Here is a 110,854-nt window from a genome sequence, read left to right as displayed (position 1 = left end):
ACCACCTATCCTGAATGCAGGAAATACCAAGAAAATTGATCTTTCCTGTGTTTCAGAAATGTCACTAAATTTCATATATCCTGCATTAGGAAATATCAAGAAATACCATCAATCCTGTTATTAGGAAATGTCATGGAAATTGTACCCTATACTACTTCAAGAAATGTCAAGGAAATGTACAAATTTCATGTACACCAAAAATGTACAGAAATATGGAATATCCGTACATTTACTGGGGATTTCCAAACACCTGAAATGCAGCTTTTCTGATAGTTTAGAGCTGAACTATCTATATGGTGACTTTTTTATTGATGAGCTCTTCACCCTGTGACTTGTTTGTTGCTAAACTCTTATAGGGTGGCTTGTTGCATAGCTGAACTCTCTACAAAGTGACTTATTACAGTACGTAGTTGGAATGTTGAATGCTCTAATAGAGTAAATAATTGATAATCATAATTAATTTTGACAATTACATGTACAATATAATTACAAGGGTCAGGAGGCTAGTCTTAGGGTTACCAAGTTACTTAAAAAGCAATAATTACTGGAGCTGGCAAGAAAAAATTAAATTGTGGCTGCTTATATCATCATGTACAGTTCAACAGATCAACTACTGTAATTTGCTTTTTTTGTTGTAAAATAATTTTCGTATGCAAAATTTGTATGAAAGTTTCTTGCACAAAAATTTTTGTATGAGATCTAACTACTCTAATAGAGCAGTCATTTACGTAAATCATACGAAAATATTTTTACATGAAAATTTTTTGCACGAAAATAAAGCAAATTACGGTACATCCAATGATGCTAAAGCTCGAGAGTTAAATATCCTGTATGAACAGGAGAAGGCACACAAGCTAATGCCTGCTGAAGTATGCACCATATTGTACTCTTCGGTAGACGGCATACTTTGTTAAGTTTTGTAATGGTCACTGGCATGAAATTGCCTAGACAGCTAACTTCAATTGTCACAAGATCAACTGATCATGATAATCCAGCATGCTGAAGGTCCAACAATAATAAACCATAGTGATCTTCTTTACGATTCCTTATAGCCAAAAGCTGATGTTGAGTATTATTTACCACAGAGAGTTCTAATAGCACGATGGATTCTGTAGAAGCTAGCAGGACATCAGATCTGCTAAGAGTATGTAGATATGATATGAGGTGGAATAGTACTTGGGGGACTAATACTAGCCTGGTAGGCAGCATAAAGCTTACAACAAGGTGGTAAAATTTTAAAGTTCTAGACAAAAACCTGCAAAATGGAGTCGTGTGTGATGCTAAGTGTATCTCCATGCAATGAACAACCAGTTAAAACATGGTTGGTTATAATGAGTAGAGTGACAAAGGGTACATACTGGACAAATGATTATATTCCAGCAAGCCAGATTCAATGGTGTTGGTAAGGTGTCACAATCAGCTCACAATAAAAAATAAAGTTGCTGTCAAACTAATAGTGTGCTCTAATAGGGTGACCATACTATTAGAGTATCTCTTTCTACACAAGTTGGATTTTGCATCATAACTCATTGGTTTTAAACCTAATTGTTTTGTACTACTGACAGGCCTTTCTATGATGACCATTATAATCCATCTACACACCAATTTTCAGCTCATTCTGGTAGGCATAAATATGTTTATTATTCATGAAACTTGATCATGCAATCATTACACACCTTTGGTTTTACAATATATCTCCATGGTCTTTTTCTAGATTACTTTCAAACCACCAAAAGGCTTTTCTACGATAGTTAATCCATCTTCAAACCAATTTTCAGCTAATTCCATGCATGAAGTGGTTTACCATGTAGGTGTGAACATATTGTTCTATATTTACACGAATAATCAGTCATAACTCCTAAACTTTTCACCAGGTTCACAACAAACAATATTATACTAGAATTCGTTTTTGTACCCCTTTTAAGCATGCCAAATTTCTTTGCAATTGGATAATGCGATTTTGTTTTATAATAGTTTTTGCAAAGTGTAGATAAAGAAATAAATGAAGAAAAACTGAAACATTGGTTGCTTGTATCTCTGAAGTAGCTGGGGAGATTTTCATCCAATTTAGTATGTGAGTTCTCCTACAATGCAGGCATCTCCACTGTAAATTTTGTTACAATCAGATAAGGAATCACGAAGCTACGTATGTGTAAAATTGTGGTTACTTTCTTTCTGTCAATACACTTGTCTTGATTAAACAATTATACAACTGACACCATACTGCACAACATTGCATTATTAAAAGTCTTTATGGATTAATCAAGATTCTTATATCTATATGTATGTGGGCCACAAGTACTGGCATGGGTGCAATAAACTGGTAAGTGACTCACTCATTTTTCTCCCCTTAAACAACTAAGCCCATGTTGTCCTTCTGATAATCTAGTTGGTATCAAATTTGAAGCTAATACATTTGCTGTTTTAAGAGTAATTAGTTGTGTCTTTTTGACACCGATTAAAACTGTGATCACTCATACTGATCATCACCAAATGCTATATATTACTAAACTGAAATTTGACACCACAATAGGCTAGAAATGGCAGTGAGTACATTATTATTGCAAAAGGATGATAGCACCAATACATCACAATCTAAATAATTATCAAGATACTACAACAGAGCAGTCACTAATAATAAATATCCTAATCGAACATGTAGCTAACTTGGAAGGCAAATGTGACTGGAACTGCAAAACAGTGGCAGATTTAGGGATGGGTCAAGGGGGAGCTCTGTGGAATATTCCATGCACCAGTGCAGTGCACGATGTGTCTTATGTGATTCCCCATGCCTCATGTTTTGAATAGCTGCCCAGTGGCTTGTCACAGAACAGATACACTTACCAGCATAATTTTGTGCTGCAGTGTTTGGCATCCCAATTTATCAACATAAAATTAACTACCGTATATTCGAGTTTTTGCTGACCTTCCACCAAACCACCTCCAGCAGCAATTCCACCAGCTGTGATGGTGACTTCTTATTGTCCAGACCTTGTTATTCATAATACTGCCACTAATTCAATCGCCTTACTTGAGTTGATCTGTCCATTGGATTCAGAACACCATCTTCAGTCAGCCAGGTGATGTAAACAGAACAAGGTAGAGTATCAGCAATTGTTAGCAGAATTGGATTGCTTGAAAATTTGCAAATATTACAAAACTTTCAAAGTCAGTGTTTTGAGCCACTATCACCATTTCTATGTAATTAAGAACTTATAGAACCTGTTATATTTTAAACACCAGGATACACTAGTGTCAAAAGCAGCTTTAAGAAAGTTCTGGATGATACTTTACAACAGTGTATTATGGCTTCACAAAGAATATTATTATGGCTTGGAATTGCTGCCCTCCCCAGACTGACTTTTTTTTGTAATTTAGTGTACATGCATACTTATTTTTTTGTTCTCTCTTAACACTCCCTTGCCATGCTGACACAGGTGTTTATTCACTAACCCTGTATGGTGGTCACATGTGATCGAGGACTCATTTATAATTATGTACATTTTGTGTCTCATTATTCAATAGTGATGGTTCATCTCTGCAGAGCTGCTGTACAGGCTATATTAATAGTTCAGCAGCAGGGTAGCTGCATGGAAACCCTGGCCAAACAACATTGTACACTATTATATAAACATTAAAATCAAGGTATGAAGATCAAGATACCCTAATAGAGCAGTCACCTTTAATACAACAATCAGATAAAAATTGTGATGACCCCATGCTGTCAGATTCCATCTCAATGGGTCTAATGTTCTGGGGGCATGTCTCCAGATCCCCCTAGGTTGGCTGGCATACTTTTGCATGCTGGAGCACTTTGCACACTAAGGTATGCCTTCCCTGCAGTGTCATTTCATATTGACCCTCCTTTCCAAAAGTCTGGATTGGCCCAGGGGTCTTGTAGCCTTTTCAATTGCATGTACCTGGCTACTGATAACTTGATTTTTGAATGAGATAACAGCTTGAAATTAGTACCCCTGCTATTGCTAGGAGTAATGCACCTATCAATGTATAGTCCCACCAACCCCTATTTGGGCGTAAGTGGGGCTTTACAGGGGGAATTGACACGAAACTGCCCCACTATGGGGCATTTGACAATCGGTCATTAAGCGGCCAAGTATTTTTTTGTTGTAACTTTCTATGCTATGTCAAATCCTGAGTAAATCCCCCATGTTGCAACTGGGGCCAAACAGTGGGGATTTGACATGATAGGTTTGCCTTACTATGGGGAATTTGACATTCGGCTGTGTCAAATCCCCACTATAGCGCCATATATGCCTGAGAGGACAGGGGGGAGGTAGTTGGGCAATACATTGATAGGTGCATAATTTTAAGGTGATACGGGGGGGGGGGGGGGGGGAGGTTAAAACATTAGGAGCTATATATATAATTAATTTTGTCAAATTTGGAAGCTTACAACCACTAGACTCTTTTGCAGATCTGGTCAAAATATATTTTACAAAGAGACAGATGCTCATTGCATTGTGGGGTAGACAGGGTGAACTACACATCAGCACTATCCCACAATGATCTTTAACCTTAGTTTCCCTAGTTTTGTAGACAAAAATTGCCTAACATTCACAAAAAAAATGCCTCCAGAGCCATTATCACAGTGGTTTCAATATATCACATTGATGTCCAAGCTCTATAAATCTAATTCTCAAGTTTTATGGCTGTACCATTTTCTAGTGCCAGTAAGGAACATAGTTAATTGTTTTTTGACTTCACAAAAATGTACCAAATTTTTTTATATACTTCTCTCTATCCTAAAGCTTCAAAAATTTGCTGTACATTTACATTAAGTGCTTAATCACAGGAAGAAATATTACATCATAGTAATTAAGTTATCAAAAACACAGGCAGAAATCAAATAGTACATCATCGTAAGTTATCAAAAATTTTGTTCCACAAAAGGAATTGTCATAACAATTAATCATCACAATGCACCAGCTGATCAGCTTACCCAAAAGCAATAAAAAGCAGACACCCTGTTACTATTTCTAGTTATTCTCGTTTATTCCAAGAAATAGCATGTCTTTTAGATAAATTACATAATATTATTAATTTCATGTATCAAAAATATAGGTCTATTTTTTCCTATAGCTTTGTGGTGCGGGTAACTAACGGTTAAATGGTACATTTCGTAGCACACTTTAGTACAGCAGTAACAATACTATTTGATTATTCTTTAGTACAGGCACCGATTTCCAAATTTGTTCAGATTAGTGAACCCATGTATTGATTTTATACAGAACCTACAGTAGTTCTATTATTCTTATAGAACACAAACTTGCTGATTAAACACTCTAATAGAACAGTAACTTCTGTTGTAGAGCATTTGGATTACTGGAGTTCAGATTTACAGAACAGGAAAATATGTATCTCAGCACTCACTATTGTTTCATTTGGTTGCACTTCTACAGTGGGACCAGCCAAGTGGCTACCTCTATAAAATGACCACTTATTGAGAGCTTTGTACACTAATCTACCTGTAAAGTAGCCACCAGCCTTCAATTTGACCCAGAGGTGACCATTATAGATAGATTGCACTGTAGCGTCAATTAGTGATGAGTCTATAGCTAAACATTTGATAAAGCTACAATCTTGCTTTTCTCATTTCATCAGTTCTTGCTGTGTTTTGGTAAGCAGCATCTCTGTGCAACTGGAAGATTTCTGCTGTACGTTGTCGTGTCTTTCTTCCTCGCTTATAGCATCACATCTAATCTTGTAATTTTCCCGGACTCATCAACCTTCATTTCATTATTAATTAGCAAAGCCCCTGAATGGGTAAAAAGCTAATACAAAAAAGTATTAAATTATTACATACATGTTCAAAATCTGTAAAGGATAGGTTATTAATGTTGTTCCACAGGAGGGTTATGTGGTAAATTTTATACAAGGATGATTTGATCTAGTTGATGTTAGTCTTGCAGGTGAGGGTAATAAGAGTTAAACTTTAAATGGGCAAACTAAGGTATTTCTGATGACTTTGGACTGTTGGCCATTTCACATCACAGTTATACTATCCATTATTATTTGTCCATGGTTTGTTGAGGTCACTGCTCTGCATTGCACCGACACTAGTTTGTTGATGTCTGTTTGATGAGAGACCCAATTATAGGAGCACAATATTCTAGTGGAAGCACTATAGTTGCTTGTATGCCCAGTAAGTAGGGTGAGTTCTTAATTTGTAGGAACCCAGTGTTTTGACTTCCTTTGTTACAAGTGTACAGTACAAGATACAAGTCTTCCATGACAGATTTTTTGGTCCAGACACCAAGATATTCACTAATTTCAGTTGAGGTTCATATATTGTCAAGGTATAGGTACTTGTATTACAGATGTGATATTCACAAAATTAATGTTACATTAAAATTCCATTTGTCTGGTTGTAGTAACTAGTATGTTAGAATTATTATTAATGTTGATGTAACGTTGTACAGTCTCTGGGTGAATTTATGGTTCTATAAGTGCACAACAAAATTGGAATTTTCAACTAGAGTAGGGACCATAGCACATTGACAAAAAAAATACTGGATATTAATTTTCTAGTTCTATAACTTTTGTAAAATGAAATTATTCTGACTGGTGAGCCCACGCATACTGCATCAAAAGAAAGAAATGGCACCCAGCTACCAATTATCATCTGAATCAATTACACTTCATTGTCAACTATGTTCAACCCACTACACAGCAGTACGAATCAAGAACTGTTCAAAAAGCACCTCTGCAATCGAAGTAGCCACTATGAAAAATATGGACAATTTACGTTACAAAGGGAAGCCATCACGTGCTACCGCCAAATCGACACCGTCACTGACAGCAAAGATAAATGGAACACAAAGGAGGACAAAGGTAAGTCCATGAAGAATGCTTTGTACATACTATGGTATGCCAAATGGCATGTGTCCACCTGAAGCAATGTTGAACAGTGAAAAAATCAAGCCCATAGTCTTAGCCATTATCAAGTTATGCTTGTCTGAAGGCGTCAGTCAGTTACTCAGGCAGTAGAAAATTTTGTTCAATAATTTTTTTAAAAATCCCATAGCAACTTTAAAGCATTTCGGATTGAACTTTAACTAATACTGTCTCATCATTATCAGGAAAAGGTGAGGCTGATTTTTGGATTTTTTTCATGTACCACACCCAGACCTTTGGGGTCCCTACTATACAGTACTACCATACTGTATGATATATTACAGTCATCTACAAATAGACAAAGTTGGCTTTGTACACCATCTGCTGTCATTAATGTACACAAGGAAAAGCGTTGGGCAAAGAACAGACTCTGAGGTACTTCAGAGTTCACCTTGTATGCAAAAAACAATACACCATTTCTAACTACTTGTTGAGAGCAATCTGATAAGAAAGCTGCAACCCATGCTAGAGTGTCACCAGTAATCACACCTAACAACCATTGCTTGGCAACCAAAGAACAAGTATGGTATTAGCATGGGTAGCAGTGAAAATTTGGAATAAATGTAACAGGAGTGGTATTTCTACCCATGCTATACATTACATAATAGTAATTTTATGAAAACATGTCTGCCCTCCTCTGGTAAAGGTATATAGTATGCTACATTTCACATGAATTGCACTGTTGTATTACTTCTCAGAAAACACGAGGAAACCACACAAATTGATTATTTTCAAACATGGACCTGTGGTAAAATATAAATATTGGTGAAAATATGTAAAATTGTGTAGGACCATGTAATTTTGTCAAATGCCTAGTGAGTCTCAACATGCATACAATACAAATGGGAAGTGTCCCCTGTGTATGTAGTATGAAGTAAACACTTCAGGGTGGCAAGTTCCAGCTGTAGAAATGTGGTCAAGCTAGATCCAAATATTGTACCAGTTATTAGGAGCTACAGCTGCTGAGCTGCATATCAGACCAACACAAAGTAAATCAATTCATATCTCCACCGGCACAACGCAGGGTTTTACTGTTTGATTTTGACGATTGAATGGTACTACTACATTACATCACAAAATTGTAAAAACAGTTATTAGCTACCAACTAGGCGTGAACACAGTAATTATTGTAGTGTTCTTAGCTAGTACAAGTCCCTAGTGTGAATGTGTCATCTCTTATCTACCATGTGGTGGCATCATACCAGGTGGACCTGTAATGACAAGAATTAGAGATCATTGTTGCACAAAAACAAACTCAGATCAAAGTCAATGTTGATCTGATATTGTACACACACAACACAACATGCAATGAGTAAGCATGCCAAGTTAGGTGGGTCGATTAGGGTTGAAATGGTAGGCTACTCCAAACTAGTACATGATCAACCGATCTTATAAGTGATGATTGGCTGGTAAATGCTTGATGGCCAACTTTTATAACCCTCTCTGTACACTATCCAGTACAAACACTAACCAAGATATCCCAATTTGACAGACAAAAAATAAATAAGTTTAAAAATAAAAGTCCACTGAAATGGTATAAACAACAACACACTATTTGGCTATTATCAATCCTTGCTACTAGTGGGATAGGTTGATGCATGTGGTTAGACAGGTTTAGTAGATATACTACATTTTAGTGTATTGTGGTTTGTCAATGATATTATGTCATAATGCATCAGACAAAGAAACTTTATGTATGAGATGCCATAAAGTGACAAAAAGTGTCCATGTACAGCTGGATTCGATTTAGTTTCACACAGGGGTGTTTCTAGAAAATTGCAGAAACGCTTCCAACTCAAAGGCAAAAATGACCATCAGAGGCTAGTCTCACGCCCAGCCGGGCTAATGTGCAAACATCGTCTGGTGACAATGCTCAAGTTTCTTGGGCCTGGAAATGCTATCCAGCCAAAATATTGGCTGGCCAATCAGAATCGACGAGTTACATAATCACTTAAAAACCATTCAAAAATGGCTAGGAATAAAGCAACTCACAAAAGGGCAATTTTCTAGATGTGATCTCTCATTAGTGGAGGATAGTATTTCATTACTGGTGAAACGTCGAGTCACTACTCTTCGGTTTTATAAGGTGAGATCGGAAGACACACCTCAACAACAAACCTCCTGAACAACCTAGGCAAATACTTCTAATAAAACAGCTTTAAATAGTCCGCTTTTTCATCTACTTCCAATACATTCATGCAATTATGCAACTTGTCAATTCTGATTGGCTGGATAGCACTTCAGGGCCCAAGAAACTTGAGTGTTGTCATCAGACGGTGTTTGCGCATTCATGCGAGCCCACCTTGGCACAAGACTAATCAGAGACACTGAGATATTTTAAATGGAGTACTAAAGTCCTTAGGGAGTACCCAAGTGTTTGCAGTATTTGTGTCAGCCCTACTGCTAACCCAATTTTGTAAAAAAACTTAAAGCATAATGAAGATAGCATGAAGCACTACAGATCGAGCTACAGGCAACAACAGAACAACTCCACTATTGTTTTCCAGCAGAACATTCAAGTAATCTTGGTATTGCCACCTGCACATTAAGACTTTCACTACCTTTCCCATTGTAAAGTGTGTAACAACAGTACTCCAGTCTTTGTCTTATGTCACATGACATAACTAGACTATGTGACTTAATATCTCGGCATAATTGAATTATTAAAATAGCGTTTTTGTGCATTGCATGATACAAACAATCCTATAAAATAAAATGGCAAGTAAATTTCCATTTCAGTGGACCTTTAAACATTGTACCCTATACCCACTTCAATTATTCTTACAAGACAATTATGTGACCGCCTTAGCAAAATCCCACACAGTTAGCACAAGTACACCTTTAAAATAAAATGAAATTGGTGAAATTGTACATGCAACACAAAACAATATGCAAGTATTTATTAAGCCATCACTACCACGCGTGTGTACAGAAAATACAGCACATGAGGGGGCGTGTCAAGAGACTATTATACAGCATGAGACTAAGCCGAGTGCTGTACTTGCTTTGAGACACACCACTCCTCCTGAGCATTGCATTTTCATACATTGTACTTCCCAATCATCTTGCTCGGAGTGTACTTATCTTGAGTACCCGATCCATTTTAATTTTCGCTGATCAAACTATCAGTATGTGTTCATATAGTATACTTAAATTAATAGTTATACCACAACTGCAAGGGATTTAACTGATATACACCCAAAGCCCGAGGGCCACAGGCCAAGGACCGCAGGTGTATATATCAGCAAAACCCCAAGCAGTCATGGTATAATAAGTGGTATATATACCACTTTAGCGTGGGCGTCCAAAGGCGCCGCTCGGTGTTTAACTCGCATATTGCCCGGGAAATATCATGGGAAAGTGGTTTGCCAATGACTTTGATACCCAGCCAGTTCAAAGAATCGATGCGTCTTGACTCGTTATATTGAGCAACATAGAGCTTTGTATTGTGGGACTCGGTTTTGTAGAGGTTGCTAAGCTTAGTACATAGGCTAAGATAGAGTAGTTGGTTGTTACTAAAGGATAATGAAGGCACAAAATAATTGTTTGGGCGATTGTGGATGCGTATTTCTACCCACCGCGTATCAGCCTTTGAACAGACCACGGAACAGCAAAGCTACTACTGCTACGTTAAAATAGGTTAGTAGCTTACAGTTCTGAGTACTTAACTGAATACAATAACTTACTTACTGTCCCAATAGCGAAGTTAGTTGGCTTAACTCAGTACAAAATGATAACAATATAAACTCCATCCCACAATTGCAAGTTTTCTAACATTGTGTGTTGAAGCATAGTAACGTATTAATGACATTTTAACGTATGGACAACGTTTTGATGGCTATTAGCCCACGCTATTAAAACCACAATCGATCTTCAGATGCTACTGTATAAAACAAATGGGATGAGTTCTCGTTAGTTCTTTCACCTATTAGGTGAATACGCCCCAAGTGATATATATCACTTGTACCATGGCCGCTTGGGATTTTGCTGACATATACACCCGCAGCCCTTGGGCCAGCGGCCCTCGGGCTTTGGGTGTATATATCAGCAAAATCCCTCGCAGCCATGGTATAACTATTACATATCACTAGGGCACACTCACCTGATAGGTGAAAGAATTACAGAGCACTCACCCTATTTGTTTTATACACTAGCATCTGATGATTGATTGTGGTTTCAATTGCGTAGGCAAATAATTCTCAGAACATTATTCCTATGTCATTATGATTCAACACACACCAGGAACTTTCAATTGTGGGATTGATTTTTGGGCGTAAAGTTTTTAATACTATTTCGCTATTGTAAGTTCATAAATTAAGTTAAGTACTTAGGACTATAAGCTACTCAACCAGTTGTCATATTCATCTTGTTTCGTGGTCTGCTCAATGGCTGACACACACCCTTCCCCCGTGTAGTGGGTAGAAATACGCATCCACGCATCGCCCAAGCTCTCATTTTACAGATCATTTGTCTTAGAATATACACGTAGTTTTGTTACTGTCAAACAATCTAAACTTAGCAACTACACTGACCAAACCCATAATTAAACACTCCATGGCGCTCAATATAACTAGTCACAGTGTATCGTATTTTTGAACTGGTTGGGCATCAAAAGCCACAAGCTAACTGCATTCCCATGATATTGTCCAGGTAATATCTAAATAGTGCCCGGGAAATTCAGGTGTATGTCAGTTAAACCCTGAGCAGCGTCTTTCTTAATTGGTATAAGTCTAGTCGTAGTTCTAATGAACTGGTAGGATCAGTTTACAATGTCACGCACGTGATCAATTTGTTTGAATGAGGTTGCTTGAAATCGTAACATTCCTTACCATATAATCCGTGCTGTATTTGCCCAAGTACCCATTTATCTGCATACATACAGTTAAACGGTACTGTATGAAAAATGGCAGCACTTTGATCCTCCCACACAAACTGCAACATAGTCTAGTCACTGTACAAATGTATTTATTTAATTGACTACTACGTTGGTAACCAATTTCTTGTACACTACTATAGATAATATAAAAGAAATTCGGAAATTTTTACAAACTACGTGGAGTTTTGCTGAGACGTTCACATATACTACAACACACTATACTAACAGTCACAATACCTCTCATGCCAGGTGGCATTCCAGGAGGAGGTGGTCTCATCCCAGGAGGTGGAGGCATTCCCCTTCCCATCATTCCAGGTGGGGGCATACCAGGTGGTGGCATTCCTGTAAAATGTGTATTAACAATGATACAATGATACAGCTACCAATACAGTTCTACTAGACAAGGCACATCTGTCGTGCATGGTAATCACACTTTACTCTGTTATAAATTACTAGACTATTAGCATTGAAATACACACTTCAACTGTGTCCATCAGTTGTCTGAGTGTTGCAGCTCACTTAGCATAGCTATAAAATACTCTAATTACATTACATTCAACAAAGACTACAGTATATTGGACTAAAACACCCTTCCACATGACACACTGATACAAAATATATCGAAGGAATATAACACTTATTGTAAAATATTGAAAATACACATACTACTGAACTAAGCCAATTATGATAACAAAGAAGAAACATCAAATCGATACACACAACACATACCTGGTGGACCTCTGGACACTACAGAAAATAAATAACACAAGTATTACACACCTTCAATTACCTTGTCAGTTATACTACCTACATATTCATAATTAAGGAGCCCCACCCACCCACACTGCATGTATACATACAAACTGTGCAGATAACTTGGTTACAAGAAATATATGAACTTTCTTCAAATCACATGCACATAATATAGGCCACTTCAACTTGATTACGGACAAAAATCCCAAGAGCGTAGGGTTGGTAGTAGTGATGCACAGATTAATCAGTAAATAATCGGAAATCGGTTTATCGGCCAAATTTCACCAATATTGTTATCGGTAATTATTAGCAGATTATTTACCCGATTAATTTTACTGACTCTGATGTTACTGTTTTCATAAAAATAAGACAAAAATAAAGTTTAAAGTGGCAACATAATTTTGGTAAACATAAACACTGGATTGGTTATCGGTATCGGCCATTACTGTGATTTTCAATATCGGCTAACCGGATAATCAGCAAAATCTCTTATCGGTGCATCACTAGTTGGTAGATCAGCATATAAATATAAATATTAACAGAAAACAGGACTTCTATCCCATTGAAGCCCTACATCAAAGTAAAAAACTGGAAGTATATGGTAGTTACACCTCAGGAATGGTAGTTAACTCCATTGCACATATGGAAGACAACATCATGAACCACGATAGTGGGTTCATAATAGGGATCGCCCATGTTTTTTGCAAAAATCCTAATAGAACGCACACCTAAAAACCACCTTGCTTCAACTCCAAACAACCCTCTGGTGGTTCTTTGCAATGAGCATAGGTCCAGTAGTAAGTATCAAGTGAAAAGGAAACAGTATGTGTATTTCAGACAAAACTGAAATATGCCCGTTTGTTCATATTATTATTATTATTCATAATATTATTCTTTCACAGGCATAGCGACGTTTACAAGGAGAATCCTGGGATAAAAAGTAGCAAGGCTTGCTGAATGGATCATTGTGCGTGTCCACGACCTATTTTTGATTTTGTTTCCGGATGGAAACAGCCCAAACCGGGCCGTTTCTTCTTGCCAAATCGCCATTACGCTCAAGAAGCTATATACAAGATCCCACTCAAAGTTAAGTTTTTTGATGTGCGCTACTTGTGGCTAATAGAAATCTGTCTTTATTAAACTCAGTATAGGCCAGGAAGCTTAATCTGGGCTGATGACTTTGTTGCAAGGTGGCTTCTTTCACTCCGTGATTATTGTACATGGGCGGGTTATCCAGATTAAATACTCTAATAGAGCAGTCATGTAAATACTCTAATAATGAAGTCAAGTGTATAACACCAATCCTTGCACTGAACTTGACAGCTATTAAAGGCACCAGTAATGTAAATTATAGCTCATATTAACTTCCTCCACCAAAGATTCATCATTAAGGATAGAACCAGGGCTAGAACAAGGACTCTTTGAGCTACCTCCACCGGAGGCCGCTGCTGTGTGGGGTTTCTGCATACTAACCCCTTGACAACGAATTTCATGGAGTCTTCCAAGATTGGACTACTGGTGCAGGGTTCTGCCCAGAAATTCCTGAGTCTTGGCCTAAAGTTAACATGAACTGATATGCTGTGCGTTATATTAGGGTATATTGCACATGTATCAGTGATACATGTAAGAATTGTACTGGTTGGATTTAAAACCCCGTTTCAGTCATCTCGTTGTCAACACGATAATTATTAAACATGTGTTAAGTATCAGTATAACTATTTCATATACGCTAAATATTAGCAAAGTAATACACACTTAAGTAACCTTTTATAGTATGTTCACGTTGAGCTGAATCCTCAAAAACATCTAATAACTCATGGATGCAATTACACACGATCTTGAAATTTGGCTCATTTGTAGTACTGCTTGATCCACTAAAAATAATTAAAAATCTTTTTATTCAAATGTTTGACATAATATTTACAGCCAATTAAAATTTTCACAATACATTTCCTATGGGGAAGCCATATAAGTACAGTGTCCATTACAGCCCTTTCCCGAACTTGTAATGGAGCCAAACCGTACGTGTCTGTTGTTGACACCTTTGCTGTTACCAATAATCATCTGGTTAGCTGAAATGTTAACTCTGTTGAGAAAAAAATCCACTTTTAATTTTTAGCTGTTTTTCAGGATTCAGCTCAACGTGAACATAGTATAGTACTGCTTCCGGCATGAAGTTTTTAGTTAGTGTGAATGAAGCCCAACCTGAGTTCAGTAGCCGCCATAACAAGTAAGATGAATATCCCGGGGTAGTTTGAACGGGGTGTTATCTCAGCCTCCAACCTACCATTCACATCACCATCAACGGTCTCATTCATCTACAGCAAATTGTCCTCCACCTTTGCCATTTGCCTTTTCACCTAAATTAAGGTCTGCAGAAGAGGTTATGAGAGAGCACACAGGAAAGGATGCAACAGTTTTAAGAGAAATGTATCTTATGTCCTTTGAGCTAGCAAATTAGACAGAAAATAAGTGTATTCTGGACAGTATTCCAGTATTGGTCACATGAGTAAGGTTATTAGTTCAAAAGTGTCAACACATGTTCATTTTCTAGGCAGACAGGTGTGGAACATGCGGCTATCGTAATGGAGAAACTCGACGAGCTGCTACACAGTTTTAACAAATTTAAAGATAGGCAAGCACAAACCCAGCAAGAGCTAACACAAAGCCTGATGGCAAGATTTGACCAGCTTCAGAAGGAAGCCAGAAAAAGACAGCCCAGCTAGTGGCAATGAAGTTGAAGAGGACACTGGACTACCGATTTTGTCGGAAAGGCAATGAACAGCAGTTTAAATTTAACGATGCAGTGAGTGACTCGATCCAATCAGCTTCGGGGTTCCTGGAGAAGGTGAAGCCAACATCCTCCAAATAGATCACCCTACTGAAGAATGCAAAGGAGCAACTTATCGAAGGTACGAAAGCTATTGAGGAACGGCAGAAGCTCATTCATATTGCCAATTGCTCTGGCCGGTGGCGGAGGCATACCAGAAGGTGGATGAGCTGGCGGCGGAAGATATCAGCACTAAGTGTTTGGAAGATGCAATAAAGTCTGTTGAGCAGAAATATCGACAAAAAAGAAAAAGGGAGGAAGATCATCCAAGGGAGCCAACCTGGAGGGAGCCCCAATCAGCATATGCTGGCCCCCCACAGCTGATGGATAACTTTGGAGGACCACCACCACCAATGTACCCAGTATCACAACCTCTGCCATATGTCAGACCACCCAGCCCCAGAACTCTCATACCAGGACCGTGTTTCAACTGCTCACAGATGAGCCATTTGAGGACAAGTTGCCCTAATAAGCTAACTAGGCTGTATCCTTTTTGAGCAACTGCTCACTGGTGGTAACATCTTGTACAGTGAGGGTGCTTGTTACAATAGTATTGTGTCCTGTGTTAGTAGGCTCATAGTCTAGTAAAGGTGTTGATAATATATGTTCAGTAAACTGCAAGTTCACCACCCCCAACAAGGGTGCAGGCACCAAAGATGGTCATAAACACATTGACCAATCAGTTGACAGGGTGTGCTACAATGTCAATACTCTTGTCAGTGTCATTAATGCTTTAAATCATCCTGGGACCAATTCCCAAGATCAATCTATTGGGTATCCACAATCTTCCGATCACCTCAATAGCCAAACCATGGGTAGTGACCAAGAGGACACACATGATACAGAAAATCTAAGAGTTTGGTAGATATTGGGAGCTGGAGCAAGATAATGGATGTTCAAGAAAAGCTTAGTCAAAATTTGGGCAAGAGGCGCTGAAGGCCCCGCTGCCAGTAAGGGAATGGGTGAACGAAGGATATAAACTCTCCTTTACATCTTATACTCCCATCATAATCACAGATCAGCCCGTGAAAATGCTGTTTTTGTGTCATCCGCAATTGTGAGTTATTAGCCAACCGTTGCATTAAGGAAATTACCCATTAGCCACATATATGTAGTCCATTGTCAGTTGTGGCCAACAGCACAGGCAAGCTTCGGTTAGTGATAAACCTGTGGTATCTTAAACAGTATCTCCTGAAAGACAAGTTCAAATATGAAGACCTTAGAATAGTTATGCAAATGTTTGCCAAATGACTACATGTTTACATTTGACCTAAAAGCTGGGTACCACCATCAGGATTATTTGGGGCTCCTGGGGTGAGGATAACACACAGCAGTATTGTTTTTTGTGTCCTTCCATTAGACCTAGTCACAGCTTGTTTTGTGTTTACCAAATTGTTACACCCCCTAGTAAAGCATTGCAGAAGCCAGGGCTTAAGAATAGTAGTCTACCTGGACAATGTCATCTGTGCAGCCCAAGGAAAAACAAATGCAGAGAGAGACAGACTGAGTATCCAAAAAGATTTGTGTGAGGCAGGTTTTGTTACCAACCTTGCCAAGTGCAAGTGGACCCCTTCTCAACAGTGTACCTGGTTGGGCTCCAACATTGATTTACAACTTGGAAAAGTGTCTGTACTCCATGAAAAAAATTTAACAAAGCAGCATACGGCCACTATTTTACGCCACAATAACAAACTCACCAGTGATATGTGCTTTCAGGGTTCGACAAATATGTGCCCTCTTTCTTTTCCTTTTATCAAGCTGGGCATTGTCTTCATGCAATGAAACCATAGCAAGGCATAAATTTTCTGTGTTAACGCTTTCCTTGAGCAGCATATTTAGACATAGATCCTCCAAAACTATATATACAACTTTAGCATGGGCGTTCAAAGATGCCGCTCGGTGTTTAACTCGCACATGGGAAAACGGTTTGCCAATGACTTTGATACCGAGCCAGTTCAAAGAACGATGCGCTTTAACTCGTTATATTGAGCAACACAGAGCCTTGTATTGTGGGACTCATTTTTGTAGTGGTTGCTAAGCTAAGTATATTAGCTAAGATAAACTAGTTGGTTGTTACTAAAGCAGTCTGTTCACATTAGCACGGTTCAGTTCGACTCGGTTCAGTACGGCCCGGTATTGCCTCTGTTCACACTATGCAATCTTGCTCGCCAAGTCATCCGGCTTCCATAAGCGCACAATTAAATATTAATTAATTTGCTTACTAAAATTGGATGCAGCTCTTGCCCTTCAAGTCTCTTGTGCTGGAATTCTTTCTTTTCAACAAGACAGTAATAGATAGGCGGCCGTGTAGAGCTGCAGAAATCGTGCCGCGAATCGAAGTGTGTGAAACAGTAACTGGCACGACGACAAGTAGTTCATAACTGTCCCTAGGCTTTCTTTTGTGCTGAACCTCGTGTCGAACAGTGTTTCAGAGCCCTTCTTCATTGCATGTTGAATTTATAAAATTATTTTGTGCTCCTGGTGAGTAATTATCGTACCATACCGTGCTGGCCTGGTTCAATCGGGTGGGCTGGCTCAGTTCGGTTGGGCCCGGTACAGATGGTGTTCACATTGCACTTTTTATCGAGCCGTACCATTCCGAACCGTGCTACTGGGCTAGTGTGAACAGGGTGTAAAGGATAATGAAGGCAAAAAAGTTGTTTGGGCGATCGTGGATGCGCACTTCTACCCACCACGTATCAGCCTTTGAACAGACCACAGAACAGCAAAGCTACTACTGCTACGTTGAAATAGGTTAGTGACATTTTACAGTCCTAAGTACTTAACTTAATATAATAACTTACTCACTGTCCCAATAGCGAAGTTAGTTGGCTTAACTTAGTACATAAATGATAACAATATAAACTCCATCCCACAATCGCAAGTTTTTTAACATTGCGTGTTGAAACATATATAGTAACATATTAATGGCGTTTTAACGTATGGCTAACGTTCTGATGGCTATTAGCCCACGCTATTAAAACCATGATCAATCTTCAGATGCTACTGTATAAAGCAAATGGGATGAGTTCTCATTAGTTCTTTCACCTAATAGGTGAGTGTGCCCCAAGTGATATATATCACTTATACCACAGCTGCTTGGTATTTGCTGATATTATACAAATGCAGCCCTCGGGCTTTGAGTATATATATCAGCAAATCCCTCACAGCCGTGGTATAACTATTAATTAAAGCGCTTACACTAAGAAGTTGTGGCAGTTACAGTCAAATCACTTGAGAAAAAAACAATATCAGAGTTCCTTATAAAACATTACACTAACTATATAACAGACAATTCCATTCAACACACTTCACTAATAAGAACAAACAACAAAGTAACTCACTATCAGGTGGTGGAAGGTTACCATATGATTGAGGTTGAGCACCTATGATATTAACAAAATCAACTCATGAGTATTCAAATGGTGGGCACGCACACGGGGACACACATGGACACACACACGTACAGTGTATGCAAGATATTTACACAGGATGTTATTTTTGCAAGTCTTGAAAGTGCCATGAGCTGGATATTTTCAGATGCATTTTTTTGCAATTGTCATTGCATTGTACGCATAGTTAGTTATGCAGTGCCACCCTAATCAGAGAAGTTCAAGAGCTACCTTGTCAAACGGCCAGGAGGCTGAAAATAATGCTGACCCATTTGATGTTGCAGGCCATGTAACAAGCCAAGTGTGTTCACTATTTTGTGTCGGGGTTTCTTGTAACTGGTAGTGAACGCTACTCACACAGAGACTGAAATAGTGGTCAGACATCCCAACCATTTCTGCCTAATGTCTGAACACATTTAGAAAGTTTTTGTACAGTACTATTGACTGTATTGACCACATAACAGGATTTGTCAGATCATTTTCAAATAATTTCAGGTCCTGTTTGTGGGATCTACCACAAGGCCAGGTAAAATACTAATACTAACAAATACTCTGAGCGCTGGCTTTTCTGAATTACTTAGTGGTATTATTACGTAGCTACAGCACACATAAAGCATTTTTTCTCAAGATGCCTTTACCTTACGAAATCCACAAAAATTATACCCCCATGTAAAAACTGGCTAGACAGTATATAGAATGAACAAGTTATGGTGTATACAGATTAGCACGCTCTACACATTTTGTACATATGCACATGCCATTGCACTACATACACAAACACTATAAAACACATGTAGTACAAACCACAAATACAACAACAACATACATTTTCAATTAGCAATAACAGCACAAGGCAGTACACATATACACATACCTATACTTCCACCAGTTGGTGCCATTGCTCCATGGGATGGTCCCCCAATACCTCTCACTGGACCAGTTAAACCTGTATGGAGAAAGTAAGCAATATATTATTACAACACAACATACAAACACAAACATGTATGTAGTAAGCTCGCTCATGCATGCACACAAAGCAAAGTCAAAGCCTTTGGCTACTGCACTAGCACAGTTGTGCCTATCCTAGTGAACCAGCACTAGGACACATGTAGATTCTCCCAAGCAGGACTATTAACTGGTAAGACACTGTACCATGTAAAGGTATGGGCACTAAAAGTCCCACATGGACTTTCATTTAAGCCATAGACAGTTGGAGTTTGCTTTTCCAGTTACCCACTGAAGTTACAACTCGAAACTGGGCTGGAACCTTCTGATCACTTGGCTATGCTGCATCGACACACTCACAAACACACTTACCAGCATGAGGCTGCATAGGTGCTGGAGGCATGCCCCTACCAGCAGGACGTCCCATTCCAGGACCACCACTAGAACCTGATGCTGAACTGCCAGCTGAGTGACGATCCTAGAACAACGGTTGGCAGTGCAGTAAAACAGCACATTATAGGGCAATGTCTACCAAGTTACTGACAGGAATTGCATCTTACACAATACATAACACACATTTTCTCAGCTAACTAACAAGATAAAACACTGTCTTATACCCACCAACAAGCCACTAAACACAACTGAACTATACAAAAAACGGGCACTGTGTAAACAAGAAGAGATAAGAATTTGCACTACTACTAGCACGGTTGCTTTGCATGCAGGTCAACAGATGTACACTCTTCTGAAGAAATCACTGGACCTAATTCAAAGGTGGTGGTTGCAGGCACATACACTTGGGAGGGTCTATTTTTCTCACTTTTGATGGAGGTGGTCCTTCCACAGTCATGGACACCAGATTCATTCCCCTCAACAACACCAATCCTAGAGTTCTCTTCTCTTCACGCTCCGGCATCTTGGAATTCTTGGGCTTAACCTTGCGAAACTCCTCGCCGTCAGCCAACACGAGGTTCATGTGGCGATCAAACGCCATGAACGTGCCGATGAAGATACGCCCGTCCATCAGGATGATACGCATCCGATAGTTGAGGTGGTCCTGTAGCTTTCTGTTCTTGCTGTAAGTCTGGGGAGGAAAAACGCGCGATAAACAAACCAGACAAAACATAGAAAAAGTCGCTAGAGCAATACCAATCACCAATTAAGGTAGTAATATACTTATCTACGAAGATAAGGACATTTTCAGAGTAGTAAAAGAAAACGTACCATCTTCGTCGATTCTGGTGCCAAACTCACGTGCTGACGGAAGAGATGGGCATTGAAAAGAAAACACTTTTGAGACTCAAAAAGAATATTTCGTACCAATTACAAATAAGATAAAACTACGACTAAAATGTAATGACACCAATTGTAACAGCGTGAATTAATGTATTCGGCTGAAATTTTATAAAGGTGGGCATTTTCAAGAATAAACACTGGGGCTTTAAACGGTTACCACGTGCTGACTTTCTTCTAATCGACGCGCGTTATAGTCGATACAATAGGACATGTGAGTTGGTGTTTAGTTGTGTTTCTTTCAATTTTTAGTTGACTTTCAGATCGCAGATTATCGTGGTGTGATTGTTGATATTGTTTTTCCGTGTGTGTAGCGTTTGCAAGTCGGTGAAGATGGGACATCAAAAAGTGTGGTACTCTCATCCGCGAACTTATGGACAAGGATCTCGCCAGTGTCGAGTGTGCTCTAACAAACACGGACTGATCAGGAAATACGGCCTGAATATCTGCCGTCAGTGCTTCAGAGAATATGCCGCCCTGATTGGCTTCCAGAAACTTCGATAACATTAGTAACTGATAATATTATCTGTCAACAATGTTTTATTTGATGATATAAGAACTGGCTTGTCAGTCACAGGCAATGTGGTGTGTCACTGCATGGGTAACCTCTAGTCTTTATGTGGTCCCTTGAATGAGGTCAAACCACTACTTCGTGTGGACTGAAGTTACGAAGTGGTCTGGTACTGTAAGAAGTGCATGATGTGTTAATCACACGGTATAGTTACTCTGAAAACAAAATTACGATAATGAAATATGTACCATGTATGATTGTGTTGCAGCCCTAATGAAGATATGTGGTCTGGTGGAGTACTAATATGTACCATACCATGCACATTAAAATAGCCTTTGTTCTGCCACAGCTGAAACTGACATGTATTTTACATGTACTGTGTCTACTGCCCAAGTCCTACTGCATGGTTGTAACCAGTGTTGGGAGTAACGCGTTACGTAATATTATTACTTTTGTGGTAACAAAGTAATATAATGAAATACACTATAAAAACAGGTAATATAACTCAAGTTACTTTACTTGCAAATGTAACGCACCTAAGTAATATAGTTACTGTAACAAATCTAATACGTAATATTATTACTAAAAGTAACGAAGTTACTAATCTCGTTAGTAACCCACTGAGTAATGCCTAGCCACAACGAAGTAATGAAGCCTACTAAGTGAGGCTTATTCACCAGCTACTTACTTATATCAAGACTTGCACATTGTCCAACAACGCAATCGTGTCACGTGATAAGGTGGTAGTTTCACACGTGACAGCTTAAGGCTATGGACACAAAGTAATATAATATGTAATATTACAGTTACTTTATTTTATGGGTAATATGTAACTGTAACTAAATAGTTCAGCTGCAAGTAATATGTAACTAGTTACTTTTAAAAAGTAACTTGCCCAACACTGGTTGTAACTACAGCACACACATTTTACTGATGTGTGTAAATACGTAACTGTAAATATCAGTACTTCGCATGCATGCAATAATACAGAATGTTAGGGAACTATAAATAGGCTTACATCAGTGGAGGTTGGTCACAGAGTCTCATGACTTCAGATATACAGCACTTGGAAGTTGAACCTCTATATGACAGAAACTTGAGAATCTTTTTTTTAATTGATACAGGTACAAGGAGGTTGTCCTTTTTCAGGGATAAAATTAGAGTAACCAGTAGAAGATTAGTATATACTTGTAGTACACTAAAATGTAATTGGTAAAGATCATTAGTAGAAGATATAAAATGAAAGTATTCTAATACATGACTTTCAGGCAACATCCAACGCTTTATGTAGCTTACTGCATTAAGTGTACACATTATACATTATGCACACTAAATTTTGCTGCATACTATGCATATGACCAACCTCCTTTAGGCTTACATGATCTACCAAGATACCCTCAGTGTATATACAATCAGAATGCTGTATATCTTCTAGGAGAGACCATATAGGGTATCTGCTGTTCATTTTCAAGGATTGTCACCAGCTGGCAATTGCAAGCTTATTATAAGTTAACAGGTGACTATAGTTTGCTAATCAGTCTTGCAAATAGAAAGTTATCACTATCTTGGTCTAGTCATTGGTCAAAGGACACTAGTTCCACTTGCAGTGGTTGCCAGAACATGATATATTTCCATGGCACAGTTACAGTACAATCTGAACTGGTGATGCACTGTATCCAACACATTTCTCTGGTACAGTATGCTCAGCCACCACATAGAAAAGGGCTACCAGACAGCCATGCCTGTAGAACATGCAACTGCTGCAACTAAATGGGAAATGTACATGTGCTAGGGAATGTGACATAAGCACAGTACATGGTACCACTCTACATTATCTGACCTACTATCATCAGATGATAACATCACAGTGATCAGGACACATACTGTTACTGGGGTGTTATTATCCTCAAAAATAACCTGCCTTTGGGGAATTTATTTTTGTCCTTTGTATACTGATTTGGGACCTTTACAGGCATCTTGACTGGTGTCCTTCAAGAGGGATTCCATGGTAACTGTGTGCATGCATGTGTGTGTCAGCACAGCACAATTTCTTAGACATTTTTCATCAGCTGAAGTTCCCATTGTACCTCTGTATACCAGAGGGTACCAAGGACCATATGCAATAAGAGATTGAGCTTGAGACCTGACTCTTAATCTGTCACATGACCCTCCAAGATTGGGTCATGGTAAATATGTTGAACATTTATGATAAGGCTCTGGCTGTTATATTTGGTCGTATGCCAACTTACCTCACACCAGATACCCTATATGGTCTCTCCTAGCTGATATGCTACAGCACAACCCATGTCACATAGTTTGATACTACGAGTTAGTGGAAAGAAAGAGATGGGGAGGGACCTTTGGGTGGGATAAAACTTTTCCCACTGCAAACAATTAGTGATACTGCTACTCCTTAGCTATAGCATAGAACAGGCTAGCTGCTACATGTGGTACCACCCCAGATACCTTCTAATGAATATCACAATGCACAGTGATTAAGCTAACATTATTAGTTGTTTACTGACACCTTGCCTCCACAGTGGGTCTCATAGACTAATGTTGCTATGGCCACCTTCAAACACTGATTAAACTGGTACTATGTATAGTGTATTATGGCAGATGGGAACTTGCAGAGTAGACACATTACTACTATATAACAACTGTGGCTCTGGAGAAACTCACTGTTACAAGCAAACAAAATAACTTTTTCCTTAGAATTGGTGCTTGCATGGGATTAATGTGAACAAAATTTACACAAGTCATGTGTTTTCCTTACAAATTTGTTAGCAGTTCTACACAAGGCTTTATAATACCACACATTACGTAACTGCAATTTGAACATGTACGTACATCCAACAGAGTTTCAAAAAAGTAATGTCAACAGCTATAACAGTATCAGATGGTCAAAATTATCAATGACTTTAGTACTGCAAAACTACATGTACTTTCTAACATTTGGTGTATGTAACATGGCTTCAGTGAATAGTCCATTTCAACAAGGCTGTTCAGTGTTTGATGTATTTCAGCCAGTAAAACAAATAAGTAAGATTAATCCTTACATCATCTTGGTCCTTATAATTGTCTCAATCCACCATTGTGTCTCATACACACAAAAAATTAATACACATACTCAACAAACAGAACAGTCACTGATTTTTTTTTCTTCTTTTGTTGAAGTCATGAATTCTTTAACATTCTTCTTATCATTGTAAACTTCCCAACAAACTATAGCTACTGTACAAATGTAATAATAAAGAACTAGTTGACATATATATTTACCTTAATCAGGGTCCATAAAAGGGGAACATTCTGAATGGTAGCACATCGGCCAACATTCCCACTGTCATGACGGAGTACACACATCACAAACTACTTGCCTATACAGTACAAACACAAAATTAACATTTCCCAATGCATATCTATATTCACATGTATTTAGCCTATTATTCCATTCTTGCAATAATTACCAGTGCAAGGTAAGGAGTTTTACAAACTAGCATAGTAGCTATTATAGTGCTATTACAGTGTTATAGTAAGACCAACATAACAACAAGAGTTCATAATAAAAGGTAGTAAGGGAGAGTAGGATACTTTCAGGTAAAATCACTATATAACTTAATCACCTTAATTAGCACCTATATCATAAGCAATCAACAGTTCTCTATCACGACCATTTCTATGTGAGATTCCTACTTTGGCATGTTACTACTACCAGTAGGGATTTTCCTATACAGCTACTGTATGTTGTATAGCTACTATTGTTCATATTATCTTGTTTCACAGTTTTTATTGCTGGAGAACCCTACCTTCATTGTTAACTTTATTTGTTATACCGTATAGTGGAAAATATTGGCGGGAGAAAATTTTGGCGAATTGATCATTGGCAGAAATTGGCGAATAATATTTTGGCGAATGCATGACATTACTTTGCCCACACAATTTTTTAATCTGACTACGTTGGCGACGAAGCTTTGCGATATCTACGGACGATGTACTACAGTTCAATGCCTCTCATTTGAATCAACACGCTCTTATGCAAATAGCTAGCTCTCGAACTAGCTGTAATTAAGACAACATGCACTAGCTCGCTAAGTCAGTAATCAAGACTGGAATGCACGTGGCAAGCAAGGCAAGGCATGTGCATGGGCACTGAGCTGAATCATTTGAGCTGAATTGCCCATCTGCCTGAGCTATTAGTCTAAAACCACACTGTATTCAATCAGGAGCTCATCGAGTCCGTAGGACGAGGGAGCATGTAACTCCGCATACTCACAACGTAAACAGCAAAATTCAAACATGGCGGACTTTTCTTAACATAGTATATTCCTTATATAGTAAAGGTTGTATCATAGGGTAAAGAATTACGTAATAATCATGCCACAAATATGCAGCGCCTGGATTAATTCGTGAAAGAAAGGAATGGCAAGGAAGGAAACGTCGAGGAAAAGGATTAACTAACGGAGTGAAATAGTGACAAGATGTTTTGGAGACTGCTAGGAAACATTCTTGCTTACCGCGTAATGTAAGTGGGCCGGCTATCAGTCCACGGCGGCAGCACAGAGTATCTGCAGTAAACACTGACGGAATCAAGTTTCATCGCTCACTGCTGGAGCAAGAAGACTACAGTATAACTATTGTGCCAGTAGTAATAGGTTTAGCGAGTATGCGCGGTATGTGTTTATCCTTATACGGTTATTGTTTAAATTACTATTAATAAATTGCGACGCCATGTTTGAATTTCGCCGTTTACGGAGTAACATGCTCCCTCGTTCTACGGACTCGATGAGCTCCTGATTCAATGGAATAGGAAAACTAACCATTCACTGCTGTAACAATATTCACTCACTGATGAACAGCGTCTACTACACTTTCAGTATTTGGAAAAATGGCGAGTAAAATTTTGGCGAATCCATGCATACTTCGCCAAAATTTTCCACTATACGGTGCATAACTATGTTACACAGGTGTGATTGTGACTACTTTACTAGAGTATCTTGATCTGCCTCAAGTGTACTACACAATACTATATTAAAGTGTTTGTTTACCACTTCTAGTTTTCTACAGCAAAACCACAACTGATTGCAACCTAGATCATGAAGGGATGTAGTCACTGCATGATCTGACCGTAACCGGTGTGACGACATGTTTTGATCACTTAGGGGCATGATCGGACCATTCAATCGTTTTGTCATAGACTATCGAGAGAGGGGATAGAAAACTATCACCTGACTCATTAAAGTACTCTCTGGTGATGCTCACTTGTTTATCTAGGCGTTGCATCCACTATCCACTGCCTGGTCAAGTTTTATTCCCGTGTGCACTCCTCACCTACACCAGCCCACGAGCTTGTGGTACACCTTACCAGCGACAGGAATGGAATTGGATAATTCTTGACAGATGTAGCAATTCACTGATGAATGTTATACACCCCGAAATGCATTAAAACTTTGCTGAAAGAGTTCTTTGGTTATTATGACTGAAAGCGGCAAAACGTGTTCAACTTCAAAATGATCCATGACCTTTGAAGTGCAAATTTGTGGTACGACTTACTCCTCAATAACAATCATTAGGGGACTCTGTTTCAAGTTACGAAGTCGCCTTGTACTACTGTACACCCCTACAAATGTTTATGAGAGTTATAAAAACGTGTAAATGGAAGTGTAGGTGAGGAGTGCACGTAAAAATTAGTTTTCTATCCCCTCTCTCTCAATAATCTATGATTATGTAGCCACACGAATCTAGTGCCATCTACTCCACTTACAACACTTCAAATAGCCTTATGGCATCTATACACGTTCCTCAAATAATATATATATTTACGATTGACCATTTGTTTCACTGCGCCAAGGACCTGGACCACATTCCATACACTAATCAGATTGCAGCATGTGCCTGACTTAAGTATTTTTGTATTTGATATTGTGTTTTCGACCTAGTCTGGTACATCGCAGACCCTATCCGCTGGGGCTTATCGATTAGAGCTTATAAGCGCCCGCTGGAAATAATCTCCAATCGATAAGCCCCAGCGGATAGGGTCTGCGATGTACCAGACTTTTTTCGACCTGTGTGGTCATTGCCTCATTTTATATGGTGAATACATAAGCAAGAATGCGTAAAAATAGAGCACAACTCACTATTTGTTCCATTCCGTCCTGTAATGCTCCGCTGGAAGCGAGGCTGGGGCGAGTTGCATGGATACTTCTTAATAAAGCCCATCCAATGCTGAGATCACGTGTTTTTAAGATTCCCACAATCGAGTCCACCGCAATACACAGGTTGTCGGGAAAGAACTTTCTCGTGGAAAAAGAGTCTTGGGAGGATGGCGGATTACTTGGCGTCTATCTTTGGAACGGAAAAAGACAAGTGCGTTGAATTTACTATATGTACTTTGATATCTGGCTGTGCACCTGACAACAATTTTTGTGTGAATGAGAACATTGCTCCGCTGTGATAGTAATCTTACTATGATGTATTGCTTTTTTTCAAACTGTGTATATTTGTATGCATGCATGAAGCCACATGTTTACTTTGTATGTAACATGCAAATACATACCAGCTTTTAGAGTCTTGTAGGTGTTTGTGACATTGTGATTTTGAATTACAGGGTTAATTGTTCATTCTACTTCAAGATAGGTGCCTGTCGTCATGGTGAAAGATGTTCCAGAATACACAATAAGCCGACCTTCAGTCAGGTATGTATTTGAGATGTGTTTATAAATTGTGCTGCTATGTTTCGTACAATGGAGTCATTTAGTAAGCATGTGTGGGCACACAACTACGAAACCATAGCACACATACTGTACAGTCAAACTTGAGAAACACTCCCATACAACACATACCAACATACGCACACACATAAACATCACACCATACACTGTGCATGCAGAACTGCTACAAATATATGGAGTATCCAGTGTGTTGACAATCGTTGCTGTAGTATGGATGTTATGCTGTCATTGGGTCATCATTATCACAGTAAGCACTGCACTACACTACTACCACTATACTGTACATGTGTTAACTGTCTCTATCGTACTGGTCCTATTGGATTGTACCTACCTGTACACCCAATAATTTAGATGTGGCTATGTGAATCGGACTGGAAAACAGACTTGCAAACGGACTGGTATACAAGATGGATTAATTGAGCCAATATTAAGCTCTATACTTAAAACTGGTCTCGAACTTCTTCCTTTTGGTGGTCAAGTAAAAGTGCATTCTTCATGTTATTTATGACTATAAGCAAGCCAAGATAGATCTGTTGAAGAGACGATGTTACTTGGGTTTGTATTTACGTAGGTTGATTGATGCAATTGGCTGTTTCTTAGTTTAGCTGGCGACTGGTGGTGATGGCAGGCTTGAGGTTATATTAGTAGTTCATCAGCAATAGAATTAATGTTAAAACTTTTCTGCCTTTTTCTCTGCTATGCATAGTAGAGTGCAATTCGTGAAACTTTCCCATGTGCAACTTTTCCCTAACCATAAACAGCGATGTTGACTGAATAAGAGTATGATATATGGTGCATCTAGCTACGTAGCTAGCTAACCAGAATAAAAGTTTTGAGAAATGCAAAATTTATGAAGCAGCTTTTCCCATGTGTAATTTTCTCTGTCTATGGCATACTGTAGGATGATGTTAACCTTGTTTAAGCTTTGAGACAATATTCAACTTTATACTGTACTATTGATTGCTGTAGAAATATAATATTTTTGTGCTTTAAAGTATCCTGTAATGTGTTCTGAGAAATGGAAGAGATTAGTCAATTATCATTTTCATAATGGTTGAACTATCTATCATACTCTATTGCCATTTCTATAGAGTAACTTGCACAACATCCTCAGAAGTTACCCATAAGAGCCTTGAAACATGCATGCAATAAATAGCTAGAGCTCCTTGCATATGAACATAATTATTGAAATAGCAGTTAATGGTTTGACTAGAAATACTGTTGTATAGAGTTGTAAACTGCCTTTGTATATGTGTACATATTACACCGTATGGCTAGAATTTTTTGAGAGGATTTTTACAGGTTAATAAAATTTTCTATTTGGAAAAGAGCGGACCAAGAAAAGTCCTACATTTTATGTACATGAATTCTTCTTGCATCCTAAAACTTTAACGAAAAGTTCAATATACAGGTATAACTTGAGCCACAAAATTTTTCTCCCTCAAAAATTTCTAGCCATGTGGTAAAGTTGAGTGTAAACATGTTCCTATTGCTCACAGACCATCTTGATGCAGAACTTGTACCTCAATCCTAACAACTCCACTGTTAACCCTTATGGAACCAGTAAGTGATTACAGTTGTTGTATAATAGTTGCAACATGGCAGGATATTTGACTAAATTGTTTAATTGCCAAAAACTTTAATTCAGTATATTTTAACAATAATACCTTGGTATATGAATGTAATCGTTGCTCTTGAATGGGTACGGTGGACGTAAAAACAATATTGATCACAAATAAATGGGAAGGGTACACTGCACTTGGCAAGACAAAAATACCTTTGACCTCAGCTACCCCCAGTCCCCCACTGTAAAATGTGACCGGGCCTGCGAAAATAGGGCATGTGGGCACAAACTACACCTCGCTACATAGTATCTCATATCTCAGTACTGGGATAGAATATTTTCATTCTGTAACTTGTATTTAAAGCCAACTACTGAAATGTTTAATAAGTGCTGAAAATTTCATTGCCAAACAATAATGAAATACAAAATTATGACACATCAAATTTTGAAAAAGTAGGAATTTTTATGTGCCCACATGCCCTATTTTTGCAGTCCCAGTCACAAATAATGCTGTTTATTGATCTGATTTTGATTCTTATTTATAATTCTAGTATTTTAACCACTGCTATATATACCCTGTACTGTATGTACGTATATGTGACTGGATCTGCGAAAGCCCAACACAATAGCGCAAGGCTAAATTTCCAGTATAAAGCATTGAAAACAATTGGTGACATATTTGCATATTATTGAAAAAATTCCGTAAATTTTTTGAACGCCTCTTTTGTAGTAAAGGAAGGAAATAACAATAAAAACCTGGATATCATCTTATTTGCCTACTCAAGAGGAGTTTGTTTCGTTGCAGTAGACCTAAGGATACACAAGTTATGAGCGTTTGTTTACATCACGTTGAAGGGATCGTACGCGATCGATTTTTCTTCACGGATTTCGCCTTTGTATGCAGTGAAGAAAGGTGATAACAGGACAAACTTACCCAGTAAATGTTTCCCCTATTCATGGCGAACACGATGGTGAAAATTTCAGCCCAGTACATCCATCCTTTTGTAAGTTACAACCGTTTTATTAAGCAACTGTAATTTATTTTCCCAATACTTGCTGTACAAATCGATTTTTCTGTTGTTGATACTTTGTAGGGCTGTAATTCCGAAAGTTATTGGCATATGAGGCTGAAACTTTGCTAGAGAATACACTTGGCTAAGTAGATTATAAATATTTAATAAACAGGAATTCAAAAAATGCGCTATTGTGTTGGGTTTTGCAGATCCAGTCACATATGTATATATATACCTCAAGAAGTAACATATTTCTTGTCACAAAAGCTAGATATGTCATGCTAGAAATTGTTCTACACTGTATTTCAGAGGCAGTCTCGATGGAGGTTGAACAGGCTCATTTTGATGAGTTCTTTGAGGTGTGTTATTAATGTACTGTAACTTTACTGTGTGTATGAAAACATTCTCACTTTACAACTGTACTGTATATGTACGTATACATGTATGATGGGTAATTATAGCTTTTGTGTAGCATATGTACGTATCATGTGTTTTGAGAATTTACATAAAATTATTTATTTTCCAGGATGTTTTTCTTGAAATAGAGGAAAAGGTATGAACATATACGTAAATATTTATCTGTATGCGTGTATGTGTTTATGATTGTGTGTACTATGTGTGTATATGCAAAGCATTAGTGTACATGGTACAGTGAAAGAATGGTACAGTGAAAGAATGGTACAGTGAAAGATTCAAAGTTTTCCAACGATTGTGAATGCCAGATTTTAGTAGAAATGCTCAACCTCAGAAGTCAATTTAATTGTTTATGGCTTAACTAGAAAGTTGGTTAGGGGGTGGTGACATGACTGGTGGTTGTTGTTTTTCATTCCCTATCATCTAATCACTAGCTTTTTTTGCCTTCCATGTGTTGTTTTAAAAATGGTTGTTCCTGCAAACTTTCCTACTGTAATAGAATGTACACACAGTCATATTCAGTGATACTTGATTGTATTTTACGTTCGGATAATCAGAGATGTGTAATTGAAATTAAACTAATTAGAGTAACTATGCATACTGTATCTTGCCACACATGTTACTGTATGCAACAGTTTTCACATGATCAACACATTCATTAGGTGTTTGTGTTAGTGTAAGGCCAAGGGAAGTGTTGTTGTTTTTGCATGCATTTTACTCTAATTAAAGCCCTTCTGGATACTAATAATACTGTACATTACCTGTTTATGCTTACACTGTAGTATGGTGCTATTGAGGAGATGAATGTGTGTGATAATATGGGAGACCATCTTCTGGGGAATGTGTACATTAAGGTGAGTATACTTTCATGTTGTATCAGTACGTAGGTTGTAAATATGCATGTTTGTGTGTTCAACTTTTTCTTGATGTCAAACATCATGCTTACTTGTGAAGTCATACTGCATGCCTGTGTAATGTCACTGAAAAGGATATGATATTTGGGTTGTGGTCAGGTTACTACAGTAACTACATACAGTACATGTATAATCTTTCAATTCCTGCCTCCAGACATCAAAAAATATTAATTTCTAAATGTAAGATATACTCGTGCAGTAAGTTCTAATCTTTGAAGAAATCAAACATTAACCATTGAGTTACCGTATGCTTGGCTAAAGGAATCAGTTAGTCATGCAGTAAGTCAGTTATTAGAAAACTCAGCTACAATATACTGTAAATGTGTTGGAAGGGTTTCAGGTCACTCTGAAAACATTTATGGACTTATATTATAGCCAATACCGCCAAGCTGTTATAAAAGAAACCTGAGGCTGGCTTTTTGGGTGATATCTTTGGGCAAGGACACCCAAGCCTCTAGTATACAGTACTACATACAAACAGTACAGATATTTACATGCATATACAATACATATATACAATAATGATGTTCATTTGTAGTTTTATGAGGAGGAAGTAGCAGAAAAGGCAGTGATGTCACTGAACAATCGATGGTTTAATGGTTAGTCTTGTGTTACCCTTCCTTGTAAATATGTACAGTGTGTGTCTGCATAAAATTTTACTAGAAACCTCACTTATATGTATCTGTATGGTCGTGTTTGTTGGTTTGTAGATAGATGTAGTCAGGGGCGTAGCCAGAAATTCTGGGAGGGGGTTTCCACTGGTAGCAGATCTCAGACGCGGGGGTCTGGGATATTACATACCAAAAAGGGATGATTTTCATCTAAATTGAAGTACAATGTACAAGTATTGACCTGCATGCAAAAAAATTGTATATCAAACAAAAGTGTGTGCAAGATGTTACAAGTTAGTTGATTCCATTAAACGACACTTTTTCTTTAGAAATTCCGTCCTTATTTCTACTGCAGTTGGTATGTATGGTGTGGAATTGTATATATTCAACAACGCCAATCCATTTAATCTATCCTGGGTCATTGTTGTGTGTAAAAAAGTTTTAATTCTACGCAAGGTACTAAATGATCGTTCAGCTTCACATGATGTAACTGGAAGCACCATGGTGCGAATCAACATTTTCCTTACGTCTTTCAATTATTCTATAGCATCTTCACTACAATTTCAATTTCATAAAGTTTAGTGTAGAGACAGTTGAGCACTCGTGCAACCTTCATACTTGCCAACAATTAATTGGCGACTGATTACGCTACTTTCATACGGTCGGGATACCACAGCCATTAAATTATCTTTTTTACTCATTATTATTAATAACCACCGGGCAGGTCTCACCCCCATTCTTTTCTAGAAGCTATGTTTTTAATAAACAGTCGGCGCCCACACTCTCTTTTTTCTCGAAATCTTTCTAAAGAATTTTGCCTAGTTCCTTTACACTAATTCTCTCACTACTCAATTTATAACCTTCCTTTAATCTTCAATTTAGTTTATAAATTGCTCGCCCACTCTTGTCAGATAATATCCTTTTGGTTGCCCTAATACACCCAGTACCAACCAACTAATTATTAATCCCTTGGGCTCCATATTACTCATATTTGCATTATTGCTGCTAATAACACTTTCGTTATATCTTTATAGCACATTCTACTACCCAATCAAAAGTTTCAATTTCCATTTAATCCACCTACATTTTTTAGACTCTGCTTAAATCCCACGTTATTACATTTTTTTTAAAAGATGGCTACTTCCAAGCCTACTTCACATTCATCTACAAAAATATCTATTACAAACTTAATGTAGAAATGCTTTTAACTTTTCTCCGGGTTGTTCCCCTTTTGAGTTAGGACCTTGCGCCCTAGCCCTATATAATTAACCCTTATATTTGTTAACATCAAATTCTGTTATATTTTACATACTAATTTATAAACTTAACAATAATATAATAACTAATCTTATCACTATAATGACTTTCGTAGAAAACCAGCTACTTTCAAGTTCGATTGGCCTTTCACCCCTAATTATAGGTCATCCGAGGTTTTTGTCACAACCACCGGTTCATTCCTCCCCTACATGGACACATAGATTCAAATTACCCATAACTAGATCACTTGATATCGGGATTTTTGACTTTAAATCTCACATTCAATCTCATTACAAATCTCTTTTTGCCAATAACTTCTTGCAAATCCCTAATATTAAAGGTACGATATCACTATCTGTCAAAACAACAAATTTCATAACTCCTTCGCAGTACTCTTCACTATCGATGACAAAATTAATTTAAAAATTCATTCTCCATTCCTTTCTTTTTCATTTTCCAAAACCCCCTTTATACTAAGATGGTTCCTTTTTTTAATATTCTAAAAGACTCCTTCATCCCAAATAACTTCCAACTTTACAATGTCTTGCTTCTATCCAAAATATTAACTGCAAAAACTTATATCGCATGTTAAATTTATATTTAATTTGCAAAATTTAATTTTGCTTAATTTTGGATTATTCTTTATCTCTAGTTTCCATCTGTTGTTCTTTATACTAATTCTAAATTAATAAATTAATGAAACCTGAATACAAAATTACATTCAATTCTTGAATGTAATTTTGTATTCATTGAATGGCAAATGTATATTATAAATATACATTTGCCCTTCAGAATACAAAATGGATAATCTTTGATTGTCCATTTTGTATTCTGAATCCTAAATGGCAAACTAATATTAGGAAAAAGCATTGGAGTGGCATGTTTAAGTGACAGCTCAGGTGTATCAGGGAGTGGCTCTCTGTCTTTGAAATGGGAACACCAAAGTTGAAGTTCCGCCCTGGTGGTAGATAGGTAATCTATGTCAGAGCTGAAGAATTTTAGCACTTCGTCATCATTTGTGACCCCACACGAAAAGCATGAAGGTATAATGCTTAGGCATTTCATTGCCAAGACAGCATGACTGGTAAATCTACCATCCATTTCAGATTTTAGATGGTCTAGGAAGGGGGTAGCTAAAGACCTGCGGTAGTACTCCTCAGTGGTATCCCCTGGATGGTTTTCACGTACAATTTGCCTGCTGCATCTTCTAGGAGCAATTACTGTAACACCAAACTTATCTGCACGTCTTTTAGCATTTAGATGTATTACATGAAATTGCTGATCAATATTGGAACGAGCATCTGAAAGAACCTGCTTTAAAGTAGAGATATGCTGCACGGCTTGAATAATATCAAGTGCCCTAGACTGTAATGATCTCATTAAGCTCTCAGTGTACGACATGTACCTTTCAACAACATGCAGAGCAATGATGAATTCAAAATCAAGAATGGATTTAGTCAGTGACACAGCATCAATTACAGAATCCCGAGACCACTCTGAGGGGTTGTTTGCAACATGTTCAAGTGATCGAACAATGCTGTCAAACATGTCCAAGAAAACATGAAAGGCATCATATACATTGAACCCACCTAGTTTTGCACAAGGATTTCATTTTCATTGTGGAATTTTGACTAAATCCATTAAGACAATACTGTCATTTAGGATGATTGTCAAAAAACTTGTAGATCTTGTTGATCACAGCAAAAAGATTTTGTACCACAACAGGATTACAAGAGTTAACTACAACTAAATTCAATGCATGAGAGCAACAATGTGAGTAGATTGCCTGAGGATACTTCCTCTGTATAATTGCTGCACAACCCTTATATTGACCTGACATATTGCTCGCTCCATCGTAAGCCTGCCCTCTTAGCAAAGAAGGATCCAAATTTCACGTGTGTAATGCCTTCTCGATATCATTTGCTATAGCCTCACCCGTCACACCCTCATTCAATGCAAAAAAAACAACAAATGACTTGCATACTTTATCATTCGCTACATAACAAACTGATAAAGACAACTGCTCCCGATTAGCACTATCAGTGCATCCATCACAAATGATGGAATAGAGCCCATTCTCCTTTACCTCAGCCCCTACTTTGCTTAAAATGAGGGATCTACAAAGCTTAATGATTTCGTTTTGCGTATCTGAACTAGTGTACTGTGCATTCTTTGGGCCCGATGTAAGATGCTCACGCAATAATGGATCATCTATGGCTCTATAATCCAAAATTCCTTTAAAGTTGCCTTTGTTCTGATTGGCGCCTTCATAAGTGTTGGCATCATTATGACCACGAAAAGGGATGTTCTGTGTGCCACACAGAACCACACATTCAATTATTGCATCCAATTTTTCACAATTCAATTTGAAAAGTTTTTGTCTGGTTGTGCTGTATGCTGAATCAATTGCAGGCTGCCTACCAGAATGGGCATCTTTAAAGCTTTCTAAAGCCTGAACACAATCAACATGATTAAGGGAAGTGGAATGTTCTTTGACCTTTTCATTAAATTTTGGTCCAATTAGAGTAAGGCTTACGAACGAAGTTGTCTATGCTATCAGAACCTGACCTAAATAAGCAACACGAAAGGCACAATCAGCCATCTAGCTGGACTGAATATCCCAACTGTATGAACTCAATAATGATTACACACGCACGTGATACAAAGTGTGCAACAATAGGAATATTATCCTACACCTCCCACCAAGCATTTGGGAGGTTGTACATACAAAAATCACAAATGTTTATTTAGGTTAGCTACAGTCAATAACTACAGTCAATAAGTATCACGTCAGTTCCATGTGGGGTCTTCAATGAGACGCTTGGTTGGATACTTGACCCGTGTAGAGTGGCGGGGTGGTGGAGGAAGTGGGTCTGTGTGAGGATCTAGCGTTGTGGTACCTGACGGTAGTGGTATAGAAAGGGGGACTCTTCGGCATAAGAATCGACAGTTTCTAACCAACACTCGGCCACTGGAGGTTTTGACGTAATATCTTCGGTTTGGTGAAATGGCTGTGATGATGCCATAGATATCCCACAGTTTGGTGCGGGTTTTTTGGATGGCGACATTAGTTCCAATCTCAATCTCAGTGAGGGGTTGAGCATGTGCATTGTAGTAGGTTGCAGCAGATCTCTGTATGGTTTCAGCTTGTTGCTCAGTCTCTTCAGCTTTCCGTTGCCACTCTTGGGAGAAAGAGCGACGATAAGCAGGAAGGGTGTCTTGGGTAGGATGTCCAAAAAGCTTTTGGGCTGGCGACACACCATCTTTTCGAGAGGGTGTGTTCCTGTATTGAAGTAGGGCACGGCAAAATTTGTCATCGTCTAAGAAGCGACCATTCCATGAGGTGTAAATAATTTTTTTCATCGATTTAACTGTGGATTCAATTTTGCCATTGCTCTGTGGGTGGTACGGGGATGATGTCTTATGAATAAAGCCCCATTGTTGTGCTAACTGATTGAATTTGGCAGAAGTAAATTGGGGTCCACCATCGGACCAGAGAATGTCTGGGATGGAAGTCCTACAAAATGCTTGCCTGAGAGCTGCAGTGATTTGGGGTGTGGTGGTGTTATGTGGCATGGAGATGATAGCGGGCCAGTCAGTGTAGCAGTCTACCATAATTAGATAATCATGGCCAGCATATGAGCAGAGGTCCACGGCGAGTTCCTGGAATGGTTGGGTAGGTCTTGGTTTTTGAATGATGGGTTCTTTAGAGTTTGATGGAAGGTGATCTTGGCACTGTTGACAGGCAAGTGTGATGTTTTCGATGTCATTGTCCAGCCTTGGCCAATATATGGTTAGTCTAGCACGTTGTTTGGTTCGTAGTGCTCCTTGGTGGGCTTCGTGAAGATTGGCAAGGACTTGGTTACGCATAGTGGAGGGTATGAGGAGTCTGCACCCATATACAATCAGGTCATCGTCTAGGGTTAAGTGTTGGTGAGCATTCCAAAATCTTTTGCAGGGCTCTGGTAACTGTTTACGGGTCTTTGGGAACCCGTTGACTATAAAGTTTCGTAATAGCTGGTATTCCTCATCTCGTTCGGCTTCTTCGCGTAGCTTTTGCAAGCGTAAGCTTTCAGGGTGTGTGTTGATGATTGCCCTGATTTCTGTAAAGGACATTTCAGGATTATCATGTATGTTTAATTCAGCCAGCATTTCGCTTGTCTGAGGGTCGTGCACCGGGTGCCGTGATAAAGCATCAGGGGCATCATTCTTAGAGCCCTTGAGCCACTGTGCAGTGAAGTTGTGCGCCATCAGCCGTGTTTTGAGTCGTTGAAGTCGGGGATTTTCGATTTCGTCTAGACAGTGGCTGTTCAAGATCGGAATCAGGGGGTTGTGATCTGTGATGATGGTGAAATGCTGTAGGCCTGTTAGAAATAGTTTGCATTTGGAGACGGCCCAACATACGGCCAGCATTTCTAGTTCCACAACGGCATACCTTGATTCAGTGTCAGTGAGGAATCTTGACCCTGCCTGGATGAGATTCCAAGTGCCTGCATTGTTTTGTTGTAGTATGAAGCCAAGGCCATGGCGGCTGGCATCAGTTGACAGACGAGTTGGCTTGTTAGCATCAAAATAGGATAGGACTGGTGCAGTTGTGAGGGCATCTTTGACTACTTCGATGGCTTGTTGATGATCAGGTGACCACAGGAAGTCGTTCTTGGTGCTGAGGAGTGGGTGGAGTGGTGTGAGTAGTGAGGCTACAGCTTGTGTGCTTGATGACAGCTGACTGACTAAGCCAAAGAATGACCGCAAATCTGTTCGGTTAGTAGGGGTAGGAAACTGAGAGATGGCATCTGTGATGGAACAGTCGACTTGGTAGCCTTGTGCTGACAGGGTGAATCCTGCAAAGGTTACTTCACGCTGATTGAATTTGCACTTCGTTGGGTTTAGGGCTATGTGCTTGTCTGCACAGCGTTGGAGAAATTGCCTAACGTGGGTAGCATGTTGATGTTCGTCACTATCGTAAATGATAATGTCGTCAACGACACGGCGAAAACCTGTGAGTCCCGAGAAAGCCTCGGCCATCCGACGATCATAGTGTTCTGATATAGAGGAGACGCCATATGGAGCTCGGAGGTACTTAAACCTGCCAAAGGGTGTGATGAAGGTGGTGAGGATTTGGCTATCTTAGTCTAATGGGCACTGATGGTAGCCTTTCATGGCGTCTAATACGGTGAAGAATTTCGCGTTGGCGGCTGCAATGTCAGCAATTGCCTGTGCAGGGGTATCTGATTGGTATCGTTCTCTGCGGACGTAATGATTGAGGTGTGAGAGGTCCACACACATTCGGATTCTGTCTGTGTCCTTCTTGGGGGTCACTACTATGGGGGCACACCATTCTGTGGCAGTGGTGACTGGTGCTATGATGTGCTGCGATTGTAGAAGGTCTAATTCCGCTTGAAGTTTGTCGCGGTAGGCAAATGGAATGGATCGTGGTGTGTTGATACAAAAAGGCTTTACATCGTCGGTTAAGGAAATGTGGAACTGCTCGCCTTCCATGCTCCTGATTTGTCCATCAAAGACAGTAGGGTATTCTAATGTGACGTGATCAGCTGTGAGGGGTGCTGTGGGGATTGAGGGGGTTGGTGGCAGAGTCATTTCATGTACTTTAGCATATGTTATGGGGTTAGGATAGCAAGGTGGTAATATTTGGAGGGCCTTGCATGCCGTCCAAGAGAGGAGGGTACCCTGGATGTCTGGGTAAATGTGTACATCTTCAAGGTGTTCCGATTGTCCAAGGAGAAATTTGACTGGAAGCTTTCCTAATGGGAACATCTTGGCTCCATTTACTGCTTTGGGGATCACATTAGAAGGTGCAAGGGTGTTGATGTGTTCATTGAGGTGAACGAGTATCTCTTTCCCAGCTGCTGAGATATCAGCACCAGAATCAGGGAGAGCTTTACAGTAATAAGAACCATTTGCAGAAGTGATGTTAACTGTGATTAATGGAGCTGGATCAGAGGAAGCCACGTGGCGAATGTTAGATAGTCTTCTGGGGTGAGCCGTGGTGGCTGGGGCGGTAAAGGGACCATGGTGCCTAGCCTTGCTTCAGCAAACCTTTGCAAAATGGCCAACTTTTTGGCAGTTAAAGCAGGTTTGATTGTAAGCTGGGCACTGGGTCCGGCCGGCTGGGTGGGTTGGAGCACCACAGCCTTGACATGTGGATGTTGGAGGACGAGGGTGCTGGTCTTGTGGCTTGCGGAGTGCGGCTACTTCAGGGTTGTAGTTGTGTAGGTGAGCACGCTGTTTTTTGGCAGCTTCCTGTGCTTGACATTTGCTGACTGCCTTAAGGTCAGCTTCTTGTAAAAGGTATCTGCATCTAGCAGCCCATCAATGATCTGGTCGCGAATGTTTTTGCTAGTGCAGGCATCTGAACAGAAGTTGCACGTCTTTACGAGTTCGCGAAGGGACACGAGAAAGTCATCAAACGACTCACCCACTTGTTGTGTGCGTTTACGGAAGTGTCTTCGTTCAACCGTTTCATTGACGTGGCCATCTACGTAGCGTTTAACGGCGCGAATTATGGATGCGACATTTCCATTTTCTTCCTCGGTTAACCCAAGGTTTTGTACGATCGACAGGGTGTCACGAGAGAAGCATAGCATAAGGGCTTGTACCTGTTTTTGTGCGTTTTCATCGGCCAGGCCGGACAGGCTGCAGTAAGACTCCCATTGTGTCATCCACGCCGCGAAGTCGGTCCCACGGTCCACTGACAGGTCCAGTTTGGGAAGGTCTCCTTGGCGGAAGGTGAATGGCATAGTGTCTGGTAGGGGATAAAATGGCGACAAAATAACACAACGTGAACAATAATTCCGTAACCTTTCTGGGTGCCTTTTGCCGGCACTAGGGAACCTTGAGGACGGTCGGTCAGACAAAAAACGATCGTTAAGGTTAGGATTCTGACCCTGCTCGGAGCGCCATGTATGAACTCAATAATGATTACACACGCACGTGATACAAAGTGTGCAACAATAGGAATATTATCCTACACCAACCAACTAAATGACTGCAGGTAATGGTACTGAAAAGAACGGTTTTTACCATATTCCATTTTTAATGGAAAGTGATGTGTAGCACTAGGATTGTAAGCTGAAAAATTCAATGCAATATTTAATTTGAGCTCATCTATTAAAGCAGCACTCCTACATTCTTAGGTGGCATAATTGCAGTGCTTTTTGTTGAAGTACCCTCATTGCTCGTTTGCCTCTCATCTACTGTTGATATATCATCCATTACTGAGGTTGACCTTTCTGGTTGTGCATCATCATGAGATTGTGAAAGATCGAGAGCTGGTCTCTCAGTTTCTTACTGGCTTTGTTCATGGCTCTGACATGGTTGAACCTGGCTGAAATGTAAGAGAACTAATAATCACCAAACTGGATAACATTAAGTGTCAGTGTTAAGTAAAGCATTTGGCTACCTAGCACTAACACCACTCATAATTATACAATTATTATTATTATTATTATCAATTTTGTCAAAATGACAGGGTCATACAATACATAATGATAGGGTCGTACAATAAATAATTAAACAACATAATAGCAGTCACTTTCACCTTTGCTTCCTCTGTAACATTGTATCTAATGTTAACAGGCCTGATGGTTTTCGCTTCATCACTCACGTGGATACTTGTACGCACTAAAATCACGTTTTGTTCACACCACACGCTAGTTGTGAGTGAGTTGAGAAAGACAGCCTTAAGCCAGAGATGGTGTGGAGGTAAGCTGCAGGTTGTTGTAGATTGTGTATATAATCAATACCATTAGGTTCTTAGCTGAGTTCAATGCTCTCTGCTGTCACTGACATTTTCAGGGGGTTTCCTGAAACCCTTGGAAACCCCCTCCCTACGCCCCTGTGTAGGTGTCCCTATTAAAATGAACTGTCTCCATGGCACATATACTGCAGTTGAGGAGTTCCCTGTAACTACACACAGTGCACACTGCACAGTACAGTTTTAAATGTTCTAGTCTGTATACATGCAGGCATAATATCAATACAGTATCTTGCATTCCTCAGGTACTCCTATTCATTGTGAACTGTCTCCAGTCTCTGACTTCAGAGAGGCTTGTTGTCGTCAATATGAGATGGGGTAAGTGTGCTGTGATGCACAAGTCTATGTTGCTCTAGTATGTACATATCATACACTACTCATGTTTTTGCACATATCAGTATGTTGTATGTGTCATGTACTCATTGACTTGTTGGTTGATATGTGAAATTTACTACATTTAAGCCACTGTACATGCCAAAGTGGATTTATGCCAAATATAGCGTTTGTCATCTGGGACTACAGTTTCATTTAGTATTGCTTTAATGGCAGTCATTTGCTGTCCACAATACAGTGAGTTGCAACAAAACTGCTGGACTTCTTTAATTAAAATGCATGGGGGTCATACTGGAAGTCAACACCAACTTGTGCATACCTGCAATAATTCAATGTGTAGTGTAACTGATCAACTGGTAAATTAAAACTTATGCCTTGTGTGTGGTCGTTGTGCTTACAGTAGGTCGTGGTTTAAACCTAGCTTGTACAAAGATTGTATGCATGCTGTTGACACCTTTACTACGTACAGTGTGTATCACCACTAATCATCTGGTTGGATGAAATGTATTTTCTAAAAAAAGTCCATTCTGTATTCTCAGGGCTCAGCTCAACTTGTACATACTGTACTATCAAGAGTTAATAATAGGGGAAGAGTGTCTAACACAATACAGAGCCTCTATAAATGATTTTCAGTGATTCAAAGGGATTCTCTCAGAGATATGTGTTAACAAGTGGACACTGGTAGAAAAAAAGTAATGTGATAATTAAAACAATCTTCACATACAGAATATACTACAAATCACAGAGTGTTACAGAGGAATCCCTTTGAATCCCTCCCAATCATTTGTAGAGACTCTGTATTGTGTTAGACACTCTCCTCTCCACTATTATTAACTCTTGGTACTATTGTAGTACAGTTTATCAGCAAATTTCTTTTTCGGTACACCTGTAATCTTGATGTCTCCAGCCAAATCACAAACTATTCTGCATAACTCTTATTACAAATCCTTGCCTTGTTTGGTAATGTGTTTGTACTGGCTGGCTGTATATGCTGTCCTTCTGGATAGATGCAAGTACAGTAGTCTACCAGGGTTGTATAAGATGTAGTGGATCATATACTGTAGATACTGTAGCAACACTTTTTTACCGACTACACATATCATGATACATGTCATTTGTGTAGTAACTGTGTATTTGTGGTCATAGAAGTGTATGCTCTCTAGGGAATGTACCAGGGGAGGATTCTGTAACTTTATGCATCTAAAACCAATATCTCGTGATCTGAAGTAAGTCTAACCTCTAGTTTCAATAGTTTATCAACTGTACATGTTACTAGATCTTAATGTATACAATATGTACTGTATGTGTAGGTATCATACGACTCTACAATAGAGGTTGGTTAGGGCCCAAGAATATCATCCATAACCAGCCTCACTTTTCCTCCATAACAGCTTGGCAGTATTGGCTAGGCATAACCAAGCCTAAATGACTTCAAAGTGACTCCCGAACCCTTCCGACAAGTTTCTGTGAAATTAAACTGAAGTTTCTGCTGATGGCTGCCTGATTGATGCCTCATACATAACTTGACAATGGATAAGGCTACTGGCTTGCAGGGCCAAGTAGCTTGATTTCTTCACTGTTCAACATTGCTTCAACCCGAGACTTTTTTTATCGCCAACCACAGCAGCTACAATGCACTCACCATAGACCTATGTTTGTCCTCTCTTGCGTCCCATTCTTTCTCCCTGTTACATAGGTGTTGACTTGAAAGACGTAGCTTTAGTGCTTTATTTTCCATAGTGTGACTGGAAATGTGCTTTTTGTATTGTTCTTGAAACGAAATAGCCACTTTGCAATGGTAGTCAGAGCACATGTTCACCCATAATTTCCATAGTAACTGGATTGATTGCAGAGACAATTCTCATATTGATCTTCGTTTGTAATGCTGTATAAGGAGCACAGCTGAAAGAGAAGCGAAATGGTGACTTCACATTTCAGTCATTGATAATTGGGGTGCACACTCAGTCATGCAATTAATGTGTCTGGACCTTAAATGTGATATGTGACTGCAAAAAAAAAGAAGTAAACAAACAAGTGTAAGAAAAATTAGGGATCACAGAAAAGGAGAGAGGGAAGTCATCCACACCTGCAGCTATGCTACTGACAGGCTGAATAAAAGTGGGAATCAAATATTACATTAGTCTGTTTATACCCTTCCCTTACTAGCTCCTGGATCTATCTATGCATGTTTGTCCTTAATTCTAGCATGTACATGTACTAATTTTGTTTTGTTTCAGGAGGTTCCTGTATAGTGGCAATGACAGGAGTCATCGTAGGAGAAGGTACTGTAATGAAGCATGTCTACGTACACTGTACCTCTGTGTGTGTGTGCATGTGTGTGTGTGTGGGCGTGCACGTGCGATGCGCCATGGTGCCAGTTGCTGTTGTCGTTGTCATTTCCTTGAGTAAGAACCTTTACTAGTATTGGTCTAGTCTGAGGATGCAAATGTCCAACTTCACTTTGCAGTGCTGGGATCATTGTAGGTTCTGTGACTTCTAGCTTTGACTTGGACTGTCCTCCTTAGGATTACTACAATAATCATGTCCCATTTACCAACTTATGTGCCTAAGTGGTGCACAGGCTTTCTAGTGTTTTATAGCTGTGTTTGGCATGGCTTCCAGAGATCTGTAACTCTCAGTCCTTCTGTGATAATTTTGCTCTGGTCCATTTGGTTGCCCAGTAGTCTTATTACATAGTTACGAGGTTGGATTCAAATATACATGCATGCATATGTGCATTCGTACATGTATTTGTGATAATAATTTAGATTTATTTTTGTATCAACAGGTCAAGATCTCGATCAAGGTCAAGGTCACCTCGTAGAAGAAGATATTGAAAAGGACTACAGCTACTCAACTACTGTTACTACTCTGCTGTATTGCATAGCTACAACTGTATACAACTGCTTAGTAAAGTTAACCTGTACTTGTGTTTTTTATTATTCTAATTCTTGTAGTCTGAATTAAATTCTGGTAGCTGATAGTTTCACACATTTCAAAGAAAAATGCAAAGAGAGTTGCTGCTTTGAATATTGCTGAAGTGTGCGTACTGTTTGCCTGAAATTATTAGTGTTTGGTGTCTACATGCAGTCATGTCTGTATACAGTGTATTGTATTACTGATCGATAGTAAGCGATAGGCAATACTGCATGATAGTGATTCCCCAGCCTTAGACCATCACACACGTGAATGATAAAGGTATAGAAATATCCATGCGCTAAGCCATGGATCATGTGTTGTAATACACTTGAATTCTGAAGTGATGGTCAATAAACAATTGTACCAGAAAGATTGGTGAGCTTCTGCTGACACTAAATTTTGCCAGGGCTTTTTTTTGTATGTCATATACAGTGGAAGCACAGCTACCTATTGGGACTGCCAGGTAGCTGAAAAATCTGTAGCTCTAGACCTGAGATGGCAAAAAAATACAGGATATAGCTCATTATAAAATGAACTACTCTAACAGAACAATCATTTTGAAATTCTGAGGTTCTGCAATATCACAGTTGTATGGATGGTGCTTTTGTTCTTTCACATGATAATACTGACACATAAATAAATCACTTTGGAATATTTCAATAAGATATTATATAGTAGTAGCCAAGACAATTGTTTTCATCTCTTGAATTATGAATTGGCCTGCATCATCTAATAGAGCAGTCAGGTAGTTGCTATTATTTGGTATAACTACATAAACTTTGTATCTTTTTTATTTATTAAGGTTTTACAGCACAAGTGCTGAAGGTCTGTAGGACACCTGGTCCTACAACCTTGTTACAGAAAGTATGTTTGAAAAGGTACTTTTAAACATTTACAAACCAAAGTTTGCCTTTAAAAAGTGATGGTCAATTGAAGGCTAAAACAAAATTGGGCATAACTAGCTAGCATTACAGGATTGAATAAATCAAAGGAATTATAACATTATATAGCCATTTTTTTTATAATGAGGAGCTTGCAGTATACATAAATGTTGTATTATACAGTGCATGTGTTTACTACAGCAAAAGCTAGCCTCACAATTTTATACCTTTACTGCACCTTGGCTGTACATGGGTGGGTATAAACATTGCAAAATGCTTCTAGAAGTTTTAAGTTTTAGCAGAATTTTCTGCTGACTGAGAAAAATTAACTAACACCGCTTAAGTGATGTCTTCGGACTAGGGATGCCACGATAGTCGTGACATAAAGCTCCATGATATGACATGACATAGGCTTCTTTATGTCGTGACATAAATATCTCCTAATAATGCACACTTTTCCATTCATTTTGATCAAATTTGATGCAATAAATATGAGAAAAATTGACAAATAATTATGAGCAATGTTGGTTGTTGATGTCTTAGTTAATATTGCTGATGTTATAAGTGATATCTTTGAATCAAAATAGCTATACAGTTTCATAAGCAACAGCTTCAAATGTAGCTAAAACTTTAAGAATTACTTATGTCATGACATACGACATGTCGTGACATAAACCTCTATGACATGTGAGATAAAAATTTCTATGTCGTGGCATCCCTACTTCAGACACGCATAAATCAACAACTGTTAATGCTACAGGTTTGGTTTCTTCACTATGTGTCATATTAGATGTCACTTTGGTCCAATTTATAACTTTGGACATATTAAAGGAGGTGCAATCCGTGACTTACTTTTGTTCTTCTATGTGTTCCAATATTTTTGACCACTCCTAATAACAGGATCAGTGAGTTTAGGTGCCAACTTAATAATGGCACAAAGCCAAGGAGTGAGGACTGTATAGTATGTTACATTGAGCTGTGAACCCTCAAAAACATAACTCAAGGATTGGATTACAAAAATTTTTGAAATTTGGCACATTTGTTGTACTGCTTAACCCGCTAAAAATATTTCAAAATTTTGTCATTCAAATGTCTGGCACAATATTTAAAACTTTCACCACACATTTTCTATGGAAAGTCATTAATAATAAGTGCACCATCTGTTGCCCATACCTTCCCAACTTGTAGTGAAGCCAAGCCACACATGTATGCTCTTAACATTGTTCTCTTAACAAATTTTCTTTTTAGCTGTTATCTCAGGGTACAGCTCAACTTGTACATACTATAGTTTGTGCCTGCCCTTGTTTTCCCTCCCAATACTCCATGTGTGTACAGTACATTACACACTAAAATGGGCTAGTGCAGCACCCCACAATTCTTTGAGGGCATGCAGGTAGGCCTATATAAATGCTTACAAATATATTTTTCATACCTAGGAGTATTGACTATAAAGGAGTAAAGAAAAACCATGGCCCAGTGTGATAAAGCCATTAATGCTGTACAGAACAAGTCCTGAAGGTCTGTAGGACACTACAGCCTGTTTAAATATGTTATAATGCGTATGTTTGAAACGTTGCAGAAAGATGATTGAGTAATGGCAGCCTCAATGCCCATACACCCAACTTCTTACAAGTACAAGATGTACAAGATCGCATGTACAAGATTGTGTTTAATAACTTTAATGGTCAACATGATTACTTTTGGAAGAATGGTATTCATTATATTGATGAAGCCATGGCACTCAATCCAGTACCTGCAAATTGACACTTTTGTATTGTATTATTATTATGCCTAGCTGTTTAACCTGCATTTAAGCCTTGATCATTGGCAATAGTGTATCCTGATTACTGGTCATCCATGCCAGTTGGTTAACAGTACTAATTTATCAGGCCAAATACTGTATTGTAGACATCGACAGTGTAATAGAAAGGAAAAAGCAACGTATTTATATATTTGTAAATGGTATAATCCATACATGGGGTTGATATAGCTATCCAATGTGGAACCATGTTATATACTACTGCAAAGTAGCACCCTACTTCAGTGAAATTCTTATAGTGGCCATATACCGACACTGTCAGTTATGCTGAGTGTAACTGGCAGTGTCGATATATGGCCACTATAAGGATCTCTCTGAAGTAGGGTGCTACTTTGCAGCATGGTTCCATATTGGATAGCTATATACATGTAGTGCCAGGACACTGGTAGGGAGGGGCACATAGGGGGAGAGGTTGATTATCAATTCATGTTCTATAGCACTTTTAAGCTTGGACAATTTTTTTATGTTCTATAATATTATTATAATAATGTTTGACTGCATTATTAGAGTATTTTGACTTTTTAATATGTTTCTAAACCTTGTTCCTGCAAAATATAGACCTCTCATTAATCGTTGCAAAAGCTTAGTCCTTCCTCTATATTGTCTATGCCTAAGAAGCAATATATTTAGCTACTACTAGCTACCCATAGCTATAGCTATAGTTCTTGCATGGTATATAGCATCCCCAAGTTACATATAGTGAAACCTGTGTATTAAGGAAACCTTAGGACTGCCAAAAGTGTTGAAAAGAAGGACGCAGGCTGCATAATCTGGACACTTGATAATGGTCCCAAAGTATCTCTTGACATGTAAAATCAGGACACCTTGATGACCAGGAGAGTCCTGATTAACAGGTAACTGTTTTAGTTAAAGAGTGTGTTGATCTTCTATTCTACTGTATACATACTTTTAAACCTAGCATTGCAATTGATGTTTCATACACCTACTATGCTCTATTTTTATCACAGTTGCATGCAGCTACCTATAGTATCTATAATAAATTGTGACCAGCTAACCAGCCAGTGCATGATATCTAAAGTTCCTCAATTGGCATTGCCTCTATTATATTCCTATATTGCATAAAGATTTTAACAATACTGCATGTCATACAGATACAAATATTATGCACATTTTATACGTCTCTGTTAACTAAGAAGAAGAATGCCATATACTCCAACATGTTCTACACACACTAGAAAACTCGAGATTGGAAGGCAGTTTGTGTGGACTGCACTTGGCTGTGTAAGAATTAGTACTATAAGTAGCTACACAGTAGCAGACTTGCACTAAAGACACTTTTGGAGTGACTATTGACTCTAAACTAACTTTCTATACCAAAGAAATTTAATCCCCACTAACAAAGCTTACAAAGTCAATGGTTTTCAACAGCAAGACTTCCAAAATTGTCAATTTTAATATTATATGGTTTATTGTCGAATGACTTAAAGTCAACAAATCATGCGAACCATACTGTTGAAGTATGGTTGTGTAGTTCAGGCACTAAGTACATAGATGTTTTTTGGTCACAGACGTACTGCAAGGTTTCACATCTCTATATAGTAAGCGACCGATTATCGACCGGTACCTATTATCGACCTAAGTATTTTCCGTGTTTCTTTCGGTTACTCCCCGTGTTATTCTACTACCTCGTGTTAATGGTCTTGCCAATTCTCACGTATTTTCAGTCGCCTGTAAGCTGTTAATTATGTATAGTGATATATGTTTAGCTTGTAACCATTGCTTATAATCATTTTTTACTAGGTTGTTCGATATGCCACGACACCAAGGACAGAGGAAAGTATTGAAGAAAAGGAAGCGTTCGAAGTCAGCACCGGCGGTATTACACACACCAACTAAGAAAAGAAGGAAGCAGTGGACAAATGAGCAAATGAAAAATGCCATGGAAGCTGTAGAAACCACCACGTGTGGAGTTAATGAAGCTGCTAGAGTCTATGGTGTTCCAGCTACAACGTTAAAAGATAGGGTTAGTGGCAGAGTAAAACATGGGACAAAATCTGGTCCACCAAAATACCTAAATGATGATGAAGAGAAAGAACTTGCAGATTTTTTAAAGGAATCTTCTGAGGTGGGCTTTGGGAAGACAAGAAGAGACGTTCTAAATATTGCAGAATCATATGCAAAGCAAAAGGGTGTGTTAAGAAAAGAGAGTGGGATAACTCAAGGTTGGTGGAGGTCATTCAGGGATAGGCAGGGTGATTTGTCATTAAGAAGAGGAGATAATACTGCACATGTTCGCATGGATGCAGTAAACGAAGAGACAATTAGTGATTACTTTACTTTGCTTCAGACTGTGATGCAGAAACATGGAATAACGAACTCCCCAGGGCAGATATATAATGTTGATGAAAGTGGAGTCCCTTTGGATCCTAAGGCACCTAACATTGTGACAAAAACTGGAGTTAAAAAGGTTCGATATCGTTCAACAGGCAGAAAAGGACAAATAACTATTGTTGCTTGTGGGAGTGCTACTGGGCAAGTCATCCCACCTACTGTAATTTTTGAAGCAAAAGGTGTTAACCACGCATGGACCAGTGGTGGTTTGCCTGGTATGACTTATGGTTACAGTGATTCTGGGTGGATCACCACTGACTTGTTTGAATCTTGGTTGAGTGGACACTTCTTGAAGCACGCAGTGTGTGAACGTCCACTTCTGTTGCTCCTAGATGGGCACAGTACCCATTATCAGCCTGAGGTTGTTCGGCATGCTAAAAGAAATGAAGTGTTGCTTCTATGTTTGCCTCCACACACCACTCATGAGGCTCAACCTCTAGACTGTACAGTTTTTTCCCCACTTAAAGCACAGTGGAGAACTGTGTGTCACAATTTTTTTCAGACCAATCCTGGAAAAGTAATTACAAAATTCAACTTTGTCAGTCTTTTTGTTCAAGCCTGGTCAAAAGCTGTTATTCCAACAAATATCATATCAGGCTTTCGAACCTGTGGTGTTTATCCACTTAATGTTTCTGCTATTCGTGTTGTACAAGTCAGACCTGAAAGAAACTCTGATAATGATTCTAATGCTGAACATCCTTGCCAAGGTGATATGAATTTTGGAGATAACAGTGGTGCTTCCACAGATGAAAGAAGGGATGGATTTACTTTGGAGCAAGAGATGTTATTCAAGAGACGATATGAAGAAGGACATGACTTGTACGTAGATGCCAACTACATCAGATGGATGAGACTCCATCATCCAGAGGTGAACATTTCCATCCCTACAGAACAGGAAAGTGGATCATTACTTGATTCTTTACAGAAAATTACTCCAATCAGTCCTATTCCAATCGAATATCCTGAAGATGAAGTAACTGATGAACTGGTCTCTATGGATATGCAGTTATCAGCAATACCTGAAGCAACATCTTCTGAGTTGCAATTGCCAGTCACTTCTGAGCAACTGCCTACAAATTCTGAGCAGCAGTTACTTTCACCTGGATCAGCTGCTACCTCACTACCACCTGTAAACAATCAGAGTACAATAACCATTATCACATCATCACCCAAGAATTCTACCCCGCCCTTAAGAGAGTTTCTCATTTATCCAGTAACAAATCCTAGTACCTCTACTACTCCTGCTGCACCTAAAAGATCAGTACCCAAAGCGCGACTACTTACAAGCGATGAAAGCTTGGCCATGCTTGAAGAAAAGGAGAAAGCTAAGAAAGATGCACTTATAGAGAAAGAAAGAAAAAAGGCTGAACGTATTGCAAAGAAACAGCAACGAGAAGAAGAAATGAAGAGAAAAAGAGAAGAGAAAGCTAGAAAAGCAGAGGAGAAAGCTAGAGAAAAGGCAATGAAGCAGCAAGAAAAGGCTAAGGTGTCATCAACAAGAGGAAATGCTAAGAGAAAGCCTAAGGATCAGACATGTACCAAAAATCTACCTGCTACTGCAGCTACTAGCACTGTTATTAGAACAGCCACATCTGGAGTCAGGAATAGTGATGTAAGTGTGACTAACACTTTGACTGTGATCAGTGGAACTAGTGAATCTGTTGATTGCACTGGACAGGACGAGGACGATGAAGCTATTGACCCAGATACATGTTGTATGTGCTTTGGAAGGTATGAAGATGATGTATTGGAAGGTGCTGGAGCAGAGTGGATCTACTGTGGATGTGGAAGATGGGTGCATGAAGATTGTGTGGAAGAGACTGTAATGGACAGTGACGGACAACAAAGACTTTGTACCTTTTGTGTGGATAAATATACTGTATAAACTTGTGATGCACATGACTTCTGTTATGTATACCCGATTACAATGATTTTTTTTGTCATAACACTATGTAACCAACTGTATTGCATGGGGTATGTGGGGTAGTGGCAGAGTTTTTGCAAGTATTATAGCTAAGACCTTGGTCGATAATTCGTATGCAGCATTTGTATTGACGATCGATAATAAGTACCGGTGGTCGATAAACGGTACTTTACATGCTATCACATTTCCGTTCATGGAGAAAAAAGTAAACTCGACATTCCAGTCAAAATTCATCACGTGATAGACCAAGGTCAGACGGTGTTATTAGTGAAAACTGGATGATGATAGGTCGTTCCAGCACGAAAATAGATTGCAAGGTACGTGCTATGGTCGTTAATCGGTCGCTTACGCTACTACCCTTTAAGTGTTACGGAAAAGTTACAAAGATTAAATTGTCATACTGCTGAAATTAAATAGCTATAAAATCAATCACTATAGCTTTATAAAATGATCCACAATCTCTGCAATGGAGCTGTACTTGCCAAACAAATGAAACAATCAGCACCATATATCCTCCAATGAATGTGATGGTCCATCTCAAATTAGATTTACATATATATGATCTGACCACCTCACTAGTTCAGCAAATTTCCATACATAAGATCAAATTCTTCATGGCTTCCCATCTTTGACTTGAATCATGCATCTGAATAATTTGGAATTCATTTGGTCAAGTAAAATTAATTTCAAGTATCAGCATTGTCAGTTTCCACAAGGTGATCAGGTAAATGATACTATAATCGGATTGCTCTTGAGGAAAATGAGTTCATGAAAGAATCAATTCTTGAGGGTAGGTGTAGGAATTTCCTGCTGCTACTACAGGCGAAACTGGGGACTTTATGAAGGATATGATCACAAGGGATATCTACATACTGATTGATAATTTTCATGATAAAACATAACTAGAGTTGAATCATCCATGGACCAATGATTGCATAGCTGTTACACTGGAATATCGGCAATAATCACTGACTAAACACAAATCTGGCAGCCTTCCTTTGAATCATCTCTACATATTTGGTGAATATTAGTATAGGTGAGTGGGGTGACCAGATGACTGGCATATTCACAGATGGGGCGGACTGACATGTTTGATAGCATTTAATTTTGATATCCTGTGAACACTGACCAAAATTTCTCTGAAAAAATGCCAAAGAATTCGCCTAACAATTCCTGAAATATGTGCAGGTTATGTGAGATTGTGGGTTAGACCAAGATACTGTACTCTCTGTAAAACTATTCATTCAACTTGTAGCTAGTGGTACACATAGAGGAGAGGGCTTGTTAGTAACTATGAGGTGTTCACACTTAGTTAAATTGAAACTGAAAGATATTTAATTTGCCAAATGATGGACCCGAACTTGTTGAGAGATCATTTTGCAGTGCATGATGATCACTAGCTAGAGCGAGAGCTAGAGTCATTGATACTCCTAGCTATATATCAGACCATGTATATTAATTTTATCCTTATTGTGAAGAGGTGTATTTTGTGCCCACATGCCCTGATTTCTCAGGTCGGTCACAATTAGTGTAGAAGGGGCGGGCGCTAGATCAGTCGGCTCGAACTCATACAAGTGTACTCAGTACTGAGACCGCACGCCTCACCGCAGATTATGGTATTACAAAGGAGACGTGTCAGAAGGAAAATCCAGAAAATTTTACTTTGAAGAAATTGAACTGAAATTTCGATCAACATGCCACTTGGGAAGAAGACTGACGCCATGTTAACCATACTGTTCAACATGGCTCTCAATTTTGTACTGGACTGTTCGGAGTCAAATGTCTTTATATGTAAGTTCATCAATCAGTAGCTCAATGAGAATGGTAGGCCGGTATTTAATTTTTTTTTTTATTAGTGGTCCTTGCTGAAAAGTATAGATGAGAGTGGGCATGTCAGCAGAGGCCTGCCATTATACCATGTGACACTGAGCTAGCTAAGCAACACAATGTTGCAATGATGAACAAGCTACTATCACAATGCACTGGTAGTTAACCATCAGTGTTGGGAGTAACGCGATACATAAGTAACGCGTTACGTAATTTATTACTTTTATGGTAACTAAGTAATATAACGAAATACGCTATAAAAACAGGTAATATAACTCAAGTTACTTTACTTACAAATGTAACAAATGTAACGCGTTACCTAAGTAATATAGTTACTGTAACTAATCTAATATTACGTAATATTATTACTACAAGTAACGAAGTTACTAATCTCGTTAGTAATCCACTGAGTAACGCCTAGCTAATGAAGACTACTGAATGAGGCTTATTCACCAGCTTCTTACTTATAATCAAGATTTGCACATTGTCCAACAACGCAATCGTGTCACGTGATAAGGTGGTAGTTTCAAACGTGACAGCTTAAGGCTGTGGGCACAAAGTAATATAAGGCCACACCAAGTCAAACCTTAGTTTCTGGTCACCCGCCCGCATGGTAAACCTGGAACCCTAGTTTATGAGGACTATTATTAATATTACAGGTGCTTAAGTGCATGTGACCCAGCAAGACACTTATTTTTTACTGTAAAAGATCGAGATACTCTAATAGAGCAGTCAGGGATTCCAATAGAGCAGTCACACTACTCTTAACTCTAATATTAGGTATATATGCCACACTAATAAAATGTTTCTAACTATAGCTAGTTTTGTCCTTGATTATATAGCTGTTCAGATTATAACTGTTACTAATGCTTCTGTAACCAAAGTAATTTCAGTAGCATTAACTACTAGCCCATGCAGATGGGCCATAGCTTTAACTTTATAGTAATTCAAATGTAGTCCTCTAATGATTAGTCTAGTAACTTCAAATTCCTTATCACTGAACACTCCAGGGGTATGGAAAGCCGGCAACATTCGGTGAGTTTAAACTTAAACTTTTCCATAACTAAAATTAGATTGGCAAGTAGAAACCCTTATAGTTTAAACATTCCCAGATGATCACTAAAAAACACTAGTCTGGAGCACTCAATGACTCAAAACTTTGACAGTTACTTTTCTCAAGGTTATTGAATAGAAGGCTGGAAACACATAGCTAGTGGGCTACGACTTCACATTTGAATGAAGAATTTCTGATGTGAAAATAGAAGTTAAATTTCATTTTGGATCATGATCATTTGAATAACTTAGCTATAAGTCATAGTAATATTTTCCTGACATAGCTAATGAGACATTTATTTCACTTGGAAAGCATAAGTAGCTACATGAGCTAAACATTTCCTATAGTATATTCTAAATAAATAAATAAATATACTTAAATGCTATACATCAGTGTATAGCTAGCCATGATCCATCAACAACTTTCCTAGTGCATTTTTTGCCGAAGCACAACTACTTATGTTGTTGGTTAAGTTTGACTAAAAACAAATCAACATGAATTTGCTAAATTGAGCAAATAATAATACCATACAGTATATAGTCACAGTAGAGTCTATAGTCCTAAAGTCCTGATCATCCGCCCGCCCGCATCCATTTGTAGGCTTGGGAGTGACCAGAAACTAAGGTATGACTTGGAGTGGCCTAATATGTAAGGCCACTCCAATTGGTAATTATGTTTCTGGTCCACCGCCCGCATCCTTTTTTGGAGAACGTGAAATTTCAGAAATACATGGGTAAAATGCCCGCATCAGCTTTTTGAAAAATCTGGATTTCGGAAACAAATATTGGGCTGCAACAACTATGCTAAATCTAACTATCTAAGTGTCATGAATTGTATTTTATCAGTGAAAACCTGCAAGAAATGGGCAAACGGATTGATATACTCTAACAGAACAGTCAGTAAATCAAAAAAAATACTCTAAATTTACAGTAGCAGTCACTTCATTGTTGCTTTGTTGCTGAATTCCGCCCGCCCGCACCTGAAACTGATTTTCAAAGGACCAGAAACATAATTACCAATTGGAGTGGCCTAATATTATTACAGTTACTTTATTTTATTGGTAATATGTAACTGTAACTAAATAGTTCAGCTGCAAGTAATATGTAATATGTAACTAGTTACTTTAAAAAGTAACTTGCCCATCACTGTTAACCATATTGATCATGACTTATACACGACCTACGCCAGTGTAGCTTAGGTCACTCCAAATAAACTCTGTTTTCCGTCCATCGCCCACATTTGGTTACTGTCAGCTCTGTATACTTCATTATTCCGTATTCTTCCATTATTTTCCTGTTATTCCTGCATTCTGTACAGCTCAGCAATAACCATCTTGTAACTGTCAGCTCACGTGTCAGCAGTGCTATCAAGTCGGCACAAATTCATGTTTGTGTTATTTTTGCAACTAAAAGGAAGGTTTTATGGAGCTTTTTATGGTTGTGCATACAAATTGAGCTGAATCCTGAAAAACGGCTAAAAAATAAATAGTGGATTTTTCTCAAGAGAAGTAACATTTCAGCCAACCAGTGGTGACATCAAAGGTGTCAACAACAGACACATGTGGTTTGGCTCCAATACAAGTTTGGGAAAGGGTCGAAGTAGATACTGCACTTTATGGCTTCCCATAGAAAATGTATGTTAATATTGCGTTGGACATTTGAACAAAATTATTTTGAAATATTTTTAGCAGGTCAAGCAGTTCTACATTTCAAGATCGTGTGTAATTCCATACATGAGTTATTAAATGTTTTTGAGGATTTAGCCCAACGCGTACATACTATAGGCAAATAATGGCTTGAAAAGCTACCAATCTTATAATGGAAATGGACTACCCGCCCTCATGCAATTACGCCTGAATCCAGGATGGGAAACAGAGAATTTATTTGGAGTGGCCTTAAGTGACTTGCTATAGATTTTTTTTGCTGTGTGAAACTGAAAAAACTATTTATTTCATTGCATAATAATGTTGCATTGTTAGAAAACTATCTGTAGAACTTACTTCATCATAGCGATTATATATAGTGGCTAGTTACATAGCTCGTGCAGTAGTTACAATATCCTATAATTTAATAGTTCACATTAGATTGCCATGCAAGAAGTAAGAATATACCAATATATCATCATTTCAAGGGTCAGTACAGAATGGAGGGGGCAATAATTATGCACAATGCATTGAGTTAGAACCACTATACAACAACAGACATTCTGGAGGGTCTGGGGAAACGTTACAAATTTTCAGATTTAAGATAGATTCAGTGAGTATAGTATAGGTAACTTAAGCACCCACTTACGGTACAATTTTTTAGTGATAATAAATGACTGTTCTATTAGAGTAGTTGATCTTTGATCATGTGTTACAAGCATTGCAAAGAAAGTGGGAGAGCCATGACACATGCACCCTGACCATTCCACTATACCTACCATACATTGACTTACTTGTAAACATGCATTCTGAACAGCTGTGAAATATTTGCATATGTATTATATTAATGGACAAAAATAATTAGCGCAACGTACAAAAATTGATGCGGTAGGCCTAAGGGACCAGAAACAGGATTACCTATAATAATAATCCAACGTGCAACTCCATGTTCACCCGTTTCATAGGAATATATGCAGTATACGAATTAGAATGTAAATTGTTTGTTAGCTATTAGATAATATAGGTTAAGCTGACCATACTGACTACAGATCAAACTAATCACAAAAGATCATGTCGTGCCTCTGATGTAGAGACCTTAATTAGGTCAATGTTAATGATTCCCTGTTTCCAGACTTACCACCTTACCCTACTGCATTGGTAGACAAGTCGTGTCTATTATAATAGATTCAAACTCGTGTTGTTTTTGTAACTTAATATTTTTGTGAAGTCTTTGATGTTGTCTGTGAACTATGAATAGCTTAGTATCTTCTAAAACATGCTGATGTACAATAAGTGTATTATCATTTTGGTGCTACCAACATAATGAAATTATAATAACAGCGGCTATCCATTTTTAAATTGGTGGGAAATGAGGGAAACAATAGAATTAAAGTTAGCTAACTTGACATAACACATATGAAATATTTCTGTGTTAAACTGAGATACTTTAATGGATTATTCTATTAAAGCAATCAGAAGTATATTTTTAAAATTAATTTGGAGAATATTCATGTTGTTTTGCAACTTAATATTTTGGAAAGTATTGGTGTTGTCTCTAACACTTATGAATAACTTATAATTATGATCTTTTAAAACATACAGCAGAGTTGGTGTACTGTGGTTTCGGTATTTGGAAGGACTATAGCTACCAGGATAGCAAAATTATAACAATAGCTTCCCTCTCGGCTTTTTAAAGTGAGGAAGCAAAAAATAGGTTGGTCATGGCCACTTGGATTGGCAATAACTAGATTCCTTTCACACTTGGGGCCATAGCTGCCTTCCATTTTTGGTATAAATTTTAATAATTCTCCATAAAAACTGGCAGGGACGTCTAGAACACTGTCCATTGCATAGTATCATGGGTAAGCGTATAAGACTGCTAACTAGGAAATTTTTAAAATTACATGGAAATGTTTTGGAAGGGCTTGGGGTTGGTCTGAAGACATTTTTGGGCTTGGCTGTGCCTAAGGGCTTGGCTGTGCCTAACCAACACTGCCATTGGTTTTAGGGTGATAATATTGGCTGGAAAGCCCAGTTCTGCATGATCCCTAGATTTAAGATTTAAGATTAGGTACTGGGCAGTCAGCTCAGCTGGTTTGCCCAGGGGGTGAAAACCCCAAATGGTACAATCAAATACATACATACATACATACAACCCTAATATACAGTACTACCATACTGTATGATACAGAAAGGTTTGATGCATTATCGAAGAATTGCACAAGTCAATCAGTCGTGCAAGTGAAATTTAAGTCTAAAATAAGGTGTGTTACTAATTCCTAGTAACCAAACTACGTAAACTGTTTCTCTCCAACACAAAATTGCTTCTCCCAAATCTTGAATGTGTTAAGCGCTTCTAGAAATCATTATTGTTTGACTTGTGCAATTCTTTGATAATGCATCAAATCTTTTCTGTATCATACAGTACGGTAGTACTGTATATTAGGGATCATGCAGAACTGGGCTTTCTGGCCAACATTATCACTCTAAAGCCAGCCTCAATTTTCCTTTGGCAGTATTGGTTAGGCACAGCCAAGCCCAAAATTGTCTTCAGACCAACCCCAAACCCTTCCAAAATGTTTCTATATCTGTAACTTTAAAATTTGTTTATTTAGCAGAATTTTATTCTGACTAACTGATGCCTTCAGCCAGGCATAGCTCGACAATGGATATAGCTACGGGCTTGATTTCCTATTCGACGCTGCTTTGTCCTGAGATGTGCCTTTTTTTTCAACCACAGTACATAGCATGCTTGGTTTGCTACAATAAGATTTAATTAATAGGTTGGTTCAGTCATCAGAAGGAAACCTTAATCATTTAGACTATTTCTTCATGATTGCATTTTCAATAGTTCACCTGTGAACATATCATTTTGGGAACCGGCATGTGAGTGTCAAAATATGGCAAGATGTCATGTTTTGACACTCACCTGCCTTTGCCTGATGTCAAAGGGATGTAAGCCTCTTAATTTAATGTGCATATCAGGAAAGTTAGTTGATGTGGGCAGGAAGCACATCTTATTCATTACAATCTCACATGCACTTGACTGTTTTATATTATTAGAGTTAGCTGACTGCTCTTTAAGAGTATTATTATAATGTCTTAGAAAGGTTAAAGCCTCCTCCCCTGACATTGAGGTACTGTAGGTCTAGCTTAGCCTGCCTTCCTCTATGCCTAGCTATGACAATGTTAACAAGCTAGTTTATTGCTTCCATACAATTGATATAATAGAATAATGGTGAGAACTTGCAAAATAATCACCAAATTTAGGCTGTGAGACACACCATTGCCGGTAGGGATCTGAAACAAAATTAATCAACAGCAAGTTGTTTCGATTGGAGGTATATATATTTTATTATTATGACAGTTGCGATGATAATTGATTATAATACCAAAGCCATGCAGGCAAAGTTGATTCATTGTCTCATCACCTACCCGCATCACCTTCCACCCTGCTGCCTCACTGCTATAATTGATCATGTGTGCTAGCATTTTGATGTTTATAGACAAACTAGCCATCATTTTCATCTAATTCTTCCTGCTTCAGCGGAAGGCTTTTGATAATCCTTGTATGGTATGTTCACGTTGAGCTGAATCCTCAAAAACATTTAATAACTCATGGATGCAATTACTCACGATCTTGAAATTTGGCTCATTTGTAGTACTGCTTGACCCGCTAAAATTATTTCAAAATTTTTTTGTTCAAATGTTTGACATACTATTTACAGCCAATCAAAATTTTCACAATACATTTCCTATGGTGAAGCCATACAAATACATTGTCCATTACAGTCCTTTTCCGAACTTGTAATGGAGCCAAACCGTACGTGTCTGTTGTTGACACCTTTGCTGTTACCAATAATCATCTGGTCGGCTGAAATGTTAACTCTGTTGAGAAAAAATTCACATTTAATTTTTAGCTGTTTTTCAGGATTCAGCTCAACGTGAACATACTATAGTGGCAGACAAACTGCTGTTGCTGTGATTTTGGAGGGCTTTCTTCATAAAAAAGGACTGCCCACCTGCATCGGAAGTGGCTGATGAGAAATTAGCAATCTACATTGCCTGGCCATATTGTAATATGTAACAGTGAAAACACTGAAGGCAAACATTGCCAAACTAAAGGTTGTCCACCAGAGAGCATTAAGAGTAGTTCATTAATTTTAGTTGTCACCAAAATAGTATTATACAATGAATAGGTAGTAATGTTTATGTAATATTTTTAGGGTGTACAAGTGGAATCAAGCGAATTTTCCAGGCTCCAAGAATATTATATTTAACAGTAGTAATACTATCATTTATGTATTATTGCTATAGCCTTAACAAGTTGCAGCAAGAAAACAGTGTATTATTAGATAAACAAGAGGTATTGACCTATAGCCTTAACAAGTTGCAGCAAGAAAACAGTGTATTATTAGATAAACAAGAGGTATTGACCTATAGCCTTAACAAGTTGCAGCAAGAAAACAGTGTATTATTAGATAAACAAGAGGTATTGACCGCTCAAATTCAACTTGTTAAATATTGGGAACAAGCAGTTAAAAAAGCCATAGATTTTGCAGATGAACATATCAGCAAAATGCAAGACTATTGTGAATTAAAAGGAAGAGATAGGAGCTGGACTGATTCATTGTCTGAAGATGAAAAGTACAAGATGTACATACTTAGAAAAGAAATAGGAGGAGATGTGAGTATCACAGCAAAAGATGTTATGATTTACAGAGCATATTATATAAAAGAATTAAGTCTATCTTTGAATGAAATTTTACAACCACTGAAAGACACCTTGTACAGTTGGCCAAGGAATATGGACAAAATGAAAAGCCAGCAAACCAAAATGTCTCCTGATAATGCAGAAAAACGTATAGTCGATTGCATTGAAAAATGGCAATATAAACTACGGCACATGCAATCTATGGAAAGAAGTAGCACATGGGGTATGGTTATCTATGGTGTTTATTATATTCTCAAAAAGATTCTTCAAAAAGCTGCTGAAGAATTGCCTCGAATGATTATTAAAGCACTAAAGACATACATGTTTAGTTGACTGTTGCATACACATAAGTGCTGTATATAATAAAAATACATTTTTGTTGTATTGTGGCTGCACACTCATGTATATAGGGTAGGTAGTTAGTTTCCACAAATCCCGATAACTATTATGATTGTAAGTGGAAGTATTCTTTATTGTTTCACTACCATGATCCTTAAAATTTGTATTTTTTTGTACATATAATTATTCATTAAGATCTTTCTTTCATTGATCAAACATAATACACTTTCTAAAGTAAAATTATGGTTTACATACTACATATGTACAAATTTTTGGGGCACATAATTTTAGCGGATGTAGGAATGTAGGATTTTCATTTACTCATTTTCCACATAGATTGCTTATTGTTATATTTATTTATAATTTATCCTTCATACAATGACGATTCTGCAATAAGCTAATGTACAATTACAACTATGTAATACCTACATATGATTACAATTATCTACTAAAGACTAAACTGACTACTACAAAGGTTACCACTAATGCCATGATTATGTTGACCATTGATTAAGAAGTCTACTGATTACCTGCAACTTTCCTCTTCATGATACGGCCGTGCCTTAATTTATCACGATGTCTTTTTCCCTACAGTTTTTAAGCTCATATACAATTTCTTCCTCTCTTTCTCAGTTAATATACATCATAGAGATAGCTACAAAATGTTAAAAAATTTCATGGACAGCAAGTAACTGCACTCATTATCTAAGAATCAATAACTGCCACAAGTCTAGCTCATCAAGGGAACTTACTGGGATTCTTATTCATGTACCTACTGGCCTTAACATTTTCTCTCTCAATTAAATACTGGTTAAATCACCGCCATGAGTGCAATATGGGAAAAATAGAATGAGGGTGTGGGCGAGAGACTATTACAGCATGAGGTGAAGCCGAGTGCTGTATTCAGCTCAACACCACGTCAGAGTGCTATTTTCCCATATTGCACGAGCATGGCAGTGCTTTGTTTAAAGTACTTTCTGGTCATCTTCGTTCAGAGTGTTCATTTTGTAGAGTCAAACTGTGTCGGTTTGCAGCCATCAGACAATTGGTAAGCGTCTATATAGTATACACGTTTGGTCATAAAACAGATAGCTTCGTTTTGGAATGTTACGCTGCTTACACACATGATCAACAATGCTGTATTTTTATGCCTTACAGTGCTGTATGGCACTCTTATTCATTTGATCTTCACCCACACAAGTGCTTTAAGTGTTTACATTTACAACTTTAGAGGAAGGTGACAAAAATAGGTACTGTAGGTTGTAGGGTAGTATAGGGAGAAAGTATAGTTGTTTCAGTGCTATACATAGACAGTTTAATGCTTAGCTTTACAGTATGTGACATAGAGAAAGTAATGTGATTTGGTGAAGTTGGTAGTGACGTGATATACTGTAACTTGTCCCCTGCAAGTTGATGGTGGCATGGTGTGATTTAGGATAGCCATGACACTGATGATGGTGTTGATTGTAGTACAATGTTGATGGATATTGACAGCTGTTGAATTGTATGGACAGCCTTCAACAAGATGTGAGAATGAGAACACTGGATGATGGTGAATGCAGGCAGGATGTATTTTGTTGACCTGCATCTTCAGTGCACGGAGAGGTTGTGACAGTGATGGATAGGCCATTGAACATGTTACAGAAATTCAGCTGGTGATAGTGTGCTGTTGTCTGCAGAGACACCTGGTAATAACACCATAAGTTGCAATCTTGCATTGAATCTTGCAGCATTCAACAAAACCATGATGTCCTCGGATGGCAACTTATAGTGGTAGTACCATTTGTAGTCCTTGAGGATTAGCCAAGTTGCTAAGTAACCTAAACAGGGTGATACTTAGGTAGATTCCCACAGCTGGTCTCGCTAGCCTATGTCCCTCCTGACGTCCAGAGTAGTTTACGTGCCCATAGATTATATATCTATGACGTGTCCAACTCCACCGATCATCGCTTTCGAATAGGCGCGCTTTATTTAGAACACTAGGAAAGTGCGTGAATTAGAATTTTCTTCCAGCATGGCAGATTATTTGGCCTCTATCTTCGGAACAGAGAAGGACAAGTAAGTTGTTGTGTTTATAAACAAAAAATTGGGATCGTCTGATTTAGGTCGAACAAAATACGGAACCTGGTTAATTTGTTGATGTTTTTTATTTTATTTTGTATCACTCCAACAAGGCGGAACGGTATTGTGCCGATTGTTGAGAGTATAAAATAACAATCAATCAAACTCTAGAGCGCTAGAGGGTCGCTACAACTGGGACCAGAATGATTCATTGATTTATTACTTTACACTTTGAATTACTGTGCCTCATTTTTACTAAACACTCACAAGTGTACTCTGCATACAAAACTCTGACATTGACAATGTGTAGAACCTTTGTATTAAGAAAAATGTTTAGGCCACTCCAAATAAATTCTCTGTTTCCCGTCCGCCGCCCACATCTGGTTACTGTCAGCTCTAAATATTCCATTATTTTCTGTATTCTTCCATTATTTTCCAGTTATTCTTGCATACTGACATGCTCAGTAAAAACAGTGTCAGCTCACTGCATGTCAGCAGTGCTATTGAGTCGGCACAAACTTCATGTTTGTGTTATTTTTGCTCAAAAAGGAAGAAACCAACTTAATCATGCTTTTATGCAGCTTTTTATGGTTGTGCCAGGCAAATACTGAATGGTTTGAAAAGCTGCTAATCTTATACTGAAATAATGGAAATGGACCGCCCACCCGCATGCAAATATGCCTGAGTCCGGACAGAATTTATTTGGAGTAGTCTTAGATTCGTGTCTAGATTCGTGTCTATATTTGTGGCATGGTATGCCCAACTAAAACTACATGAATGGTCTGATTATTTGTAGCTATGTTTGTGAACTAAAATTCTTTTGCAGGGTTAATTGCTCCTTCTACTTCAAGATAGGAGCTTGTCGTCATGGTGAAAGATGTTCCAGACTGCACAACAAACCAACCTTCAGTCAGGTCAGGTCTTATCGTTCAACATGCGTTGTTATATATGTAGCAAGAGAGTTGGCTAAGCTAGTATATTTTTACTGAACATGGTTTCGTTGAACTCCTTTCCAAAATCGACTGCCAAACTTATTATTTCTGCTATGTACATGCATACAGTATGTGTATGTTATGTTATAACACCATTTCTATCTTGAACACACGCACACACACTGCATTTTTGTTTATGTGTGTTGTCATTACACTCATTCTCTTTGGAAATTTGCATGTACATAATTTATTCATTAGACATTCTACAATATAATTACTGTACTTCTCCCATCACACCACAGACCATCATGATACAGAACCTCTACCGTAATCCTAACAACTCAACTGCTAACCCTTATGGACCAAGTGAGCTAGGGAATGTACAGTATTAATAGTGCTGTGCCATAGCCATACTGTTTGTGATAAAGAATAAATATGAAGTTGTGTGTGTGCGTGCGTGCATGCCTGGATGTCTATGTGTATGTACAGTACACATGTACTTATATATCTGTGTGCAGTGTTAGTGGTATGGTATGTGCATGCAATGTATTTTTTGATGCTTCAGTATAAAAATAATGCTTTTCACAGTGCTCTAAACATACTGTACATTATAATCAGTATATGTGACTGGATCTGCAAGAACCCAACATGTTAACGCTTTTTTCAAAATTCCATTTCATTACATTTTCTTGATCTAGATAGCCAAAGGGATGGTTAACCAAAGTTTCAGCTCTAGAAGCCAAGAACTTTCAAAGTTACAGCAGTACAAAGTGGCAATAGCAGAAAATCAATTTGTACAGTGACAATACAGAAAAAGGCATTTAATTAAGCAATCATACTGTAACTTTACAGTAAGATGTAACTACACCATCACATTTTCCATGAACAGGCGAATACATTTCTGGGAAAGTTTTGTCTTTCATGTGCCTTCCACAACCAGGGCGAAGGCAAAAACGTGAGAAAAAAAATAGACAGTGGACCGCTTGTCCAATGCAACGCTCATATCTTCAGTTTCCTTGACAACTTCATTGTGAAACAAGATTTTATGGAATTTTATTTTTCGATTTCGTGAATATTCCACCCATTGAATTCTACAGTAAAATTAGGCTTGCACAAATCTTGCAGATCTGGTCACATATACATGCATACAATACAGTTATTACAGCAGTTGTATGGTAAAGTATTTTATTCCCATTTTCTTGTGCTCAAAAGAGGGTTTGATGAGTTCTAAATTTGTGTACCCCGGAATTATAAACTATATTGTCACTCTTGGAATAAGCAATTGGTAAAAGTTCCCCATACTACGTCACAATGATCCAGTATGGGTACCACTAAACATGATATAGACAAGAAGGTCAGCACACTTCTACTGGACCCATTCCTGCCTCTATCTGTTGGAACACTGATTGTTCAGCATCCAGTTACAGCGATCCCTCACTGTTCTGGACTCCTTATCACCCTGTGAGTTCACTTGGCTTGGAAGGTGTTCTGATCAAGTCTACATTGTTATTGCTAACTGGCACAGAGCTCTGGACACTACCCTCTTTCTGGTTTTATATAAAAAACTGTTGAAATGTTGTCCATTTGTAGTAAAACTGTGATATTCTGTACCAGGTCTTCCTGAATGTTTTAATTGCTAGAAGGCAGCTAACAAGTCCAAATAGTTGATGTAGTGAGTTGCCTCCTTGGGAGACCATAATGGAACTGACTATTCAGCACTGCTCGTTTAGATGGATCTGAATGCACTGTTATTGATGAGCCTGGTAGGGACACCAGTGCTCATATTGGAACTGTTGTGAGAGCCACCCACCATTAGGTCTTCCTTGCTAGCAGGGTTCAGTGAGAGGAACTTGTACAGTACACGTACAGGGTACTTGTTGGAAATTTCCTCCTAGTTGTAGCTCTGGAGAAGGAATTCATTTGCATTTGGAGAGGTTGGTAATGCAATGGGGCTAGTGGGAAGCATTCATGGTAGCAGTGATCTTCCCAGTGGTCTTCCCCACAATCCATGCTGTTTCATTCGTCATGTATATCTTCATGAATTTTTCCATGGGGATTGATATGTGGAGCTAAGTGGAAGCCCAAAAATTTCATATCCTGGGTAGGAGTCAGTGTGGACTTTGTCTGATCCACAATTAGCTTCAGGATCTCGAACAGTTGGCAGGTCATTTGGGTCCATAATTTGTCTTAATTGAGCCCTGTCCTGATGCATCATCAGTATGTCATATACGTAAGCCAAATCCCAAATGATGTCACGAAATGCAAATGAGCACTCTATTTGGGGGACTCTAATACTTTCGCAGAATGGTTTGTATGGCGAGTCTAATGTGATTGTCCTTGATAGCTGAATAGAATCGATTCACTGCTAAGGTAAGCAAAAAACATGTTTTGGCACTTGTTTCCGAATATAGCGATGCCACTTTTTGCCGATTCTGATTAATTTTTGCTGTTTTCTACAAAGGCTTGACGTGCTGGGCCGACTCTAGCAATGGTATCGCTCGTGACTTCCGGAGATGGTGGAGCTAAGGGGGGTATTGGTAATGATTTTGATATATTGAGTGAAGATGATGTTCCGGGAGCTTCTTTGAATGGCAAAAAGCCCAGCCAACTAAACGTGATGCAGTTGAAGAGATGGCTTGCTTGCCGCGGAGCACTAACCAGTGGAAATAAACCTCAGCTACTAGAAAGGTGACAGCACTACTTTAATGTGTATTCTTGAAAGCTTTTATCTGTATATAGGGTAGAATGCTACATTGAATATGGGTGGGATCAATATGTTATCGATCCAGATGGAGGAATAAACTGCCTACAAAAGCTGACATCAAGTAATAGGCCTGGCTCACAATCACATAAGCTCCTTCAGTGTATGCCAAGGAGGATCCGGATTGGACCACCAAGCTGAATCATTTGCCAACTACGTATCACTTTTGGTACAATATATGACTTCCTTGTTAGTCGTAAAGTTTTCTTGAAGGGAGTCAGGGACATTGAAATCATTGTAGATGACCAAGAGGACAACTTATTGAGTAAAGAAAGCAGCTCTGATGAATCCTGGTATGAGTCAATTGAGTACACCCGTGCTTTAGATAAAGCGTATCGTTTTTTCAAGGATGGTCATGTCTAGGATATAAAGTATCATCCCTGGATAAGCCAAACAGATTTTATATGCATATCAACCAAGGTTTTACCATCTACGAGAAAAGATCGGATATACAATGTCACAGTCATTATTCGAGAGTCAAATGCCCGTGTTGTTATAGCTTACTGTACTTGCCCAGCTGGATTGGCAGGATGTTGTAATCATGTAACTGCTACGTTGTATTGTCCTGAAGATTATGTAGGGTTGGGTTTAAGAGAAGAGGAAGAACTTGGTTGTACTAGCAGATTGCAGACCTGGAATCAGCCCAGAAAACGTAATGTTGAGCCGCGCCCAACAGATGATGTTACACTACATAAGGATGTGTATGGGAAGAAGAAAAGGTGTAAGCTGCAACATGTTAATAAGTGGGACTGTCGTCCAAGCTCAAGGAGGATCATTGATCCAGATAAGGCACGTACTCTGAGGGAAAATTTATGTATCATAGCAGTGCCAGAAATAACAGTCAGCCATCGGCCATTTTCCGAGCAAAATCACATTTTGACCGACTATTTGGAGGCTTGTTCGGTCAAACGTCCGACAAGCAGCAAGACAGTTGGTAAAAGCTCACAAATTAAAAATCAAGCAAGCTATAACAGATGTCACATTAAGCTGATAGCGTACCTCACAGCTGTTCAATGTCCCAGCGATGATGGAGGCCCATAGGACATTACCACGTGATCACAGACGACAGTATTCTAATATTTTGGTGCACACATTGGTGGATTTAAACTTAAGTTGTTATGTGAAGGCTTCGGAAGATTGGACTGTGTAAGGATATTCGAGTCTACTGAGTGAAGGAATTTAAAGTGACTTGTGTCTAATTTTTGGTGGGATCCAGTTGAGCCACATTGGTGATTCCCCCTTCCACGTTACTGATGGAGATATACCTAACGATTAGTCTTGAAGTAAAATACTGGAAACCAGCAATATCAGATGATAAATCACATCATATCTCGATGGCCAAGGGTAAGCTGGCTCGACATGGATAACGTAAAGAATGGTAGCGGTTGTTGCTGTAGCCGAATCATTGTTATGTGGTGGTTAGTACGTTTAATCTATGTGCTGGAGCACGTTTCTTCTAATGGTGATGAGGTGTGGCTATTACCAAAGCTGTGGCGTTTAACCTGATAGATATTCGTAGCTCACGTACTTTATCTTAGTCATCATACTGTAAGGTAGCTAGTCATAGAATAAGTTAGTTAATGTACACATTTTTGATTAACAAATTTAATAGGAGCCCATATGAAAATGGACTCCTAAAATGTATGTGGTGGAATTAGAAGTGTTTCTAGGTGTTCCATATGCTGGTGACCTGTGAAGGATTGCTCGTGGTGTCCAATAGTATATCCTGTGATGCTGTCCTCAGAAACACATCAGCTACATACCACTTGCTGTTCCCAGGAGACAAGATGGCCAATCAAATCTGGAAACGACCTACCAAGTTTAATCTTGCTAGGACATTTGACCAGTCAATGATGAATTCTTATTTCTGGCACTGTCATAGAGCAAAACAAGATCATTGCTGCAAATTTTGCTATCAACACTGTCAGTACTGAGAGAGAGAGGGAACAAGCACTTGCAAAAGTATCTATGATGACTAACTATGGTACATCATGCTTTTTACAGATCTTGGATGATGACCCTGTCCCACTGGACAACAGGTAAGATGAAATGCGGAAGGAAAGAATTGCACAGGCAGAATTGAAGAAGCAGTTGTTTATGCAGCAACTTTCTGCTAACCAATCATCTGTTAAGCACGATCATACTTATATCAATGATAGTCATTCCCCTATACCGCCACAGGAAATTTTTGCTGGTGAGACAAAAGTAAATGTGCAGCAAAAGTTATTAGATGACCTCTACACCCATCATGTAAGTATCAATGCTACTGCAATACGGAAACTAGAGTCGTCCACATGAGGACAACGTCAATCAGACAGGTGGCACCATGAATGCAAACTTCGTGTAACTGCTTCTGGAATGAAGGAAATTTGTTGTCAGCGACCAACTACTACATGTACAGCCTTTGTCAGGAGGAAATCTCATTGCAGTCAATCAATACACTGGCAATTAATTATGGAAGAAAACATGAAACTGTTGCAATTTCTAGTTACGTAAAACATCAAAGAGCTAAAGGAAAAATAGTGAAGGTAGAATCATGTGGTCTTTTTGTTGACCATTCTATGCCTTGGCTTGCAGCAAGCCCAGATGGGATTGTAACTGACTTAAGTGAAATAAGCCACCCAAAGGGAATCTTAGAAATAAAGTGTCCTTATGTTTGTGAGAGACAAACCATAGATGATGCCTGTAAGACTGTGAATGGGTTTTGCTTAACAGAATCAAAAGGACAAGCGATGTTATCAAAATTGCATGCTTACTTTTTTCAAATACAAACTCAAATGCATGTTACAGGGCTTAAATGGTGCGATTTCTTTGTTTGGTCACCAATGGGAGAACCCTTCATTCAGAGAATTGAGTATGAACCAGCCTTTATGGACCAAGTACTGTTTAAAGCACGCAATTTCTATTTCAATAAGTTTTTACCAACTGCTGTGCCTCACATGATAATATCTCCATCAGATTGTACCATTAGTTTTCCTGGACCAATCATGAATGAACCGTGCTCTTTTATAGATTCTGTATCCAGAGTAATAGTGCGAGAGAATTTCATGGAAACTAAAGTAAAGAAGTGTGACCCTATTGATCAGCAAGAAGGCAGTGTAAGACAGCAAGGCACGCAGAACAAGAATCCACCTTGTTGAGACGGGCAAGACCGTAGTGTGAAAGTAAAAGCTTTGGAGAAGTTTGACCCTAATGGCAGCAACAATGAACAAGAAACTAGTGAAGGAGTCCAAGCCTAGGAGAGTCTTTGTTTAGAGTCTTTAGTCAGGAAAGACAGCAATATGCAAGCACTCAATTTGGACACATTACACCATGTCAGCAAGCAACAAGCTGGTGTAGAAAAGCCTGGTCACATCTCCACCAAGAAACAACAATGTTCTGATAAAAAAGCAATCGTCAAGACAGACCATACGCAGATTTCCCATGACCAAGAAACTTCTGATGTGCAGTTAGTGACAGCATATGCCAAGCCTCAAAGTATAGAACTATACAAAGTGTTTTAAAACATTTGCAGCTAAAGAGGCATACAGTTAAGGGTGACGGCAATTGTCTTTACCATGCAATTGCACACAAGGCAGGACTAATTGCAAGCTCCTCTACTGGTGATGAGGTGGTGAGTAACCATCTCAGGCAACTCATCCTTTTGGCAATGCTGAATTACCCTGATATTCAGCTAGAGTGCTCATTGTCTGACCAAGACTGGCAGGCAAAACAACTGCAAGTGTTGACCACCTGTGAGTGGGGTGGTGATATTGAACTTTGGTTAATGGCGGTTGGCCTTAAGAGAGACATTATAGTGTTCACTGACTCTAATCTTGGAAATGTGTTTGCACGTAAATTTCCACACCAACCACCACCAGTTCCTAAAATGAAGGGAGAAATTTTTATTCCAGTAACATCTGATGAACTCTGTAGCAGTAACCAATCAATACAGAATTGTCTTATTATTGTGTACAATGGCAGTAACCATTATGACTCAACTTCACGTATTTTATAAAAATATATTCATCTTTGTGCATGTATAGTATTTTAAAACATCTATACCACATTAATTTTATTATATTAATTTTATTATGTACATTATAGTTAACAAACAAGTGGTGGACTGAAGTTACAAAGCATGGCACACACATACACAAGTTCATTTACAGAGTCCCACATTGAGGCTGGAATGGTTGGTTGAAAAATCTGGAATTCTTTTATACGGCCTATGGCTCTCTCAACATGAATTCTCAACCGGGCAATCTTCTTTGTACGTAAAACATTATCGCTTGAAAATTGAGTTCCTGAATTTAAAAATGGAGGAATGTTTAACTTTACTCCTAATGGTGCAAGTAAGTCTCGTATATCAAAGTCTTTGTCGGCCATGACCTCATCACCAACTTCAAGTAAGTCTAATAACTTGCTGTGTTCAACTAACTTTTTATCTGATATTGATCCTTCATATGTAGGAGATACAAATACAATTGCCCCACTTGGAATGATTCCTATCAGGACCTTCACTGTATTCTTATTCTTATATGCCGAAAATGTGGCAGCTTGGGAAACTAGTGATGATGGGTACTCAATACCAAATTCTGTAGCGTCGATTATCAGCCTAGTATTTGGATACTGCTCCTTAAAAGCTTCTGGCATATACTTTTTAACTATATGCCAGGGTGGATAACGCTCCAAGCTTTTCAAACTGTGAAACAGCAGGTTAATCCACGTAGCAGTGATTCTAGAAACAGATGATTGAGATATTCCAAATCTATTTGCTATATCGAATTCAAATAGACCCAAAAGGAACCTAACCAGCGTTAGAAAGAGCTGCTCTAGCAAGGGAAGTTTGTGGCTTCTCCCAGTCTTTTCTTCAGCATAAGTATCCTTCGATTCGCCACTCCTCCATTAGCGCATAACCTTTGCATCAGACTCTAAAATATTTTTATAGAAATAGAAAAGAGTGTCGTAGTCTGGAAAGCTGGTATACAGGTTGATTTGATAATTATCATCCTTGATATTTTCCAAGCGAAACAAAGATTTTTCGTGCTTAGTTTGTAATTCTGCCAGCTGAAGTGACATTTCCGCTACTTTTCCCTGTAAAAATTCAATTAAATCACCCCCAGAAAACCCTTCATCTTCTATCCCAATGTCTTGAGTTTTTTCCACATCTTCAGTTGACACAAGTTCCATGCAATACTGTTGGCTAGTCTCCGTTAGTTGAGTAGAATCTGTTTTGTAAGAATTCTGTGTTGTACGTTTGAATACTTTGTCGCTGTTCCATGGAAACAAAGATGGGACAGCTGTTTTCTTCAATACACGCCTGGCAGCTTGGGGATCTTTACTACTATAGTCATCAGCAGTGAAATGTTCTGAACATACTTTTGTGTTCCTATTGATGACAAAATTGGTACCAGGGTCTCGTCGAATATTTGAAATCCAGTGCTGTGCCCTTGCCTTTTCTGTTACAATACTTGGGAAAGAATGAAATGAGATACGAGGTAATCCAAAACATGCTCTTTCTGTGTTTTCAGCAGATGAATGGTGGCACAAAGGCACACAGCAATACTGACCCCGCCACAATTCATCACTACACGACTTTCTTGAACTGCCTTTGTCAGTTTGCGATGAAATAGCTGAAGTACTCGCAAGTAATTTGTCGATATCTCCCTCAATTCTGCCGTCTCCGCCAGATGCCATTGCACGGTCTCTGTGAAGAACCAGCAAAAATTAAGCAGAATCGGCAAAAAGTAGCATCGCTATATTCGAAAACAAGTACCAAAACATATTTTTTGCTTACCTTAGCAGTGAATCGATTCTATTCTGCTATCAAGGACAATCACATTAGACTCGCCATACAAACCATTCTACGAAAATATTGGAGTCCCCCAAATAGAGCGTCCATTTGCATTTCGTGACGTCATTTGGGATTTGGCTTATTAAGGATAACAACTGATCTGCTATGTCAGGAAACCCACTACTGGCTTCAGAACAGCTGATAGGGTAGGCACTGGAATTTGTAAGTCTTCTCCCATTTGAAGGTGAAGAAGTGTTGATAGTCTGTATAAGAATCTGGAGGTAGATGTGCAGTGAAAACTAGGTGCCAGTTGAAAGTTTTTTTTTTATGTGTAATATAATGGTGCAGTGAACCCCACTGAACCCTAGTGGTTTGGTATTAGTGTACTTGGTGATTGGAGATGTCACCATGTGATTGTAGCTTACTCATGAAATGAAACAGGGCTAATGGCAACTTTGGAAGAGAATAGTGTTGGGTATATATATATATATCCATAATCTGATCTGGTAAGGAGATAAGTTTCTATTTGATAACCAGCCGGGTTTGGAGTACTCATTGCCTAGCCATCCTTGGGCACTCTATTGACACGTTCATTGTGTTGATAAGAGCCTGTATTTGATGTGTGTGTGTGTGTGTGTGTGTGTGTTTATTAAATGAGTAAATAAACAGCTTTTAATACAATAAATTTCAATACAATAGATTGTAGTCTTTGTGCTGCCATTCATTTCTTTGGCTGTCATTTCCTGACTTTGTTGCAAGAGACTTTCCCTCCTCAGCTCACCCTAGTCTTGCCACTGTTGGGGGGGGTAGCTTTTCTGAAAACCCCGCTGTCCATCCTTGCCCCTGAAAATACAGTCTTTTTTAGTTTAGTGCCTGTAGGTGTTCTTTAGCCAGTACTCTGAAGTTCTCGAAGGAGGAATGGTGCTGCATCCATAAAATCAGTTCCTGCCTGGGAACACCTGCTTCAATTTTGGGTTAAGCTGAGTCATCAGGGCCTGTCTGCGGGCAGCAGAATGGTGAAGGTTGGCATTTCCCGTCAATTCTAAGGCTGTCTGGATGTTGACAATCACTTCTTTTAGTAGGTCCAGCTCTTCTGGACTAACAGGTTGACAGAACTGTTGGAACATGCTCGTTGCTCGGTCTGCTTTTCAAGCAGCTGGTGAAACATTCACAGACACAACCAGGTTGATCTTAGCACATCATGGGAGTCAGGTGTACCTTGTGCCTTCACCTTTGCCTTCCTAGTATTGTCCTGTTTTCTTCCTAACACCACTTCCAGAAAAGTTGCTGTTTCTTCAGATGTAGTGTAACCAGTGCAGTGTCCTCAGGTTTATCAGCGTCCTCAGGTTTATCAGCTTCCTCATCAGTAGCACATTCTTCATCATCTGTTGCTATAGCTGGTGACTGTACCACTGTATTGCGAACTAGATGATATTGATCTGTGGAATTGTCCCATGTTGTGTGGGCACAACACATTTTTACATAATTAGTCATCTGACTCTTCAAAATGGCTGTCATATCCTTGCAATATGCCAATCAATGTATGTAAAGATATGTGCCTGAGTGAGGAGACAAGAGCTACTGCTTGCCACCAACACCACCAACAGTAACACTCCAGTCATGATTTCTTGGCTTTGATGAAAATAGCATTAGACTTCTTTATGTTTGCTGGATATTTACCACTGCTAAAATTTACTGTGTTGTGTTTTACACTCTTTAGAACTAGTGTCCCTGGAAATTGAACAAGCTCACTTTGATGAGTTCTTTGAGGTACAGTGTGTACTTGTTTATTTGTGGTATGCAATATACATAACCATGTTGTGTAAATGTAGAAACCCACATGTTGGTTGTATGCTTTATTGCAATTGGCTGTAACTATGTTGTGGTTATGTCACTAAGTACACCCTGTACATGGTTGTCAACATACAGTAGTAGTCAAGCTGTAAAATAAATACTCTCTGTTCTTAAAGATATTTTTAGTACTCACATGCATACCTTTTGCACAATTGGTACTATGTAGTATTGCATGTATAAAATTTTTAATCAGGATCAATCCAGTACTTCAACGAAATTAAATAATTTTTCTTTACTGTGATACCTTTGCACTAACAGAGTAGACAAGCTAGCTATGTAAGTATATACCATGTAGATGATACAGGTTGTGTTCACAAGGTCTGTACATTTTATACTGGCAGTCAGTGGTTTCCAACTGTACTATATTCCTTCAGTATTATGTGTATGGTTATACTTATATGTTATATTATTGACTGTGTACACTTTGTATAGGATATCTTTCTTGAAATTGAGGAGAAGGTATGGTGTGTGTAGTGTGCGTGTATGTGTGTGTGTGTGCATGTAGTGTGTGTGTGTGTGTGCATGTAGTGTGTGTGTGCATGTAGTGTGTGTGTGTAGTGTGTGTGTGTGTGTGTAGTGTATGTGTGTGTAGTGTGTGTATGTGTGTGTGTGTGTGCATGTAGTGTGCGTGTGTAGTGTGCGTGTGCAGTGTGTGTGTGTGTGTGTGTGTGTGTGTGTGTGTGTGTGTGTGTGTGTGTGTGTGTGTGTGTGTGTGTGTAGAGTGTATGTGTGGTGTGTGTGTGTGTGTGCAGTGTGTGTGTGGTGTGGTGTGTGTGTGTGTAGTGTGTGTGTGTCTTTGATTGTGTATGTAGTGTGTGTTTTGTGTACGTACACTCTAATGTACAGTGATACACACCTATCGTTCCAAGGTTCAAAGGTGTGTATGTGTATTTGTGCATGAGAATGTACAACTGTACATAGTATTATGTATTAGCATGGTGTGATCTCGAGCATTAATGTGGCATAGTACGTATGGTATTTCTATCACTTTAATGCAGCGAACATTGTATTATACACATGCTGAATGTACATATTTTTCATCTAGTATGGTCCCATTGAGGAGATGAATGTGTGTGATAATATGGGAGACCATCTTGTGGGGAATGTGTACATTAAGGTGAGTATACTTTCATGTGTGTGTTTATCTTTGTAATGAACATATCCTTTCTGCCTCATCATGCACTTAGTGGCCACTTCATAAAATGTTCATCTCATTATGATGGCATTCGATCTACAGTGATTTAGTTGTAGCTTGTGACCTGTATTTAATTAATCCTTCGAAGACCGAATTAATTTTCAAGTATGGAGGAACACGTAACTTTGTGTTATAAGCAAAGCAGTGGTCTTCTGTAAAACGAAGACGGATAATTATTTGGCATTGACTTAATGGTAATTTCATACACAACAATAATATCTTAATAGTTCTGTTCTACACAAAACAGTACTTGTGATATGAAGCGATGAACGGGCGATATCATCTCCACTGAATGTCCGCTTCGTTATTTCTTTATTGCGAATTCATGAGGTAGTTACGTGATCTTTTGTATACAAATTGAATCGTCATCACGTGCTGAGTATAATGGCGTTTAGTTTGATACGCTACGTAGGACTAAGTACCATCGAGATATGGCCAATCAAAGTAGCAGGTGTAGAGTAATGGCGGCTGAAAATGGAAGAGCTACTTTTTCTTGACGGCCTAGCAGCGGAGATTCTTTTCAAACAAAGCGATACTTGGTGTGATTTTGTCAGGAATTTCACTGTGAGTATCGTGGTATTAGCGGATTCTTTCTATTGTATACTGATAAGTAGTTATATCAGCTTATACCAGCCCATGTATTTGCGTCCAATATATTTGACTTTGTTCCTCGAAGGGTTAAATTATGTACTGTATAGCATGTACAGGCACATATGTGTTAGGTTGTGTGTTGGTCTTGTTACAGTTCTTTGAGGAGGAGATAGCAGAGAAGTCAGTGATGGCTCTTAACAATCGCTGGTATAACGGTCAGTGACTTGTAGTGGTTGTGTTAAGCTAGTGTGTTAGGAGAATATTGTACATAAGAGATAGACCCGAAATTGTGTGTGTGCGTGTGGTGAGTGTGTGCGTGAGTGAGTGCATGTATATTCTGTGTGTTGCATGTGTGTGTGTGCGTGTGCGTGCATGTGTGTGTAAGGGCCTAATACTGTGGTGACCCCTGCACAACGGCTATTAGCCAGCTAACGATGATCACAATGCTGCCTGATGGTATCACTTGGTGCATCCCCACCTGGTGCCTCTATGGAGGTTTTGTAAGCCTCCCAGGGGATAACATCTTACTGTATGTTTCCATTCACGGAGAGCTTGTCACTTAGTTGGCTTGTTACACATATGATGCTGGTGCAATTCTAAAAGCTCCTCTGCTTTCTACGGCTACATCATGATCAGTAAACCAGGTGTACGATGGTATGTAGTGTGATGATCCACCCTTTCTGCCTTCCTTTTTGGAAAGTCATATGACCCATAACCAGACAGCGAAGAAAAGGAGGATAGGACAGTGTGTGTTTGGTGTGTGCATGTGTATTAGTGTGCATTTTTGAGTCTTGTTCAATAATTAAATTTGCATGTATGTATGGTGATATCAATTGTTCATACATTCCTCAGGTACTCCTATTCATTGTGAACTGTCTCCAGTCACTGACTTCAGAGAGGCTTGTTGTCGTCAATATGAGATGGGGTAAGCTATCACGATATTGATGTAGTTGTTTCCATGTTGAATGTTATATTGTATTACGTTTATGCTTTTTACGTCCATACACTCCAGACTTTTTCAAACACTGGGTAGTTTCCAGGTGTGGTATAATTCTACAGTATTGGTAATTAACCTGTGCACTTGTATTTGCTTTAATAACTTCCACTACACAACCACTTGCCTAGTAACATCGAGCTTGATAATAATATTAAGGGAGGTTGTCCTATACATAGCCATTAGGGAGGTAACACTTGTTTTGCATCTTAATTGGCTTTTATGTGCTTAACTCAAGTGACCGAGTCTTGTGTGTAGACCACTTGTCTCCTAATTTTGTCAGCGGTATAGTCTGGTGAAGTTAATTGTTAAATAATTAACCAACAACTTCTTGATGTTCTTACTAAAAAAAAAGGCTATGTAGCAATAAAGTTTACTGTGTGTACAGTAACTGATGAATTTCATTTGGATGCACATCATGTATACATGTCTATTGCTCATTTTGGATAAACACATGTTTCTATTTAGTGCTCAGTATAATGTCTCTTACAAGACCTGTCAAAATGACAGACCAACATGCAACATGGTCAGTCATTGGTAGTGTTACACTTATACTTACCTTGGTTGTCAATTGCTTATTTTGATAAATCATAATGTCAGACAATTTCTAATTTGGTCAGTCGTTGTGGCTTTTGGATCAGAAATTACAGGCTGTTATTTTGAACTCTACTATTACTGTACTGTACGTGTGCATTAATAATATTAATGTAATGGTGTACTAAGTGTGAACGTTTTGTGTGGTTTTGATCAGATCTATTATCTCCGACATTACCCAGCTACTAAGAAGCCACCGTGTTTAGCATAATTATTTTGTTTGTCAATCCACTTTTCATGTACATGTACCCTGTATAACAGGTTGATTGAAAGTTATAGCAAGTATTGTGTAATGCCAATCTAGTTAATTATTCAGTGCGAATTGGTGTGTGGCATTTTTGCCTTCGAATTTCAGAAGATTGATATTTTACGTTATTCTCAAATGACCGTAACTTTTATTTACTCAAAACAAGCATGTACATGTTACATTGTTTACATGCTCATACATATGTACTGTATATACAGAGGCATCTCATGCTGTGCGGTATACATATTTGATGAAATTTTGCTCTTGTTTTTTAAGGGAATGTACCAGGGGAGGATTCTGTAACTTCATGCATCTAAAGCCAATATCTCGTGATCTGAAGTAAGTTGTTACCATTAAGTGTTTACTGTATGTGACCGGATTTGTGTAAAGATATTTTCCACATATTTTTACATACCAGCAAACAAAATTATGTAACACTTGACTTCATGTACTGATTGACTTGCTCTTAGTGTCAAAGTGCAGCCAAATACTTTAGCTACTTGCATGGAAAACTTCTTGCAATTATATGACACAATCAAAAAGTTGTGAAGCTTCAAAGCTCAAAAAATGGGTCTAATTTTGTGTGTGGAAAAGGTACCTTTTCACAAATCCGGTCACATATTATTGTCATGGATGTGTTTACTAAGCTGGTAGTTAATCTGTTGTGACAATTAATTGAGTATCACATCAGAATTTTTAAACCAGGCACACGCCCACAGCCGGCCTTCGGCCAGCTGTGGGTGTGCGCCTGGTTTGCTGAAATTGTTTTCTTAACAGTGTGTGTGTGTACCTATCTATCTACCTATCTACCTATGTTTGTCCGTACACACCCACGTGAGCAAAATCGTTTAATAACGGTAAAAGCGGCTTTTACGTAAGAAGTAAAAGTGAAATGAAGTCTGTATTAAACTTCTGCACAGGTGAACTTTGCTCTGAGGTGGTTTCTTTTCGGCGGACTGAAATACGGGTGTGGTGACTTTCCTCAGACTACCTTCCCCTTGAGGTTTTCAGGCATTTAGCAACTGTAAAACAACGGTGCAGGCCTCGTACACTGCCAGGAATAGCCTATCGCTTCGAGTTGAAAGGGAGCATATCCCTTATGTACGCGAACGAAAATGAAGAGCAGCTTTGAGGCTTTGTCGAGAGAATTTGTGGGAAAAAACACGTTAGTCACACTATCAAACAGTTTAGAAGATAGTTTTGTGCGTAATATGTTGGTAAAAGCGGTTTATTTAACAAACGCTTCCTTAGCAGTGCATAGCAACGTAATTGAACGAATTACGAATATTTCATGAATTACGAAATACGAGAAATAGCTAATTATATTATTGCACAACCCAAACTACCCTATTGTAAAGTAGTAATACATAGTTGGTTAATTCATAGTAGTATATACTGTCTATAGTTATTCCAGATGAGTTAGCTAGCTGCATGGCACCTGGTTTTTAGAAGTAGCACAACATCAACTTGTTAATTTTGTTGTTGTTCATGATGTATGTTTATCGTAAATCTGGATGGAAGACAGTGTGAAATTCATGACTTTAGTAGCTCTCTATGTTACCAAGTATTGCACATGCATAATCTGATTAAGATGCATATGTTACGTATGTACATGCAGACTTGTGCTTAATGATAATTTTGTATGCTACACAACAGACATTTCCTATATGCTGGAGCACCAAAGGGTCGCAGGAAAAGGTATGTGGAATATGTGTGTAGTGTATGTAGCACATTTGTGCATTGTGGAATGGAGAAATTATTGTGTTTTGTTTAACATATGCACATGTGTACACACTCATGATGAACTTTCTAAACAGTGCATGCATTGGTGGTATTGGTTGGTTTACAATAAACTGCAGGTTGCTTTTCTACTACTCTATAGTTCAGGTGCATAACGTATATACCACTAACTTGCAACACATACTATTGACTGAACCAAAAATCATACGCAATACTATGCATGCATGTATGCAGAATAGCTGCTTGTTTATATCAGTACCTATCTGTGGTCTGTGGTGCTACATGTATATAAGTGTACTGTATACTGTATGTGTGTTCATATGTATATACTTGATGTGTACAGTAAACCACGATCTTACAGTGGTTGTATATATATATACATATACCATAATCACGTGAAACTTCAAAGGCACCGCTGGTTGCATATAGGGCATATACACCCCAACCCTCATCAAGACTCACAGTAGTGAGTCTATATACCTACCTGAGGTGAGTATATATATATTCACCCAGATAAGTATATATATTCTCACCTGGGATGTCACGCGACATTACTGTGTCACAATTATGGGCTGATAGCCCGACGTGGGCGGGCGAACGTCGCCCACGCTAACATGACCAATCACTCAGATGACTCAGGCTAATAGCCTTCATCACGCTAGGCGATCAATCACCCCAGCCAGTAAGAGTGCAACCACTGGACTCATTTTATACCCATACCTAGTGGCTTCGATGATGGGTGGCAGCAAGTAACGTTGCTCCTACGTTTGTTGATATGAACGGACAAGTCCTGGAGATATACGGAGATATGTTTACTAGGTCCCACAATTAATTTGATTCTTCGTTGTAAGAGCTAAATTGTGAGAGAAACGTTTCCAGTGTGTCTACCATGCCAAACTATGGCGAATTAAGTGTAAGTATATACTTTAAATTAGTTTGTGTGCATATGGGTTGTTAGTAAGTAATGTAGTGCGGATTAATTTAGAAACATGGTATATATCATATGAACCATGGCTCACTTCGGTGTATTGCACTTATATACACCCCTCCTCCTCAGTCATCGGAAGTTTACTGTTGATAAACGCCTTGGCGTTTATCAACAGTAAACTTCTTCTGACTTCGGAGTCGGGGTGTATATAAGTGCAATACGCCTCGTAGCCATGGTTTATATATTATATATATACAATCGCACCTGTTCTAGCAGCCACTTGTATAGAAAGGCCATCACTTTAAAATGGTCACCCAAGTGAGAAATTTATGTACCAACCCACCTGTAGTACTGAAACGACTGCTCTGTTAGATCTATAGTAGGTGATTGCTCTATTAGAGTAGTAGTATTGGAGTACGGTATTCCACACAATACTGGTCTTTCAGTTGTCTACACACCTGATGGCCTCCAGTGGTTACTATATGTAGTAATTTATGTTGTTCTAGAATTCTTTTATTCTATATTAATTCACGTGCTAACTTATGTTCACTCAATACTACAATTACATTCAGGTTTTACAATATAAGTGCACACAAATGATACTACAACATAGTCTAAGTCACTCATTCAGCAGCCAGCTATTTGTCGCAAGCACAGTTCTGGTACATCAGTACATGGCTGCAGAAAGGACATATCAATTCTAAACCCTTGTATTGACATCTTCATCTCCTTCCAGTCTGGGTTGTTGGGGTGTACAACACAAGACCACGGTTGATTAGTAGAATTAGTAGGGACACTGGGAGTGAACTTCAAAGCAGGAAGCTTCTCTCCAAGCTCTGAGAACTGCCTGACGCCTTTATAGCTGCTTACACTGCGAAGTAGATTGTACTGCTGTACATTTAACAAGTTGGCAGATTCAAAAGTTGTTGCTGTGGTCTCCATGTAGAGTATGTTATTGATGACTTTCACACTTCTCGCGATGGTCATATGATTGGCTCTGAAGATGGCTAAGATGGTAATACTTTCTGACCTGTTAACAACTCCAAAGTCTCCTTCAGTAGTTATGTCCATCTTCGTATCAAGTGAAGCTGGTAGTGCACCTGAAATAGTATAATAGTAACAATAGTGAACTTGGTATACATGTAGTACACTTGTACCATTTGTAGAAGTCACAACTGAGAGAAGCACAATGGCTAGAGCACAACAACTGATAATCCCACCACACTTCATATTGAGTCTTATCAATCTTCTTGAAACTTGATGTACAACAATACGGTGGATATACTGTCAACTTGCTTGTTATTTATAGCTCATCCAAACTTGTCTATCTGTTGACAACATCATTTTCTACAAGTATTAATGGAAATATCAGTGATGGACAAAGTACATTCATATATGCTTGTTGTATAAAGTGGTTGCTTCACTTTGGTCATAAAGTTTCAAACAGAAACTCATACACTCTTTTGTACATAAGGTGATTCAGAGAATTAATCTTTGTAGTAAACAAAGCAGTTTGTTCGATGTCATGTTCCTTAGGACAGTGTAAGTGTACTTTCACCATAATATTAGCACTCTTGTAGAGGGCTAATATTGAATCTTTCAGTGATGCACTATTTTCTCCAAGGGTGCTCAGTTACAGCTAAACTCTAATGCCATATGAATGTATACAATGGAATCTGTCTTATCCAGATGACCTTACTGGGCAGGTGGCTGCTTTAGACAGGTGGATTAGTGTATAAACTCACTTTGAGAGGTCTTTTGAGAGGTGACCTTTTTATACAGGTAGCTGCTAAGACAGGTTCCGCTATAATAAGGTCAGTTTCTGTGTCTTGAGTACCATCTTGTCACAATGTACACCAGAGCTTCTACTGGTGCAGTGATATTCACCAAGTAATCCACTGGGGATCTGCAGCAGATCTTACAAGAAATCTGCAGGACTGGTCGTATGGTGAATGTTGTACTAACATGTGGCAAAAAGAATTGCCATGTCCAGCAGCAGATGATGAAGTATTACTAGAATGAAGACAGATGCAGATGTGATAGAATTTTCCAGCCATTTATATTCATATGAGCATGTGCAGTGTATGAATTGTAAATGCTGTGACATTTGTCGTTGTTAAACTAGTGTTCATGATAGTACATTCAGTATGTAACCTACAGTATACTAACAATAGGAAATTTCGTCAAATTTTACTCTCGTCCAAAATTTGCTGTCATACAATACCATTGACAAAATCAATGGGATATTTCATATCAAAATTTTGTAAGATTTTATTCTGTAGATGTTGCTTAGGGCAATGCTGTAAAACAGTATTAAAGCTCTTAAATGAAGGATACTTTCTCCTTGCTTTATTGTGAATACGTCCCCATCCACAAGAACTTGACAACTATTTGAACATCCTTCTTAAAAGAAGGAGTGTTGTGATTTCCTGATTCCTTTTCTTTTTCACTTTAATTTTAAAACAACCTACACAATCATGTAGAACTCCAATCGACGGAGCAGCACAGTTGATGGCATTACAAAGATATGTTATGGTTGGTTAGCTTTTTATAAACATTTTGAATGTAAGGGAGCAATGATACCTTTAAGATATCTGTTTAAATGCTCTATATGAAGATCGCAGAGTACATTGCAAACTTTCATCCCTGTAAACAAATCGTGACTGCTTCAGCTTTTCACTCAGACAGTAAACAGTGTAATGAGATAATAACATTACTGTTTCTTTGCAGTAATTGAGATGTCCGTTTGCTCTACATATCACAAGTAGAAACTTCCAGCATGTTAACACTCTATCTATCCCACGTATCAAGTCATTAAAACAGTGCCAAATCAGAGCTAATGTTACAGTAAAACTCGGGTTCCATAGAGGTGTACTTTATCAGTTCTAGCAACTTTTTTTGTCTTGGTAAAATGACGAAGTATGGCCCTGGGTAGACACTTCACATCACTGTAGTTCTTTTCGGACAAGCTTAGTTGCAGAATGCATTTAAGAAAATAGTCTTCACGTTGGTTTCAGGGTCTATAGAAGCTGCACAGTTCAAGAGAGTTTTTATTTTACCCTTCTCAGCTCCTGAGGTCTTCTCGAACAGGTGTTTCCAAATAGCCTACATGATGACATAAATACAATGAGAACAACAACAGTTTTAACAGGTACTAAACAGTTACTAAATCTTCACTTGGAAAAGTGTCTATGCTGGTGTGTGCTTGCATTCATACTTTGAGCAGACATGCCAATCTTCAATGACTGGAAGTAGACCTTCCAAATGCTCTCTTCGATTTAGGTGATCCAGGTGTGCTGCAATGCTGTCCCTCGCTCTTGCAATGGTGAGCTGTTCTCCACCAAGGAGAATTTGATGAAACAATTCATCGTCAACTACAGTACCTCCCTGTCAAATAATGGAAAGGTCTCTGTCACTTATTTTGCTGGAACATATTCATGTATCTTATCCATTATGTCACACATCTCTTCTTGTTTCTTTGCAATATCCTCAGCAGTGCCTAATAAACATCTGGAATACTAAAACAGTATTTGTTCTCATCAATGATTTACTTACAACTAAGTGACAGCGTTTTGGTGGTGTATTTACTTGCTGAATACCTCTTTAGCTTGGGTAGAATAGGCTGCACTAGTACTCTTTTAAAGAGATGATGATTTTACAATAGTTAATCAAAATATACAAGATAGATTGCTCTACACACACAACGTAGACTCAGAAAACTACACAGTTAAATTTAAAACACAATGTATTGTAATATGCTTTTAGTATATTTCTGCTGTTTCGTGCAGAGAATTAGGATTACCAAGAACAATTGGTTTGATATAATGTGTACCTTGACAGTAACACGACAATGTCAGATTCAAATAGCTTGATATCTTCTCTGTTACGGCACTTGCAGTAGTTTTTCTGAACATTAGAGAAGTCCACACGATCTTGCACAGCAAACAAATGAAATGCGTGCATTGAGTTGGTTGTTGTTAAGCCGTTGAAATGAAGGTCTGGAGTTCTTATCTATATTATTGCCAACTATTTGTGAACCCTGACCATCTTGATAAATCTTGTTGGCCCACAATGTTGGTTGATCGTCAATTAGAAAATGTGTTTTATTTTAAAGCTTTAATAATAATAATCTTGCGTGGTCATTTTTAGGTGCATAAATGTCTGCAGCCGCTTGAAGGAACTATTTTGCAAGAAAACATTTCTGATACAGAAGTTGCTGTTGTTGGTGAACAAGCTAACCAGGAAATTGCTAATACTGCTGATGTATGTGCTTAGGAGCACAACTTGCAGCTGATACAACTTTCTGAAGCCAGGTTGTGTCTCCTCTTCAAAAGCATGGATGTGATGAACAGCACTAAGTAATGATAAAAATGTAGGCATGTGACTATACAATTCCTGGCACACTGAGTCTCATAAGAATGTCTTTAGTTTGTCTCCACCACTCATGATGATTGATACTTTCATGTGTTGGCCAGAGCACATTGATGTAAACTCATTTTTGATATGTCAGTTAAATGCATCAGTGATTTCCTCCGTCTGTGAATGTACAAGTTTTACTGAATATTTGTAGTGTAGTGAATCAGTTATGGTCAACTGAAATAGTGCTCATCAAAGCTTACTGTAACTGCACCTCCACTATTAGTTGTTACACTATCAAGTCATCTCTGCTTCTTAGGTTCCGGTCTTACTTTTCATGATGGAGTTGCTAGACTGCTTCATTTATGCTAGCCCTGGCTCTGTATTCCAAGCATGGACATTATTCAGAAGAAAAAAAAAGAAAAACTCGATTTCAGAGGAGGTGAAAATCTGTGGAGTGGACAGATGCCACTTCGTGAAAATGATTAGTTAATTTCTGTTTGATCTGCTCAACTTTCCTCTCTCTTCAAACATGATAACATATAATTGAACCCTTCAGCAGGGGTATAGGATGATATTTAACTTATGGGTGCCCAGTGGTAAAGCTGAAGACCAAAAAAGGTCTCGAATGTGACTGCTTTATTAGAGTCATTGACTGCTCTATTAGAATATCTTGATCTATTCAGTGATAAATAGCACAGTGTACTGACGCCCATTAGTTACGCCACTGGAAATATTTATGGGTGCCCAAGCACTCATGGCACCCATGCTTCCTACGCCCCTGCCTTGTGGAAAGTATTACCAAGGTTATCCTGAAGATTATTATATTCACTTATGCATTCTTCCAGTTTTCTCCCGATTCCAACACAAGTTTTACCATACAACTCTCTTGCAACCTTTCCCCATAGCATTAGCAATTTTCAATTCACCACAAAATAGGCAACATTGGCTTTTTGTTATGGGATCATCAGTTGCAGTGGTCCTTTGTCCTTCTCTAGAGTCTTCACTGTGATCAGCCATGTATTCTTAGTCATTACCTTTGAGTTAATCCATGCTGAAATAGGCTAGTCTGGTGGCTTTGTATTGTCGTCACAAACCACAATAGAAATAGCACTAATTTAAAGCCAAAACCTTGCAAGTTTCCTACATGAAACAGTCTACGGTAATCCACCAGACCCTTTTCCCAGGGAGGTGATAATTGATAAGCTCCATCCCAAAGGAAAAGGCAGTGTGGCACACGCGAAACTACAGGGGTGTACGTGGATACCTTGGGGGTTGACCATGATGGGTTTGGTAATCTTAGATTACTTATTATGGACTAAGTTTGGGTCAATGCTGAGTATGCAGCTCAGCTGTCCACATTTAATAGGTGTTCCATTGTATGCATGTAACTATGTTATACAGTGTACATCTGTAACTTGTATATCTTTTATGCTCTGTGTTATTTGTGTATCCATGTATTGTAGGTCTAATGAACGGTCCAGATCTCGTTCCCCACGACGTGACAACAGAGACAGGGGAGACAGAGGTGACAGGGGGGACAGAGGTGACAGGGGGGACAGATTTGACAGGGGGGACAGAGGTGACAGGGGGGACAGAAGAAGAAGGCAGTAGCTAATACTGTTACATTACACACAACTAGTTTTACTGAGCACAGATATAGACTACATGCATATAATTGTACAGTACCTACCTATCTCACTGTAAAAAAGTGAAGTCTTGTTCAGTAACTTTGTGTCTTAACACTCGGCAAACACACACTTACTTACTCATAACTTAATACATTGTTGTAAGAAATGATAGAGTGAATTTGGTTGTGTAGTATATTTGTATGTTGGACTAGAATTAACTCTTCTCTGAGTTACTGCTCTAGATGCTGTGGGTTGGAATCTTTAAAATGTGTTTATAATGCTCTATAACTAATTTATAACGTTGATGTGTATTGTTGGCTAGTAACATGTTTTGTTTGATGTACTGGACTTGCTCATGTGATGTCTCATCTGCTTACAATGCTGAGCATTTAATGTGTAACTACAGGGTCTTTCTTAAAGGGTGGTAGAGTGGTGCAGAGCTACTTTTTGATGTTGTAAAGGGAATGTAAAATGACACTGATGTTAGTAGGTTTTACTGCTCCACTTAATTTTGCTGAAGGAACTCTGAACTAACAAAGCAAGTGCAATAAGAAATCCAATGGTTTTTTGAGAAGGAAAATTTGTGATTCTAATGATTAATGTTCTGTTTGTAACTTACAATATACTGCAAATTCATAATTTTATCACATTCACATGAAGGCATATGCAAATTATTTGAAGTAGCTGTGTAACCATTTGTACATATGTATACAAGTGTAACTATATTTAAGCAGTCAAATATGAGTCTGTGACAAGCACAGTTCTAGTACACTAATTTGGGTGTACAACACCAAGACCAGTAGAATTGATAGGGGCACTGGGGAAGGTCTCAAGATGTGGGAAACATTTCTCCAAATTCTTTGAATCGTCTGGTGCCTTCATAGCTGCTTACACTACAAAGTAGACCATACTGCTTTGTACATTTAGCTAGTTGCTGTTGCTCTGGTCTCCATATAGAGTATATTATCGATGACTTACACATTTCTCTTGATGATGAAATGATTGGCTCTGAAGATGGTTAAGATGGCAACACTTTCTGACTTGTTGACTACTCCAAAGTCTCCTTTAGTAGTTATGGAGGTCTTCACATCAAGTGAAGCTGGTAGTGCACCTGAAATAGTACAATAGTGACAATAGTGTAGTTGTATACATGTAGTACACTTGTACCATTTGTAGAAGTCACAACTGAGAGAAGCACAACAACTGATAACCCTGTCACACTTAATATTCATTCTTCTTTACTACACAACTGTGGTGGATACAGGGACAACATAGTACCTGTAAGGTAGTAACAATGCAGTATAACATAATAACTTCACTTTGATGTTAAAAGATTCAAATAGAAAGTCACACACACTTTCTGAATCAGCTTTGAAGGGAACATAAGATGTGATCAGTGATGCTTCTAAAGAACTAAACATTGTAAACAGATCAATTTGTATTACAAATCTTCCTCCTTAGAACATACATTATTACAATGGTCACTATAACTATTATATCCCTTGTAGACAACTCTGAATGATCCCAAGCCTGTGTGTACAAATTCTTCTTTAGCACACTTGCAAATTAGTTGGTTGTAAACAGTATTGCCAATAATTTTACGCATCAGGTTATTTACTATGGCTCCATATTTAGATCATAGTTTAATTAGGAGTCCAGGTGAGCTCATCTCTTGTAGTGACATGGCCACATTAATAGCTTCCATTTTGTACTGTGTCAAGAGTGTATAATGAGGCATATAAAAGTGATAGTAATTCTTATAAGAACTCTTGATAATGCAGTCACCATACATTAAAGCAAAAAACAATGCAATTGTTTATTTCGATATATGTACATATAAGGAAAATACCCATGAAACAATTAGTAAATCAGAGAATATTTTGGTCTAAATTAAAAGTAATTAACCTTGTGCATAATCTGAACAGGAAACTATGTTAATCAACCACAAGGCACAGGCTCCACACATGGTGCGGTGTCTGTCATTGAGACATGTGGCATGACATTGGTGCATTGATATGATAATTGTGTATCTCCCAATGATTAAACTTAAAGCAAACTATAAAATGTATATACACTTATGTAGATCTGTTTAGGTTAGCATTTTGGATATAATGAGTAAGATTTGTTGTACAAACTGATCTGTTTACTACAAATATTGCTTCTTTGAAGACATCATGTCATCTCAGAATTAAAAGTGAGTGACTTTCTGTTTGAAAGCTTTACCATGAAAGTGAACGAAGTTATCATGTTGTACTACATGTTTATACTTTGTTTATCACTTGTAATACTTGTAGAAGTGATGTTGTCAACAGAACGACAAGTTCAGTTGAACTATTATAAATATCAAGCTGTTGGACAGTGTACTCACCACAGTTGCCCATCAAGATACAAAAAGATTAGCAAGGTTGTGATCTGAATATGAAGTATGACGGGATTATCAGTTGTGCCGTCCTGGCCATTATGCTTCTCTCAGTTGTGACTTCTACAAATGGTACAAGTGTACTACATGTATACAAGTACACTATTATTACTATTGTACTATTTCAGGTGCACTACCAGCATCACTTGATGTGGAGACCTCCATAACTACTAAAGGAGACTTTGGAGTAGTCAACAAGTCAGAAAGTGTTGCCATCTTAACCATCTTCAGAGCCAATCGTTACACCATCAAGAGAAGCACGAAAGTCATTCGTAATGTACTCTACATGGAGACCAGAGGAACAGCCTTCAGATCTGTCAACTCGCTTAATGTACAGCAGTACCGTCTACTTCGCAGTGTAAGCAGCTATGAAGGCATCAGGCGATTCAAAGAACTTGGAGAAATGTTTCCAATCTTGGAGACCTTCCCGAGTGCCCCTACCAATTCCACTAACCAGCCGTGGTCTTGTGTTGTACACCCAAACAACCCAGACTGGAAGGAGATGAAGATGTCATTACATGAGTATGGTGCTGATATCTCCTTTCTGCAGCCATGTACTGATGTACCAGAACTGTGCTTTCCTGAGCACTACTACTAGCTGATTGCTAAATGACTATTTGGACTTTTGTAGATATGTATAATTATTTGTGTACACATTTATCGTACGTGTACAAATGCTTCATTCAATTTAGCAGCTGAATCTACATTTATTATATAATTAGTATACACGAAGTAGCTTATGAATAATAAGTGGTAATACAGATTAACGATCTGGAAGATACACATTATTGTGTGACATATAGATAGAAAGTCCAACCCTGGGAATTTTTTACTGTTTGGCTACTGACCATATAGTCTGAAATTGTGCATGTGTGTGTGTGTGTGTGTGTGTGTGTGTGTGTGTGTGTGTGTGTGTGTGTGTGTGTGTGTGTGTGTGTGTGTGTGTGTGTGTGTGTGTGTGTGTGTGTGTGTGTGTGTGTTATATAGGCTGTATAATGAATGTTAATGACTTTGCCAGTATCAAGATAGCTATCAGTATAATAATAGCATGCATATAATTATTAAGTTGCTATGTAACAGCATGGATTTTGCTACATTAGATCACTATTATCAATAAACTTCAATAGTTTGAGGTGCTTACCATGTATGAGGCACATAGTGAAACATATTTCAGAGAGCAGCAAAAAGGGCTATCATGGCTTCATTCACTGGCCACACAGATACCAGCAAAGAAATGCACCAGTGGCCAAATATATACTTTAGTTTTTACAGTACAACTATTACAACTCAGCAATAGAAATTATAGAGGATACCATGTTACCCTTAAGTCTGGTCTTGTTTGTACATGATACTAGCTAGGCATCGCATACCTGGACTACCACACTATACCCTCAATACCTACACACAGCTATGACAGTGAAAGGATGGCAAACTATGTGACTAGATTTTGGAAAATCAGCCTTAATGTCATGCTTTGCAACTCAAATATATATATATATGATTAAAACAAGGCATTCCCAAGCAGCTTTACAGTGATTAGAATCATTAGTCAATACCGTGAATTACAACAAATTTTGTGAAATCTTTTAACAGATGCATGAGTGCTTCAGTGCATGGTAACACATATTACATATATATGTGACCGAATTGGAAAATCAGCCTTAATGTTACATTTTACAACTGGAATATATAAGGCATTACAAACTCCACTCAGCTTTACAGTGATTAGATCAGTAGTCATTACCCTGAATAACAAGAAAACTTCTGGGAAATATTTCAACAGGTGCATGAGTGCTTTAGTGGTGACATGATTTCTACGTATTTCAAATGTGACATTAAAACTGATTTTCCAAAATTGGGTCACATAATATATGGACAGTAAACAGATCAACACGTATAAGGTGTAGCTAGCTAACATTAATTATCTCTTCTCTTACTGTTCTAAATGCTGTGGGTTGGAATCTTCAAAATGTGTTCATAGTACTCCAGATATGTGTGTTGTTGGCTAGTGACGTGTATGTACTGTTGTTGTAAGGTACCACTTGGTGATATCATTACTTCAGTCAGCTGTAGGGTGCCACTCTACCACTCTTTAGGGAAGACCCCGTAGTTATACATTAAGTGCTAAGGACATTCACATGATTGAGCTGTTGTACTAACATTCTATTGATGTGGTAAAAGGATTAGTAACTGTGATGTTGGTAGAAACTTGACAGTTTTACCACTCCACTTAATTATGCTATGGAAAGCTCTGAATTAACAAACAAGCAAGTACCAAGCAAATATGATAAGCTGACTTCTATAAAGAGAGAGAAAATTGTGATTTTTAAGATTAATGTTCAGTTTGTAGTAGTTGTGATATAATTATTGCAAATTCATGTGTTAATCACGTTCACAGTAAGGCATAATCATACAAATTAATAATGCACTGTTTATGTATTTGTACATACATGAGTGCAATCAGTGCATATATTGTAACTACAATGAAGCAGTCAAATCAGTCATTGTGAGTCCATGACAAACACAGTTCTGGTACATCAGTACATGGCTGCAGAAAGGAAATATCAGCACCAAATCCATGTAATGACATCTTCATCTCCTTCCGGTATGTGTTGTTTGGGACTGGATGTACCAACACAAGACCATAGTAGAACTGGTAGGGGCACCGGGTCCAAGATAGGAAACATTTTGCCAAGTTCTTTGAATCGCCTGATGCCTTCATAGCTGCTTACACTACAAAGTAGACCATACTGCTGTACATTAAGCAAGTTGACAGATCTAAAGGCCGTTCTATGGTGTACGTTATCGATGACTTTCACTCGATGGTCAAAATAATTGGCTCTGAAGATGGTTAAGATGGCAACACTTTCTGACTTGTTAACAACTCTAAAGTCTACTTTTGGCTCCACATCAAGTGAAGCTGGTAGTGCACCTGAAATAGTACCATAGTAACAATAGTGTACTTGTAGCACACTTCACTGCTTGAAGTATCTTAGTTTACTACAGTGGTATATCCCCAGTATATGGAATAGTTAATTGTTTGTTATTTTAGTAGTTTTTCAGTAAACCCGCATTCACTGATGTTTTACTGAGAGTTTAAACTTAGTAAAATAATTATGTTCCATATACTTAAGTTTACTGACACTTTACTATCAGTATAACTACAGTAAGGCATCTTAACAAATTAGTAAACTAAGAACCTTCAAGCAGTGCTTGTACCATTAAAAAGTCACAACTGAGAGAAGTAGAACACATCAACTGATAATCCCATCACACTTCATATTCAATCTGGATACAATGGCCAATAACTTGTTATGACTCACCCAAACGTATCGACAACATCATTTCTACAACTGTTAATAGGTAGAGTCATTGATGGACAATGTAGTATAACATGATAAATTCACTTTGATGTTAAAAAATTTCAAATAGAAAGTCATTGCAACTTTGAAGGGAAACATAAGATGAGATGCTTCTAAAGAATTAAACATTGTAAACAGATCAATTTGTATTACAAATCTTCCTCCTTAGGACATACATTTAGACAACTCTGAATGACCTTGATCCCGTGTGTACATTTACAAATTCAAAGTAATTCTGCTTTAACACACTTGTGGATATTATTAGCGGGTGGTAAATAGAAAGGTACACTTATCCCTTCCAAAGGTATGTTATTATTTACATGTCAATTTATTCACAATGGCCATGAGGCATTTAGATTATGCAGGTGAGCTCATGTAGTGTCTACATTACAGCAAAAATGCTATTGTTTGTTTCACTATATATGTGACCGGGCCTGTGAAAACCGGGAATGTAGGTACAACCTACACTCCATCACACAACAGGTCATATCTCTGTATCGGAGTACACTATTTGCATTCTGTAACTTGTGTTGTACAGCCAATTAAATATTGAAGTAGTACTGAAACTTGTATGACCATAGCATGATGGAATAAAACGTTATGAGTGGTGAACATTTGGAAAAGTAGGCAAATTTTGTGTACCTGCAGGCACAGTCACGTACACTTACGCAATAAGGGAAACAACCCATGAAATAATCTGTACTTCTCATACAGATGGAAAAGTGTTTTGCTCTAAAAGTAAACTTGTGCATAATCTGAATGGGAAACTATACTAGTCAACCATAGTCCAGCTGGTTCTCGATGTCTGACATTGAGACACATGTGGCATTGGACCTGCAGAGTAGCACAACCTTGAAGCAATAATTGTGTACAAACTGTAAAATTTAATATACACATACGTAGATCTGTTTAGGTTAGCATTTTGGATATAAGGAGTAAGATTTGTTGTACAAACTGATCTGTTTACTACAAATATTGCTGCTTTAAAAACATCATGTCATCTCGTATTTCTTAAGAGTTGAAAGTGTGTAACTTTCTGTTTGAAAGCTTTGTCATCAAAATGAAGTTATCATGTTATATTGCATGTTTTTACTTTGTTTATCACTGATGCTATCCAGGCCTGATGCTATAGTAACACTTGTAGAAGTGATGTTGTCAACAGAACGACAAGTTCAGTTGAACTATAAATATCAAACTATTGGACAGTGTACCCACTACAGTTGTCCATCAAGACACAAGAAGGTTGTGATCTCAATATGAAGTGTGACGGGATTATTGGTTGTTGCGTCCTGGCCATTGTGCTTCTCTCAGTTGTGACTTCTACAAATGGTACAAGTAGAGTTGCACCGATAATCGGTTGAATTATCGGTAACAACCGATATTAGCTAATTTTACAAGTATCGGTATCGGCTACGAAGCGGAATAACTTGCCGGTTAACCGAAACCCACAATCAATCATTAAGTTGACGACAATGAACAGGTGAAAGTAAAGAAGGTGGTGAATGTAGCAGTAAGTGGTTTGTTGTAACTGTTTTGTAACTATTTGAGTTTGTTTGTTTGCACAAATGTGGTTGCAAGGCTATAGTAGGCTGTGTATATTTATCGGCCGCCCACGCAATTAGTTGATCACTCTTCACAAAGAGTCTGTAGTCCCACTAAAACACTGTTTGATTAGCTGTTTTATAACTACTTGGCTTCCTTTTCCATGAAAGGAGATAGTAGCAAAACTGTGTAAAACATTGTAAAAGTCGGCCGCCCACGTAATTAATTACATTGATTACATTATCATTACAAATGCAGTTTATACGCATAAACTTTAGGTGATTTTCTGCTCCTCCTCCTCTGTTCTGAAGAAATGAAGAATATCGGTAAATATCGGCATATCGGTTACAGGAATAGGCAAATAATCGGTATCGGCAAATGTGAAAAAATGCATATCGGTGCAACTCTAGGTACAAGTGTACTACATGTATAGAACTACACTATTGTTACTATTGTACTATTTCAGGTACACTACCAGCTTCACTTGATGTGGAGACCTCCATAACTACTAAAGGAGACTTTGGAGTAGTCAACAAGTCAGAAAGTGTTGCCATCTTAACCATCTTTAGAGCCAATCGTTACACCATCAAGAGAAGTGTGAAAGTCATTGATAATGTACTCTACATGGAGACCAGAGGAACAGCCTTCAGATCTGTCAACTCACTTAATGTACAGCAGTACCATCTACTTCGTAGTGTAACCAGCTATGAAGGTATCCGGCGATTCAAAGAACTTGGAGAAATGTTTCCAATCTTGGAGACCTTCCCGAGTGCCCCTATCAATTCCACTAACCAGCCATGGTCTTGTGTTGTACACCCAAACAACCCAGACTGGAAGGAGATGAAGATGTCATTACATGGGTTTGGTGCTGATATCTCCTTTCTACAGCCATGTACTGATGTACCAGAACTGTGCTTTCCTGAGCACTACTACTAGCTGACTCTGCTGAATGACTATTTTGAGTGTTCTATACTTATGTAGTATTTGTGTGCACATTTATCATACATATACAAGTGCTTTATTCAATTTAGCAGCTGAATCTACATATATACACCTATATGTAATTGGTATACATATATTAGCATATGGATAATAAGTAATAGTCCAGAATTTGTGCTACATTAGCTAATAGATCACTATTGCCAATAGTATAGAGAATACTCTATAGTTTGAGATGCTTACCATGCCTGAGTCACAGGAACATAATGAGACAAATGTCTGAGAACAGCAAAAAGGGCTATCATGGCTTCGTTTACTGGCCACACAGATACCAGCAAAGCAATGCATTAATGGCCAAATATATACCTTAATTTTTATAGTACAACTCTAGTAATAGAGATAATCGAGGGATACCGTAAGCCTGATCTTGCTAGGTATCACAGAACTAATAATGTAACAACAGTGATGACTGATCATTACTGATTAGAAGTGCCTTATTGAATTTAAAGCTACCAAAATATATCCCAGTCTCATGTACACTGGCTAAGTTTCTTTATGATTGATTATTGTAATGCTCTTAGAAAGATGGATGCATGGACATTAACATCACAACAAAATGAAGGAAGATGAGGAGTGGTCATAAAATATATAGGATCTACTAAGTAGGCAATAAGACGTTTAAGGTGCTATATACCAGTGTGGTTCATATGTGCATCAAAAGGTGTAAATACATACCACAATGTTAGCTACACATTGTGTACGTTGATCTGTGCACTGTCCATCTTAAATGAATCATAATGTATTACAGCATAGGTGTATCATTGACCTATCATGATATGGTTTGCCATTCTTTCACTCTATAGCTGCATGCCGTAGGTATTGTGTGGTAGTACATGTTATTTGTGGTTTTCTAACATGTTGTTGTGGACCATTAAATAAGCAAGACACCATGCATGGTGGCATAATTATATATAGGAACAAAAGAAGTTATTTCTAGTGAGTATAGTAGGCCAGTTGATGTGATTTTTGTATACACTGATAAACTAACTTGTTAGTAGAACTTCTGTGGATAACTGATAGTAAGTCGGTAATTGGCAGCAATAAAAATACTAGCTGAAAAGCTTGTATGGATATGTTACGCATCACTACTCCCTTTTTTAAGCTGTTAAAAATGGTCTGGCTGATATTTTAAATTATTTTGATTTTAAATTTCATGATGTCTCCCATTCTGACAGAAGAGAGTTGTTTGTGATCATATACAATAATAATCTTGTAACAACATTTAACACAATGTACCATTTTCCCCTTTATCTGGTACATTCCTTGGCTGAACAATTATACACTTCTCAGCTATAGACTGAAGCACATAGTACTTCACACACCAGGATACTCAGAAAATGAATGAATGTAACTGATCATGACTATGGTCTACTGATTATGGTACCAATTGTTACCAAGCAACTCTGGTGCCATTTAAAATTAAGCAATTAAAGTAGGTGTCAGCATTTGTTCTAAATTTTTCCAAGGTACCTCCAACAAATGACGATTATGTGAAGTGTTAGTATATACAGGCTGAGTGCAGAGGAAACCCTGGATGCCATGCAGGTCATGTGGCTCCTAGGAACTTGCCTAGTCTGCAAGCTGTCTATGGATCTATATAGTCACCACATAGATGTCTCGGACGTTTCTGCTTGACATACTCTCTGCTTCTCACCAGGCTGGTTTTTCAGAACATCACAAAGAATTTGTCACATAATATTATTTTCTTATAGTTTTCTGCAAGTCCCTACTGGAACATGTAGTAATCTGTAAATATATTCCTTGTTCCATATCCCTACACAGTGCACATTAAGATGTTTTTAAGTAGCTTAGCAAATATTTCTGCGCACAAGACTCTTGTCATATGTATAACTAGTGTATACTCTATTTGCCAGTGACTATGCTAAAAATCATAGTACCTCACTAACTTTCAACCTGTAATGTATAACAGGTCAAAAGTTTTGGAGTAATCTTACTATGATAAAAGTAGGCAAAATAAAGCTTGGAGAACTTGTTACCAACAAAAAAAGCTTTTCTATTGGATGGTCAACATAGGCAAATATCGTGAAGTTTGGCAAGGTGCTGATTTTTATTTATTTATTAAGACTTTTCAGCACAAGTGCTGAAGGTCTGTAGGACTCCTGGTCCTACTGCCTGTTTAAAGTTGTTACAGAAAGTATGTTTGAAAGGGTGGAGAAAGGAGAAAAAATCCATGACTGGACCATGATGATTCACAAAATTCCCATGCACCTATCAAATACTCCAATAGAATGTACACCTTCATCAAAATACTCTAATAGAACAGTAATTTCCACAGTTGGGAACTTGGGATAAAAAATGTTTGGACAATTGATGTTAAGGATCACTACATAGTATGTAGCAGCCCCATCACTCCGTATGCAGTAAACACTTATCATAGGAAAGATTGATCAGAATTTTGCTATTATCCAAACTTTTCAATTATCAGAACTCACCCAGGGGATAATGATGCTAAAATAATATAATTATTATATTATACATAATCAGACTACCATATTAGATTAGTTCAGCTTGTCCAAGTTCTACTGTAGTTAGACTGGATGACTTAGAGTTAGCCTCACATCCTCCAATAACAACAATTGCATTATTGTTTACTGCTCCAATAGTTTCTCTTGATCTAACAGATGATAAGGATGCTATGATTCTCCAAGAGTGGCAAGAGTTATCATACATCTTAATGTCTGCTGTTGGCACACCTGCTTGATCACATCCACCAACTACCACTGGTGGGAATGAGTTTGGTATAAGAGCTGTAAACCATTGATCAGCATCAGTTATTTTGATCCATGTAGATGATACATCATGGGATTGTTGCTTGATATTTACCAATTGTGTGATAATGGAAATGGGTAACTTATAGGCTTGGTTTTCACGTTTCTTATCAGCACCAGCATAACCAACTATGAATAACTGATCACCAGCTATAATGGGTGTGAAGGCACACATTGGCACAGGAAGGTTAATGGATGCCTTTCTCCAGTGTGAGTTCTGTATCCAATTAAGGACCTCAATATCATCTTGTACTACTGGTTTGTCTGCAATATATTTTCCTCCTCCGGCAACAATGACGTGCTCCAGATGAGTGACCACACCTGGTCTACTCCTAACTGAAAGAAGATCAGGATAATAGGATGTCCAAGTTTGACTAGCTTCATCAAATGTAGACACTTTATTAGTTGGCATCTTTGTGGCAGACAAAGCTCCACCAATAATAGCTAACTTGTCACCAATGACATGAGGAATACCAAAAAAGTGGCCTGAGGAAGGTAGCTGACCCCATTGATCAGTACTGATATTGTAGACATATACCTCATGCATTGCACCAACAACTTGACTAAACCCACCAGCAACATAGATCCTTTTGTCTTGCACTGTGACATAAGCATTATACATTGGAGCAGGGAGATTAGCCAGTCGAGTCCATTTTATGTTGTATCTACCACTGGTAATTGCTGACATCATTGGAGGTGCCACCTGAGTGAATATTTGTATGTTTACAGCTTAAATGTCCATGCATACACATAGTGTACAACTATTGTCAACACAGTAATCTTTTATAATGAATTGTGTTTACCTCCAGGGAAGTAAATTCATGTACTAAAATCCAGGGACCCAATCCAGTAATACAATATCCCTTGAATTAATTAAGCAGCACATACTGTAACAGTGGTTCCTCCATTCTCCATCCATTGATTAACTGAATGATTATCCGAACAGTAGAATGACTATATATTATATTCTATTAGAATATATCCTATTAGAATATTTTGTCTCAGGGGTGCATTCTATTAGAATAATTGACAAGGGCTCTATATAAGGGAATGTTTATCCAAACTTTTTAATTATCTGAATGCAGTCAGAATTAATAACAGATGTATTTTGCTATTATTTATTAGCTATAGCTAATCAGTTGTTGCTTCAATCAATGCATTGAATCAATCACTACATACAAAATCATGCACAAAATTTCATTCTTGACTGTCTTCTATCATATTTCTCACACAACTTCTCTATGAATTCCACAAGTTTGCTCTTCGTTTTGGTTTGCATAAGTAATAGACATGCCCTCTTTCAACTTGATGGATTTTTTTTATTCTTGATAGCCCACGAGGCCCGCTATACTGTTTTCCCTTTTCCTTCATGCCCATATAACCCAAAGGGAAAGGCATTCACAGCACCTTTAGAAACTCACTTCACCTGTATGTCAAACAGGCATACATGAGTTACCTTAAAGCAAAGATTACCTGCTTGGAAGGTTAACAATAGTTCTGTATAGCCTCACATACAGGCTGCTTTTAGTGTAACACAATTGGTGTGGAGAAAGACGTGTTTAGAAGACAAACAAACAAACAAGCACATGTTTTTCTGAAAACAATTTCAGGAAACCATGCAGGAGTACACCCACAGCCAGATGGCTCCTGGTAACAAGTTGATATTATGCTACTTCTAAAATGCAGGCCCATCAATCCCTTGCAAAAGTATTGAATACAAAATGCGATGTGATAATGTAGTTTATCATTTAATGCAGCAGTACTGTCCCTCAAACCAAAGTGGAGCCTCCATATACAAAATGTTGCTATTTAAAACTCAAATAGAAATACCATAGATGACGAAGAGCACCTTTATAGATGGGTCTTAGTCTGTCTAACTTGAAGTCTAGCATTAAAACAATAGAACCCTACAAAATTAATATTGAACTTAAAAAGTTGCCAAAGCCCACCTGTCAACCTGAAAGATTAGATGCTAAACAACATGTCGTACAGCCTCCATGATTATCATGCAGCAATAACAAAAGTGTGGCACAGGTTGCAACAAGTTTTTGCCCTATGTGCGTTGCTTCTACGTTCTCTTGGCTGGTAGGTACGTATATATTCTCAACATGCAAGAAGAATTTATACAAAAAGCAGATATCAACAGACAAATAATCATCATCTCAGAAGGTGATAACAAAAGCAGCACCTTACCCATCCCATTATGGCAGTTTAATGTGTATTCCACTTATTGAAAAGGATAGAGGCAGGTACTACTTTGACTCATCAGCCATTCTCTCTGAGAAAATTAATGGGATAAATGAACCATGTTCTATTTTATAGATTTGGGTCACCCAGGAGTGTTTCTTAGATCTCCTTGTCTCCTATGTAGTTTAAAAAGTGTTGACATCAACATAGGTAACTGTTTCTGGGAAACGGGAAATTGTCTGTCCATAAATACCAAGAAATACTGGTTTTGAATAATTGGAGTGTTGTAGCTGGACAAAGGTTGAATCTATATGTACCAATTTTTCACACATTTTATGTACATCAACTTGTGTAAACAACTGATCATTGGGTGGGCTCGATTTCAGAAATAATTTAATTATTGGATGTATGTTTTACTAATAAGAATCCATGTAGCCATGGCATGGTTGACAAAGTGTGCATTAAGCCTGATGATGACAGTAATTCTACTGATTATTGTGATAAAGAGTAGGACAAAGGTTAGTAGTGTGTGCAACTTCTTTACTGCAAGTAGATTTGTGTTGTAAGCAAGTTCTGCTTGTGCCATCATTGGCATTTGTTTGCATCACTTTGAGAGGCCATGACAGTCAAGGTTTCAATTGCTGCTTCAGTGATATAGTCACCAAACAATGAAGGAAACATGCCAAGCCATGATAAAGACCAGCACTTGGTGAAATTGACACAGTACAGCTACTGTCAAAATTGACAGTTGGACAAGAATATGTGACTGAATTTCATTAAAAGTTTCAAGATAAATGGTTCTAAAGAATTCAAGTCAGCATAACTTGCGAAGGGTAGCAAGCACATGTATGAAATTTCCACAAGAGATACATCAATCTATTACCTTTTAGACTACTTCCAGAACTTTTAGCTGTTTGTAGAGTTTCCCGCCAAATAATATATTGAAAGTTTAAGCAGTTGAATGAGTGAAGTAGCATCACGAGTGTTCACAAAGAGGAGGAGGGTGGTGGGGTGGGCAAGAGATAGACTTCAAAATGGAGACAGACCATATTAGAATTCCAGACACAAGATTTCAGGGTTGTGCTGGCTTCTTAGTAGCTGATATGTAGCACAATCAACAGAAAAATCATTTGGCCAACATTACCAGGCCATCCATTAGTAAACCACTGATTCTTGCCTAGCCAGGCCCTTCACAAGGCCTAAAACTGCCATTCGAGCTCTCCATACCACCCTAAAAAGATGTCTGTTAAAACCAGCCTCAAGTAGCTTGAGCAGTACTGAAGGTCAAAACTAGTAGTACAATAATGTAGCTATCCACTGGTGGTGTTAGTTTGATTTTGTCTGATGTGTGATTTGAAACGGTTTTGTAAAATCTGATCACATATAGTTGAGAATAGTGTATATGCAATTGCTAAGAAGCATATGCATGGTGACTGAATTTCAAGCATGCCACCATGCCAACACCCAGAAACCAAGGTATCAAGAAATGAGCAAAGAAAGAACCTGGCAATGGTAGAAAGTTATTTGTTCCACTATTTGTTTTATTTGTTCTATCTATTTGTTCTACTAGGTCTGTTAAACAACTGCTCAGGCATCTTCAAAATATATCATAACTATGGTATGATGCATTGTTTGATAATCTTCTGGTACGCACAAACTAACGGAGTTCCGGTGATTGAGCATGCTTCCAATAAAATTAATGGGTACTTTGACACTGCATGTTTTTAGCTGTTACTGGTCAGGGGAGGCACCTATTGGTACCAAACATGGTACAGAGGAAGACAAAGTCAAGTGGAATACCTCTGCCAAAAATCGTACTCCAGGAATGTTTGGACATGAATATATGTATGGGTGTTCTGATAATTGGTTGTTTATAGGCTCCTTACTTTCCAAAGCAACAAGTGTACAAGTAGCTAATAGCATACTGTAAGTTTAGTTAGTTTTTACTTAAGGTTGACTGTATCAGGCAAGCTTAGTAGGGGTGGTAGGCAGGGGGTAAAGGGGAGAGTTTGTTTACAAAATGAAAGAGAAATGCGTAGGGATGAATTAAGCATACTTGAAACTGGCAAAAACAAAAGAATGAATTATTTACAGTATAAGGCCATGTGGTGCATGGCAAGCCTTACAAGTGGTCAAAGACCTTGATGGAGCTCTGGGGATGGCTGTATGTGGTATGGTGTTATATAAAGACCTTGAGAAAAGCATGCAAGCCTGGTTGATTTTGACAGTGAAATTTGATAGTGCAAAGACTGAAAGCTTAAATGTACAAACAAAATTAATTAAAACACAGGAAATTTTACCCAGCTATGGCACAACATGCAGTAGTAACTCACCATGTTCAACTTTGATCCTTTATTTGTTGGGTCTTCTGCTGATAAGTATATTCTACTGCTTCGATTGGAAGCTACTTGTATTGGATAACTCCTGGTAAAGGACTATAACAACAATATATTATAGCCTGCAATATAAAATGTAACACTTACCAGCTGATGTTTTAACTGATCAACTTCACATTTCAACTGGCTATTATCAGATTTCAATTGGCTATTTTCTAATTTTAACTGGTTCTTCTCTAGATCCGTCTGTCTATTTATAATTGTCAAATGATCTATCTCTGCCTTTTGCAGCTCCATTTGTTGGTAGAGATTAATAACACCTTGTTGACACTCTCTTTTGTAAGCATCTTTGCTCACTTGAATCCTCTTACAGACAAACGTTATGGTTGGTCTAACATTAGGATCATCGTCCAGACACTCCTCCACCAATGGTCTTAGCATTTCAGCCTCTCCTTTCATTTTATCCAGGTATTGCTGACGACGATCAACCTCAGACAAAGCCACCCTTTTTCTGGTCTTTGGGTCAAACTGAACTTGTTCAGTTGGATAAGGCCATTGTTGGTTAAATGTGTGGAGGATTATTCCAGCAAAGGAAAATACATCCATGGGAGGGCCATAGATTGGACTCCTTGTTAGACTTTCAGGCGGCATAAAATCAATAGTACCTGGAGCTTTAGTCATTGTCTTCTTACTGTCAGGTGTTATTACTTTAGCAACTCCAAGATCACTGATCTTTGCCACATGGTTTTTTGTCAATAAGATGTTGTTAGGGGAGAGATCACGATGAACAATTGGAGGAACATGGTTGTGCAGATAGCACAGGCCAAGGGAGATGTCACATATAATTGAAAATTTTATATGGACAGGAATCCTTTTATGCTTATCCACTAGTGAGGTCAAGCTATCCGCCATCATCTCCATGACCATTACTGGTAGGCGCATCCTTCCCACCGACGGATAATAAACACCAAGAAACTGTATGACGTTCGGATGACGTAATTTGCTACACTGGTGACACTCCCTCATAAACGAGTCAATTGTTCGTTGCATTGGTGCTCGCCCAACCCCTTCAACTAGAATGGAGTGAATCTCTTTAGCTGCACAGATCGTTCCACAATAGTCAACCGCAAAAACTCTTCCGTAAGCCCCTCTTCCCAGTTCTTCACAATTAAGTGGTGTTATTCCGTTCAAAACCAAACCTGGTAAATCGTCAGGAGTTTCCATTCTCAAACACAAGGATATTTTTCGAGATGTAGTAGTAGTGGTAAGGCGAGGTCAAAGTGTTAGTTATTAAATACGCACACGTGACCTAAACCAAACACTGACTACGCCCTTGTACCGGTTAAACTCTCTAGAGTTACTTCATTGTACTACATTAGCTGTTACTATGACAGCTGAAAATCGGTCTGGCACATGTCTGGGGAGACTAACAAAATCCCACTACGTATAGTAGACAGACGCTAGCTACATGCGTTAGCTACGCATGTATAGCTACCAGCAGCTAGACAAGTAGCTAGTAGCTAGCTATACACATTTAAGATATTACACATAGGATTTTGTTTCATACATTTGTAGTTGTGTCAATTGCATTAGTAATACAGCAGGCTGTCAGGAAAATATTATTTAGCACATTTGCCTTCAGTTCCAAAAAAAATTGCATACTTCCGTTATACTTACCGCGTATGACAATCAGAAAAGGTGCATATAAAAGAGTGACTATATCTTGTAGAACCACATTAACTGCAAGCTATAGAATAACTACCTAAGTGTGACAAAGTACCTAGGCTACAGTTTAAGGCAATGGGTATTATGTATGCAGTGCAATTGGCTGTTCTTCTGTTCCTTTTGACATCCGGTGATGCTGGAGTTCCTGGAGTGACATATCAGCTTAAGGCAGTTGCAGATGCTTGGCTAGAGCTGCCCTATCACAACTATAACTATGGATTTCTGATAGTCAGTTACCATCCTGGTTATCCTAAAAAGCGGACCTTGATTCAATTCGATGATATTCCTAACAGCTGCCAGACTGTCAACTATGCTAAAATGTATATATACTATACACAGTCTTTCAGGGTCAATGGTTTATCTGACTCTGTGGCTCCATTTATCACTCGTACTATTCAAGCTCACAGAGTGCTGAAATCATGGAATGAAACTCAGGTCACTAGCTCAAAGCGAAACAATTACAGTAAATGGAGTAAACAGTACCTTGGCCTGGATGACACAGATGCTAATGATTGCCCCACAGGAAGTGTAAACATTTATGCCCATAGGCCAGCTGGATATGTTGAAATTGATGTGACTTCAGCTGCAAAGGACTGGAAAGCTGGAAAACCCAATTATGGTTTGCTTCTGTGGGCTACCAATGAAGACCAGGCTGGATATGACACAAGGTTTGCTAGCCGATCCAATGGAGCTTCTTCCAGAGTGCCATACATTCTAATAAACTGTAACTGAGTTAAGACTGTTTAAAAGCTGTGAAGATTTTGTACATAGTTATCCCTACAATGTTAGCTTTACTAAGGACTAGTTAGTTAGTTATCCCCTTTTGTTATTATATTGATTGTGACAAAAGTTGAATGCACATGTGTAAAATACATTATGTTATTATGTATGGCAGATTTAGCTACGTAGCTATATTTGTAATAGTTTCTATTATGACTGTTTTTCTGAACTCATATCAATTGCATGTGTACTTAGGTGGGTACTGTGCATGGTCAGGGTTACTTTTGGATTTAAAAGCTGTACTCTAAGTACGTATATACATGCATGTACTCATGGTCCTACCAGACTATGGGTAGCTATTTTATTAGCTCTGTTGCTGTAGTGTGCTACAGCATAATGCACTTGTTTGCAGCACACACGCAGTGCATCTATTTTTGGTATACCTATCTAGGGCTGTAGTTAACTTGTGCTGTTAGAATAATAGTACTATACTCCTTAAAAACTGGCCATGGATACCTACGTAATAGTGTGTAGCTGACATCATTAATAATGATAAAGGAAACAGAAAGTGTCTAAGTGTGAGAGGCTTATATAATGGGGGAGAATCACTATGAGTAGGGGGCTTGATGAGTGCAAGTGTGCCCTCCCCCAGAACATGTATTTCCAAAAATTAATTTGTAGACATACAGTATCCACTCTTTAACTTAGCTGAAATTTTTCTGTCAGCCTTAAGTATATGTATAGAGGAGAGTAGCATCTTTACTACGTTAATAGGTGATAGAAACTTCATGATTTATCATAATTATACAGTGTTAATTATTATGTAAACTTTACTTGACTTTGCAACAATTTCACAGAATTTAATGGGATAAAGCTTAAAATGTGTGTAATTGCTGCAGGTGTGTTGTGTGTGTCAGTGTCAGTGTCAGTGTCAGTGTGTGTGTGTGTCAGTGTCAGTGTCAGTGTGTGTGTGTGTTTGTGTGTGTGTGTGTGTGCATATAGCCAAGGGGGTCGGACATCGGCCTAGTAAGGCAAAAGGTCCTAGGTTCAATTCCTGGTTATATTGGTGTTGTTATTGTTTCCTTGAGCAAGAAACTTTACACATATTGCTCCAGTCCACCCAGATGTATAAATGGGACCTGGTGAACTTGGGCGTCAGCTGTGGAAGCAAATGACTACTGACCATGTCTCGCATGGTTGGTGAAGATCCACGTGGGACTTTGGGTGCCCACACCTTCGCCTGTGAGAATGTATAGCCTCCTGCAGGATACTGGTCCTGCATCAGGAGGATTTGTTGGTGCTGACTCCTAGCACCTGAGTAGCACACAGGTGTCTCAGTGTTGACTCACTGGGTAGGTCTGACTGCTAGCAGCAGCCAAAGACTTTGTGTGTGTGTGTTTGTGTGTATGTGTGTGTGTGTGTGTGTGTGTGTGTGTGTGTGTGTGTGTGTGTGTGTGTGTGTGTGTGTGTGTGTGTGTGTGTGTGTGTGTGTGTGTGTGTGTGTGTGTGTGTGTGTGTGTGTGTGTGTGTGTGTGTGTGTGTGTGTGTGTGTGTGTGTGTGTGTGTGTGTGTGTGTGTGTGTGTGTGTGTGTGTGTGTGTGTGTGTGTGTGTGTGTGTGTGTGTGTGTGTGTGTGTGTGTGTGTGTGTGTGTGTGTGTGTGTGTGTGTGTGTGTGTGTGTGTGTGGAGGTAAGACTTAATGAGCCCCACCATATTAGAATAGCTGTGATGGTGATTGAATGTTTGATTGCTTGAATGTACAGTACATTCATCTTCCTTATTAGGGATAAAGGTTATCAACATGTAGAGCATCACAACCAATAACCCACCTAACTGCAATAGTTATTTGGCTTTCTCATCCATCACAACCACCAAGTATTCTAAGTGCTAATCACACAAAACCATGTAAACAACCATTAAGCCACAACACTGCTTATATAGTGCTAATACCACATGCTAATATCTATGCATTGTATACATATTCTAGCCAGTTTTGTGAGGTACTGACTGGTATGTAACATTTACACACCATTTGTATATCATGCTACTTATTGGTGATAATTTTACAAATTTAATAGCTATACTCAAAGTATAAAATTAATGTCTGTCGTCACATGGTAATTTCCTAAATAACCCTCACATCATAATGGTAACATCAGTTAACATCACCTGTGTTCAGCACACTATTTTCACTACTTCATATTGAGTGCTTGTAAAAAGGCTACTGACATTGACATTTTGCCTGTGCTTTGATCTTGATGCACTATCTACTGTATGTAGCTGGTTAAGAAATATAAAATTGTATTTACAATGCCATAGGAAACTGTGCATTCCAGATACTCAACACAACTTTGCTACAGTAGATTGTCAAAAAGTTCTTTATTTGCACACACTAACAGTAAAAATTTATTATGCATGTGTTCACAAGATATCAACATTACAACAATAATACACTATTTTTTGTTGCTAGCTATGTATATCAAGTAACAGAGCTTGCATGTGTTATGATAATACATATGCATATATTTCAAAGTTATACATATGTGATATATCAAACATACTAATATATTGTCCATAATTCTTATAAGCATGTAGTAGGGTCACTACATTCAGCTGTTCCACATTATGAGGTTGTCCGATTGTCTAAGAGCTGAGTGGTCCAGTTGTAATAATAATTGTAACAATAGAAATTTATGTGTACTTACAGTAGTATTTGGTAATCGTATTATGCTGGAGGTATGTATAAGGAACATTACACAAACCTAGGACCAGCTGCAGGCTGGCAATCAAAGGACAAGATGTTTAAAATGTACTACAGATGCTTGTAACTGCAGGGGCAGTAACAACACAATCTATTTTTAATCAGCTATTCATACAGTATTTCTGTACAATTACTGTAATAATGTACTGCAATAATAAAAAGATAACTTGAAAAGATACATAATAAACACTTTTATATTGTGATGTTATCGTCACATCTGCTTTGATACATGTCACATATCAATACAAGCTCAAAATCTTTGAAGAAGCCAAATGAAGTACCTTGATTGTGAGTGCTTGATGTTCAAGGAAGTTCAGCTCAGCTTGAATATCATGTGTTGTTCTAACTCCATACAAGTGTACATGTCTCCACAACCAATGTTTAGTGTACATCTTGCTGTATGGTTCTTATTGACATGTTGCTATAGGAGATGATTTGCCATATATAGTAACGAACTGACAGATTTTGTGTGCTAACAAGAACTAAAGAACCACAGTTTCATATTATGTTACAAGCTGGTTCCTTTGTAATTATCCTTCTATACACTCATAAAGACACATAGTCTCATAATTTGTGTTCACTTGTAAGTATTGCAGAATACTGTCATGCCATATATAGTTACTTTTGGATCTCATATATAATGTGTACCTACTATTATGCCCATATTTAGTCCACTTTCTTTATGTCCTGCAATCATAATATGTTTTCAACTTATTACACCATGATAAGACAGTAGCATTAGTCATGTACGTAGGTATGCATCAGCTTATCACACTTTATATATTTTCCATGGCCAATTGTGTACATTCTCCTGTGCCAATTAATATAGAGACATACACGTATTGGGAATACATTGCTTTTTCCTCATGATATCCAATAATTTTCCCATGTTTAACATTCTCACATTTCATACACACCTGCTTTATCTCTAGTAGCTACTATATCTTCTGCGTGCCAATGTTTCTATACACCTATATACTATAACAATTTAAAGAAATTGCTTTTAGTGAGGTAGCTTAGCAAAATTATTGTTACAGGGTGGATAAAAGCACCATTTTTGGTACACAAGTTCTCTATGGTGTACTTATCAATATTAGAAGGGTGCCCACCAAACCTAATTATATATGAGCTGAAAACAAAATGGCCATCAAGTGGCCCCAGTATGGTACATTTACGGTATATCATACACTTGAATATGAAGTGAAATGTACTCACGTAATTTTCCTAATTATATTTTGTATTAAATATGTACAGACATATCAAATGAATTAGTAAATGGTACTGTGTTATGCATGTGTCCAATTTGAGTAGCATACATGTACTTAGACCAGTTAGCTGCAGTTAGCTATACCAATGTTTAAGATGCATGTTCATAAACATGATGCATCAACAGGCATTTGGACTAGTTGATAATACACAAATTTTGGCTCAAGCTATAGCTCATACACACAGTACAGTTTGGCAATGACTGTTAATGTCATACCCATTGCAAAAGTTAACTCATGTGGCATATTAAGCCACAGAAGAACCACACAACTTTAGAATAGATTGTCTTGATGTATGGTAAACTAGTTTACATGGAGGATTATAAGCTCTGAAATAACCACATGGACAATTCAGTCTGTTTTCTACTTTGCATTTCAAGTACCTCCATTATAACAAGATACGTAAATTTGTTTATGGTAAATTCTGTATGCATCTTTTTGAATCTTTGATTGCCTTGTAGACTGTCTATTCATGTGACACTCTATCATGTATTCTAAAATTGTATGGTGGTAAAATTACATTCGATATAGTCATAACAGGGTGGACTAACTCCAGGAGATTGTAATCAATTACTACATTATCCAGTGTGTAGCATGGACAACATGTTGTACCTAAACATCTAATCCTAATTGTTACCATAGCAATAAAATCCAAACTTGTGAATACGATATAATGTGTAACATGGACAACATAGTGTTCCTAACCATATGTTGTTCTCATTTTTATGATAACAACAAAACTCTATAGCACAAGTGGAAACATAAAACATAAAATACAAAAACACATCATAAAAGTAACTGGACCTGCAACCCAATCAACATTAGTCTGAGATGATGATTCATTATAATCAGTTCGTGGTATTGTTATAGTACTGGTTGTATTCCATGTTGATCAATGGTTTAATGTATGAGGTACTGCTGGTATAGCTATAGCTAGGTCTAATTGATGTTGCATTTAAAATAGAAGCAAAAAACCAACAATAACATTATCTTGACTGTTAACATAATTCCAGCTCAGATCATCTGCTAGTATCTTACACTATCTTTGAAAATGTACACTAAAAGAAGTCTCTTTACAGTATATACAAATATATACCTATACATAGTCATAGAGATTCTTACCCATTAAGGAAGGAAAGCACTGAAACTCAGGCTTTCTTGTTTTGGCGTGGGTTCCTAAGTGACAATTATATGACTATTTATACAGCCCAGAATTCCTTTTCTATAATGCTGTAATGCCTTAGGGAAGTTTAAGTGCAGCACTGAAAGTGTAGCACAGCACCTAAAATCAACGCACTGAAAATATATAGCTAGTTGAACTAAATCCCAAATGCACTGTGACAGTCAAACCTGTTTAATCACCAGATTTCTTGGCCTTAACATGCAAGTAGCTGCTTATTAACCAGTGGATTAGTGCATATGCATCTCATTTTAAGTTAGCAAGGTGACCTTTCCATCCAGCTAGATAGGTGGTCATTCACAGGTATCATTGTTAA

The 110,854-nt window shown here is 38.2% G+C and overlaps 9 protein-coding genes and 1 long non-coding RNA gene across 16 annotated transcripts; 6 read left to right on the top strand and 4 right to left on the bottom strand.

Annotated features, from left to right (window-relative positions):
- Positions 1 to 7,949: 7,949 nt before the first annotated feature.
- On the bottom strand, positions 7,950 to 21,095 carry LOC136257704 (small nuclear ribonucleoprotein-associated protein B'-like). Its single transcript, XM_066050997.1, has 8 exons — positions 20,936 to 21,095; positions 20,532 to 20,795; positions 20,084 to 20,189; positions 19,641 to 19,712; positions 18,719 to 18,760; positions 12,521 to 12,538; positions 12,029 to 12,133; positions 7,950 to 8,126 (listed from the first exon to the last, which is right to left on the bottom strand). Exons 1-8 carry the CDS (start codon positions 20,936 to 20,938, stop codon positions 8,092 to 8,094), a joined length of 645 nt encoding a protein of 214 aa, XP_065907069.1. The 5' UTR covers positions 20,939 to 21,095; the 3' UTR covers positions 7,950 to 8,091.
- Positions 21,096 to 24,587: 3,492 nt separating this feature from the next.
- Positions 24,588 to 27,750, bottom strand: LOC136257696 (uncharacterized). Its single transcript, XR_010702122.1, has 3 exons — positions 27,650 to 27,750; positions 24,795 to 24,892; positions 24,588 to 24,749 (listed from the first exon to the last, which is right to left on the bottom strand). It is a non-coding gene; the product is annotated as an uncharacterized lncRNA (long non-coding RNA).
- Positions 27,733 to 45,091, top strand: LOC136257675 (splicing factor U2AF 35 kDa subunit-like). 4 transcript variants are annotated; one of them, XM_066050984.1, is made up of 12 exons: positions 27,826 to 27,878; positions 28,120 to 28,207; positions 28,453 to 28,490; positions 29,743 to 29,806; positions 31,130 to 31,179; positions 31,347 to 31,373; positions 32,017 to 32,088; positions 32,687 to 32,747; positions 42,036 to 42,108; positions 43,287 to 43,349; positions 44,361 to 44,405; positions 44,912 to 45,091. In XM_066050984.1, the coding sequence occupies exons 3-12, from the start codon at positions 28,458 to 28,460 to the stop codon at positions 44,958 to 44,960; spliced, it is 537 nt and encodes a 178-aa protein (XP_065907056.1). In that variant the 5' UTR covers positions 27,826 to 27,878; positions 28,120 to 28,207; positions 28,453 to 28,457; the 3' UTR covers positions 44,961 to 45,091. The 4 variants fall into 4 exon arrangements, with proteins under 4 accessions (XP_065907033.1, XP_065907049.1, XP_065907043.1 ...); XM_066050961.1 differs by lacking the exon at positions 28,453 to 28,490 and having other exon boundaries at positions 27,733 to 27,878; XM_066050977.1 differs by lacking the exons at positions 28,453 to 28,490; positions 42,036 to 42,108; positions 43,287 to 43,349; positions 44,361 to 44,405; positions 44,912 to 45,091 and adding exons at positions 41,613 to 41,738; positions 41,786 to 42,029 and having other exon boundaries at positions 27,733 to 27,878.
- A 4,207-nt stretch (positions 45,092 to 49,298) lies between these two features.
- LOC136257669 (uncharacterized) lies at positions 49,299 to 52,042 on the top strand. The gene is made up of 2 exons (XM_066050949.1): positions 49,299 to 49,433; positions 49,504 to 52,042. Exon 2 carries the CDS (start codon positions 49,514 to 49,516, stop codon positions 51,977 to 51,979), a length of 2,466 nt encoding a protein of 821 aa, XP_065907021.1. The 5' UTR covers positions 49,299 to 49,433; positions 49,504 to 49,513; the 3' UTR covers positions 51,980 to 52,042.
- Positions 52,043 to 53,630: 1,588 nt separating this feature from the next.
- On the top strand, positions 53,631 to 61,807 carry LOC136257644 (GRIP and coiled-coil domain-containing protein 2-like). Its single transcript, XM_066050895.1, has 2 exons — positions 53,631 to 53,809; positions 60,768 to 61,807. The coding sequence occupies exons 1-2, from the start codon at positions 53,713 to 53,715 to the stop codon at positions 61,586 to 61,588; spliced, it is 918 nt and encodes a 305-aa protein (XP_065906967.1). The 5' UTR covers positions 53,631 to 53,712; the 3' UTR covers positions 61,589 to 61,807.
- Positions 61,808 to 63,495: 1,688 nt separating this feature from the next.
- On the top strand, positions 63,496 to 87,423 carry LOC136257653 (splicing factor U2AF 35 kDa subunit-like). Its single transcript, XM_066050908.1, has 11 exons — positions 63,496 to 63,652; positions 64,482 to 64,569; positions 64,890 to 64,953; positions 74,845 to 74,894; positions 75,411 to 75,437; positions 76,024 to 76,095; positions 76,919 to 76,979; positions 77,617 to 77,689; positions 78,876 to 78,938; positions 80,256 to 80,297; positions 87,090 to 87,423. Exons 1-11 carry the CDS (start codon positions 63,609 to 63,611, stop codon positions 87,235 to 87,237), a joined length of 732 nt encoding a protein of 243 aa, XP_065906980.1. The 5' UTR covers positions 63,496 to 63,608; the 3' UTR covers positions 87,238 to 87,423.
- On the bottom strand, positions 81,814 to 82,518 carry LOC136257659 (uncharacterized). The gene is made up of 2 exons (XM_066050920.1): positions 82,425 to 82,518; positions 81,814 to 82,367 (listed from the first exon to the last, which is right to left on the bottom strand). The coding sequence occupies exons 1-2, from the start codon at positions 82,495 to 82,497 to the stop codon at positions 81,895 to 81,897; spliced, it is 546 nt and encodes a 181-aa protein (XP_065906992.1). The 5' UTR covers positions 82,498 to 82,518; the 3' UTR covers positions 81,814 to 81,894.
- A 339-nt stretch (positions 87,424 to 87,762) lies between the features above and the next one.
- LOC136257665 (uncharacterized) lies at positions 87,763 to 90,377 on the top strand. Its single transcript, XM_066050934.1, has 3 exons — positions 87,763 to 88,539; positions 89,549 to 89,745; positions 89,802 to 90,377. Exons 2-3 carry the CDS (start codon positions 89,673 to 89,675, stop codon positions 90,269 to 90,271), a joined length of 543 nt encoding a protein of 180 aa, XP_065907006.1. The 5' UTR covers positions 87,763 to 88,539; positions 89,549 to 89,672; the 3' UTR covers positions 90,272 to 90,377.
- Positions 90,378 to 94,142: 3,765 nt separating this feature from the next.
- LOC136257621 (uncharacterized) lies at positions 94,143 to 95,638 on the top strand. Of its 4 annotated transcripts, XM_066050883.1 has the most exons (3): positions 94,374 to 94,545; positions 94,856 to 94,987; positions 95,044 to 95,638. In XM_066050883.1, the coding sequence occupies exons 2-3, from the start codon at positions 94,891 to 94,893 to the stop codon at positions 95,511 to 95,513; spliced, it is 567 nt and encodes a 188-aa protein (XP_065906955.1). In that variant the 5' UTR covers positions 94,374 to 94,545; positions 94,856 to 94,890; the 3' UTR covers positions 95,514 to 95,638. The 4 variants fall into 4 exon arrangements, 3 of the variants coding, with proteins under 3 accessions (XP_065906960.1, XP_065906955.1, XP_065906947.1); XM_066050888.1 differs by lacking the exons at positions 94,374 to 94,545; positions 94,856 to 94,987 and adding an exon at positions 94,143 to 94,364; XR_010702090.1 differs by lacking the exon at positions 94,856 to 94,987.
- Positions 95,639 to 98,051: 2,413 nt separating this feature from the next.
- LOC136248747 (uncharacterized) lies at positions 98,052 to 104,157 on the bottom strand. The gene is made up of 3 exons (XM_066040542.1): positions 103,036 to 104,157; positions 102,886 to 102,987; positions 98,052 to 99,068 (listed from the first exon to the last, which is right to left on the bottom strand). The coding sequence occupies exons 1-3, from the start codon at positions 104,110 to 104,112 to the stop codon at positions 98,091 to 98,093; spliced, it is 2,157 nt and encodes a 718-aa protein (XP_065896614.1). The 5' UTR covers positions 104,113 to 104,157; the 3' UTR covers positions 98,052 to 98,090.
- Between the last annotated feature and the right edge of the window lie 6,697 nt (positions 104,158 to 110,854).

Source organism: Dysidea avara, chromosome 1, assembly GCF_963678975.1.
Source record: "Dysidea avara chromosome 1, odDysAvar1.4, whole genome shotgun sequence".
Lineage (NCBI taxonomy): Eukaryota > Metazoa > Porifera > Demospongiae > Dictyoceratida > Dysideidae > Dysidea > Dysidea avara.
Note: the sequence above shows the minus strand (reverse complement) of the source record. Positions and strands in the feature narration are given on the sequence as shown.

What these genes read in the sequence shown, in the direction of transcription:
- LOC136257665 (XM_066050934.1), top strand. Translation starts at nt 89,673, where the DNA reads ATGAAGTATGACGGGATTATCAGTTGTGCCGTCCTGGCCATTATGCTT. An exon ending in AGTTGTGACTTCTACAAATG is followed by an intron (nt 89,746 to 89,801) that starts GTACAAGTGTAC and finishes GTACTATTTCAG; the next exon opens with GTGCACTACCAGCATCACTT.
- LOC136248747 (XM_066040542.1), bottom strand. Translation starts at nt 104,112, where the DNA reads ATGGAAACTCCTGACGATTTACCAGGTTTGGTTTTGAACGGAATAACA. An exon ending in ATCAGTTAAAACATCAGCTG is followed by an intron (nt 102,988 to 103,035) that starts GTAAGTGTTACA and finishes TTGTTGTTATAG; the next exon opens with TCCTTTACCAGGAGTTATCC. An exon ending in AAGGATCAAAGTTGAACATG is followed by an intron (nt 99,069 to 102,885) that starts GTGAGTTACTAC and finishes ATATTCACTCAG; the next exon opens with GTGGCACCTCCAATGATGTC.
- LOC136257653 (XM_066050908.1), top strand. Translation starts at nt 63,609, where the DNA reads ATGGCAGATTATTTGGCCTCTATCTTCGGAACAGAGAAGGACAA. An exon ending in TGCTAACCCTTATGGACCAA is followed by an intron (nt 64,954 to 74,844) that starts GTGAGCTAGGGA and finishes TACACTCTTTAG; the next exon opens with AACTAGTGTCCCTGGAAATT. An exon ending in TGGGGAATGTGTACATTAAG is followed by an intron (nt 76,096 to 76,918) that starts GTGAGTATACTT and finishes GTCTTGTTACAG; the next exon opens with TTCTTTGAGGAGGAGATAGC.
- LOC136257644 (XM_066050895.1), top strand. Translation starts at nt 53,713, where the DNA reads ATGCCACTTGGGAAGAAGACTGACGCCATGTTAACCATACTGTTCAAC. An exon ending in GGAGTCAAATGTCTTTATAT is followed by an intron (nt 53,810 to 60,767) that starts GTAAGTTCATCA and finishes TAATATTTTTAG; the next exon opens with GGTGTACAAGTGGAATCAAG.
- LOC136257659 (XM_066050920.1), bottom strand. Translation starts at nt 82,497, where the DNA reads ATGAAGTGTGGTGGGATTATCAGTTGTTGTGCTCTAGCCATTGTGCTT. An exon ending in AGTTGTGACTTCTACAAATG is followed by an intron (nt 82,368 to 82,424) that starts GTACAAGTGTAC and finishes ATACTATTTCAG; the next exon opens with GTGCACTACCAGCTTCACTT.
- LOC136257669 (XM_066050949.1), top strand. Translation starts at nt 49,514, where the DNA reads ATGCCACGACACCAAGGACAGAGGAAAGTATTGAAGAAAAGGAAGCGT.
- LOC136257704 (XM_066050997.1), bottom strand. An exon ending in AAGGACCACCTCCATCAAAA is followed by an intron (nt 20,190 to 20,531) that starts GTGAGAAAAATA and finishes CCGTTGTTCTAG; the next exon opens with GATCGTCACTCAGCTGGCAG. An exon ending in ACCAACTGGTGGAAGTATAG is followed by an intron (nt 18,761 to 19,640) that starts GTATGTGTATAT and finishes TTAATATCATAG; the next exon opens with GTGCTCAACCTCAATCATAT.
- LOC136257621 (XM_066050883.1), top strand. Translation starts at nt 94,891, where the DNA reads ATGAAGAATATCGGTAAATATCGGCATATCGGTTACAGGAATAGGCAA. An exon ending in GCATATCGGTGCAACTCTAG is followed by an intron (nt 94,988 to 95,043) that starts GTACAAGTGTAC and finishes GTACTATTTCAG; the next exon opens with GTACACTACCAGCTTCACTT.
- LOC136257675 (XM_066050961.1), top strand. Translation starts at nt 27,835, where the DNA reads ATGGCGGATTACTTGGCGTCTATCTTTGGAACGGAAAAAGACAA. An exon ending in TGTTAACCCTTATGGAACCA is followed by an intron (nt 29,807 to 31,129) that starts GTAAGTGATTAC and finishes ACTGTATTTCAG; the next exon opens with AGGCAGTCTCGATGGAGGTT. An exon ending in GAACAATCGATGGTTTAATG is followed by an intron (nt 32,748 to 42,035) that starts GTTAGTCTTGTG and finishes TGCATTCCTCAG; the next exon opens with GTACTCCTATTCATTGTGAA.